This window comes from Entelurus aequoreus, linkage group LG01 (assembly GCF_033978785.1).
Source record: "Entelurus aequoreus isolate RoL-2023_Sb linkage group LG01, RoL_Eaeq_v1.1, whole genome shotgun sequence".
In the NCBI taxonomy this organism is placed as follows: Eukaryota; Metazoa; Chordata; class Actinopteri; order Syngnathiformes; family Syngnathidae; genus Entelurus; species Entelurus aequoreus.
The window spans coordinates 62,440,294-62,584,472 of record NC_084731.1 but is presented as its reverse complement, the minus strand read 5'-3'; the positions used below and the strand labels follow the sequence as shown (position 1 = coordinate 62,584,472).

The 144,179-nt window shown below is 41.0% G+C and overlaps 4 protein-coding genes across 5 annotated transcripts in view; 3 read left to right on the top strand and 1 right to left on the bottom strand.

Moving 5' to 3' along the window:
* The window catches only part of rem1 (RAS (RAD and GEM)-like GTP-binding 1), a 57,701-nt gene extending 34,729 nt beyond the window's left edge, over positions 1-22,972 (bottom strand). The window contains exons 1-2 of one of the 2 annotated variants that reach the window (XM_062055854.1): positions 22,643-22,972; positions 11,885-12,270 (exon numbers count right to left, since the gene is read on the bottom strand). In XM_062055854.1, the coding sequence (XP_061911838.1) occupies positions 11,885-12,248 (364 nt within the window). In that variant the 5' untranslated portion in view covers positions 12,249-12,270; positions 22,643-22,972. Of the gene's footprint in view, positions 1-11,884; positions 12,271-19,158; positions 19,662-22,642 lie in introns of those variants that run through there. The other variant, XM_062055846.1, reaches the window with a different exon arrangement.
* A 920-nt stretch (positions 22,973-23,892) lies between these two features.
* Positions 23,893-42,153, top strand: sec13 (SEC13 homolog, nuclear pore and COPII coat complex component). The gene is made up of 9 exons (XM_062028466.1): positions 23,893-24,065; positions 24,236-24,280; positions 25,929-26,044; positions 35,054-35,205; positions 35,265-35,398; positions 35,475-35,608; positions 38,799-38,919; positions 40,845-40,991; positions 41,061-42,153. Exons 1-9 carry the CDS (start codon positions 24,063-24,065, stop codon positions 41,169-41,171), a joined length of 963 nt encoding a protein of 320 aa, XP_061884450.1. The 5' UTR covers positions 23,893-24,062; the 3' UTR covers positions 41,172-42,153.
* Positions 42,154-46,173: 4,020 nt separating this feature from the next.
* si:dkey-222f2.1 (keratin, type II cytoskeletal 8) lies at positions 46,174-67,126 on the top strand. Its single transcript, XM_062028335.1, has 10 exons — positions 46,174-46,470; positions 56,381-56,589; positions 62,056-62,116; positions 62,501-62,596; positions 62,687-62,851; positions 65,697-65,822; positions 65,884-66,027; positions 66,095-66,171; positions 66,237-66,283; positions 66,449-67,126. The coding sequence occupies exons 1-10, from the start codon at positions 46,174-46,176 to the stop codon at positions 66,550-66,552; spliced, it is 1,326 nt and encodes a 441-aa protein (XP_061884319.1). The 3' UTR covers positions 66,553-67,126.
* A 4,105-nt stretch (positions 67,127-71,231) lies between these two features.
* On the top strand, positions 71,232-128,837 carry mettl1 (methyltransferase 1, tRNA methylguanosine). Its single transcript, XM_062028198.1, has 6 exons — positions 71,232-71,461; positions 71,969-72,102; positions 75,561-75,745; positions 102,814-102,927; positions 120,648-120,749; positions 128,527-128,837. The coding sequence occupies exons 1-6, from the start codon at positions 71,370-71,372 to the stop codon at positions 128,647-128,649; spliced, it is 750 nt and encodes a 249-aa protein (XP_061884182.1). The 5' UTR covers positions 71,232-71,369; the 3' UTR covers positions 128,650-128,837.
* The last annotated feature ends 15,342 nt before the right edge of the window (positions 128,838-144,179 follow it).

Genomic DNA, 144,179 nt, shown 5'->3' with positions numbered 1-144,179 from the left:
ATTTGGTTAGCAACATAGCCTGCTACAGTTACTTAGCAACGTACCCTGCTACAGTTGCTTAGCAACATAGCTTGCTACAGTTGCTTGGCGACATAACCTGCTACAGTTGCTTGGTAACATAGACTGCTACAGTTGCTTAGTAACATAACTTTCTACAGTTGCTTAGCTACATAGCCTGCTACAGTTGCTTAGCAACATAGCCTGCTACATTTGCTTAGCAACATAGCCTGCTACAGTTGCTTAGTAACATAACTTTCTACAGTTGCTTAGCAACATAGCCTGCTACAGTTGCTTAGTAACATAACTTTCTACAGTTGCTTAGCAACATAGCCTGCTACAGTTGCTTAGCAAGATAGCCTGCTACAGTTGCTTAGTAACATAACCTTCTACAGTTGGTTAGCAACATAGCCTGCTACAGTTGCTTAGCAACGTAACCTGCTACAGTTGCTTAGTAATATAACCTTCTACAGTTGGTTAGCAACATAACCTGCTACAGTTACTTAGCAACATAGCCTGCTACAGTTGCTTAGCAAGATAGCCTGCTACAGTTGCTTAATAACATAACCTGCTACTGTTGCTTAGCAACATAGCCTTTTTTTATTTTTTTATTTTGACATTTTTATTTTTATTTTTTATTTTTTTATTAATCAATCCAACAAAACAATACACAGCAATACCATAACAATGCAATCCAATTCCAAAACCAAACCCGACCCAGCAACACTCACAACTGCAATAAACAGAGCAATTGAGAGGACACACAAACACGACACAGAACAAACCAAAAGTAGTGAAACAAAAATGAATATTATCAACAACAGTATCAATATTAGTTACAATTTCAACATAGCAGTGATTAAAAATCCCTCATTGACATTATCATTAGACATTTATAAAAAAATGAACAATAGTGTCACAGTGGCTTACACTTGCATCGCATCTCATAAGCTTGACAACACACTGTGTCCAATATTGTCACAAAGATAAAATAAGTCATATTTTTGGTTCATTTAATAGTTAAAACAAATTTACATTATTGCAATCAGTTGATAAAACATTGTCCTTTACAATTATAAAAGCTTTTTCCAAAAATCTACTACTCTGCTTGCATGTCAGCAGACTGGGGTAGATCCTGCTGAAATCCTATGTATTGAATGAATAGAGAATCCTTTTGAATCAGGAAAAAATCGTTTTTGAATCAAGAATCGTGTTGAATTGAAAAAAAAAATCGATTTTGAATCGAATCGTGACCCCAAGAATCGATATTGAATCGAATCGTGGGACACCCAAAGATTCGCAGCCCTACCTGCTACAGTTGCTTGGCAACATAGCCTGCTGCAGTTAATTAGCAACATAACCTGCTACAGTTAATTAGCAACATAACCTGCTACAGTTAATTAGCAACATAGCCTGCTACAGTTGCTTAGCAACAAAACCTGCTACTGTTGCTTAGCAACATAGCCTGCTACAGTTGCTTAGCAACATAACCTGCTACAGTTGCTTAGCAACATAGCCTGCTACATCTGCTGAAAATGATGGAAAGCGCCATTCGACTTAGCAAATGGAAATGGCGCTATGGTCATTGTTGGATTTGCCACAAAACACATTTGAAGGTATTCAACACTCTACTGCCATCTGGTGGCTAAAGTGGATAGTGCACGCCTTAATTTGTCACGTTTCATGTGTCAGGTAAACTATGACGAATAGGGCCCTTTCTACAGTAAATGGAAAAACAGTAGCATATTTTCTTTACGGTAAAAAAAAACTAACAAACTGGCAGCTCAGTTATCAGACATTAAAACCAAAAACAGAATGACTGTTTTTCTATTTACTGTAATAAACACCTTACATTCTACTGTAGAATTCTGGCAACTAGGTTGCCAATTTTCTTCCCTGGTCCTGTTTATAAAAAAAACACTGTATGTTTGTAAAGAAAACAAAACAACAACTTGTAAACAACACTGTATATTTGTAAACAGCATTTGTAAACAACACTGTATATCTGTAAACAGCATTTGTAAACAACACTGTATATTTGTAAACAACACTTGTTAACAACGCTTGTAAACAACACTGTATATTTGTAAACAACACCTGTTAACAACACATGTAAACAACGCTTGTAAACAACACTATATTTGTAATCAACACTTGTAAACAATGCTTGTAAACAACACAGTATGTTTGTAAACAGCACTTGTTAACAACACTGTATATTTGCAAACAACACTTGTAAACAACACTGTATATTTGTAAACAACACTTGTAAACAATGCTTGTAAACAACACTGTATGTTTGTAAACAACACTTGTAACAACACTTGTAAACAACAATGTATGTTTGTAAACAACACTTGTAAACAACACTGTATATTTGTAAACAACACTCATTAACAACACTCGTAAACAACGCTTGTAAACAACACTGTATGTTTGTAAACAACACTTGCAAACAACACTGTATTTTTGTAAACAACACTTGTTAACAACACTTGTAAACAACGCTTGTAAACAACATTGTATGTTTGTAATCAACACTTGTAAACAACACTGTATGTTTGTAATCAACACTTGTAATCAACACTTGTAAACAACACTGTATGTTTGTAAACAACACTTGTTAACAACACTTGTAAACAACATTGTATATTTGTAAACACCTGTAAACAACACTGTATATTTGTAAACAGTACTTGTAAACAACACTGTATATTTGTAAACAACACTTGTTGAATACACATGTAAACAACACTGTATATTTGTAAACAACACTTGTTAACAACACTTGTAAACAACGCTTGAAAACAACACTTGTTAGCAACACTTATAAACAATGCTGGTAAACAACACTGTATGTTTGTAAGCAACACTTGTAAACAACGCTTGTAAACAGCACTGTATGTTTGTAAACAACACTTGTTAACAACACATACAAACAACACTTGTAAATAACACTGGTGTATGTTTGTAAACAACACTTGTTAACAAAACTTGTAAACAACTCTGTATGTTTGTAATCAACACTTGTAATCAACACTTGTTAACAACACTGTATGTTTATAAACAACACTTGTTAACAACACTTGTAAACAACACTGTATATTTGTAAACAAGACTGTATATTTGTAAACAACACTTGTTAACAACACTTGTAAACAACACTGTATGTTTGTAAACAACATTTGTAAACAAAGCTTGTAAACAACACTGTATGTTTGTAATCAACACTTGTAAACAACACTGTATGTTTGTAAACAACACTTGTTAACAACACTTGTAAACAACTCTGTATGGTTATAATCAACACTTGTAATCAACACTTGTAAACAACACTGTATGTGTATAAACAACACTTGTTAACAACACTTGTAAACAACACTGTGTATTTGTAAACAACACTGTATATTTGTAAATAACACTTGTTAACAACACTTGTAAACAAGACTGTATGTTTGTAAACAACACTTGTAAACAACGCTTGTAAACAACACTATATGTTTGTAATCAACACTTGTAAACAACACTGTATGTTTGTAAGCAACACTTGTAATCAACACTTGTAAACAACACTATGTTTGTAAACAACACTTGTTAACAACCCTTGTAAACAACACTGTATATTTGTAAACAAGACTGTATATTTGTAAACACTGTATGTTTGTAATCAACACTTGTAAACAACACTGTATGTTTGTAATCAACACTTGTAATCAACACTTGTAAACAACACTGTATGTTTGTAAACAACACTTGTTAACAACACTTGTAAACAGCACTGTATATTTGTAAACAACACTTGTAAATAACACTGTATATTTGCGAACACCACTTGTAAACAACACTGTATATTTGTAAACAACACTTGTAAATAACACTGTATATTTGCGAACACCACTTGTAAACAACACTGTATATTTCTAAACAACACTCATTAACAACACTTGTAAACAGCGCTTGTAAACAACACTGTATGTTTGTAAACAACACTTGTAAACAACACTGTATGTTTGTAAACAACACTTGTTAACAACACTTGTTAACAACACTTGTAAACAACGCTTGTAAACAACACTGTATGTTTGTAATCAACACTTGTAATCAACACTTGTAAACAACACTGTATGTTTGTAAACAACACTTGTTAACAACACTTGTAAACAACATTGTATATTTGCAAACAATACTTGTAAACAACACTGTATATTTGTAAACAGCACTTGTAAACAACACTGTATATTTGTAAACAACACTTGTTAACAACACTTGTAAACAACACTTGTAAACAACACTGTATGTTTGTAAACAACACTTTTTAACAACACTTGTAAATAATACTGTATATTTTACAGTACAATTCCGGTGTCTGAGTTGCCAGTTTTTTACTGTAAAGTCTACAAAAAATGATGACAGTGTATGTAAAAGTGGATATAATAATGACATCATTGTAATGACATATTATTGGCTGTTACAAGCGGCCCCTGAGGGAAACAGTTTGGACTTCCTGTAATTAGAACAATGAACATCAATACTTTGACCTTTCCTACACACTGAAAGTGAAAGCACTTTGATACTGACTTGCTTTGACAAAGGTTGAAACTAGTTTTGCATCTACTTAAATACAAATATTTGTTATTATTAGTATCAACATTTCAGCCTTTTCTCGTGACATTATGCCTTTTTGTTCTATTATTTCATTTTACTGCTTTGTGTGCGTACTTAACTGACTTTTATTTCCACCAGCCAATCAAAACGAGGCGTTAACGGCGTGTTTTATGCAGCGTTAGCAAACAACAACATCAGGGTTAGCACATTTGTTACATTTGTACAAGGTCTACTAAAAGTGGTGTCAAAAAGTGAATACATGAAAAAAAATAATGTATTACAGTGGGACCTCAACTTAAGAGTGTCCTAACTTACAAGAGTTTTGAGATAAGAGCTAATTGTTGTTATCTTGAAGTTGCTAGCAAAACTTACAAACATCACCGTCATTAGTTGGTGCAGTAAATGTCACAGTGAAGATTCACCCGCTCTTATTCGCTAGCCTTAGTTTATAGTTAGCGTTAGCTTACAGTTAGCATTAGCTTATAGCTAACATTAGCTTGTAGCTAGCGTTAGCTTGTAGCTAGAGATGGACGTAACTTTGTTTTCCAAGCCTGGGAAGTAAGAAAGGGTGCGTGAAGGACAGTGCTGAGAACCAGAAGTGTATGATCATTGAATTAAAGAAATGAATCATCAAAAACATGGCCGAGCATCTTGGTGAAGCAATTTAAGCGTATGACTACAAGAAGTATATTATATGTATCCAAGTGTATACTGCAGCAGAATGTTAAAATCATATCTAAATGGCGGACATTTATCCATGAACATATGGAAAAGCTGCTGATGGTGTGTTTGTCAGAGAAGCAGCTGGAAGAAGGTACTGTAGAGATCCTCTCTCCAAAGAAAATGTACATTATTAATACATTACTTCATAAAAATATTGTTTTTGTTAGTAGTTTTTTCTTTTGTACTTTTGTATACAATATTCATACTCGCCAACCTTGAGACCTCCGAATTCGGGAGATTGGGGGGTTGGGGGGTTGGGGGGTGTGCGGGGTCGGGGGTGGTTAAGGGGGAGGAGTATATTTATAGCTAGAATTCACTGAAATTAAAGTATTTCTTATATATATATATATATATATATATATATATATATATATATATATATATATATATATATATATATATATATATATATATATATATATATATTAGATATATATATTAGGGCTGTAAAGTCTTTGGGTGTCCCACGATTCGATTCAATATCGATTCTTGGGGTCACGATTCGATTCAAAATCGATTTTTTTTTTCAATTCAACACGATTCTCGATTCAAAAACGTTTTTTTTCCCGATTAAAAACGATTCTCTATTCTTTCAATACATAGGATTTCAGCAGGATCTACCCCAGTCTGCTGACATGCAAGCAGAGTAGTAGATTTTTGTAAAAAGCTTTTATAATTGTAAACGGACAATGTTTTATCAACTGATTGCAATAATGTAAATTTGTTTTAACTATTTAATGAACCAAAAATATGACTTATTTTATCTTTGTGAAAATATTGGACACAGTGTGTTGTCAAGCTTATGAGATGCGATGCAAGTGTAAGCCACTGTGACACTATTGTTCATTTTTTTTTATTTTTTATAAATGTCTAATGATAATGTCAATGAGGGATTTTTAATCACTGCTATTTTGAAATTGTAACTAATATTGATACTGTTGTTGATAATCATTTTTGTTTCACTACTTTTGGTTTGTTCTGTGTCGTGTTTGTGTCTCCTCTCAATTGCTCTGTTTATTGCAGTTGTGAGTGTTGCTGGGTCGGGTTTGGTTTTGGAATTGGATTGCATTGTTATGGTATTGCTGTGTATTGTTTTGTTGGATTTATTAATTTAAAAAAAAAAAAATTAAATAATTTTTTTTTTTTTAAATCGTTTTTTTAAGAATGAGAACCGATTCTGAATCGCACAACGTGAGAATCGCGATTCGAATTTGAATCGATTTTTTCCCACACCCCTAATATATATATATATATATATATATATATATATATATATATATACATATATATATATATATATATATATATATATATATATATATATATATATATATATATATATATATATATATATATATATATATATATATATCTATGTATGTATATATATATATATATATATATATATATATATATACATATATATATATATATATTAGAGTACAGTAATGAAAACACAGTTGTTCTACTAACTGTACTGTACTTGCTGCTTACTTTAAAAAAAAAAAAACACTTACCTTTCACTATTTGAGTAGCTTTTGTTCTGCCATTTAAGTACAAGCGAGCGATCTCTGAATCCAGGAACATATCCTTCACGGATTTGTTGAAAACATCCGCAAATGAGAACGGAATGTTGCTTGCAAGGTGGCCCATAATACTGCGTTGCCGCCCCCTTGTGCTTCTCTGACCGTTCATGAGTGACTATATCCATTCGGCCACCGTGTTATGGGTTATAGATAAACCTATGGATAAAGGAGACATATATAATAGTCTCCTTTTCAGGTGAGAGGACGCTTCAGGCAGTGCCTTTAAGGCACGCCCCCAATATTGTTTGTCCGGCTGGGAATTTTGGATATTACAACTCGCCGTAGTTTTGAAGCAATGCATGATGGGAATCCGGATGTTGTGTGTCAGTGTATTAACGTGCCGGCTGGAATAAACATACGCTGAGAAATAGCTCTGTGCCTGCCTGCTTTATGGGTTATAGATAAACCTATGGATAACGGAGACTTGTATAATAGTCTCCTCTTCAGGTGAGAGACGACGCTAAAGGCAGTGCCTTTAAGGCACGCCCCCAATATAATTGTCCGGCTGGAAATCGGGAGACTTTCGGGAGAATGGTTGTCCCGGGAGATTTTCGGGAGAGGCACTGAAATTCGGGAGTCTCCCGGAAAATTCGGGAGGGTTGGCAAGTATGACAATATTTACCATCTAAAAGTGAGTTTTTCTTTATTAAAGGCATTTTACAAGTTAAAATGGTGTATTTAAGGGGGCGAGCACCAATGAAACCGACTTCAATCCATTTCAGTGTCTACGTTGATTTAGAATACAAGTGTTTCAAGTTAAGAGTTCTGCAACAGAACGAATTAAGCTGCTAAATTGAGGTGCTAGTGTATAAACATAACCAACATTTTGATAAAAACAATAACAAATAGTTCATATGCCCTGCCTGGGATTTGAACTGGAGCATTTCCAGTTGAGCTTTGCAGCCCAAACCTTCTCCATGAATGAAGAAACCCTGAGGTCGGGTTTCAGCTTCCGATTGGGTCTACAGTGTTCCAAACCACATGTAGGGTTTCAAACTAGGGTTAGGGTTTCAAATTAGAGTTAGGGCTTCGAGTTAGGGGTTTAAATTAGGGTTAGGGTTTCAAACTAGGGTTACAATATCAAGTTAGGGGTTTGAATTAGGGTTAGGGTTTCAAACTAGGTTTAGGGCTTCGAGTTAGGGATTTAAATTAGGGTTAGGGTTTCAAACTAGGGTTACAATAACAAATTTAAGGTTTCAAATAAGGGTTATGATTTCAAGTTATGGGTTTAATTTAGGGTTAGGATTTCAAACTAGAGTTAGGGCTTCGAGTTAGGGGTTTAAATTAGGGTTAGGGTTTCAAACTAGAGTTAGGGCTTCAAATTAGAGGTTTAAATTAGGGGTCGGGTTTCAAACTAGGGTTACAATATCAAGTTAGGGTTTCAAACGAGGGTTTTGATTTCAAGTTAGGGGTTTAATTTAGGGTTCGAGTTTCAAACTAGAGTTAGGGCTTCAATTTAGGGGTTTAAATTAGGGTTAGGGTTTCAAACGAGGGTTATGATTTCAAGTTAGGGGTTTAATTTAGGGTTAGGATTTCAAACTGGAGTTAGGGCTTCGAGTTAGGAGTTTAAATTAGGGTTAGGGTTTCAAAATAGGGTTACAATTAGGGTTGGGCGATATAGCGATATACTCGATATATCGCGGGTTTGACTCTGTGCGATATAGAAAATGACTATATCGTGATATTCGAGTATACGTTCTCACACAGTTGCTTTTAGCTGCGGGCATTACACTACAGGCGTTTCTCACTCTTTCCTGTCTCTCCTTCTCACAGAGACTTAAACAAGCGCACCTTCTTACATACGTCACATACGTATACGCCCTCGCTGAGCAGAGAGGTAGCAGCATGGCTAAAGTTAGCTGTGGTGCGAGTGGTAATACGAGGGAAAGAAGGTGCAAATCTGGTAACAAATGAAGGAAGAATTAATTCCCAAGAAAAACAGCAGGGGGTCCATCGTCTGGTGGTGGTTTGGCTTCAAGCAGGAATATGTCGAACAGACAACCGTAATTTGTCAAGTGTGGGGCGAAAGCATTGCTACAAAAAGTAGCATTACTGCTAATATGTAGCATCATTTGAAAAGTCACCTGCTAGAGAATGAAGAGTGTTTGAAACTCCGCATGTCAACATCTCCGTTCGGTGCCACACCAACAAAATGCAGAGCAACCATTTCCACATCAACACCGTATGAAAAAACTAGTCCACGACATAAGGAGATAACATCCGCCGGAACCTACCACATAGCGAAGGACATACACTATTTGATTTCCTATTATGCAGCTCATTTTTATTTGACAGTTGTTGAAATATCTTGTGTGACATCATGCACAAAAGTGCACTTTATTTGTTTTAAACTATTTGTAGTGGCGTTCTGTACAAAAAGTGCACTTTAATTTAGTGTTGTTTTGATATGTCATCTTAGTGACATCATGCACAAAAGTGCACTAATAGCTTGTTTTAAAATGTCTCTGACAATCTTGCACGTTCTGTTTTGGAAATGACATGAATGTTTGTGCCACTGCTTAATAACTGGTTAATAAATACAGTTTTGGTAAATCGACTTAGTTGTGATTTTCCTCTCTGCATGAAAGTTTAAAATGAGCATATATTAATGCAGTATGAAGAAGAATGTTTTAATGTAGACACATAGAATCATCATACTGCTGTGATTATATGCATCAAGTGTTCATTCAAGGCTAAGGCAAAATATCGAGATATATATCGTGTATCGCGATATGGCCTAAAAATATCGAGATATTTAAAAAAGGCCATATCGCCCAGCCCTAGTTACAATATTAATTTAAGGTTTCAAATAAGGGTTATGATTTCAAGTTAGGGGTTTAATTTAGGGTTAGGATTTCAAACTAGAGTTAGGGCTTCAAATTAGGGGTTTAAATTAGGGTTCGGGTTTCAAACTAGGGTTACGATATCAAGTTAGGGTTTCAAACGAGGGTTATGATTTCAAGTTAGGGGTTTAATTTAGGGTTACAGTTTCAAACTAGAGTTAGGGCTTCAAATTAGGGGTTTAAATTAGGTTTAGGGTTTCAAACTAGGGTTAAAATATCAAGTTAGGGGTTTGAAACTGGGTTAGGGTTTCAAACTAGGGTTAGGGCTTCAAGTTAGGGGTTTAAATTAGAGTTCGGGTTTCTAACTAGGGTTATGATTTAAAGTTAGGGGTTTAATTTAGGGTTAGGGTTTCAAACTAGAGTTAAGACTTCGAGCTAGGGGTTTAAATTAGAGTTAGGGTTTCAAAATAGGGTTACAATATCAATTTAAGGGTTAAGATTTCAAGTTAGGGGTTTAATTTAGGGTTAGGATTTCAAACTGGAGTTAGGGCTTCGAATTAGGGTTTAAATTAGGGTTAGGGTTTCAAACTAGAGTTAGGGCTTCAAATTAAGGGTTTAAATTAGGGTTCGGGTTTCAAACTAGGGTTACGATATCAAGTTAGGGTTTCAAATAAGGGTTATGATTTCAAGTTAGGGGTTTAATTTAGGGTTAGAGTTTCAAACTAGAGTTAGGCCTTCAAGTTAGGGGTTTAAATTAGGGTTAGGTTTCCAAACTAGAGTTACGGCTTCAAATTAGGGGTTTAAATTAGGGTTCAGGTTTCAAACTGGGGTTATGATTTCAAGTTAGGGGTTTAATTTAGGGTTAGGGTTTCAAACTAGAATTAGGACTTCAAATTAGGGTTCGGGTTTCAAACTAGGGTTATGATATTAAGTTAGGGTTTCAAACGAGGGTTATGATTTCAAGTTAGGGGTTTAATTTAGGGTTAGAGTTTCAATTTAAAGTTAGGGCTTCGAGCTAGGGGTTTGAATTAGGGTTAGGGTTTCAAACTGGAATTTGGGTTTCAAATTAGGGTTCGAGTTTCAAACCAGGGTTACGATATCAAGTTAAGGTTTCAAACGAGGGTTATGATTTCAAGTTAGGGGTTAAATGTAGGGTTAGAGTTTCAAACTAAAGTTAGGGCTTTGAGTTAGGAGTTAAATTATGGTTAGGGTTTCAAACTAGGGTTACAATATCAATTTAAGGTGTCAAACGAGGGTTATGATTTCAAGTTAGGGGTTTAAATTAGGGTTTCAAACTACCATCATGGCCCCCATCTCTTGATTTGTCCGTCTGTGGCCCTCGGCGGAAACATTTGGGCCACAGTTTCCAAAAACAATTTGAAATGTGGACTCGTCAGCCCACAGGACACTTTTCCACTTTGCATCAGTCCATCTTAGATGAGCTCGGGCCCAGCGAAGCGTTTCTGGGTGTTGTTGATAAATGGCTTTGGCTTTGCATAGTAGAGGTTTAACTTGCACTTACAGATGTAGCGACCAACTGTAGTTACTGACAGTGGTTTTCTGAAGTGTTCCCGAGCCCATGTGGTGATATCCTTTACACACTGATGTCGCTTTTTGATGCAGTACCACCCGAGGGATCGAAGGTCCGTAATATCATCGCTTATGTGCAGTGATTTTTCCAGATTCTCTGAAACTTTTGATAATATTACGGACCGTAGATGGTGAAATCCCTCAATTCCTTGCAATAGCTGGTTGAGAAATGTTGTTCTTAAACTGTTGGACAATTTGCTCACAAATTTGTTGACAAAGTGGTGACCCTCGCCCCATCCTTAATTGTGAATGACTGAGCATTTCATGGAAGCTGCTTTTATACACAATCATGACACCCACCTGTTCCCAATTAGCCTGTTCACCTGTGGGATGTTCCAAATAAGTGTTTGATGAGAATTCCTCAACTTTCTCTCTCTTTTTTGCCACTTGTGCCAGCTTTTCTGAAACATTTTGCAGGCATCAAATTCCAAATGAACTAATATTTGCAAAAAATAACGTTTCTCAGTTCGAACGTTAAATATCTTGTCTTTGCAGTCTATTCAATTGAATATAAGTTGAAAAGGATTTGCAAATCATTGTATTCTGTTTTTATTTACCATTTACACAATGTGCCAACTACACTGGTTGTCAACATCTCACCTCCAGGTTGCTCCTCCTTCTCCGTGACACCCGCAAAGATTCCGGCAAGGCTGCTCTTTCCCACCCCGTGGTCACCGAGCAACATCACCCTGTAGACACAATCCCAGTCGCTCTGTGAGTCCTCGTCCGAGCACCAGTGCGCTCGGTAGTGGAGGGACTTGTCTCCAGGGTGGTAGGACGCAGACTTCCCCAGGGGAGCATGCCTGCGTCGGGGGCCCTGCTGCTCCGGGTCCGGCTGGTAGCTGCCAGCGGGGAGGCGCGCCTGGCAGGGGCTTTGAGGCTGCTGGACCAGGTGGGCGGGACGGATGAGTGTGCTGCCTCGCCGCCGGAGGACGTCCTGGTCTCTGTGGATGTTGTTGTTCATGTTGCTATGGTGACAGCATCGTCTGAGGAGATATTATTATATGATAAGTGTTTGGTGTGGATGTGATAAGTCTTTGGTGTGGGTACATACTTGACAACCTTGAGACCTCCGAATTCGGGAGATTGGGGGAGTGGGGGGTGGGCGGGGCCGGGGGGCGGGTTTAAGGGGGAGTAGTATATTTATAGCTAGAATTCACTGAAATTAAAGTATTTCTTATGTATGTGTATATATATATATATATATATATATATAATAAATGATAAATGGGTTATACTTGTATAGCGCTTTTCTACCTTCAAGGTACTCAAAGCGCTTTGACAGTATTTCCACATTCACCCATTCACACACACACATTCACACACTGATGGCGGGAGCTGCCATGCAAGGCGCTAACCAACAGCCATCAGGAGCAAGGGTGAAGTGTCTTGCCCAAGGACACAACGGACGTGACTAGGATGGTAGAAGGTGGGGATTGAACCCCAGTAACCAGCAACCCTCCTGGCACGGCCACTCTACCAACTTCGCCATATACTGTATATATATATATATATATATATATATATATATATATATATATATATATATATATATATATATATATATATATATATATATATATATATATATATGAGTACAGTAATGAAAACACAGTTGTTCTACTAACTGTACTGTACTTGCTGCTTACTTAAAAAAAACAAAAAACACTTACCTTTCACTATTTGAGTAGCTTTTTGTTCTGCCATTTGAGTACTGGCGAGCGATCTCTGAATCCGGGAACATATCCTTCACGGATTTTTGAAAACATCCGCAAATGAGAACGGAATGTTGCTTGCAAGGTGGCCCATAATACTGCGTTGCCGCCCCCTTGTGCTTCTCTGACCGTTCATGAGTGACTATATCCATTCGGCCACCGTGTTATGGGTTATAGATAAACCTATGGATAAAGGAGACATATATAATAGTCTCCTTTTCAGGTGAGAGGACGCTTCAGGCAGTGCATTTAAGGCACGCCCCCAATATTGTTTGTCCGGCTGGGAATTTTGGATATTACAACTCACCGTAGTTTTGAAGCAATGCATGATGGGAATCCGGATGTTGTGTGTCAGTGTATTAACGTCCCGGCTGGTATAGAGAAATAGCTCCGTGCCTGCCTGCTTTATGGGTTATAGATAAACCTATGGATAACGGAGACTTGTATAATAGTCTCCTTTTCAGGTGAGAGACGACGCTAAAGGCAGTGCCTTTAAGGCACGCCCCCAATATAATTGTCCGGCTGGAAATCGGGAGATTTTCGGGAGAATGGTTGTCCCGGGAGATTTTCGGGAGAGGCACTGAAATTCGGAAGTCTCCTGGAAAATTTGGGAGGGTTGGCAAGTATGTGTGGGTATGATAAGTGTTTGGTGTGGATGTGATAAGTGTTTGGTGTGGGTGTGATAAGTGTTTGGTGGGGATGTGATAAGTGTTTGGTGTGGATATGATAAGTGTTTGGTGTGGATATGATAAGTGTTTGGTGTGGATTTGACAAGTGATTGGTCTGGATGGGATAAGTGTTTGGTGTGGATATTGTAAGTGTTTAGTGTGAATGTGATAAGTGTTTGGTGTGGATCAGGCACGTGCACACATAGGGCCCTATGGGTGCTTGAGCCCCTGCCCTTTTTTGCCTCGTCTTAAAAAGTGCCCCTTGCCTGTGTGTGTGTGTGTTTTTTTTTTTTTTTTTTTTTCTTTAAACAACATTAGTAAATTCCTGTCAGGGATGTAAAAAATTTTTTTTTTAAAAAACAGCGGTACAAAAACTCCACATTTTCTTGTAATACCGGGTTGTTTGAGCCTGCCGCTTCGGCCAGAGAGAGAGAGAGAGGGCGAGTGAGTGAGTAAGTGAGAGGAGAGAGAGCCAACTGCGCCCCTGAGGAGACGTGACAGTGGAGCAACTTGAACCTGTGAGTTATGGTCTAGTCGTTGCCACTTATTCAGAATCTAATATGGGTAATATTTCAGAAAAACGCTGTATTATTCTATTATTCAATGTGTCAGCTTCTGTTTTTGCTGGACGTCGGAGCACGGCGCATCAATTGAGCGCGGCACATCAATTCCGCATAGAGCAGAGCGGATCGTGCGGGACAGGAAGTAGTGTACAAAATACAAAATAAAACACTGGGTTAATTTTCAAAATAAAATGCACTGTGTTTACGGCGGATCACATTTCTCTCACAGTAGAGGTTTAGATATAAAGTTTATTGTGACTTTGCTATTACTGTGTGGGTTAACAAAATAATAATAATAATAATGATAATAATGATAATGATAATAATAACAATAATAATAAGAATAATAATGATAATGATAATAATAATAATTATTATTATTATTATTAATAATAATAATAATTTCAGCATTCTGGGGATATAAGATGTAGGTTATCTGTTAGGAATATTACCATCTCTATTTAAACTTGATTCATGTTGATTATGCCTGCAGCACAATGCCAAAAAAAGAAAGGATACAGAAAAGGAAGGAGAAGGAGTGCCAGGAAGCAGCTAAGGGTAGCAGACCTCTTAATGCATGGCTAAAACCAAGTACTAGCACCAGAATTCAAGAAAGACCACAGACCTCAGAAAGTGTCACACCTGAGAGAGAGGCAGAGACCTTAGAAGCAACACCTGAGAGAGAGGAGGAGGAGAGTGTAGAAGCAACACCTGAGAGAAAAGAGGCTTTAGATGCAACTCCTGACACTGTGCGAATTCTATGGAGGAGAAGAAGAGAAGCTGAAGACAGAGCTCAGAGTTTTCTATGCATCATTCCATGACACTCTCACACTGAAGGGGATCTTAAGAACACCAAGAGACAACAGTGGACATGACATCTTTCCAGCACTGGAAGAAATGATGAAAGCATATGCCACGATTCCAGTGTCCACTACCACAGTAGAGAGGTCTTTTTCTAAACTGAAGCTGGTCAAAAACTCACTCAGAGGCCTATGCACAGAAGAGAGGCTGTCTGATCTCCTTCTCCTCTCCATTGAAAAAGATGTAGTCTTAAATCACAATGATGTGATCAATATCTACGGGGACATGGCCCCCAGAAGGTTGCTGCTTTAAGGCCCCCCGAAGGTTTGGCTACTGATTGTGCACTGATTTCACAGCATTTCATGGAAGCCCTGAATGTACATTGAGGAGCATATTTGGGTATGGGTGGCGCCCATCCTACAGCCCTCTACTGGCCCCTGGTCCATATTGTTGGCCCTGTATTGCGTTTCAGTTGTTTAGTCTGAGCATTAAGTGAGAAAGACCATAAATTACAACTTGATGGTGTTTTCATCAAGTTAAGGGAAGAAGGACAGATTTTCACATTTAAGTTTTTTCCATTTGGGTATTTATTTTTGTATTTTTTTTCAAAGTTCATGTTGCACTGTTCAATGTTCAATATTAAAGTGCTTATCTTTAACAATAAATAGCCTAATAATAAACCAGTGTTTTGTTGCTTTTCATGTCTTCCAAGCCTATGATAATGTGAATTAACTCATTATGACAATAATTTGTTAACACAAAAGAAATGGCAATCACTTTTACCTACAAAGGACACACAGCTAAGTAGTTAGCTTCCTATTAGCAAATGTAATTTTACATTAATTTCCATATTGTGTAAAGGACCTAAAAATAATTTCCTGCCCTTTTCTGACTTTGAGCCCCTGTCCCTCTATAATCATGTGCACATCCCTGGTGTGGATATTGTAAGTGTTTAGTGTGGATGTGATAAGTGTTTGGTGTGGATAATGTAAGTGTTTAGTGTGGATGTGATAAGTGTTTGGTGTGGATAATGTAAGTGTTTAGTGTGGATGTGATATGTGTTTGGTGTGGATATTGTAAGTGTTTAGTGTGGATGTGATAAGTGTTTGGTGTGGATATTGTAAGTGTTTAGTGTGGATGTGATAAGTGTTTGGTGTGGATATGATAAGTGTTTGGTGTGGATATTGTAAGTGTTTAGTGTGGATGTGATAAGTGTTTGGTGTGGATATTGTAAGTGTTTAGTGTGGATGTGATAAGTGTTTGGTGTGGATATTGTAAGTGTTTAGTGTGGATGTGATAAGTGTTTGGTGTGGATAATGTAAGTGTTTAGTGTGGATGTGATAAGTGTTTGGTGTGGATATTGTAAGTGTTTAGTGTGGATGTGATAAGTGTTTGGTGTGGATATTGTAAGTGTTTAGTGTGGATGTGATAAGTGTTTGGTGTGGATATGATAAGTGTTTGGTGTGGATATTGTAAGTGTTTAGTGTGGATGTGATAAGTGTTTGGTGTGGATATTGTAAGTGTTTAGTGTGGATGTGATAAGTGTTTGGTGTGGATATTGTAAGTGTTTAGTGTGGATGTGATAAGTGTTTGGTGTGGATATTGTAAGTGTTTAGTGTGGATGTGATAAGTGTTTGGTGTGGATATTGTAAGTGTTTAATGTGGATGTGATAAGTGTTTGGTGTGGATATTGTAAGTGTTTAGTGTGGATGTGATAAGTGTTTGGTGTGGATATGATAAGTGTTTGGTGTGGATATTGTAAGTGTTTAGTGTGGATGTGATAAGTGTTTGGTGTGGATATTGTAAGTGTTTAGTGTGGATGTGATAAGTGTTTGGTGTGGATATTGTAAGTGTTTAGTGTGGATGTGATAAGTGTTTGGTGTGGATATTGTAAGTGTTTAGTGTGGATGTGATAAGTGTTTGGTGTGGATATTGTAAGTGTTTAGTGTGGATGTGATAAGTGTTTGGTGTGAATATTGTAAGTGTTTAGTGTGGATGTGATAAGTGTTTGGTGTGGATATGATAAGTGTTTGGTGTGGATATTGTAAGTGTTTGGTGTGGATATGATAAGTGTTTGGTGTGGATATTGTAAGTGTTTAGTGTGGATGTGATAAGTGTTTGGTGTGGATGTTGTAAGTGTCTAGTGTGGATGTGATAAGTGTTTGGTGTGGATATTGTAAGTGTTTAGTGTGGATGTGATAAGTGTTTGGTGTGGATATGATAAGTGTTTGGTGTGGATGTGATAAGTGTTTGGTGTGGATGTGATAAGTGTTTGGTGTGGATGTGATAAGTGTTTGGTGTGGATGTGATAAGTGTTTGGTGTGGATTTGATAAGTGTTTGGTGTGGATGTGATAAGTGTTTGGTGTGGATATTGTAAGTGTTTAGTGTGGATGTGATAAGTGTTTGGTGTGGATATTGTAAGTGTTTAGTGTGAATGTGATAAGTGTTTGGTGTGGATATTGTAAGTGTTTAGTGTGGATACGATAAGTGTTTGGTGTGGATATGATAAGTGTTTGGTGTGGATATTGTAAGTGTTTAATGTGGATGTGATAAGTGTTTGGTGTGGATATTGTAAGTGTTTAGTGTGGATGTGATAAGTGTTTGGTGTGGATATTGTAAGTGTTTAGTGTGGATGTGATAAGTGTTTGGTGTGGATATTGTAAGTGTTTAGTGTGGATGTGATAAGTGTTTTGTGTGGATATTGTAAGTGTTTAGTGTGGATGTGATAAGTGTTTGGTGTGGATATTGTAAGTGTTTAGTGTGGATGTGATAAGTGTTTGGTGTGGATATGATAAGTGTTTGGTGTGGATATTGTAAGTGTTTAGTGTGGATGTGATAAGTGTTTGGTGTGGATATTGTAAGTGTTTAGTGTGGATGTGATAAGTGTTTGGTGTGGATATTGTAAGTGTTTAGTGTGGATGTGATAAGTGTTTGGTGTGGATATTGTAAGTGTTTAGTGTGGATGTGATAAGTGTTTGGTGTGGATATTGTAAGTGTTTAGTGTGGATGTGATAAGTGTTTGGTGTGAATATTGTAAGTGTTTAGAGTGGATGTGATAAGTGTTTGGTGTGGATATGATAAGTGTTTGGTGTGGATATTGTAAGTGTTTGGTGTGGATATGATAAGTGTTTGGTGTGGATATTGTAAGTGTTTAGTGTGGATGTGATAAGTGTTTGGTGTGGATATGATAAGTGTTTGGTGTGGATGTGATAAGTGTTTGGTGTGGATGTGATAAGTGTTTGGTGGGGATGTGATAAGTGTGTGCTGTGGATGTGATAAGTGTTTGGTGTGGATGTGATAAGTGTTTGGTGTGGATGTGATAAGTGTTTGGTGTGGATGTGATAAGTGTTTGGTGTGGATGTGATAAGTGATTGGTGTTGATGTGATAAGTGTTTGGTGTGGATATTGTAAGTGTTTAGTGTGGATGTGATAAGTGTTTGGTGTGGATATTGTAAGTGTTTAGTGTGAATGTGATAAGTGTTTGGTGTGGATATTGTAAGTGTTTAGTGTGGATGTGATAAGTGTTTGGTGTGGATGATGTAAGTGTTTGTTGTGGATGTGATAAGTGTTTGGTATGGATGTGATAAGTGTTTGGTGTGGATATGATAAGTGTTTGGCGTGGATGTGATAAGTGTTTGGTGTGGATGTGATAAGTGTTTGATGTGGATGTGACAAGTGTTTGGTGTGGATGTGATAAGTGTTTGGTGTGGATGTGTTAAGTGTTTGGTGTGGATGTTGTAAGCGTTTGGTGTGGATGTGATAAGTGTTTGATGTGGATATGATAAGTGTTTGGTGTGGATGTGATAAGTGTTTGGTATGGATGTGATAAGTGTTTGGTGTGGATATGATAAGTGTTTGGTGTGGATGTGATAAGTGTTTGGTGTGGATGTGATAAGTGTTTGATGTGGATGTGACAAGCGTTTGGTGTGGATGTGATAAGTGTTTGGTGTGGATGTGATAAGTGTTTGGTGTGGATGTGATAAGTTTTTGGTGTGGATGTGATAAGTGTTTGGTGTGGATGTGATAAGTGTTTGGTGTGGATATGATAAGTGTTTGGCGTGCCAAAAAATCTCAGCTGCTGCACAAGACTTCAAAAGTTGCAACACAAAGGTCAAAAGTGACTCACATGCACTTCATGAGTGAGAGTTGACATGTTGCAGAGCATGGACGTCAAGCAAAGCACGTTAAGAACATGACAAAAATACGAAAAGAACAAGACAAGAACACGACAAAAACACAACAAGAACACGACAAGAACAAGAAAAGAACACGACAAGAACATGACAAGAACAGAAAAAGAACACAATAAGAACAAGACAAGAACACGACAAGAACATGACAAGAACACAACAAGAACATGACAAGAACACGACAAGAACACAACAACAAAATAACAAGAACACAACAAGAACATGACAAGAACACGATAAGAACACAACAAGAACACGACAAGAACATGACAAGAACACGACAAGAACACGACAAGAACAAGACAAGAACACAACAAGAACAAAACAAGAACACAAAAAGAACAAGACAGGAACACACCAAGAAGACCACAAGCACAAGACAAGAACACAATAAGAAGACGACAAGAACACAATAAGAACAAGACAAGAACACGACAAGAACAAGACAAGAACACAACAAGAACAAGACGGGAACACGACAAGAACAAGACAAGAACACAGCAAGAACACAACAAGAACAAGACAGGAACACAACAAGAAGACGACAAGAACAAGACAACAAGACAACAAGAAGACGACAAGAACACGACAACAACACGACAACAACAGGAAAAGAACACGACATCAACACGAAAAGAACACGACAAGAACACGACAAGAACAAGACAAGAACAAGACAAGAACAAGACAAGAACGTGACAAGAACGTGACAAGAACACAACAAGAACAAGACAAGAACACGACAAGAACAAGATAAGAACACGACAACAACACGAAAAGAACACGACAAGAACATGACAAGAACAAGACAAGAACAAGACAAGAACAAGACAAGAACAAGACAAGAACACAACAAGAACACAATAAGAACACGACAAGTACACGACAAGAACACGACAAGAACAAGACAAGAACACGACAAGAACACGACAAGAACACGACTAGAACAAGACAAGAACACGACAAGAACACGACTAGAACTCAACAAGAACACGACAAGAACATGACAAGAACATGACAAGAACACGACAAGAACACGACAAGAACCTGACAAGAACATGACAAGAACTCAACAAGAACACGACAAGAACAAGACGAGAACACGACAAGAACACGACAAGAACAAGACAAGAACACGACAAGAACAAGACAAGAACACGACAAGAACACGACTAGAACTCAACAAGAACACGACAAGAACATGACAAGAACACGACAAGAACACGACAAGAACCTGACAAGAACACGACAAGAACACGACAAGAACCTGACAAGAACATGACAAGAACTCAACAAGAACACGACAAGAACATGACAAGAACACGTAAAGAACTCAACAAGAAAACAACAAGAACACAACAAAAACACAACAAGAACACGACAAGAACACAATGAAACACAACAAGAACACGTAAAGAACTCAACAAGAACACAACAAGAACACAAAGTTGACCTGACAGGTGACATCATTATAATAATAATAATAATGACATTCTCACCGACCACGACAAGAAGACGACAAGAAGACGACAAGAAGACGACAAGAAGACGACAAGAAGACGACAAGAACACAACAAGAACACGACAAGAACACAAAAAGAACACGACAAGAACGCATAAATAACTCAAAAAGAACACAACAAGAACACAACAAAAACACAACAAAAACACAACAAGAACACAACAAGAACACAACAAAAACACAACAAGAACACAACAAGAACACAACAAAAACACAACAAGAACACAACAACAACACAACAAAAACACAACAAAAACACAACAAGAACACGACAAGAACACAAAAAGAACACGACAAGAACGCATAAATAACACAACAAGAACACAACAAAAACACAACAAAAACACAACAAGAACACAACAAGAACACAACAAGAACACAATAAGAACACGACAAGTACACGACAAGAACACGACAAGAACAAGACAAGAACACGACAAGAACACGACAAGAACACGACTAGAACAAGACAAAAACACAACAAGAACACAACAAGAACAAGACAAGAACACGACAAGAACACGACAAGAACCTGACAAGAACATGACAAGAACTCAACAAGAACACGACAAGAACAAGACGAGAACACGACAAGAACACGACAAGAACAAGACAAGAACACGACAAGAACAAGACAAGAACACGACAAGAACACGACTAGAACTCAACAAGAACACAACAAGAACATGACAAGAACACGACAAGAACACGACAAGAACCTGACAAGAACATGACAAGAACTCAACAAGAACACGACAAGAACAAGACGAGAACACGACAAGAACACGACAAGAACAAGACAAGAACACGACAAGAACAAGACAAGAACACGACAAGAACACGACTAGAACTCAACAAGAACACGATAAGAACATGACAAGAACACGACAAGAACCTGACAAGAACACGACAAGAACACGACAAGAACATGACTAGAACTCAACAAGAACACGATAAGAACATGACAAGAACACGACAAGAACACGACAAGAACACGACAAGAACACGACAAGAACCTGACAAGAACATGACAAGAACTCAACAAGAACACGACAAGAACATGACAAGAACACGTAAAGAACTCAACAAGAAAACAACAAGAACACAACAAAAACACAACAAGAACACGACAAGAACACAATGAAACACAACAAGAACACGTAAAGAACTCAACAAGAACACAACAAGAACACAAAGTTGACCTGACAGGTGACATCATAATAATAATAATAATGACATTCTCACCTACCACGACAAGAAGACGACAAGAAGACGACGAGAAGACGACAAGAACACAACAAGAACACGACAAGAACACAAAAAGAACACGACAAGAACGCATAAATAACTCAAAAAGAACACAACAAGAACACAACAAAAACACAACAAGAACACAACAAGAACACAACAAAAACACAACAAGAACACAACAAAAACACAACAAAAACACAACAAGAACACGACAAGAACACAAAAAGAACACGACAAGAACGCATAAATAACACAACAAGAACACAACAAAAACACAACAAAAACACAACAAGAACACAACAAGAACACAACAAGAACACAACTGAAACACAACAGGAACACAACATAAAACACAACAAAAACACAATAAGAACACAACACGAACACAACAAAAACACAACAAGAACTCAACAAAAACACAACAACAACACAACAACAACACGTAAAGAACTAAACAAAAACACAACAAGTATCCAAAGTAAATAACTCAACAAGAACACAACTAGAACAAGACAAGAACACGACAAGAACACAAAGTTAAGAACACAAAGTTGGACAACAAGAACACAAAGTAGAGAACACAACAAGAACGCCAAGTCAAGAACACAAAGTTGACCAGACAGGTGACATCATACATTCTCACCTACCTGACAATCCTGCAAAGATGTGTCCCACCTCACCAGACCACACCACTGCCTGCACTGTAGTCGCTGTGTGTGTGTGTGTGTGTGTGTGTGTGTGTGTGTGTGTGTGTATGTGTGTGTGTGTGTGTGTGTGTGTGTGTGTGTGTGTGTGTGTGCGTGCGTGCGTGTGTGTGTGTGTGTGTGTGTGTGAGTGTGTGTGTGTGTGTGTGTGTGCGTGTGTGTGTGTGTGTGTGTGTGTGTGTGTGTGTGTGTGTGTGTGTGTGTGTGTGTGTGTGTGTGTGTGTGTGTGTGTGTGTGTGTGTGTGTGTGACACAACTCCAGCACTCCCGCCCACCCGTCACAGTGACCCGGCAGGACAACAAAGTTCCACAACAGCTTTAAAAATTCAACAGTGGAATCATGGAGATACTAACTGCCTCCCTCCCTCTCTCTCTCTCTCTCTCTCTCTCTCTCTCTCTCTCTCTCTCTCTCTCTCTGTGTGTGTGTGTGTGTGTGTGTGTGTGTGTGTGTGTGTGTGTGTGTGTGTGTGTGTGTGTGTGTGCGTGTGTATGTGTGTGTGTGTGTGTGTGTGTGTGTGTGTGCGTGTGTATGTGTGAGACCGACAGCAGAGGAGAACCAGATATCTAAAGGAGAGTGTGTGTGTGTGTGTGTGTGTGTGTGTGTGTGTGTGTGTGTGTGTGTGTGTGTGTGTGTGTGTGTGTGTGTGTGTGTGTGTGTGTGTGTGGACTTGGGTTAGGAAACTTGTGGTCACTTCCTGTAAAAACAACAGTCCAGTGGGATGAGTTGACATGCGGAAATGAATTGATGACATGTGTTTGTACATTTCAGTGATGTTGGAGTATTTCCATCAGGAAGACTTGTGAACATGTGCAACATTCATGAAGAACATGTTCTTGCACCAGGCAACATTCATGAAGAACATGTTCTGAAACATATATATATATATGTATGTATATATATATATATATATATATATATATATATATATATATATATATATATATATATATATATATATATATATATATATATATATATATATATATATATATATATATATATATACATATATGTATATACATATATGTATATACATATATGTATATAACAGGCCAATACAACCTGCCCAGATATCCACTAGAACAAATGCAACAGGATGTAATAATGTTCATTATAAAAATAGCACATTCCACATATATATTCCAATCAAAGTTATCAATCGGTGTTTTAAAGTATTGACAGGCGGAATCCTTTCTTTTTTTCTTGCGTTCGTTGTTTCCGGCGGAGGACTTTCCTCGAGACTCCAAACGGAAGCGGCTTCCTCGGTTGCTGCCACGTCGGAATCTTTGGCGAATCCTCTCATTTCTGTCTTTATAGTTGGAAAAAACTTTGGATTCGGAGAGCGTGTGGACAGTTTACAGTCATGGTGAGTACGTTGGCGTGTGTTTAAAGTTGCACATTCATTATTTGTGTCTCCTGTCAGTCTTCACGCTGACGTAGCTAACACGTTAGCATAGTAGCTAAGTAGTTTTACGTAGCGTTAAATTGTGATTTCTACAACATGGCAATGAAAATGTGTTTAAATGTCACTCACAGGTTTCCGTCATCAACACCGTGGACACCTCCCACGAAGACATGATCGTAAGTCATGCTTTTGTTGTTGAGCATCAAACACCGCATTGGGCGGCGCTTTTAGTCCATAGCAGAAATGTGCAAACCAAACTTAAATGCTAACGTTAGCATGCTAACAGTTAGAATGCTTCAAGTACCATCTGATTTGACTATGAAGCGTACACATCGTAGAATTAGCTTTAAAAAGTTAGCATGCTAACGGTTACCATGTGTCAATTAGACTTAAGACTTAGACTTCCTTTTATTGTCATTCAAATTTGAACTTTACAGTACAGAACATAACGAACAGTAGCTGGTTGTAGTGCAGGATAAAAGAGCAATAATGTGCAGATATAAATAAATAGATTACTGTACAGATAAATATATTGCACTTTTGCATATGCATCCACGTTTATGGATGTAAATTATATTGTCTTTATATTCCAGCCAGTTAATCCGTTTTTGGGGGGGAATTGAGGGGATTATTATGATGTGTTCAAGAGTGATGGCTTGAGGGAAGAAGCTGTTACAGAACCTGGAGGTTCTGCTACAGAGGCTGCGGAACCTCTTTCTAGAGTCCAGCAGTGAAAACAGTCCTTGGTGGGGGTGGGAGGAGTCTCAGCAGATTTTCTGAGCCCTGGTCAGGCAGCGGCTTTTTGAGATCTCCAGGATAGGAGGAAGGGGAGTCCTGATGATCTTTTCCGCCGTCCTCACCGCTCTCTGCAGAGACTTCCAGTCTGAGGCACTGCAGGCTCCAGTCCAGACAGAGATGCAGTTGGTCAGTAGGCTCTCTATAGTGCCTCTGTAGAATATGGTGAGAACGGGGGGAGGGACCTGTGCTCTTTTCATCCCACGCAAAAACTGCATGCGCTGCTGAGCTCTTTTTACAAGTGTGTAGGGACCAGGTCATATTGTCAGTTATCTGCACCCCCAGGAACTTGGTGCTGCTTACTATCTCCACTGCTGTGCCGTTGATGTAGAGTAGAGTGGAGTGTGGCTGGACTGGTGCCTCTTGAAGTCGATCATGATCTCCTTGGTCTAGTCGAATTTCAGGACCAGGTTGTTGGTTCTGCACCAGTCAACCAGGTGTTTCACCTCCTCCCTGTAGTCCATGTCGTTGTTGTCACGGTTGAGGCCCACTACTGTTTGGTCGTCTGCATACTACTGTACTGAGTACTGAGTTATATGGCGTTTGGCTGCAAAATTGGGTAAAACAGTTAGCATGTTAATGTTCGTATTGCTTCCTGAGCCTCAGCCAATCAGTAGGGCTGTAGCGGTTTTGTAGATACCGCAGTATTTCGGTTTTAAAGTCTTCACAATAATACTGTGACGTGTGACGGCATCAAACAAAAGGTTGGTGTGCAGTTGCTCTGAAAATAAATGACATCTCCCAGAATGCTTTGCACAGCGTGGGACCCACAAGGTGGTGGTGTGGAAGGCAGGAAGTGAAGTGTGCTCGTAGTCGATGAGAGGAATTTTTTCCCGATATTTGGTGAAAACTTAAACCTCTTTGGCGGAGGTAGGAAAGTCTGCAGTCTGCAAAGCGCGCCACTTTCGTCTCGAGCGTTACCATGGCGACATAGATTTAGTCCATAGAGTCATTTAAGTCTTTAACCTCATCCAAAATGTTATTTGTGCATGAACAAATGATGACTTCATGAAGTACTGTGTGTTGCAGCATGACGCTCAAATGGACTACTACGGTACTCGCCTGGCAACCTGCTCCTCCGACCGAACCCTCAAGATCTTCGACGTGAGGAACGGGGGCCAGATACTGGTGGCGGACCTCAGAGGGTGAGAGTCCAGGATAGGGCTGCAGGATTTTGAGAAAAAAACAAAACAATTGCGAGTTTTATTACCAGGATCGCGATTCGATTGGCAATGTTTACATTTCATACATGCATAAATAAGGAGTGAAGGAAGACTCAATCAACATGTTCTTGTCTCAAGGTGCCACACATGAGAACTATATGCAATACATCTACTTTTAGAAATATTTGTCTTTATGCAGACTAGGGTTGTCGTGATACCAATATTTTGGTACGGGTAGCAAAATGTATTTCGCTACTTTTCTAAATAAAGGTGACCACAAAAAATGTAATTCTTGGCTTTATTTTAACAAAACATTCTAGGGTACATTAAACACATGTTTATTATTGCAATTTAGTCCTTAAATAAAATAGTAAACATACTAGACAACTTGTCTTTTAGTAGTAAGTAAACAAACAAATGCTCCTAATTAGTCTGCTGACGTATGCAGTAACATATTGTGTCATTTATCTACCTATTATTTTGTCAACATTATGAGGGACAAACTGTAAAAATGTATTATTAATCCACTTGTTCATTTACTGTTAATATCTTCTTATTTTCTGTTTTAACATGTTCTATCTATACTCCTGTTAAAATGTAATAATCACTTATTCTTCTGTTGTTTGATACTTTACATTAGTTTTGGATGATACCACACATTTAGGTATCGATCCGATACCAAGTAGTTACAGGATCACACATTGGTCATATTTAAAGTCCTCATGTGTCCAGGGACAATTTCCTGAGTGTATAAACATAATATCCATTTTTTTTAAAGAAAAAGATTTTGTGACGATAAAAAATATCAATGAAATCGTAGTATCGACTAGATATGCTCTTGTACCTGGTATAATTACAGTGGATGTCAGGTGTAGATCCACCCATTTGTTTACATTCAGGGGTGCTAGCTTTTGTTAGCAGTGAGCTATTGTATCCTCCTACCGTGTGTAGTCAAGCATGTTTAGCTATTCCTCGTCCTCCAGTGATAATTCTACATGTAAGAAACATACTTTATTTGTCGCCATGGAGGCCAGAATTAGTGATTTAGAAGTAGCTAAAACACTGCAGACTGTGGATGGATGTTAGCTGCTAGTTAGGTAGCCATGTCTTAAAGCACCTCTTCCTGAGGGTGTTTCAGTGTTATAACTTCACCTTTATCTTTAGTTTTTACGCCAAAATGCGTCCATTCTCCCTTTTCTGTCTACACACTGTGTCTGCTTGTAAGTACTCCGTGTGTGTGCGCTCCCGAACATGTTCCTCTGCTCGTAAAACCAGCAATGTCACGACGTGACGCCTATATGCCCGTTAAAAAATAATGTTTTTAAAAATGGGTAACCGGTACTTTTCAAACAGAGTATAGTACCGTTTTTGATTCATTAGTATCGCAATACTATACTAGTACTGGTATACCGTAAAACCCTAATGCAGACAGACTCGTAGCTACATCATGCTCTTCAACTGAAGAAATAATCCATAAAAAAACTATAAAGTGTTTATAACGTAATCAAAATAACCGTTTAAAAGGATATCAATAGAGATGTCCGATAATGGCTTTTTTGCCGATATTCAGATATTGTCCAACTCTTAATTACCGATTCCGATATCAACTGATACCGATATATACAGTTGTGGAATTAACACATTATTATGCCTAATTCTGTTGTGATGCCCCGCTGGATGCATTAAACAATGTAACAAGGTTTTCCAAAATAAATCAACTCAAGTTATGGAAAAAAGTGCCATATTTATTATTGAAGTCACAAAGTGCATTCTTTTTTTTAACATGCCTCAAAACAGCAGCTTGGAATTTGGGATATGCTCTCCTTGAGATAATCCTGATACCCACTACAACTATGGGAAATACTATACTTTGACTTTCACAAAGTGCGTTATTTTTTTTAAACATGCCTCAAAACAACAGCTACAAAAACAATGAAGGCACACAGCTTCAGTCCAGAGTACCTGTGTACTAGAGTAATAAAGTACACAATAACATAGTCCTCATTTAGTGCAAGACTGCCTGGCATACTGTATAAAAGGAAATTATAAACTGGGCTCAATCTGCCCTGCTCTAACGTATTTGTACGAGTAACACAAATGTGCTGCTAGCTAGTAGTGAGTGCTTGAAGTGACCTACCAGTCAGCCAGAGCTTCTGAAATGCTGCATTGAGACAGGGCAGCTCCGCTCACTGCAAGCTGCAAAGTGTGTGCCATCCAAACTCCATTGGAGTTTGCCATACTGTGTGCGTTGTCCCTGACCACAACGTAGGTTTTCGCCCAGGGGAGGTTTTTGTTGTATTTTGTTTTTTTTCTCGGCGGAGTCTTTAAGCGACAACTGTGTGGTACTACTTTTTTTCGGTGTTTGCTTTTCATCCATCTTCCGCTTGTATTCATCGTGTATCCCCTTATGATTCTTGAAGACGTGGGAGATCAAATTGCTCGTATTAAAGGAAGATGTCTTGGTACCTCCTCGCATAACCAACTTGTTGCAGTCATTGCAAATTGCCAGTTTTTGATCCGTCAGAGACACTTTAAAATAATCCCAAACCATAGACATGGTCTCGTTAGTCAGTCACCGAGCTCGCTCGCTTGTTAGCCACGGCTACAGCACCGGCAACTACACACTCTTGTTATTGTTATGCTCCGCTCGCGGCGGTTTGATGAGGTCATCAAGCGTCGCCAGTAAACCTCTCATGCTGCAGTCGTCAACTCCTGTGTTGTGTGTGGGAGAGGGGAGGGGCTGCTGACTGGGAGACGCGACTGCTCTTTACTTCTCCCTACGTCCGTGTACCGCTCCGTACAGCGGCGTTTTAAAAAGTCATTAATTTTCGTTTTTGAAACCGATACCGATAATTTCCGATATTACATTTTAAAGCATTTATCGGCCGATAATATCGGCCTTCCGATATTATCGGACATCTCTAGATATCAACTTTTATTTTTCATTACTGTACAATTGTTTACCTTTGTTGTGTAATTAGAAGGCAAATAACTAGTTATCTAAATAGATAAAAATATAAAATGGAAAAAAAATACGTAAATATTGATAACTTTTTCCCCTGTTGGAAAATCTAAGTCGCGTTTCCTTTTTTCCGCCACGGCGTTCTCGTTTGTTCGATCCGATTTAAAGTTGAAATATTCCTACAACTTTGAAATGTTTCCTCAAAGTTTTTGTTACTTTGCAGAAGTTTTGAGTGGCGAGGCTGTCTGTCCGTACTTCCTGTGTGTGTAAACTGGCAGCTAGGGCTGTACGGTATACCGGTATTAGTATAGTACCGCGATACTAATGAATCATATTCGGTACTATACCGCCTCTGAAAAGTACCGGTCCTCCACCCCCCTGCGTCCTTGTTGTCGTCAGGTCGAGTCATTTCTGGTTTACGAGCAGAGGAGCATGTTCGGCAGCGCACAATCACAGAGTACTTACAAGCAGACACAGTGTGTAGACAGAAAAGGGAGAATGGACGCATTTTGGTCTAAAAGCTGATGATAAAGGTGAAGTTATAACACTGAATCACCCTCAGGAAGAGGTGCTTTAAGACATGGCTAGCTAGTTAGCGGGTAAAGTAGTTTTAGCTACTTCTAAATCACTGATCCTCGCCTACATGGCGACAAATAAAGTAAGTTTCTTACAAGTATCATTATCACTGCAGGACAAGGAATAGCTAAACATGCTAATTTTATCCGTCAGGTCTTCCATTCACGTTCACTGTTCATTTTAATGTGTTAAGTCATTTTATGCATTTGTGTTTCGCACAAGAGGTAGAACATCTCACTCTGTGTTTTCTGGAATTTGATTATCTGGACTTGTCCAGTGACTGCTGAGAAAAGATCAGCTGACAACAGGGGAAAGTCCTTGTGACGGCATGGAGAGACAGCTGGCAGGAGGGAATAGACCCCAACGGGACAGTTGAGGGTTAGCTACCCGCGATTGTGGTCTCTCACACCTTGCAGTGTGTAGGAGACACCCCTCTTAGCTACGAAGAAGCAAACAAAGAGAATACCCCTAGAGTCTGCGAGAGCGGGGGCGGAAGATGACTCATCGGATGACAAAATGGTAACGACTGGACCGGAAACGACTACGAGTAAAGAAAGCACAGCGCAAGATAACACCACAGCAACCAGCACAAGCCTTGTCACAGCAGTGGACCACAAACTGCAGATTTGTAGCTGTGGGTGGAGGAAAATAACATCTTTTCGGGGCTTAAGGATTCACCAGGGAAAGAAAAAGTGCTTAAGTGAAAAGAATCAGGGGCCTCGCATTGACCTCTTCTTGCAGAAGGAGTCAAATCAGTCGATAGAAGTTCACCAACTGGATGAAAACCATAGATTGGAGAGCATCAGCACCCCTGTAGCGGAAGAGGTATACTCAAGCACTGAACTAGTAGTGGAAGAAACACCAGAGGTGGATCCTACCCTAACTCCCCAACCTGCAGTCGAGCAGAGACTCCCAGGCCGCAGACTGCGAGTGAAGTGGCCCAGTGCTGTGGAAAAGAAGCTCTGGGAAACAGTGAATAGTGACCTAATGCAGTCCATTGAACAACTCAAAGGCACAGCAGAGAAGAAGCTGGAGAAAATGGGAAACATCATCTATCAATACGGTGCAGAACGATTTGGATTTTTAGAGATAAAAGCTGCTAAAACACCTCCCACTCCACCCATCTCCAGGAGGCAACAGGAAATCAAGCGCCTTGTCAAAGAACTGAGACGACTCAGGAAACTGTGGAAGAGGGCCCCAGAATTGGAAAAGGAGGGCATATGTGCTCTCCAAGCTGACATTAAAACACGCCTGGCATCCCTCCGCAGAGCAGAGAGTCTATGCAAACGAAGAAGGACGAAAGAACAAACAAGAACACGGTTCTACAAAGATCCTTTTAAATTCCTGAAGAATCTCTTTACCAAGGAGAAAAGTGGGGTCCTAAAAACAACAAAGTATGATTTAGAGGACCACCTGAGAGCAACCCACTCTGATCCAAGGCGTCATGAACACATGGCCATTCCGCCAGACATTCCACCAATCGACCCCCCCAAAGCATCAATTTGAGACCGGTCCTCCAACATGGAAGGAGGTCGAGAGGATTGTCCATCGGGCAAGAACAGCTTCAGCTCCTGGGCCAAACGGAAGCCCGTACAAGGTTTACAAGAACGCACCAGATGTCTGCAGGATTCTTTGGAGACTCATGAGAACGGTATGGCAGAAGAAAACCATTCCTAAAGCATGGCGTAGGGCAGGTGGGATCCTTATTCCAAAGGAGAAAGACGCCGCAAACATCAGTCAGTTCCGCCCAATTGCCTTGCTAAACGTGGAGGGTAAGATCTTCTTCAGTGTTATTGCACAAAGGATGGCCGAGTACCTGCACAGAAATAACTATATAGATACATCTGTTCAGAAGGCAGGAGTACCAGGCTTCTCTGGGTGCCTAGAACATGCCAGTATGATCTGGCACCAGATCCAAATGGCAAAGCGGGAGAAAAGGGACCTACACGCAGTCTTCTTGGATCTCGCAAATGCCTTTGGCTCTGTGCCCCATGAGCTCCTCTGGACTGCCTTCAAATTCTTGGTGAAAGTCTACTTTCATGACCTGCAGTTCTGCTTTTCAACACCAGAATTTACCACCTCATGGCAGCACCTGGAAATAGGCATCATGGCCGGATGTACTGTATCTCCCTTGGCATTTACCATGGCCATGGAGATCATCATTCAAGCCTCAAAATGGGTCGTAGGTGGACAAAAACTGGGCTCTTGCAGGCGCCTCCCTCCCCTCAGAGCCTACATGGATGACATCACCACTCTGACTACCACCATCCCTTGCACCAGGAGATTACTCAGAAAACTCGAGGAGAACATCAGTTGGGCTCAGATGAAGATTAACCCATCCAAGTCACGCATCATCTCAGTGGTGAAGGGAGTGCTCGCTGATTTGCAGTTCTTCATTGGAGATGAGCCAATCCCCACTATATCCGAGCAGCCAGTCAAAAGTCTAGGAAGGCGATATGATGCAAGTCTACGAGATAAAGACCAGGTGAAGCAGTTGTGCAATGACATCAAAAGAGGCCTACTGGTGATTGACAATACCCAACTGCCTGGGAAGCTCAAGTCCTGGTGCCTTCAGTTCGGCTTACTACCCCAGGTGATGTGGCCCCTGGCAGTCTATGAGGTGCCCATCTCAACGGTGGAGAAGCTGGAGAGAAGAGTCACCGGTTACATAAAAAAGTGGCTTGGAGTTCCACGCTGTCTCACCACCATAGGCCTTTACGGTGACAGTATCCTCAAGTTGCCCCTTACCAGTCTTACAGAGGAGTTCAAGTGTGCCAAAACACGACTGCAGTTGATCTTGAATGAATCCAAAGATCCAGCGGTTAGGGAAAATGCACCAACATTGGTTTCAGGGCACAAGTGGATACCAGCAAGAGCAGTTGAAGAGGCAACAGCAGCTCTCAGACATGCTGACATTGTGGGGAATGTTCAGCAAGGTAGAGGAGGCCTTGGTCTTATGTCTAGTCGCCCTGCCTGGAGAAGTGCCAATGTGCCAACACGTAGGAAGATGGTGGTGGAGGAAGTACGGCGTCAAGAGGAGGCCCTGAGATGGGCCAAGGCAGTCACCCTTGGCAAACAGGGTCGGTGGACTCGGTGGGAAGGCGTTGAAAGAAAGAAGTTGAGCTGGAGGGATGTATGGGCCATGGATGCAAGGAGCTTAAGCTTTGCCATCAGAGCTACCTACGATGTCCTTCCGACCCCAACCAATCTCCAGCAGTGGTTTGGCGAAGATCCATCATGCGCCCTTTGTACTAAGCCAGCCTCCCTCCGACACATACTCACAGGTTGCAAAACCAGCCTCACTCAGGGGCGATATACTTGGCGCCACAACCAAGTTTTGAAGAGTCTTGCTTCCACACTGGAGGTAAAACGATCCAACATCAATGCACTACCACCACCATCTAAAACCTCATGGAGAACTACCTTTGTCCGTGAAGGGGTCACAGTTGCCGGGCGCAACGTTAACCCGTCAGAGAGAAGTCAGCTGTGTCCAGCACGCGACTGGAAGATGCTGGCAGATGTTGGCAAACAGCTGATTTTCCCCAGCGAGATCGCCACTACCACTTTGAGGCCTGACTTAGTGCTCTGGTCCACTTCCCACAAAAAGGCCTTCATTGTTGAGCTCACTGTACCCTGGGAGGAATCCATGGAGGAGGCATATGAGAGGAAATATTTGCGGTATTCCGAGCTGGCCGCGGAAGCTCAAAATCGCGGCTGGAATACTGAAGTCCGCCCTGTGGAGGTTGGGTGCAGAGGCTTTGTGGGAACCTCTACCGCAAAACTGCTGAGGGACTTGGGAGTCAGGGGTGAGTGCCTGCGTACAGCCATCAAAGCCGCATCTGAAGCAGCCGAAAAGAGCAGCCGGTGGCTCTGGCTGAAGAGGAATGACCCCAATTGGGCCCCCAACTAGTGCAGCAGGAGGTATGCGGTCAGACAAAGCTGACTCAGGGAACCGGACGCCCCTGCCATGCATAGTTCCCTGATAGGTCTGCCAACAAGGTGACTTTTATGGCTAATTGGGCTTGGGTCGCAAGCTAAGGTCTGATCATCCTGTAGCTGGCCGCCTCTGGAGAGGGTGTATAGTGTTAAAGGCCGAAACATCCAATGACCCAGAGGAACACTACTGATGATGCGCACCCGTAAATTTTATCCGTCAGGTCTTCCATTCACGTTCACTGTTCATTTTAATGTGTTAAGTCATTTTATGCATTTGTGTTTCGCACAAGAGGTAGAACATCTCACTCTGTGTTTTCTGGAATCACTACACAACGTAGCTCACCGGCGTCAAAATGTAAAAAAACGCCATTGGTGGATCTATACCTAACGTCCACTGTAATGATACCAATTACAGGACTTAATCTAGTCGATACTACTATGATTACATCGATTTTTTCGATATCTTCTTTCAGGTTTTTTAAAATTTATATTATGTTTATAAACTCAGGAAATAAGTCCCATGACACATGAGGACTTTGAATATGACCAATGTATGATCATACATCGCTACAATACATTATACCTGTAACGACTTTGTATCGGATTGATAGCCAAATTTGTGGTATCATCCAAAACGAATGTAAAATATCAAAGGAGAGAAGAATAAGTGATTATTACATTTTAACAGAAGTGTAGATAGAACATGTTAAAACAGAAAATAAGCAGATATTAACAGTAAATGAAAAAGTAGATTAATAATCAATTTTTACAGTTTGTCCCTCATAATGTTGACAAAATAATAGAATATAAATGACACAATATGTTATTGCATACGTCAGCAGACTAATTAGGAGTCTTTGTTTGTTTACTTACTACTAAAAGACAAGTTGTCTAGTATGTTCACTATTTTATTTAAGGACAAAATTGCAATAATAAACATATGTTTAATGTACCCTAAGTTTTTTGTTAAAATAAAGCCAATAATCCCATGTTTTGTAGTCCTCTTTATTCAGAAAAGTACCGAAAAATATAAAAATAATTTTGGTAGCAGCACCAAAATATTGGTATCGGGACAACACTACTGGCAGCCCACCCAGACAGAGATTGTGAATGAGTGAAAAAAGGGATCACTGTGTTCAGTTAACTCTACTGTGACATAAAGTCACCACCATAGTGTTTGCTGTTAGCATATTTAGCGCACATACTTCCTTAAACCATTCTGATTGGCCAACACATCTGTGTCTCAAATGCTGCAGAGGGTGGAGCAATAAAAAACTCTTGCCTTATTCAAACTTGGATGTGGATGAACGGTGCAGCTCTAGTGATCTCACTTTGCTCCTGATGGGTGCTGGTTAGCGCCTTGCATGGCAGCTCCCGCTATCAGTGTGTGAATGTGTGTGTGAATGGGTGAATGTGGAAATACTGTCAAAGCGCTTTGAGTACCTTGAAGGTAGAAAAGCGCTATACAAGTATAACCCATTTATCATTTATTTATTACCATGGTGTTCCTCTCGCAGGCACGAGGGTCCCGTCTGGCAAGTGGCGTGGGCCCACCCCATGTTTGGCAACATCCTGGCTTCTTGCTCCTACGACCGCAAAGTCATCGTCTGGAAGGAGGAGAACGGCGCCTGGGACAAGATGTACGAATACACGGGACACGAGTCGTCAGGTGAGCCAGCGCTCCGACCGCGTCTCCTTGTCGAGACCTTACGCTCCGTCTCCTCGCAGTCAACTCCGTCTGCTGGGGTCCCTATGAATTCGGGCTGATTCTGGCATGCGGCAGCTCCGACGGCGCCATTTCCCTCCTGACTCTCACAGGAGACCAGCAGTGGGACGTGAAGAAAATTAACAATGCACACACGGTGGGTCCAGTGAAGACCAGCCTGGACACGGTAACCCCTTCCGGTGTTGACTGATGTGTGTGTAACATCCCCTCAGATCGGCTGCAACGCAGTTAGCTGGGCTCCCGCCGTGGTCCCAGGCAGCCTGATCGAGCAGCCGTCAGGACAGAAACCAAACTACGTCAAACGTTTTGTGTCCGGAGGCTGTGACAACCTGGTCAAACTCTGGAAGTAAGTTAGTCCTTCCAACTATGTCCACTCACACACTGCTTTTTTCCTGAAACAAACTTTGTCATTTCGGGGTCTTGTGTGTAGAATTTTGAGGACAAAAATTCAATTTAAGAATAAGGCTGTAGAAGAAACATGTGTAAAAAGTGAAGCACTGTGAATACTTTCAAGATACAATATGTTAAAGTGAGTTCAAAACACAAACATATAGCAGCTAGGGTTGTCCCGATACCAATATTTTTGTACCGATATCGGTACCAAAATGTATTTCAATACATTTCTAAATAAAGGGGACCACAAAAAATGTCATTATTGTCTTTATTTTAACAAAAAATCTTATGGTACATTAAACATATGTTTATTATTGCAATTTAGTCCTTAAATAAAATAGTGAACATACCAGACAACTTGTCTTTTAGTAGTAAGTAAACAAACAAATACTCCTAATTAGTCTGTTGACGTATGCAGTAACATATTGTGTCATTTATATTCTATTATTTAGTCAACATTATAAGGGACAAACTGTAAAAATTTATTATTAATCTACTTGTTAATTTACTGTTAATATCTGCTTATTTTCTGTTTTAACATGTTCTATCTACACTTCTGTTAAAATGTAATAATAACTTATTCTTCTGTTGTTTGACACTTTACATTAGTTTTGGATGATACCACACATTTAGGTATCGATCCGATACCAAGTAGTCACAGGGTCATAGATTGGTCATATTCAAAGTTCTCATGTGTCCAGGGACATATTTCCTGAGTTTATAAACATAATATACATTAAAAAAAAAGGAACAAATATTTTCTGACGATAAAAAATATTGATGTAATCATAGTGGTATCGACTAGATCAGTGTTTTTCAACCACTAGTGTGCCGTGAGATACAGTCTGGTGTGTCGTGGGAGATTATATAATTTCACCTATTTGGGTTAAAAATATTTATATACCAGTAAGTATAGTCTGCAAATTATGTGTTGTTGTTGAGTGTCGGTGCTGTCTAGAGCTCGGCAGAGTAATCGTGTAATACTCTTTCATATCAGTAGGTGGCAGCCGGTAGCTTAGACTTAGACTTAGACGAACTTTAATGATCCACAAGGGAAATTGTTCAACACAGTAGCTCAGTTACAATGATGGAAAGGACAATGCAGGTATGAATAGACTAATATAGCTATAAAAAAATCTAACATATATATGAATATATACATAATATGTGTACAGAGTAATTTATATACAGATATATTATATTATGTCTATAACATATATACAATATAAACCAATGACCATGTACAATATTACAGTATTGACCATGTACAATAGCTACAAAGCTAATTGCTTTGTAAATGTCGGAAACAGCAGGAGGCAGCGTGCAGGTAAAAAGGTATCTAATGCTTAAACCAAAAATAAACAAAAGGTGAGTGCCCCTAAGAAAAGGCATTGAAGCTAAGGGAAGGCTATGCAGAACCAAACTAAAACTTAACTGGCTACAAAGTAAACAAAAACAGAATGCTGGACGACAGCAAAGACTTACTGTGGAGCAAAGATGGCGTCCACAATGTACATCCGAATATGACATGACAATCAACAATGTCCCCACAAAAAAGGATGAAAACAACTGAAATATTCTTGATTGCTAAAACAAAGTAGATGCAGGAAATATCGCTCAAAGGAAGACATGAAACTGCTGTAGGAAAATACCAACAAAACAGCAAAAAGCCACCAAAATAGGAGCGCAAGACAATAACTAAAACACTACACACAGGAAAACAGCAAAAAACTCCAAATAAGACACGGCGTGCGTGATGTGACAGGTGTTGACAGTACACATACTTTGAGACAAGAGCTATATTGATGCATGCTTGGTTATGGTTTAAATTCATATCCAACAATTGCAGCAATGACTTTTTACTGAGTTTCATTTTTTAATGAGTTCTGCTGGTGGTGTGCCTCCGGATTTTTTCAACGCAAAAAATGTGCCTTGGCTCAAAAAAGGTTGAAAAACACTGGACGAGATACACTCTCGTACTTGGTATCATTACAGTGGATGTCAGGTGTAGATCCACCCATGGCATTTGTTTACATTCAGGGGTGCTAGCTTGCTGTTAGCGGTGAGCTATTGTATCCTCCTACGGTGTGTAGTGAAGCATGTTTAGCTATTCCTCATCCTTCAGTGATAATGCTACTTGTAAGAAACTTACTTAATTTGTCGCCATGGAGGCAAGGATTAGTGATTTAGAAGTAGCTAAAACACTGCTGACTGCGGATGGATGTTAGCTGCTAGCTAGCTAGCCATGTCTTAAAGCACCTCTTCCTGAGGGTGTTTCAGTGTTATAACTTCACCTTTATCTTTACTTTTTCACCAAAATGCGTGCATTTTCCCTTTTCTGTCTACACACTGTGTCTGCTTGCAAGTACGCCGTGTGTGTGCGCTGCCGAACATGCTCCTCTGCTTGTAAAACCAGCAATGTCACGACGTGATGACACGCCATATACTGTATGTGTAATATATATATATATATATATATATATATATATATATATATATATATATATATATATATATACACACATATACATATTAGGGCTGCAACTAACGATTAATTTGATAATAGATTAATCTGTCGATTATTGCTCCGATTAATCGATTAATAATCGGATAAAAGAGACAAACTACATTTCTATCCTATCCAGTATTTTATTGGAAAAAAACAGCATACTGGCACCATACTTATTTTGATTATTGTTTCTCAGCCGTTTGTAAATGTTGCAGTTTATTAAAAAAAATATATAAATATATTTTTTTAATTAAAAAAAAAAGAAACTCTGCGCATGCGCATAGCATAGATCCAACGAATCGATGACTAAATTAATCGGCAACTATTTTAATAATCGATTTAATCGATTAGTTGTTGCAGCCCTAATATATATATATATATATGGTAACCGGTACTATTCAGAGTATAGTACCATTTTTGATTCATTAGTAAGTGATAACTGCTTATTTAGTGAGAAGAAATGTAAAAGTGCATCAATATATAAATAAATAAAAGATGCATCAATGATCCATTTTTAATGGACTCGTAGCTCCTGAATGGTGGCCAAAGAGTCCCACCATGGCTGGCATTTATGCGCTTCAAATGCAATGTGTGGCATCTTCCTTTCACTCACGCCGCATGTTTCCCTGCACAGAGAAGAAGAGGGCCAGTGGAAGGAGGACCAGAAGCTGGAGGCCCACAGTGATTGGGTGAGAGACGTGGGCTGGGCTCCTTCTATTGGCCTGCCCACCAGCACCATCGCCAGCTGCTCCCAGGTCAGATCTTCATGCTGTCTTCTAACGTTAGCTAGCACTTGCAGCTAGGGATGGGAATCCAAAACCTTTTCCAAGCTATCACTCCTTGGCATTTTTTAAAAACGATTCCTTTAACAATTCCTGACGTCATTACGCAACATGGCGGCCAAAGTTTGGCTACATTTGACAAGAAAAGATTGCAACAGCGCTACTTGTAATGTCGGCAAGGTTGCTATTTCATCAAGACGACATAGGAACAATATTTTCAAGCATTTCAACACACAGCATGAAATAATTATAAATGAATGTCGCCTTTTTGAACCGCGCTGATCTTATCCCAGCAGCAGTCATCTGGTGTAAATACAACAGGTACTAATTAACACTGACCATCATGTTGGTGACATTATTTGTTCAATTAAAGTGACATGGAAGAATACACTCAGTTTGTGGTCAAAGGTTTGCAGACATTTTCCACAGTGCTCCTAATTTTCGGTAGGGGAATGTTCAACTGTAGTCAGAGAAAAGTTGCATGTTTTCCCCCAACAACATTTTCACTCAGTTATTTCCATTATAAAGGTGAAAGTCACATTTTTGGACATTTTCAATTAAAGGTTTTCAGAAACCAGAAGCCATAATCACCAAAATGATATCAAAAAAAGTCTCAAATATCTTGAGTTGCATGTTATTACCCTATGTCTTATATTAGTTTCACCTTTTAAATCTAAACAAACCTTTGCACAATACAGTGTTGCCTCGTTTAACACGGGGGTTACGTTCCAAAAAATACCCACTTTATGTGAAATCCGTGTAGTAGAAGTTGAATTTATTTTTATTTCGCTTTTTGTTTTCGTTCATTATATTTTTCTTTCGTTTACACAATTTTTTTTCATTTACAGGATGTTTTCTTTAATTTACTGTGCATGTTTTTTCGTTTACACAATTTTTTAAATTGTTTTTTTCATTTACAGTACTGTATAGTATGTTTTTTAGATTCTTATATATTTTTTAAGTCTGTAAAACCCCTAACCGCACACTTTATAAACTTTTCTCGAACAGGCATTAACATTTTCTCACATTTCTCTCATTTAAACACCTTTGTGGATTTAAATAAGTAAGTCCAGTACACTACTGTATTAAAGAATGAAACCAAAGATCAAAACCTGGTTTTTTTTAGGGCTCTAGGATTTTTTGACCTATAAATAAGCCTGGGCTTTATCATAAAGCCCGCAGCATTTCCACACATAACCAGAGTCACACCATCTTTTTGGGCCTTAAATCCTGCGCTTTTGGCTCTGTCCTGCATTATAAAGGTGCAAGAGGGTATTGGTTTCCAAAATAAGTCTGTCTCATCCATATTAAAAACTTGTTCAGGATTATATCCCCCACCACAGTATGCATTCTGTAATGTACAGGACACATGGCATGAAGAAGACTGATTGACAACGGTCTACAGTCCCTTAGCCAATCAGGATGCAGAACACAATGCGCATTCATACGCTACAAAAAAACATGCAACCCTGTAAAAAATTACACACACAGAAAAAATCTGTAACAGCGAGGCTTTTCTCTTTTTTGGAGTTTCACCAGTGTATTTTCTAGGGAGATTCTTAAACGTTTTGAAAATGTTACATTCTTGTGCAATTTCCACATGCTTTATTTTTTGTGAAATTATACAGAAGAATATTTAATTCTTATTTATTTTCTCTGCCATGTGCCTTTTTAAGACCTCTCTGTAGGGTATGTACCTCTAGACTCAACCAAATGAATGCTAATTTACCTTTTAGTTGTCCTTTAATCCAAATAGGTCGCCAGCAGAGTGGGAAGTGTATAAAGAAATTCCCATCCCTACTCGCATGGCAGGTTGAGAAATGTCTGCCTTGACATGACCTCCACTAGAGGGCGCCCAAGCCCTGCACTCACTTCTCAACTTTTGGACGCCGTTACAGGACGGCCGCGTGTTTATTTGGACGTGTGACGACCCTGCCGGCAACACGTGGACGGCCAAGCTGCTGCACAAGTTCAACGACGTGGTCTGGCACGTCAGCTGGTCCATCACGGGGAACATCCTGGCCGTGTCCGGGGGAGACAACAAGGTAGGACCGTGCGCCGCTTCCTCCTCCTCCTCCTCCTCCTCCGCCACCCCTCACCTCTCTCTTGTTTAGGTGACCCTGTGGAAGGAGTCCATGGACGGCCAATGGGCATGCATCAGTGATGTCAGCAAAGGCCAGGGTGCCGTCTCCTCCATCACAGACACGCAGCAGGCTGAGCAGTGACACACACGCACACACAAATCTGGCTTTGGCTTTTTGCATAAAGCGACTATTTTAAAGTTCCTTTATCCCTCATGTGGCTGAACATTCCACCCCCCGCAGTGTCATGTTTGGATCACATGACCTGTCATATCATTGCAGAACCACAAATGTTTCCTACTTGTAATTAAAACATCTGAATATTAGTGGAACAATGTGTGTGCATTTTGTTGCCTGTAGATCACATGTGTCAAACTCAAGGCCCAGGGGCCATATCTGGCCCGCCACCTCATTTTATGTGGCCCGCAAAGGCCTGGAACTACCATGCGTCTATTTGACTCTTAATGTTGTAAACTTTCTATTTTGACAGAAAAAAATACATGTACGGTATGCAATTTCATATACCGTATTTTTCCGCACTATACGGCGTACTTAAAATCATTTTTTTTCTCAAATCTCGACAGTGCGCCTTATAACCCGGTGCACCTAATAATTCTGGTTTTGCTTACCGAACTCTAGGCAATTTTATTTGGTACATGGTGAAATGATAAGTGTGACCTGTAGATGGCAGTCAAACATAAGAGATATGTGTAGACTGCAATATAATGGCAGTATGACTCAAGTTAACTACACCAACATTTTACATGTTCCATTGAAAATATAGAACATTACACACAGCACTCAAAAATCTATCAAAATGTTTTAGTAGGACTATGAAGCCACACCGCTTGATGGATTGTACTGTGCTTCAACATAGGATTATTATTCTGGTGTGTGTGTAGAGTAAGAAATATCTGGTGTTTTGTTTCGCAATATTATGCAAAAGCAACTTTTCTTACCTTCTGGTACCTGCTGATCTGTATTTGGGATCTGCATAAATCCTGAAAAATTGTGCACGTCCGCCTTGGTAGTCTGTAGTTGATAAGCTTCTTCTCTATCTTCTTGTTATGGGACATTCATCCTCCGCTGTTGCCATTTCTAATATAAAGTAGTGTAAAGTTCTTACTTATATCTGTCAGTAAACTCGCCATTAAAGCACTAAAACATACCGGTGTAGTGAGTTTAAATTATTCACCCAAGGAACTTTAATTATTAGAGAGTTCCGGTTGGATGGTTTTTCACGGGACACATTTCCGACGTTGTTTCCGGATGAGAAGACGCTGCTCCGTTATTGATTGAAGTAAAGTCTAAATGTCGGTTAGCTCCATCTTTTACACTTCTTCCACTCCCGTCCTTGCACGCTACACCGCTACAACAAAGATGACGGGGAGAAGACGCTGTCGAAGGTGAGACACGTAAATAAGACCGCCCACAAAACGCCGCATCCGGAAGCGACTGTCAGAAAGCGACTTGAAGATGATCTGTAAAACATCATCTATACAACATTTTGACCAAAGAATCACCATTACATGTTATGTAGACCACAAGGAAGTCTTTTACATTTCGAAAAAAAATAAAAATAATATGACCCCTTTAATGCGCCTTATAATCCGGTTCGCCTAATGTATGAAAAAATATTTTAAAAAATAGCCCATTCATCGGCAGTGCACCTTATAATCCGGTGTGCCCTATGGTCATGAAAATACAGTAAAATAATTTTGCAATATATATTATCACACATTCCAAACATCAAAATAAGTACTTAAATGTCTGCTTAACTCATGATTTTGAAGCAACTTATCCATCAAATTGTACACTGTAAAAAAAAATTTGGTAAAAAACTGGTAGCTCAGTTGCCAGGATTTTACCGTAAAAACACAAAACAAAAAAATGTGTAATATTGTTTTGCCATTTACAGTAATACACCGTAAAAATTACAGTACATTTTACAGTAAAACAGTGGTACTGTTTTCCCATTTACATTTGCAGTATACATTGGTAAAAGCATGGTACATTTTATGGCTAAACTTTACTCTAAAAACAAAATATTTTTCTTACAGTGTACATAAAAATATATAACAATAAATTGGGTAATGAAGCAATTTAAAAAGTATATATATTATTCACTGTTACAAGTGGCCCTCTGAGGGAAGCCATAACTGCCATGTGGCCCCCAGTGAAAACGAGTTTGACATCCCTGCTGTAGATCATTTAGTGCAGGGGTCCCCAAACTTTTTGACTCGGGGGGCCGAGTCAAAAGGTCACTCGCATTGAGTTAAAAAAAATTTGGCCCTGGGGCTGGGCTGTATATACAGTCGTGGTCAAAAGTTTACATACACTTGTAAAGGACATACCTGTAATGTCATGGCTGTCTTGAGTTTCCAATAATTTCTACGTTTGTACAACTCTTATTTTTTTGTGATAGAGTGATTGGAGCACATACTTGTTGGTCACAAAAAACATTGATGAAGTTTGGTTCTTTTATGAATTTATTATGGGTCTACTGAAAATGTGAGCAAATCTGCTGGGTCAAAAGTATACATACAGCAATGTTAATATTTGCTTACATGTCCCTTGGCAAGTTTCACTGCAATAAGGCGCTTTTGGTAGCCATCCACAAGCTTCTGGCAAGCTTCTGCTTGAATTTTTTGACCACTCCTCTTGACAAAATTGGTGCAGTTCAGCTAAATTTGATGGTTTTCTGACATGGACTTGTTTCTTCAGCATTGTCCACACGTTTAAGTTAGAACTTTGGGAAGGCCATTTTAAAACCCTAATTCTAGCCTGATTTAGCCATTCCTTTACCACTTTTGACGTGTGTTTGTGGTCATTGTCTTGTTGGAACACCCAACTGCACCCAAGACCCAACTTCCGGGCTGATGATTTTAGGTTGTCCTGAACAATTTGGAGGTAATCCTCCTTTTTCATTCTCCCATTTACTCTCTGTAAAGCACCAGTTCCTTTGGCAGCAAAACAGGCCCAGAGCATAATACTACCACCACCATGCTTGACGGTAGGAATGGTGTTCCTGGGATTTAAAGGCCTACTGAAATGAATTTTTTTTATTTAAACGGGGATAGCAGATCCATTCTATGTGTCATACTTGATCATTTCGCGATATTGCCATATTTTTGCTGAAAGGATTTAGTAGAGAACATCGACGATAAAGTTGCAACTTTTGGTCGCTGATAAAAAAAGCCTTGCCTGTACCGGAAGTAGCGTGATGTCAAAGGTTGAAAGGCTCCTCACATTTTCCTATTGTTTTCAATGCAGCGAGAGCGATTCGGACCGAGAAAGCGATGATTACCCCATTAATTTGAGCGAGGATGAAAGATTTGTGGATGAGGAACATTAGAGTGAAGGACTAGAGCGCAGTGCAGGACAAATCTTTTTTCGCTCTGACCGTAACTTAGGTACAAGCTGGCTCATTGGATTCCACACTCTCTCCTTTTTCTATTGTGGATCACAGATTTGTATTTTAAACCACCTCGGATACTATATCCTCTTGAAAATGAGAGTCAAGAACGCGAAATGGACATTAACAGTGACTTTTATCTCCACTACAATACATCGGCGAAGCTCTTTAGCTACGGAGCTAACGTGATAGCATCGTGCTTAACTGCATATAGAAACAAAATAAATAAACCCCTGACTGGAAGGATAGACAGAAAATCAACAATACTATTAAACCATGGACCTGTAAATACACGGTTAATGCTTTCCAGCCTGGCGAAGCTTAACAATGCTGTTGCTAACGACGCATTGAAGCTAACTTAGCAACCAGACCTCACAGAGCTATGCTAAAAACATTAGCTATCCACCTACGCCAGCCAGCCCTCATCTGCTCATCATCACCCGTGCTCACCTGTGTTCCAGCAATCGACGGTGCCCGGAGACGGAGGAAGTTAAGGTGAGTTCGGCGGCTAGCGTGTCTGCTATCCATCTCAAAGTCCTCCTGGTTGTGTTGCTGTAGTCCGCTGCTAATACACCGATCCCACCTACAACTTTCTTCTTTGCAGTCTTCATTGTTCATTAAACAAATTGCAAAAGATTCACCAACACAGATGTCCAGAATACTGTAGAATTTTGAGATGAAAACAGAGCTTTTTGTATAGGATTTGATGTGTCCGCATACTTCCGTTTCAATGATTGACGTCACGCGCATACGTCATCATGCATAAACGTTTTAAATTTAAAATTGCACTTTATAAGTTAACCCGGCCGTATTGGCATGTGTTGCAATGTTAAGATTTCATCATTGATGTATAAACTATCAGACTGCGTGGTCGGTAGTAGTGGGTTTCAGTAGGCCTTTAAGGCCTCACCTTTTCTCCTCCAAACATATTGCTGGGTATTGTGGCCAAACCGCTCATTTCTTGTTTCATCTGACATCACATGGACAAAGATAAGACCTTCTGGAGGAAAGTTCTGTGGTCAGATGAAACAAAAAATTAAGAAATAACTATATATATATATATATATATATATATATATATATATATATATATATTTTTTTTTTTATTTTTTTTTATGGACCCCTGATTTAGTGGGAGAGCACGTGATTTTTTGTCTATTGTTGGAAATTAGTCTTTTTTATCTCTGTAAAAATTTAAAAAAAAAAAGTATTCTGTTTTTCTTCGTTTTTTCGGACCTACCATGTGTGTTAAAATCTTGTTCCGTCTCTTTGCCATACCTGCCAACAACTACGGTTTTCTCGTAATGAGTACGGTTTTTGATAAAAAGTGGGTAAAAACTAAGGTTTTCCATTAAAAATGATTAACTTAAAAATGGAATTAAGAAGACACATTATTGTGGCAGACCTGTTTGCTACAGTATAGCCTGTCTTTCATTTTCACTGGTGTTTTACAACAAGACAGTAGCTGACATTTTATTCATTATTTCTACTCTTTATATTTTGACATTGAATAGTTAAATCATTTTAAAACATGAACAACAAGATATTTGTTATTTCATGCAACCCTTTGTCCCCTGGACCTGGCTGGGCCCCGGCTGATTTTCAGTCGTTTTCATGAAGTTTAAATGACATGCCTGTTGATGAAAGTGGATATTTGACCCCACAGTGGCTCCTCCCCCCAGCAGCTATAAGAACACCTGAGTGACGTCACACACGACTCCTACCTGCGCCATGAGCCTGAGTCGCAGCAAGAGGATCAGCTCCAGCACCTGCGTCCGCAGGCTGAGCGGCTTCGGGACGCCGCCGCCGGCCGGCTTGGGCAGCGTCTCCCTCAGCAGCAGCTCGCTGTACGCTGGCGCCAACGGCCACCTGCACGGCCCCGGGTCCCCGCTGGCCTCACTGTCGGTCAACAAGAGCTTGCTGGCCCCCCTCAACCTGGAGATCGACCCCGGCCTGTCCATGAGCCGGGCGCATGAGAAGGAGCAGATCAAGACTCTCAACAATCGCTTTGCATCCTTCATCGACAAGGTAACACCCCCGTGTCATCTACCATGTCGCCAATTTACCATGTTACCACTTTTTCTACTATTTGTACTCTTTCTACTCTTTTGACGGTTGTCTTGATGTGTCAAAAAGGGTGCAGACCAGCGGTTTCAAACTGCTCTGCATTGAGGGCCCCCGAGGGCCAATAATAAATGAATTTTATTCTACATTTTTATCTACATTGTAAAAAAAAATAGATTTTACTGTAAAAAAAAATACAGCGTTTTTTTTTACAAAATACTAGAGTAAATGGAAAAACAGTACCACTATTTTCTTATAGGGAAAAAATTGCAGCTTAGTCTTTAGAATTTTACTGTAAAATTGACAGCGTTTTTTTTTTTACATTACTGATAATATAAAAACAGTACCCTGTTTATTTGGGGTTTTTTTCTGGCAACCGAACGTAAAAAAAGGGCCGCTTTTCCACTTATAGTAAAACAATAAAAAAAAACAACCGTTGATTTAACGGTAAAAAAAAACTGGCAGCTCAGTCAACAGAATTTTACCATAAAAAACATTGTTAGAGTTCTTTCAATTTACAGTAATATTCTGTAAAAACACCGTAAGTTTTACCGTAAAATCTATTGTAATTTTTACAGTGTACATAACTTGCTTTGAAATCATAAACCAAGCAGATACTGAAGTATTTGTTTAAATTTTGACAAAATAAAAAACATTTGTAAAGTACGATAACAAAATATATCATTAAAAAAGTTAATGCATGATGTAGCTAATTAGAAGGTCCTGTGACGGTGTACCTAATTAGAAAGTCCTGGGATGTTGTGCCTAATTAGAAGTTCCTGTGATGGTGGACTAGACTGTCACAATGTTATGTCAGACCCACTCGACATCCGTTGCTTTCGGTCTCCCCTAGAGGGGGGGGTTACCCACATATGCGGTCCTCTCCAAGGTTTCTCATAGTCATTCACCGACGTCCCACTGGGGTGAGTTTTTCCTTGCCCGTATGTGGGCTCTGTACCGAGGATGTCGTTGTGGCTTGTACAGCCCTTTGAGACACTTGTGATTTAGGGCTATATAAATAAACATTGATTGATTGATTGATTGATGGTGTACCTAATTAGAAGTTCCTGTGATGGTGTACCTAATTAGAAAGTCCTGTGATGTTGTACCTAATTAGAAGTTCCTGTGATGCTGTACGTAATTAAAAGTTCCTGTGATGTTGTGCCTAATTAGAAGTTCCTGTGATGGTGTACCTAATTAGAAGTTCCTGTGATGTTGTAGCTAATTAGAAGTTCCTCTGATGTTGTACCTAATTAGAAGTTCCTGTGATGCTGTACCTAATTAAAAGTTCCTGTGATGTTGTGCCTAATTAGAAGGTCCTGTGATGCTGTACCTAATTAAAAGTTCCTGTGATGTTGTACCTAATTAGAAGTTCCTGTGATGGTGTACCTAATTAGAAAGTCCTGTGATGTTGTACCTAATTAGAAGTTCCTGTGATGCTGTACGTAATTAAAAGTTCCTGTGATGTTGTGCCTAATTAGAAGGTCCTGTGATGGTGTACCTAATTAGAAGTTCCTGTGATGGTGTACCTAATTAGAAGTTCCTGTGATGTTGTAGCTAATTAGAAGTTCCTCTGATGTTGTACCTAATTAGAAGTTCCTGTGATGCTGTACCTAATTAAAAGTTCCTGTGATGTTGTGCCTAATTAGAAGGTCCTGTGATGGTGTACCTAATTAGAAGTTCCTGTGATGGTGTACCTAATTAGAAGTTCCTGTGATGGTGTACCTAATTAGAAAGTCCTGTGATGTTGTACCTAATTAGAAGTTCCTGTGATGCTGTACGTAATTAAAAGTTCCTGTGATGTTGTGCCTAATTAGAAGGTCCTGTGATGGTGTACCTAATTAGAAGTTCCTGTGATGGTGTACCTAATTAGAAGTTCCTGTGATGTTGTAGCTAATTAGAAGTTCCTCTGATGTTGTACCTAATTAGAAGTTCCTGTGATGCTGTACCTAATTAAAAGTTCCTGTGATGTTGTGCCTAATTAGAAGGTCCTGTGATGGTGTACCTAATTAGAAGTTCCTGTGATGGTGTACCTAATTAGAAGTTCCTGTGATGGTGTACCTAATTAGAAGGTCCTGTGATGGTGTACCGAATTAGAAGTTCCTGTGATGGTGTACCTAATTAGAAGTTCCTGTGATGGTGTACCTAATTAGACATTCCTGTGAGGGTGTACCTAATTAGAAGGTCCTGTGATGGTGTACCTAATTAAAAGTTCCTGTGATGGTGTACCTAATTAGACGTTCCTGTGATGGTGTACCTAATTAGAAGTTCCTGTGATGGTGTACCTAATTAGAAAGTCCTGTGATGTTGTACCTAATTAGAAAGTCTTGTGATGTTGTACCTAATTAGAAGTTCCTGTGATGATGTACCTAATTAGAAGGTCCTGTGATGGTGTACCTAATTAGAAAGTCCTGTGATGTTGTACCTAATTAGAAAGTCCTGTGATGATGTACCTAATTAGAAGGTCCTGTGATGGTGTACCTAATTAGAAGGTCCTGTGATGGTGTACCTAATTAGAAGGTCCTGTGATGGTGTACCTAATTAGAAGTTCCTGTGATGTTGTACCTAATTAGAAAGTCTTGTGATGTTGTACCTAATTAGAAGTGCCTGTGATGATGTACCTAATTAGAAGGTCCTGTGATGGTGTACCTAATTAGAAGTTCCTGTGATGCTGTACCTAATTAAAAGTTCCTGTGATGGTGTACCTAATTAGACGTTCCTGTGAGGGTGTACCTAATTAGAAGGTCCTGTGATGGTGTACCTAATTAGAAGTTTCTGTGATGGTGTACCTAATTAGAAGGTCCTGTGGTGGTGTACCTAATTAAAAGAGTTAATGCATGATGTACCAATTACAAGGTGCTGTGATGATGTACCTAATTAGAAGGTCCTGTGGTGGTGTACCTAATTAAAAGAGTTAATGCATGATGTACCAATTAGAAGGTGCTGTGATGGTGTACCTAATTAGAAGGTCCTGTGATGGTGTACCTAATTAGAAGGTCCAGTGATGGTGTACCTAATTAGAAGTTCCTGTGATGGTGTACCTAATTAGAAGGTCCTGTGATGGTGTACCTAATTAGAAAGTCCTGTGATGTTGTACCTAATTAGAAGTTCCTGTGATGTTGTACCTAATTAGAAGTTCCTGTGATGGTGTACCTAATTAGAAAGTCCTGTGATGTTGTACCTAATTAGAAAGTCCTGTGATGGTGTACCTAATTGGAAGTCTTGTGATGTTGTACCTAATTAGAAGTTCCTGTGATGGTGTACCTAATTAGAAGGTCCTGTGATGATGTACCTAATTAGAAGTTCCTGTGAAAGTCCTGTGATGGTGTACCTAATTAGAAGTTCCTGTGATGCTGTACCTCATTAGAAGGTCCTGTGATGGTGTACCTAATTAGACGTCCCTGTGAGGGTGTACCTATTTGGAAGTTCCTGTGATGTTGTACCTAATTAGAAAGTCCTGTGATGGTGTACCTAATTAGAAGAGTTAATGCATGATGTACCAATTAGAAGGTCCTTTGATGGTGTACCTAATTAGAAGGTCCAGTGATGGTGTACCTAATTAGAAGGTCCTGTGATGTTGTACCTAATTAGAAGGTCCAGTGATGGTGTACCTAATTAGAAGGTCCTGTGTGGGTGTACCTAATTAGAAGGTCCAGTGATGGTGTACCTAATTAGAAGTTCCTGTGATGGTGTACCTCATTAGAAGGTCCTGTGATGGTGTACCTAATTAGAAGGTCCTGTGATGGTGTACCTCATTAGAAGGTCCTGTGATGGTGTACCTAATTAGAAGGTCCTGTGATGGTGTACCTCATTAGAAGGTCCTGTGATGGTGTACCTAATTAGAGTTTCCTGTGATGGTGTACCTAATTAGAAGTTCCTGTAAGGGTGTATCTAATTAGAGGGTCCAGTTATGATGTACCTAATTAGGAGTTCCTGTGATGGTGTACCTAATTAAAAGGTCCTCTGATGATGTACCTAATTAGAAGGTCCTGTGATGATGTACCTAATTAGAGGGTTGTGTGATGGTGTACCTAATTAGAAAGTCATGTGATGATGTACCTAATTAGAAGGGTCAATGCATGATGTACCTAATTGGAAGGTCATGTGATGGTGTACGTAATTAGGTCCAGTGATGGTGTACCTAATTAGAAGTTCCTGGGATGTTGTACCTAATTAGAAGGTCCAGTGATGGTGTACCTAATTAGAAGTTCCTGTGATGATGTACCTTATTAGGAGAGTTAATGCATGGTGTACCTAATTATAAGTTCTTGTGATGATGTACCTAATTAGAAGGGTTAATGCATGGTGTACCTAATTAGAAGAGTGAATGCATGGTGTACCTAATTAGAAGGTCCTGTTATGGTGTAACTTATTAGAAGGTCCTGTGATGGTGTACCTAATTAGAAATTCCTGTGATGGTGTACCTAATTAGAAGGTCCAGTGGTGATGATGTACCTAATTAGAAGGGTCAATGCATGATGTACCTAATTAGAAGGGTTATAAATGATAAATGGTTTATACTTGTATAGCGCTTTTCTACCTTCAAGGTACTCAAAGCGCTTTGACAGTATTTCCACATTCACCCATTCACACACACATTCACACACTGATGGCGGGAGCTGCCATGCAAGGCGCTAACCAGCACCCATCAGAGGCAAAGGGTGTGCCCAAGGACACAACGGACGTGACTAGGGAGGTAGAAGGTGGGAATTGAACCCCAGTAACCAGCAACACTCCGATTGCTGGCACAGCCACTCTACCAACTTTGCCACGCCGTCCCATTAATGCATGAAGTACCTAATTAGAAGGGTCAATGCAGTTTGTACCTAATTAGAAGGGTCAATGCATGATGTACCTAATTAGAAGGGTTAATGCAGGAAGTACCTAATTAGAAGGGTCAATGCATGATGTACCTAATTAAAAGGGTCAATGCAGGATGTACCTAATTAGAAGGGTTAATGCAGGAAGTACCTAATTAGAAGGGTCAATGCATGATGTACCTAATTAAAAGGGTCAATGCAGGATGTACCTAATTAGAAGGGGTCAGTGCATGATGTACCTAATTAGAAGGGGTCAATGCATGATGTACCTAATTAGAAGGGGTCAATGCATGATGTACCTAATTAGAAGGGGTCAATGCAAGATGTCACAAGTGTATGTGCCAGTTGTGGAAAGGAGCAGTCATGTGAGAGAAGGTTCTGGCTCACAGAGATCTTCCCACAGAGGAATCTGATAATGTCGGACATAAATATCCTGGGGAGTCTTTCTCACGGAGTCTGTGACATGCTGCCACAATGGCGCCATTGTTGGCCCCTCCCTCCAGTGTGGATACATTGCAGGCCTAAATGGTGCTGCCATCTTTATCTGCAAACATTCTCCACGTGATGATCACCAGCTCCTAAGTCTTTGACTCCTGTTGGGGGAAAAGTGCACAGGGCAAGGGTCATGTGTGCAGGGGTCACTGACATCTGACCTCTGACCTCCTCCAATGTACCCCAAATTCCCAGACAGGCTTGCAGGAAGTGGTCTGGCTTGCTGCACAGCGTGAGAGCAAGAGTGTGACCTCCACGGGTCATTGAAGCTGTCATCACTGTCCTGAGTCCAGGTTGTAACTTGACCCCCCGGCACAGGAACCTCTCTCAGGGACATCATCTGAGCAGCCTTTGTGTTTGCGTGTGTGTGTGTGTGTGCGTGTGTGTGTGTGTGTGTGTGTGTGTGTGTGTGCGTGCGTGTGTGTGTGCGTGCGTGCGTGCGTGCGTGTGTGCGTGAGAAACTTGAACTGTGCAGACGTGAAGCTCCAATGTGATCCATTATTTAAACTTTCTTCACCAAGTACCACCATCTTAACCAACATGCAAGTACAGTAGCGTAGTAGGCCTAGGTAGTGTATATAATCGGATTAAAACAATCATTTGACAGCACTGTCCCAAATAGTGGGCTCTTTTGTTAAGTTAATTTCAATTATGCAAGCAAGTAATACCGTGTGATTAATCATGATTATCCCAAATTCAAAAGAGTGATTAATCTGATGAAACAATAATCATTGACAGCATTAGTCCGAATATTGTTTTTTTAAGTTGATTTTAATTATGCGAGATAATAATAACCTGTAATTGAGCATGATTAATCCAAATTCAAAAGTGTGATTAATCTGATTAAAACCACAATCATTTGACAGCACTTTTCCAAATGTCGGGCTCTTTTTTTAAGTTAATTTAAATCATGCAAGTTATTAACCAATTAACAATTTTTAATACTAACTGAAAAGTGAGATTATTCTGATTAAAAGATAATATCTTAACCGCACTAGTCCAATTATTGGGCTTTTTAAATTTTAAATTAATCTAAACTATGCAAGCTAGTAAAAACCTGTGATTAATCATGATTAATGTACATTTAAAAGTGGTATTAATCATGATTATTGTAAATTCAAAAGTGTGATTAATCTGATTTAAACGGTCACGTGACAATACTTGTCCAAATATTGGGCCGTTTTTAAAGTACGCAAGCATGTAATAACCTGTGATTAATCAAAATCCAAAAGTATGATTAATCGTGATTACTCCAAATTCAAAAGTGTGATTAATCTGATTTAGCGATCACGTGACAATAATAGTTCAAATATTGGGCCCTTTTTAAAGTATGCAAGCATGTAATAACCTGTGATTAATCAAAATCCAAATGTAGGATTAGTCGTGATTATTCCAAATTCAAAAGTGTGATTAATCTGATTAAAACAATTATTGACAGCAGTATTCCAATTTTTTTACATTTTGTATTTATTTTTTATTATGCAAGCTAATAACAACCTGTAATTAATTATGATTAATCCAAATTCAATAGTATGATTAATCTGAATAAAACAATCATTTGACAGCACATGTCGTGCTCTTTTTTAATTTAATTTAAATTATAAATAAATAATGATGAATGGGTTATACTTGTATAGCGCTTTTCTACCTTCAAGGTACTCAAAGCGCTTTGACAGTATTTCCACATTTCCACATTCACACACACATTCACACACACATTCACACACTGATGGCGGGAGCTGCCATGCAAGGCGCTAACCAGCAGCCATCAGGAGCAAGGGTGAAGTGTCTTGCCCAAGGACACAACAGACATGACTAGGATGGTAGAAGGTGGGGATTGAACCCCAGCAACCAGCAACCCTCCGATTGCTGGCACGGCCACTCTACCAACTTCGCCACGCCGCAAGCTATTAATAATCTATTACCAATTTATAATACAAATTAAAAAGTGAGATTAATCTGATTAAAAAATTATCTCTTACCAGCACTAGTCCAATTACTGAGCTTTTTAAAAATCAATCTAAACTATGCAAGCTCGTAATAACCTGTGATTAATCATGATTAATGCAAATTCAAAAGTGTGATTAATCTGATTCAAACGATCACGTGACAATACTAGTCCAAATATTGGGCTCTTTTTTAAAAGTTGATTTAAAGTACGCAAGCGTGTAATAAACTGTGATTAATCAAAATCCAAAAGTATGATTAATCGTGATTATTCAAACTTCAAAAGTGTGAATAATCTGATTAAAACAATCATTGACAGCATTAGTCCAAATGTCGGGCTCTTTTTTTAGGGTTAATTTAAATTATGCAAGCTATTAATAATCTATTACCAATTTATAATACAAATTAAAAAGTGAGATTAATCTGATTACCAGCACTAGTCCAATTACTGATCTTTTTAAAAATCAATCTAAGCTATGCAAGCTCGTAATAACCTGTGATTAATCATGACTAATGCAAATTTAATAGTGTGATTAATCATGATTGATGCAAAATTAAAAAGTGTGATTAATCTGAATCAAACGATCCTGTGACAATACTAGTCCAAATTTCAGGCCCTTTTTTAAAGTTGATTTAAGGTACGCCAGGGGGTAATAACATGTGATTAATCAAAATCCAAAAGTATTAATCGAGATTATTCAAAATTCAAAAGTGTGATTAATCTATTAAAACATTGATCATTGACAGCATTAGTCCAAATATTGGTTTTTTTAAGTTGTTTTCAATTATGCAAGATAATAATAACCTGTAATTAATCATGATTAATCGAAATTCAAAAGTGTGATTAATCTGATTGCAACCACAATCATTGACAGCATTAGTCCAAATGTTGGGCTCTTTTTCAAATTAATTTGAATTATGCACACTATTAATAATTTATTATCAATTTATAATACAAATTAAAAAGTGAGATTAATCTGATTACAAAATAATCTCTTACCAGCACTAGTCCAATTACTGAGTTTTTAAAAAATCAATCGAAACTATGCAAGATCGTAATAACCTGTGATTAATCATGATTAATGCAAATTTAAAAGTGTGATTAATCATGATTAATGCAAAATTCAAAAGTGTGATTAATCTGATTTAAACGATCCCGTGACAATACTAGTCCAAATTTTGTGCCCTTTTTTAAGGTTGATTTAAGGTACGCAAGTGTGTAATAACCTGTGATTAATCAAAATCCAAAAGTATGATTAATCGTGATTATTCAAAATTCAAAAGTGTGATTAATCTGATTAAAACATTAATAATTGACAGCATTAGTCCAAATATTGTTTTTTTTAAGTTGTTTTCAATTATGCAAGATAATAATAACCTGTAATTAATCATGATTAATCGAAATTCAAAAGTGTGATTAATCTGATTGAAACCACAATCATTGACAGCATTAGTCCAAATGTTGGGCTCTTTTTCAAATTAATTTGAATTATGCAAGCTATTAATAATTTATTATCAATTTAAAATACAAATTAAAAAGTGAGATTAATCTGATTACAAAATAATCTCTTACCAGCACCAGTCCAATTACTGAGTTTAAAAAAAATCAATCTAAACTATGCAAGATTGTAATAACCTGTGATTAATCATGATTAATGCAAATTTAAAAGTGTGATTAATCATGATTAATGCAAAATTTAAAAGTGTGATTAATCTGATTTAAACGATCCCGTGACAATACTAGTCCAAATTTCGTGCCCTTTTTTAAAGTTGATTTAAGGTACGCAAGTGTGTAATAACCTGTGATTAATCAAAATCCAAAAGTATGATTAATTGTCATTATTCAAAATTCAAAAGTGTGATTAATCTGATTAAAATATTAATCATTGACAGTATTAGTCCAAATATTGTTTTTTTTTAAGTTATTTTCAATTATGCAAAATAATAATAACCTGTAATTAATCATGATTAATCCAAATTCAAAAGTGTGATTAATCTGATTGAAAACACAATCATTTGACAGCACTTTTCCAAATGTCGGGCTCTTTTTTAAGTTAATTTGAATTATGCAAGATTTTAATAATTTATTATCAATTTATAATACAAATTAATAAGTGAGATTAATCTGATTAAAAATAATCTCTTAACAGCACTCTTCCAATTGTTGAGCTTTCAAAAAATTGATCCAAACTATGCAAGCTAGTAATAACCTGTGATTAATCATGATTAATGCGAATTCAAAAGTGTGATTAATCATGATTAATGCAAAATTCAAAAGTGTGATTAATCTGATTCAAACGATCCCGTGACAATACTAGTCCAAATTTCGTGCCCTTTTTTAAAGTTGATTTAAAGTACGCAAGCGTGTAATAATAACCTGTGATTAATCAAAATCCAGAAGTATGATTAATTGTGATTATTCCAAATTCAGAAATGTGATTAATCCAATTAAAAATTAATCATTTAGGGCTCTTTTTTTGAATTATTTGAAATATTGCAAATGAGTAATACCTGTGACAAATCACGATGAATGCTGAGTGTGATTAATCTGATTAAAACCAATCATTTGACATCTAATACATCAATAATGGTTGCCCTCATGGTTCCTGCCCCAGGTCTGCTTCCTAGAGCAGCAGAATAAAATGCTGGAGACCAAGCTGGAGCTCCTTCAGGGTCAGGGGGTGGGTCGCTCCAACGTGGAGCCCCTGTTCGAAGCCTACATGGCCGGCCTGAGGCGCCAGATGGACCTGGTCAACAACGACAAGTCCAAGCTGGACGGAGAGCTGAGGAACATGCAGGGTCTGGTGGAGGACTACAAGCACAAGTCAGTATGACTTCCATCATTGACTCCTACATAAAGGTCCTTTCAAGTCTGTAAACGGGCTTAAATAAAAAAAACAGCTTTTGTGATAAAGTAACAAATCCAATTAGTAGTACCTGAACAGGTAATCAATGCTAATTAGAAGTGATATACAAACCACAAAACCAGTGAAGTTGTCATGTTGTGTAAATGGTAAATAAAAACAGAATACAATTATTTAAAAATCCTTTTCAACTTATATTCAATTGAATAGACTGCAAAGACAATATATTTAATGTTCCTTCCATCCATCCATCTTCTTTCGCTTATCCGAGGTCGGGTCGCGGGGGCAGCAGCCTAAGCAGGGAAGCCCAGACTCCCCTCTCCCCAGCCACTTCGTCCAGCTCTTCCCGGGGGATCCCGAGGCGTTCCCAGGCCAGCCGGGAGACATAGTCTTCCCAACATGTCCTGGGTCTTCCCCGTGGCCTCCTACCGGTCGGATGTGCCCTAAACACCTCCCTAGGGAGGCGTTCGGGTGGCATCCTGACCAGATGCCCGAACCACCTCATCTGGCTCCTCTCAATGTGGAGGAGCAGTGGCTTTACTTTGAGCTCCCCCCGGATGGCAGAGCTTCTCACCCTATCTCTAAGGGAGAGCCCCGCCACCCGGCGGAGGAAACTCACTTCGGCTGCCTGTACCCGTGATCTTGTCCTTTCGGTCATAACCCAAAGCTCATGACCATAGGTGAAGATGGGAACGTAGATCGACCGGTAAATTGAGAGCTTTGCCTTCCGGCTCGGCTCCTTCTTCACCACAACGAATCGATACAGCATCCGCATTACTGAAGACGCCGCACCGATCCACCTGTCGATCTCACGATCCACTCTTCCCTCACTCGTGAAGAAGACTCCGGGGTACTTGAACTCCTCCACTTGGGGAAGGGTCTCCTCCGCAACCCGGAGATGGCACTCCACCCTTTTCCGGGCGAAAACCATGGACTCGGACTTGGAGGTGCTGATTCTCATCCCAGTCGCTTCACACTCAGCTGCGAACCGATCCAGTGAGAGCTGAAGATCCTGGCCAGATGAAGCCATCAGGACCACATCATCTGCAAAAAGCAGATACCTAATCCTGCAGCCACCAAACCAGATCACCTCAACGCCTTGACTGCGCTTAGAAATTCTGTCCATAAAAGTTATGAACAGAATCGGTGACAAAGGGCAGCCTTGGCGGAGTCCAACCCTCACTGGAAACGTGTCCGACTTACTGCCACCAATGCGGACCAAGCTCTGACACTGATCATACAGGGAGCGGACCGCCACATCAGACAGTCCGATACCCCATACTCTCTAAGCACTCCCCACAGGGCTTCCCGAGGGACACGGTCGAATGCCTTCTCCAAGTCCACAAAGCACATGTAGACTGGTTGGGCAAACTCCCATGCACCCTCAAGGACCCTGCCGAGAGTATAGAGCTGGTCCACAGTTCCACGACCAGGACGAAAACCACACTGTTCCTCCTGAATCTGAGGTTCGACTATCCGGCGTAGCCTCCTCTCCAGTACACCTGAATAGACCTTACCGGGAAGGCTGAGGAGTGTGATCCCACGATAGTTAGAACACACCCTCCGGTTCCCCTTCTTAAAGAGAGGAACCACCACCCCGGACTGCCAATCCAGAGGTACCGCCCCCGATGTCCACGCGATGCTGCAGAGTCTTGTCAACCAAGACAGCCCCACAGCATCCAGAGCCTTAAGGAACTCTGGGCGGATCTCATCTACCCCTGGGGCCTTTCCACCGAGGAGCTTTTTAACTACCTCAGCAACCTCAGCCCCAGAAATAGGAGAGCCCACCACAGATTCCCCGGGCACTGCTTCCTCATAGGAAGACGATTGAGGAGGTCTTTGAAGTATTCCTTCCACCGATCCACAACATCCGCAGTCGAGGTCAGCAGAACACCATCCTCACCATACACGGTGTTGATAGTGCACTGCTTCCCCTTCCTGAGGCAGCGAATGGTGGTCCAGAATCGCTTCGAAGCCGTCCGGAAGTCGTTTTCCATGGCTTCCCCGAACTCCTCCCATGTCCGAGTTTTTTCCTCCGCGACCGCTGAAACCGCACACCACTTGGCCTGTCGGTACCTGTCCGCTGCCTCAGGAGTCCTATGTGCCAAAAGAACCCGATAGGACTCCTTAAGCTTGACGGCATCCCTCACCGCCGGTGTCCACCAACGGGTTCTAGGATTTCCGCCACGACAGGCACCAACTACCTTGCGGCCACAGCTCCAATCAGCCGCCTCGACAATAGAGGTGCGGAACATGGTCCACTCGGACTTAATGTCCAGCACCTCCCTCGTGACATGTTCAAAGTTCTTCCGGAGGTGGGAATTGAAACTCTTTCTGACAGGAGACTCTGCTAGACGTTCCCAGCAAACCCTCAAAATGCGTTTTGGCCTGCCAGGTCTGTCCGGCATCCTCCCCCACCATCGCAGCCAACTCACCACCAGGTGGTGATCGGTAGAAAGCTCCGCCCCTCTCTTCACCCGAGTGTCCAAAACATGAGGTCGCAAATCCGATGACACAACTACAAAGTTGATCATGGAACTGCGGTCTAGGGTGTATTGAGGCCAAGTGCACATATGGACACCCTTATGTTTGAACATGGTGTTTGTTATAGACAATCTGTGACGGGCACAGAAGTCCAATAGCAAAACACCACTCGGGTTCAGATCTGGGCGGCCATTCTTCCCAATCACGCCTCTCCAGGTTTCACTGTCGTTGCCAACATGAGCGTTGAAGTCCCCCAGTAGGACAAGGGAATCACCCGGGGGAGCACTCTCAAGTACTCCCTCGAGTGAATCCAAAAAGGGTGGGTACTCTGAGCTGCTGTTTGGTGCGTAAGCGCAAACCACAGTCAGGACCCGTCCCCCCACCCGAAGGCGGAGGGAAGCTACCCTCTCATCCACTGGGTTGAACTCCAACGTGCAGGCTCTGAGCTGGGGGGGGAACAAGAATTGCCACCCCAGCCCGTCTCCTCTCACTGCCGGCAAAGCCAGAGTGGAAGAGAGTCCAGCCCCTCTCAAGAGAACTGGTTCCAGAGCCCTTGCTGTGCGTCGAAGTGAGTCCAACTATATCTAGCCGGAACTTCTCCACCTCGCGTACTAGCTCAGGCTCCTTCCCCCCCAGCGAGGTGACGTTCCACGTCCCAAGAGCTAGCTTCTGTAGCCGAGGATCGGACCGCCAAGTGCCCTGCCTTCGGCTGCCGCCCAGCTCACATTGCACCCGGCCTCTATGGCCCCTGCTATGAGTGGTGAGCCCATTGGAGGGGGGACCCACGTTGCTTCTTCGGGCTGTGCCCGGCCGGGCCCCATGGGGACAGGCCCGGCCACCAGGCGCTCGTCATCGTGCCCCACCTCCGGGCCTGGCTCCAGAGGGGGGTCCCGGTGACTCGCGTCCGGCCGAGGGAAATCTGGGTCCTTTGTTTTTATTCTTCATGGAGGTCTTCGAGCTGCTCTTTGTCTGATCCCTCACCTAGGACCAGTTTGTCTTGGGAGACCCTACCAGGGGGCCTTTGCCCCCGGACAACATAGCTCCTAGGATTATTGGGACACGCAAACTCCTCCACCACGGTAAGGTGGCAGCTCAATTAGTAGTACCTGAACAGGTAATCAATGCTAATTAGAAGTGATATACAAACCACAAAACCAGTGACGTTGTCACGTTGTGTAAATGGTAAATAAAAACAGAATACAATGATTTAAAAATCCTCTTCAACTTATATTCAATTGAATAGACTGCAAAGACAATATATTTAATGTTCACACTGGAAAACTTTATTTTTTGCAAATGTTAGCTTATTTGGAATTTGATGCCTGCAACATGATTCAAAAAAGCTGGCACAAGTGGCAAAAAAAAATGAGAAAGTCGAGGAATGCTCATCAAACACTTATTTGGAACATCCCACATGTGAACAGGCTAATTGGGAACAGGTGGGTGCCATGATTGGGTATAAAAGTAGATTCCATGAAATGCTCAGTCATTCACAAACAAGGATGGGGCGAGGGTCACCACTTTGTCAACAAATGCGTGAGCAAATTGTTTCAGAACAACTTTTCTCAACCAGCTATTGCAAGGAATTGAGGGATTTCACCATCTACGGTCCGTAATATCATCAGAAGGTTCAGAGAATCTGGAGAAATCACTGCACGTAAGCGATGATATTACACACCTTCGATTCCTCAGGTGGTACTGCATCAAAAAGCAACATCAGTGTGTAAAGGATATCACCACATGGGCTCAGGAACACTTCAGAAAACCACTGTCAGTAACTACAGTTGGTCGCTACATCTGTAAGTGCAAGTTAAAACTCTACTGTGCAAAGCAAAAGCTATTTATCAACAACACCCAGAAACGCCACCGACTTCGCTGGGCTAAAGCTCATCTAAGATGGACTGATGCAAAGTGGAAAAGTGTTGTGTGGTCTGACGTGTCCACATTTCAAATTTTTTTTGGAAACTGTGGACGTTGTGTCCTCTGGACCAAAGACGAAAAGAACCATCCGGATCAATATAGGCGCAAAGTTCAAAAGCCAGCATCTGTGATGGTATGGGGGTGTATGAGTGCCCAAGGCATGGGTAACTTACACATCTGTGAAGGCACCATTAATGCTGAAAGGTACATACAGGTTTTGGAGCAACATATGTTGCCATCCAAGCAATGTTACCATGGACGCCCCTGCTTATTTCAGCAAGACAATGCCAAGCCACATGTTACAACAACGTGGCTTCATAGTAAAAGAGTGCGGGTACTAGACTGGCCTGCCTGTAGTCCAGACCTGTCTCCCATTGAAAATGTGTGGTGCATTATGAAGCCTAAAATACCACAACGGACTGTTGAACAACTTAAGCTGTACATCAAGCAAGAATGGGAAATAATTCCACTTCAAAAATGTGTCTCCTCAGTTCCCAAACGTTTACTGAGTGTTGTTAAAAGGAAAGGCCATGTAACACAGTGGTAAAAATGCCCCTGTGACAACTTTTTTGCAATGTGTTGCTGCCATTAAATTCTAAGTTAATGATTATTTGAAAAAAAAAAAAAAAAGTTTCTCAGTGTGAACATTCAATATCTTGTCTTTGCAGTCTATTCAATTGAATATAAGTTGAAGAGGATTTGCAAATCATTGTATTCTGTTTTTATTTACTATTCACACAACGTGACAACTTCACTGCTTTTGGGTTTTGTATCTCTCTCTCTCTCAATAGATAGATAGATAGATGGATAGATGAATATATACATGTGTTTGTATTTACAGTATGTATGCGTGATTAAAAGTATTAAATAAATAATGTAAAATATGATAGATTATATGCATATGATCCATCATATTTTACATTATAAATTTGATATTTTTCACAATAAAAGAAAAATGTATTAATAATACAAATGTAAAGATAATGAGGTCATTATTAGTGGTGTGTCTGATGTGTCCATAGATACGAGGATGAGATCAACAGGAGAAACAACCTGGAGAATGACTTTGTCCTCCTGAAGAAGGTCACTTTATATATACACACACACACACACACACACACACACACACACACACACACACACACACACACACACACACACACACACACACACACACACACACACACATACACACACACACACACACACGCACACACACACACACACACACACACACACACACACACACAGGTGTGGCCCCTATAGTTATTGTATGTCTACTTAGTTGACTCCCTCCCACATGTAACTAAAGCTGTCAAATATTGTCATCAACAGGAGCCATGAAAATAATAAGTCAAACTTTGGAAAAATGACACCTGAGATGTTCCCTCAACATGTGGACTTTGAAGCTGTGAGAAGAATAAGAGGAATGTCAGAATGAGTTACAAGTATTATGTTTCCACCCAGGACGTGGACTCTGCCTACCTGGTGAAGGCTGACCTAGAAGACAAAGTGGGCGCTCTGACTGATGAGATCAACTTCCTGCGTAACATCTACGAGGAGGTAGAGGAAGAAGAGCAACCACTTCCTGCCTGGACTAAAGGACTGCATGTCTTTGAAATGAGCTGTCACCAACTGTTCCGTCTTCCTCAGGAGCTGCGTGAGCTGCAGGCCAGCATCCGAGACACCTCGGTGGTGGTGCAGATGGACAACAGCCGCAGCCTCAACATGGAGCACATCGTGGCCGAGGTCAAAGCTCAATACGAGGACATCGCCACTCGCAGTCGAGAGGAGGCTGAGGCCTGGTACAAGAACAAGGTGCGTAGACCTCTACTCCTTTCCCTCTAAGGATGTACCATGTGGTGTAACATCTACATCTCCATATACATTGGTAACAACTATATCTCCATGGTAACATCTACATCTCCATATATACAGTCGTGGTTAAAGGTTTACATACACGTGTAAAGGAAATAATGTCATGGCTGTCATTTCTACAACTCTTATTTTTTTGTGATAGAGTGATTGGAGCACATACTTGTTGGTCACAAAAAACATTGATGAAGTTTGGTTCTTTTATGAATTTATTATGGGTCTACTGAAAATGTGAGCAAATCTGCTGGGTCAAAAGTATACATACAGCAATGTTAATATTTGCTTACATGTCCCTTGGCAAGTTTCACTGCAATAAGGCGCTTTTGGTAGCCATCCACAAGCTTCTGGCAAGCTTCTGCTTGAATTTTTGACCACTCCTCTTGACAAAATTGGTGCGGTTCAGCTAAATTTGTTGGTTTTCTGACATGGACTTGTTTCTTCAGCATTGTCCACACGTTTAAGTCAGGACTTTGGGAAGGCCGTTCTAAAACCTTAATTCTAGCCTGATTTAGCCATTCCTTTACCACTTTTGACGTGTGTTTGGGGTCATTGTCCTGTTGGAACACCCAACTGCGCCCAAGACCCAACCTCCGGGCTGATGATTTTAGGTTGTCCTGAAGAATTTGGAGGTAATCCTCCTTTTTCATTGTCCCATTTACTCTCTGTAAAGCACCAGTTCCATTGACAGCAAAACAGGCCCAGAGCATAATACTACCACCACCATGCTTGATGGTAGGATTGGTGTTCCTGGGATTAAAGGCCTCACCTTTTCTCCTCCAAACATATTGCTGGGTATTGTGGCCAAACAGCTCAATTTTTGTTTCATCCGACATCACATGGACAAAGATAAGACCTTCTGGAGGAAAGTTCTGTGGTCAGATTAAAGAAAAATTTAGCTGTTTGGCCTACCGTCAAGCATGGTGGTGGTAGTATTATTCTCCGGGCCTGTTTTGCTGCCAATGAACCCAAACACACGTCAAAAGTGGTAAAGGAATGGCTAAATCAGGCTAGAATTAAGGTTAGAATGGCCTTCCCAAAGTCCTGACTTAAACGTGTGGACAATGCTGAAGAAACCCCCCCCCAACGTGTCCTGGGTCTTCCCCATGGTCTCCCACCGGTCAGACGTACCCTAAACACCTTCCCTGGGAGGCGTCCAAGGGGCATCCAGACCAGATGCCTGAATCCCCTCATCTGGCTCCTCCATGTGGAGGATCAGCCTACCATATCATTTTATGTGATTTGCCACATTATTTTGTCGCCTGCCACCTTATTTTTATGTGGCCTACCAGGTCATTTTATGTTATTTGCCACATTATTTATGTGGCCTACCTGGTCATATTATGTGATTTGCCACACTATTTTGTTGACTGACACATTATTTTTTACGTTGCCTACCAGATAATTTTATGTGATTTGCCAACATATTTATGTGGCCTACCAGGTCATTTGATGTGATTCACCACATTAATTTGTTGCCTGCCACAATATTTTTTACGTGGCATACCAAGGTCATTTTATGTGATTTGCCACATTATTTATGTGGCTTACAAGGTCAATTTATGTGATTTGCCACAATATTTTGTCGCCTTTCACCTTATTTTTTTATGTGGCCTACCAGGTCATTTTATGTGATTTGCCACATTATTTTGTTGCCTGCCACATTATTTTTTTACGTGGCCTACCAGGTCATTTTATGTAATTCGCCACATTATTTACGTGGCCTATCAGGTCATTTTAAGTGATTCGCCACATTATTTTGTTGCCTGCCACAATATTTTTTATGTGGCCTATCAGGTCATTTCATGTGATTCACCACATTATTTTGTTAGATTCCACATTGTTTATGTGGCCTACCAGGTAATTTTTTGTGATTGGCCACATTATTTAGTTGCCTGCAACATTATTTTACGTCGCCTGCCAGGTCATTTTATGTGATTCACCACATTATTTTGTTGCCTGCCACATTATTTTTAAGTGGACTACCAGGTAATTTTATGTGATTTTCCACATTATTTTTTTTGTGATCTACCAAGTAATTTTATGTGATTCGCCACATTATTTTGTTGCCTGTCACATTGTTTTATGTGGCCTGCTATTATATTTTGCGTGGGGTGCCAGGTCATTTTATGTGATTCGCCACATTATTTTGTTCAACATTGTTTTAAATTGGCCTGCCAAATCATTTTCAATGATTCGCCACATTATTTTGTTGCCTGCCACATTATTTTACGTGGCCTGTCACTATATTTTACGTGGCCTGCCATGTAATTTTATGTTATTCGCCACATTATTTTGTTGCCTGCCACATTTTTAAAGTGGCCTGCCAAATCATTTTAAGTGATTCGACACATTGCAGGTCATGTGACGTGGTCCGCCATGTTGTAGTGCATGCAGTTCCTCATGTTTTCCACTTGAATATGATCTGATCATGCAAGAAGATATTTTTGAAAAGGAAGTAGTTAAATATCTGCGCGTCACTTTGAGGACTTAAAGCGAGGTATGCATGAAGGTGTTGGTAGAGATCTCCTCATAAAAAAGAGTGGCCTGTACACCTGGTGTAAGGAGGCAGTTGTAGTGACCCGTGCACCTGGTGTAAGGAGACAGTTGTAGTGGCCTGTGCACCTGGTGTAAGGAGGTAGTTGTAGTAGCCTGTGCACCTGGTGTAAGGAGGTAGTTGTAGTGGCCTGTGCACCTGGTGTAAGGAGACAGTTGTAGTGGCCTGTGCACCTGGTGTAAGGAGGTAGTTGTAGTGGCCTGTGCACCTGGTGTAAGGAGGCTGTCTCTGCAGTTTGCACAGATGTCGGTGCAGGCCAGCCAGTACGGAGACGAACTGCGTGCGGTGAAGGGAGAAGTGGGCGAGGTCAACCGACTCATCGCTCGCCTGCAGAGCGAGATGGAGGCGCTCAAAGCTCAGGTATCAGCTCCGCGTCTCCTGTCAGGACTTCCATCTTGACCAGGTCTTGTGTCCCGCCCAGCGCGGCGGCCTGGAGAACCAGCTGAGCGAGGCGGAGGAGCGTGGCGAGATGGCCGTGAAGGAGGCCAAAGCCCGCACCCGAGACCTGGAGGACGCCCTGCAGCGGGCCAAGCAGGACATGGCCCGGCAGCTGAGGGAGTACCAGGTACTAGAACAGACCTAGTCCAGGTCCACTTTGGGTCTTCACATCTATTCAAACTCTTCACCCGTAGGACCTGATGAACCTCAAACTGGCTCTGGACATCGAGATCGCCACCTACAGAAAGCTGCTGGAAGGCGAGGAGGACAGGTGAGGGGAGGGGGGGCTCTCGTCTTGACCTTTGACCCTATTAACGTGTGCTTATGCTCGCTCAGACTGGGACAGCAGTCCATTCTCAACATCCAGGCCGTCTCCAGCTCCAGTAAGTCACATGGCTCTGTTGCCACGGTAACCACAGCATATGTGTCCTCGTTGTTGACATCCTGCTAGGTGACAGGAACCCTTTATCCAGATCTGCACCAAAATGAAATACCGACACCCTCTGGAGCAAACATGTCTGACGCTTCTTCTTCTTCTTCCTCTCCAGGCAGCAGAAGTTCCAACAGCTACCACCAGGGCAGCGCTCCCACTCCCAAGCTGCTCATCAAGACCACCGAGACCCGAGACCAGAGCAGATACAACACACACTAATCCGTGTGTGTGTGTGTGTGGGTGTTGTCATGCACCAAACACCTGTGTGTGTGTGTATGTGTGTGTTGTGATGTTTACTAGAATAGTAAATTGGGTGTCAAACAAGAACAACCTTTATTTACTTTTCCCATCTCGTGTTTACTCTTTCTAATGAATTTCCTTTATTGAGCATTTAGGAAGAAAAAATCTCATCATTTAATCATTTTAATGGAACAGTCGAGATTAGCCAAAGAACATTTTAAACAAAAATCATAGGATAACAATAATACAGAAAAAAGTAGGAAAATAGACCAAAAAAAGTGTTCTTAAAAAAAAAAAAACAGACTAGTGAAGATGTAACCAATATTTTGGCACGATATATTTGTGATGTTAGATTTTTTTATTTTAATCGCCTTAACCTAAAATCCACTATATATCTACCATTGCTCAACTCTACCTGTCTTTATTAGCATCTAATTGTGACCAACTTGTACAACTAACCTGCGTATAATTTATTGTCCTGTTGTGTTAGTGCACTTAATCATCTCACATCAGTGATTGTTTAGTCCTAATGACACACTGTGTTTAATCATGTTCCTACTTGTCTTTGAAGCATAATAAAATTACTTAAGCAAGGTGTGTGTTTTAATGCTATTTGTTGGAGGCTAACGTGTTGTTCTATTTTAAGTGGCCTACCAGGTCTTTTATGTGATCCGCCACATTATTTTGATGCCTGCCACATTATTTAATTGGCCTACCAAGTCATTTTATGTGATTCGCCACATTATTTTGTTGCCTGCCACACTATTTATGTGGCCTGCCAAGGCATCTTATGTGATTCGCCACATTATTTTGTTGCCTGACATATTATTTTTAATTGGCCTGCCAGGTCATTTAATGTGACTGGCCACACTATATCGTGGCCTGTCAGGTCATTTTATGTGATTCGCCACATTATTTTGTTGCCTGCCACATTATTTAAGTGGCCTACCACATTATTTAAGTGGCCTACCAAGTCATTTTTTGTGATTCGCCACATTATTTTGTTGCCTGCCACATTATTTAAGCGGCCTACCAAGTCATTTTATGTGATTCGCCACATTATTTTGTTGCCTGCCACATTATTTAAGTGGCCTACCAAGTCATTTTATGTGATTCGCCACATTTTGTTGCCTGCCACATTATTTACATGGCCTACCAGGTCATTTTATGTGATTCGCCACATTATTTTGTTGCCTGACATATTATTTTTAAGTGGCCTGCCAGGTCATTTAATGTGACTGGCCACACTATATCGTGGCCTGCCAGGTCATTTTATGTGATTCGCCACATTATTTTGTTGCCTGCCACATTATTTAAGTGGCCTACCAAGTCATTTTTTGTGATTCGCCACAATATTTTGTTGCCTGCCACATTATTTCAGTGGCCTACCAAGTCATTTTATGTGATTTGCCACATTTTGTTGCCTGCCACATTATTAAAGTGGCCTACCAAGTCATTTTATGTGATTCGCCACAATATTTTGTTGCCTGCCACATTATTTTATTGGCCTACCAAGTCATTTTATGTGATTCGCCACATTTTGTTGCCTGCCACATTATTTAAGTGGCCTACCAAGTCATTTTATGTGATTCGCCACATTTTGTTGCCTGCCACATTTTGTTGCCTGCCACATTAATTATGTGGCCTACCAGGTCATTTTTTGTGATTCGCCACATTATTTTGTTGCCTGACATATTATTTTTAAGTGGCCTGCCAGGTCATTTAATGTGCCTGGCCACACTATATCGTGGCCTGTCAGGTCATTTTATGTGATTCGCCACGTTATTTTGTTGCCTGCCACATTGTTTAAGTGGCCTACCAAGTCATTTTATGTGATTTGCCACATTTTGTTGCCTGCCACATTATGTGGTCTGCCAAGTAATTTTATGTGATTCGCCACATTATTTTGTGGCCTACCAGGTCATTTTATGAGATTTGCCACATTATTTTGTTGCCTGCCACATTATTTATGTGGCCTACCAACTCATTTTTTGTGATTCGCCACATTATTTTGTTGCATGTCACATTATTTATGTGGCCTACCAAGTCATTTTATGTGATTCGCCACATTATTGTGTTGCATGTCACATTATTTATGTGATTCGCCACATTATTTTGTTGCATGTCACGTTATTTATGTGGCCTACCAGGTCATTGTATGGGATTCGCCACATTATTTTGTTGCATGTCACATTATTTATGTGGCCTGCCAGGTCATTTTATGTGATTCACCACATTATTTTGTTGCCTGCCACATTATTTATGTGACTGTGGAAGACTCTCGCTTCCGGGTGGGTTCTCAGGACCATCCAAGGACGACATTGTCGTGAGCAGGTTTGACTTCTTTATTTTGCAATCTCAGAAAGTCTTTTGCTGGCCGCTTTTCAGCTCCGGCTCCACCTGCTGCTCGATCTGCCTCCCGCTTTTCAGCCGGCCGCGTCTTCTTTGTCGGCGTCTTGCTCTCTCTCTGCAAACGTTGCTCTGCGTCTTGTCTCTGGCTCTTCACTCCTTCCCCGTCTCTCTCGGCTGTCACGCTTTTATACACCGACAGCAGATTATCAGATTGTGCCCAGCTGCCCGACCCACGCACCTGTAGTCCATTTGGACGCGGGTCCGCAGGCCACGCCTCCTCGCCGCCATCTTGGAGCGGGCCCCGGTGTCGGACCGCCGGCCCCGCCTCTCCACAGTGACATGCAAGGTCATTTTATGTGATTGGCCACATTATTTACGTGGCCTTCCAGGTCATTTTATGTTATTCGCCACATTATTTTGTTGCCTCCCACATTATTTAAGTGGCCTTCCAGGTCATTTTATGTGACTTGCCACAAGGCACGAGGCTAGGGTTGTTGTTCTTTACCAAATAATTAATTGAAATTAATTTCAAATAAATGATTTGCATGTGTGTTTCACTCTGTGAAATAATGTTGCCTAATCTTTTTTTGTCTCTTTTACCATAGAATGCCTGCACCTTTATTATTTTATCAATATGAGATAACACAATCATTTGATGGCTAAGCCTTCAAATTCAAACCCTTTTTAAGCAAAAAAATATAGAAAATGAATAGTCAAGAGTAGTAAGTGTGCCCAACTTGTCACTTATTAGTTAGCGCATTCTAAGCTTAATAATACGCTTTACTTCCTCCACTTCCGGGCGTCCAACACACAACACGTGTCATCATATCCTTTGTCCCCCACCCTTAAGTTCCCCTCACAATGGTTCCGGTATTGTCCTGTGACCTGAGTAAACCAATACATGACAAAAACCGACCAGCAGAATTAAAAACATAACTTACAAAAGCAAAACCAAGACAAAACAAAGTGAAGGGTGAAGTAAATAAATCATAAATAACATTAAAAAAGGCAGATATATTTAATGTATTTTTGTTTGTTTGTTTCAATTTCTGATATTCTAACATCTTTCTTAGCGTTGAGATTATTGATTATAAATGATTCTCTTTGACACTTGTGGATATAGTATTTAGCACGGGTAATAAATATGTTTAGTACATATGTCAAACTGTAATCAATGTCTTATCATATCCAAACAAAACGTAGTTCTTTTTTTAAAAATTTGATAAACCTTTATTTATAAACTACAACATTTACAAACAATCGAGAAATAATAATAATCAAAATAAGTACAAAAACAGTACAAATCAGCGCCAGGGGGTTGTAAACTCAATAAAGTGTAACCTATTTTTTTGGACTTGCCTCTTTGTGATGTTAAATTCCTGTTATAATCCATTATCTCCCTGCTTGGCACTCAGCATCAAGGGTTGGAATTGGGGGTTAAATCACCAAAAATGATTCCCGGGCGCGGCTACGCTGCTGCCCACTGCTCCCCTCACCTCCCAGGGGGTGATCAAGGGGATGGGTCGAATGCAGAGGACAAATTTCACCACACCTAGTGTGTGTGTGACAATCATTGGTACTTTAACTTTTAACTTTAATTTTATACAGTATATGCCTGGAGCTCTTATTTTGAAGGCGGTAAGAGCGGAAGTAGTGACACGTTGTGGTGGAGCGGCCTTTATTTAAAAACAAACGAAATAAAGTGGTCCTCGTGTAAAACTGGAGCCTCCGTGTTTGTTATTTTGTAGTTTTATACAGTATAGGCGACATATATAAACCCTCGGTTGCAAAAGTAACTAAAAAAGAATGCAAAATATATATATATATATATATATATATATATATATATATATATATATATATATATATATATATATATTTAAAAAAAAAAAAATATATATATATATATATATATATATACATATATATATATATATATATATATATATATATATATATATATATATATATATATATATATATATATATATATATATACACACACACGTATATATATAAAACAAAGTGCAAAGCCATAGGCTCACACAAGTTCAGTAAATAATTTAAATTTGGAAGACAGCATAATCGTTTTCACAGCTTTTTGGTTGTTAGAGGTAGAGAGTGTTTTAACATAGAGTTCTAATTCTTTTTTAAAGGTACAAAAAACAGGTCGGGTATTGAGAAACTTATTTTTATTAATATAAAACTTAGCCAATAGTATAATGAGGTTGCAAAGACAAAATTACTTTTTTAAAACATAGTTCTTTAATTTCAATGCTGGTTCAACTTTAAAGCCGGCGGGCGCTGAGGGATGACGTCACAACCCCGCGACCCGGAAGTTGTGGTAAACATGCTGGCGCGAACATGACAAGCTAGCCGGCGTTTATTTCAAAAGTGATATTAATTTGATAAAAAAAAAGGAGATTAAGAGATTAAGTATCGCGATGGACGCCGACATGAGTTCGTCAATGCCGCAGAAGCGTTACTACCGACAGCGAGCACATTCCAACCCGATGGCGCATCACACCTTTGAATAGTGAGTGACGGCCACTTGTTAGTAGTCATTTAGTCTTTTATTATCTTTATTTATTATTATTATCTTTATTTATTGAACATTCCTCACACTTATTTTCTTTGTTTATTGAACATGCCTCACACTTATTATCTTTATTAATTGAACATGCCTCATACATATTATTTTTAATTAGTGAACATGCCTCACACTTATTATCTTTATTTATTGAACATGCCTCACACTTATTATCTTTATTTATTGAACATGCCTCATACTTATTATCTTTATTTATTGAACATGCCTCACACTTATTATCTTTATTTATTGGATATGCCTCATACTTATTATCTTTATTTATTGAACATGCCTCACACTTATTATCTTTATTTATTGAACATGCCTCACACTTATTATCTTTATTTATTGAACATGCCTCATACTTATTATCTTTATTTATTGAACATGCCTCACACTTATTATCTTTATTTATTGAACATGCCTCACACTTATTCCCTGTCCCGCTGCCAGTCCCGTGAGTCCAGAGGAGATGGACTGGACCACACTGTATCCTCGCTTCTTTCCCGGACCTGCTGGACCTGCTGAGGGCAAATACTCCCACGTTGAGTTTGCGGACATCGGCTGTGGATATGGTGGACTTTTAGGTACTTTTGTCATCATTAACATGTCGACCTAGGGCTGGGCGATATGGCCTTTTAATAATATCTCGATATTTTTAGGCCATGTCACGATACACGATATATATCTCCATATTTAGCCTTAGCCTTGAATGAGCACTTGATGCATATAATCACAGCAGTATGATGATTCTATGTGTCTACATTAAAACATTCTTCTTCATACTTGCCAATCCTCCCAAATTTTCCGGGAGACTCCCGAAATTCAGCGCCTCTCCCGAAAACCTCCCGGGACAAATATTCTCCCGAAAATGTCCCGATTTTCAGCCGGAGTTGGAGGCCACGCCCCCTCCAGCTCAATGCGGATTTGAGTGATGACAGCCTTTTTTCACGTCCGCTTTCCCACGATATAAACAGCGTGCCTGCCCAATCACGTTATTACATACAAGGTGTCTGGCACACCGCCGATGAGCATGGTGCAGATGGAGAAAATCTTCTCGTCGTCCGTGTTGGCGCACACGTCGCCAAAGCCGACGCTGATCAGGCTGCTGAGGGTGAAGTAGAGGGCGGCGATGTACGAGCTGCGCACCGCCGCCGACCGTGTTATTGACATAGGGCATCTCCAGGCGTTTTCCCAGCTCATGGAGCCATCCTTGGGGAAGAGACGGGAGGACAACAGGGTGACAAGAACTAAATCATCCAGACTAGAGATACATTTTATTATTATGTTTATCTTACCTAAAAATAAATATATTTATTAATTTAAAAAAAAACAACTAAATACATTTTTACTATATTTTGCTAAAAACATCAAAATGTATTGTATTTTTATCTGTATTTTTTCTGACTCCTTATTACATCCAGCCATAAAATTATACATTCAAATAAACATATTTGAAATAATTAATTTTAAATGATCATAATAATTCATTTAAAATGACCATATTTAAATATTATTATTATAATTGCTTGTTTATCAACATTTTTAGCATTTTATTCATTACATTTTGAAGCTCTCAGAAGCCAAGTTATGTTATATTCCTTAAGATTTATTTATGCAAGTTTGAAGTATCAATTATCTAAACACAGTATTGTTTGCATATTTTCAGGATGTATATATATATATATACCGTATTTTCCGCACCATAAGCCGCCCCGTGTTATAAGCCGCACCTTCAATGAATGGCATATTTCAAAACTTTGTTTACCTATTAGCCGCCCCGTGTTATTAGCCGCACCTACGCTGCGCTAAAGGGAATGTCGAAAAAACAGTCAGATAGGTCAGTCAAACTTTAATAATATATTACAAACCAGCGTTCTAACAACTCTGTTCACTCCCAAAATGTAATGTGCAAAATTGCAATTACAAAAATAGTAACACTCAAAATAGTGCAGAGCAATAGCAACATCAATAACTCAACGTTGCTAATACGTTAATGTCACACAACACACAAAATAAACATTTAAAGCTCACTTTCTGAAGTTATTACTCATCCACAAATCCCTCGAATTCTTCTTCTTCGGTGTGCTTCACTTGTTTTTTGACACCATCTGTGATGCGGACGCGCATGGACTCGTAGATCAACAGGGACGGAGCTGCGTGAAAAAAGTCACCCGGTCTCCTCGCTCATTTTTTCTTCATCCATCCATCCATCCCTTCGAGTTAGCTTTTATGATGACGCCGGCTGGAAAGTTCTCTTTTGGCAAGGTCTTCCTTTTGAATATCACCGTGGGTGGAAGTTTCTGGCCGTTAGCATGGCAAGCTAACCACAGTGAAGGACGACTTCTCATTCCCTGTGGTGCGAATATTCACCGTACGTGCTCCAGTTGTATCCACATTGCGGTTCACATGAATATCAAAAGTCAGTGGAACCTTGTACGCGTGTCTCTTAGTAGGAGCCATTTTGTGGTCTTTACAGAAACACAAATGAAATGAAACGTAATATCCGCGCGCTTCTTCTTCTACGAGGGCGGGTGCTCACCTTGGCGGTTGCTTACAGTAGAAGAAGAAGCGCTTCCTCTTCTATGGGGGCGGTTGCTTACCGTAGAAGAAGAAGCGCTTCCTCTTCTACGGGGAAAAAAGATGGCGGCTGTTTACCATAGTTGCGAGACCTAAACTTTATGAAAATAAATATTAATATTAATCCGTATATAAGGCGCACCGGGTTATTAGCCGCACTGTCAGCTTTTGAGAAAAATTGTGGTTTTTAGGTGCGGCTTATGGTGCGGAAAATACGGTATACCTGTATATATGAAATACTTGACTTGGTGAATTCTAGCTGTAAATATACTCCTGCCCTCTTAACCACGCCCCCCAACCACGCCCCCACCCCCGACCACGCCACCACCTCCCTAAATCGGACGTCTCAAGGTTGGCAAGCATGTTCTTCTTCATGCTGCATTAATATATGCTCCTTTTAAACTTTCATGCAGAGAGGGAAATCACAACTAAGTAAATTTACCAAAACTGTATTTATTAAACAGTTATTAAGCAGTGGCACAAACATTCGTGTCATTTCCAAAACAGAAAGTGCAAGATTGTCAGAGACATTTTAAAACCAGCTATTAGTACACTTTTGTGCATGATGTCACTAAGATGACATATCAAAACAACACTAAATTAAAAGTGCACTTTTTGTACAGAACGCCACTACAATATTTTAAAACAAATAAAGTGCACTTTTGTGCATGATGTCACACAAGATATTTCAATAACTGTCAAATAAAAATGAGCTGCATAATAGGAAATCAAATAGTGTATGTCCTTCGCTATGTGGTAGGTTCCTGCGGACGTTATCTCCTTCTGTTGTTGACTTTTTTTTTCATACGGTCTCGATCTGGAAATAGTTGCCTCGGCATTTTGTTGGTGTAGCACAGAACGGAGATGTTGACATGCGGAGTTTCAGGCACTCTTCATTCTCTAGCGGGTGACTTTTCAAATGATGCTACAAATTAGCAGTAATGCTACTTTTTGTAGCAACGCTTTTGCCCCACACTTGACATATTACGGTTGTCTGTTCAACATCTTCCCGCTTGAAGCCAAACCACCGCCAGACGATGGACCCCGTGCTGTTTTTCTTGGAAATTAATTCTTCTTCCTTCATTTGTTACCAGATTCAGACCTTCTTTCTCTCGTATTACCACTCGCACCGCTAGCATCACAGCTAACGTTACCATGCCGCTACCTCTATGCTCCGCGAGGGTGTATGATGTTGCACGCGCGACAGTATGTGACGTATGTAAGAAGGAGCGCTTGTTTTATGTCTCTGTGAGAAGGAGAGACAAAAAAGAGTGGGAAAAGCATGTAGTCTAATGCCCGCATCTAAAAGCAACTGCGTGAGAACGTATACTCCAATATCACTATATAGTCATTTTCTATATCGCACAGAGACAAACCCGTGATATATCGAGTTTATTCCATATATTGCCCAGCCCTATGTCGACCTGTTGCTCTTTAGATTTGTGTCTCATGTGTCTTCTCCCAGTGGAGCTATCTCCACTTTTCCCAGACAAGCTCATGCTGGGCATGGAGATCCGGGTGAAAGTGTCCGATTATGTCCGGGATCGAATCACAGCCTTGCGTCAGTCCACGCCAGGAAGCTACCAGAACATCGCTTGCATTCGCAGCAACGCCATGAAGTATCTTCCCAACTTCTTCTTTAAAGGACAGGTAGGATTTTATTACAACTATTAGTTCCCACCAGTTGTAGTTGTAGAGCGCAGGTGTCACGGCCCGACACGTCATTTAATGTGGCCCGCGAAAGCCTGGAAATAATTAATGATTAAAGTACCACTATAGTCACACACACTAGGTGTGGTGAAAATACTCTCTGCATTTGACCCATCCCCTTGTTCCACCCCCTGGGAGGTGAGGGGAGCAGTGAGCAGCAGCGGTGGCCGTGCGCGTGAATCATTCTGGTGATTTAACCCCCAATTCCAACCCTTGATGCTGAGTGCGGAGCAGGGAGGTAAAGGGTCCCATTTTTATAGTCTTTGGTATGACTCGGCCGGGGTTTGAACTCGCGACCTAGCGATCTCAGGCCGGACACTCTAACCACAAGGCCACTGAGCAGGTATATATAAAAAAAAAAATGTCACAAATAATGTGCATACTTCATCTTTCTTACTAAATGTTTTCATTGTTTCCATTTTGACAGAAAAACAGGAAATTCCCTATGTTTTAAACTTTGATAAACCGTATTTTCCGGACCATAAGGCGCACCGGATTATAAGGCGCACTGCCAATGAGGAAGTCTATTTTTTCAAAAATCTGTTTCCATATATAAGGCGCACCGGATTAGTGGGCGCATTAAAGGGGCCATATAATTATAATTTTTTTTTAAATGTAAAATATTTCATTGTGGTCTACATAACATGTAATGGTGGTTCTTTGGTCAAAATGTTGCTTTCTGACAGTCGCCTCAGGATGCGCCGTTTTGTGGGCGGTCTTATATACGTGGCTCACCTTCGACAGTGTCTTCTCCTCGTCATCTTTGTTGTAGCGGTGTAGCGTGCAAGGACGGGAGTGGAAGAAGTGTCAAAAGATGGAGCTAACTGTTTTAATGACATTCAGACTTTACTTCAATCAATAACGGAGCAGCATCTCCTCATCTGGAAACAACAACGACGCCGGAATTGTGTCCCGTGAAAAAACGTCCGACCGGAACTCTCTAATAAATAAAGTTCCTTGGGTGAATAATGTAAACTCACTACACCGGTAAGTTTTAGTGCTTTCATGGTGAGTTTACTGACAGATATAAGTAAGAACTTTACACTACTTTAAATTAGAAATGGCAACAGCGGAGGATGAATGTCCCATAACAAGAAGATAGAGAAAAAGAAGAAGCTTATCGACTACGGAGTCGGCCCAAACTACAAAGGCGGACATGGGCAATTTTTTAGGATTTATGCAGATCCCAAATACAGATCAGCAGGTACCAGAAGGTAAAAAAAGTTGCTTTTGCATAATATTGACAAACAAAACGCCAGATAATGTCTTACCTTATACACACACCATAATAATACTCCTATGTTGAAGCACAGTACAATCCATCAAGCGGTGCGATTTCATAGCTTACCAAAGTCGTACTAAAACATTTTGATAGATTTTTTGAGCGCCGTGTGTAATGTCCTATATTTTCAATGGAACATATAACATGTTGGTGGGTGTTTACTTGACTCATATTGCCATCATAGTGCAGTCTACACGTATCTCTTATGTTTGACTGCCATCTACTGGTCACACTTATCATTTCACCATGTACCAAATAAAATAGCTTTGAGCTCGGTAAGCAAAACCAGAATTATTCCGTACATTAGGTGCAGCAGGTTATAAGGGGCACTGTTGAGTTTTGAGACAAAAAAAAAGGATTTAAGTGTGCCTTGTTGTCTGGAAAATACGGTATATACAAATATTCAATTGTTATTTGTGTGAATCTTTGGGCACCTCGCCATTATATTCAGATTCCTGGGGTGAGGATTTGATTCAGAATTGATTCTCGATTCAAACTGATTTTTGCAATGTATTATTTGATATAACAACACCTTAATAAAACAGTTTACAGGTTACAAAACCTCCTTTTGGTTGCTGACGTATGGCACATACATGCACCAAGTAAGCATAGAGATGGCCTAAAATATTTGTATTTTTTTAAAATAATTTGTCAAATAAAATAAATTCATTTGATTTTTTAAAATTATTAATCAATCGAGATAAATAAGAATCACGATTCAGATGTGATAAAAAAAATTTTTTAGCACCCCTAATTATCATATACCGTATTACAGTTTGTAAAAATATAGATAAATACTTAAATATCTGCTTGTCACCTGGACTTACGATTTCAAAGCAAGTTATCCATCAATTTGTACATACACAAATCAAATTACCAAATGCATAGGCAATTGTGTAATAATATAATGAGGTGATTATACTTTTATTTTCTTACGTTCACTATTGCAAGCGGCCCTCTGAGGGCAGCCATGACTGCGACGTGGCCCTCCATGAAAACAAGTTCGACACCCCTGATGAAGAGTATTTATTAGTAACCAGCCAGAAGTTATATTTTTGATGTAAACACAGGAAGTACCGTAATTTCTGGACTATAAGCCGCACCTGACTATAAGCCGCACCAGCTAAATTTAGGGGAAAATACAGATTGCTCCATATATAAGCCGCACCCGACTATAAGCCGCAGGGTTTTGATGTGTAATTACCGTAGTATATAGGGGTTCCTGCTACCACGGAGGGGATTGTTGGGACAGAGATGACTGTTTGGGAACGCAAAGCGTCCCATTTATTAACAATAAATCTTTCAATCATTCAATCAAACTTTCACATCTTTGACATGGCGAACAGCATTCATGCAGAGTACAAATAATACAACGGTGCAAAGTAATACAAAGTGCTCACCTGTACGTTATCAAAATAACCAGCCTACCGGTATATGAAAAGTCAGTCTTTAATCATTGTGTCATCGTCTTCCTCCTGTGTACTAAAACCACCGAAATCCTCTTCGTCGGTGTCGGAGAAGAACAGGCCGTATATAAGCCGCACCGTTGTATAAGCCGCAGGGACCAGAACGAGGGGGAAAAGTAGCGGCTTATAGTCCGGAAATTACTGTATATTACCAGAGGGGGCGTGGCTACAAAAGAGAGTTGCGCAATGGGAAACCTTTTCTGATTTCTTTGCATGCCTGTTATAGAATTTGACATTTTCATTGCTACTAATGTCAGTAAATGATCTAGTAAAGATTGTGTGGAGCATTAGATGGACGTGTAAGTGTTAAAGAGGTTAGTATATGAGAATAAATTTGACATACACTACTGTTCAAAAGTTTGGGGTCACCCAAACAATTTTGTGGAATAGCCTTCATTTCTAAGAACAAGAATAGACTGTCGAGTTTCAGATGAAAGTTCTCTTTTTCTGGCCATTTTGAGCGTTTAATTGACCCCACAAATGTGATGCTCCAGAAACTCAATCTGCTCAAAGGAAGGTCAGTTTTGTAGCTTCTGTAACGAGCTAAACTGTTTTCAGATGTGTGAACATGATTGCACAAGGGTTTTTTAATAATCAATTAGCCTTCTGAGCCAATGAGCAAACACATTGTACCATTAGAACACTGGAGTGATAGTTGCTGGAAATGGGCCTCTATACACCTATGTAGATATTGCACCAAAAACCAGACATTTGCAGCTAGAATAGTCATTTACCACATTAGCAATGTATAGAGTGTATTTCTTTAAAGTTAAGACTAGTTTAAAGTTATCTTCATTGAAAAGTACAGTGCTTTTCCTTCAAAAATAAGGACATTTCAATGTGACCCCAAACTTTTGAACGGTAGTGTATATTGTGTAGAAATGCACACAATTGCAGCATTTAAAGTCTACATTTTGCAAAAATCATGATCCAAAGCCATTTTATTTTGCAAAATTGCAAACTTGCCTAGATGACGTCACAATCTACTTTACACAATTGTCTAATCATTTTTATTCACGCTGTGGGAGACGAAAAGTGAGCAAAAACACGCAGAGTAAATGTTTAGAAAACTACAAATTAACTGTCTTCAATCGCTTTGTTTTGTGTTTTTATGTGATTAAAGGCCTACTGAAATGAGATTTTCTTATTTAAACGGGGATAGCAGGTCCATTCTATGTGTCATACTTGATCATTTCGCGATATTGCCATATTTTTGCTGAAAGGATTTAGTAGAGAACATCGACAATAAAGTTCGCAAGTTTTGGTCGCTGATAAAAAAAGCCTTGCCTTTACCGGAAGTAGCGTGACGTCACAGGTTGAAGAGCTCCTCACATCTGCACATTGTTTTCAATCATGGACGTCAGCAGCGTGAGCAATTCGGACCGAGAAAGCGATGATTACCCCATTAATTTGAGCGAGGATGAAAGATTCGTTGATGAGGAAAGTGAAAGTGAAGGATTAGAGGGCAGTGGAAGCGATTCAGATAGGGAAGATGCTGTGAGAGGTGGGTGGGACCTGATATTCAGCTGGGAATGACTAAAACAGTAAATAAACACAAGACATATATATACTCTATTAGCCACAACACAACCAGGCTTATATTTAATATGCCACAAATTAATCGCGCATAACAAACACCTCCCCCCTCCCGTCCATATAACCCGCCAATACAACTCAAACACCCGCACAACACACTCACTCCCACAGCCCAAAGTACCGTTCACTTCCGCAAACTTCATACAGCACATATATTTCCCCAAAGTTACGTACGTGACATGCACATAGCGGCACGCACGGACGGGCAAGCGATCAAATGTTTGGAAGAAAGCTGCGTACTCACGGTAGCGCGTCTGCTATCCAACTCAAAGTCCTCCTGGTTGTGTTGCTGTAGCCAGCCGCTAAAACACCGATCCCACCTACAGCTTTCTTCTTTGCTGTCTTCATTGTCCATTAAACAAATTGCAAAAGATTCACCAACACAGATGTCCAAAATACTGTGGAATTTTGCGATGAAAACAGAGCTGTTTGTATTGGGACACAATGGTGTCCCAATACTTCCGCACACTCCGTGACGTCACACGCAAACGTCATCATACCGAGACGTTTTCAGCCGGATATTTCCCTGGAAATTTAAAATTGCACTTTATAAGTTAACGCGGCCGTATTGGCATGTGTTGCAATGTTAAGATTTCATCATTGATATATAAACTATCAGACTGCGTGGTTGGTAGTAGTGGGTTTCAGTAGGCCTTTAAGTGCCTTTAGATTGATAGTGAACTATTTGTCTTTCATTGATATCACTGGCCAGCTTTAAGTTGTACTTCACTTAATACTGTGACATTAGAAACTATGCAAATATAAGGAGTTGAAGCAAATATTCTCTACCCTTTGGTGAGCTCCTCCAAATCAGGTGGTGAGTTACTGGTAGTTCCTGTTTGATACACCTGTGTTTGTCTCCAAAAGTGGTCAAAGTAAGGCTAAAAAGTCACTTGTCACTTTTTTGGGGGGGTGAAAAGAGGGGTCTTAATACTTCTTCTCGTATATTAATTTACCTGTAGCAGCAAGTGGGGGAAAAACAGTTACAAGTTTGTCTCCAATATTTTGCGATATAAAAGATACTATTTCATCTTGCAGATGATTTCTGTGCTGCCATCTCTGACAATCACATTCTACAACACAGTGACTATGTTATTTGTTCTAAAATTAGACTGAGGTTTGAGCAACAGGCTGCTGTAGTTGGCACACACACACACACACACACACACACACACACACACACACACACACACACACACACACACACACACACACACACACACACACACACACACACACACACACACACACACACACACACACACACACGCACACACACACACACATACTGGTTATCCGTTAGAATGGGGACCAAGTTTTTTATCATCACTTGTGGAGACAAGGGAAAAAATATATCAGTTTTAACTAAGGATGGATACCATACAGAATTATAGTACTATTAATAACACATGTTTCACTTTTCAGGAAAACTCGTTTAAACTTTCATTTTTACTTTTTATTTTGAACAACATTGAACATAAATAACATTAAAAAAAACTGTTCTACTTCACCAGTCTTGCTGATGATCTCGTAATCAACTATTTTAACTGCAATCTCCTTTTGTAGGCCGTAATGCGGTTGTACACATAGAACTTCAATGCTTGCCATTCCCGGTTTTGGAGAGCTTCCGGTTTGTCTCTCAAACATTTTAAACAGTCACTCTTTCCTGGCACAATACCAGAATGGATGAATCCCTTCATGTGCTTCTCGACAGCCTTCACCTCTTTCTGTGTCCAGGGTCGCCTTTTCTGGGCAGCTTTACCTGCAAGTGACCATACAAAATATTTCCAGTTCAATTTATAATCAATCATTATACCTAGAAATTTGGTTTCATATACTCTTTCAATTTCTTAAGCTTATAATTGAGTTCAAACCAAACACAATGATGGAAAAAAATAATAGACAAAGGAAACAACAAAGATGACAACACACTATTGGAAGAATGTCTCACTGCACGATGTCGTGATGATGCATCCATGTCTTTTAAAGGTGGTGTCAGTCTCTTGGGTGGCGAGATGTGTTCATCGTCAGGGGTTGGTAAGGCCACCTCTGTTGTGGTTTAAATGTAATAAACATTCAGTGTCATGTTTACCATAGGGCACCTTTTAATAAACCAGAAAAATGAGTATTAACTTACCATTGTCAGGACATGGATAGTGTCCTTCCTCTCTGGTGATGTCTTCCTCTTCAGTTTGCACAACACATTCTGTGGTACACATAACATGTTAAGCTTATAATTGAGTTCAAACCAAACAAACAACAAAGATGACAACTTACCATTTGGACCAATTGTGATTTCATCCAAGTTCTTTCCATGGAACTCAGATAATCGACCTAGCTCGAGTGCCATCAAAACTTTGCTGATATTTGCCAGCTGCAATGTCTTTTCCGGAAGTCTATAGAACTCACGATGGATTCTGATATCATGGCCAAGAAAGTTGGCCAGCTGGTCCATCTCTGTGTCTGTCATGTTTAGCACAGTTGAAAGGGTGGCAGCATGTTTTCGTAGTTTCTTGGATGTAAGGGAAACCGGACACTTTGCATGACATGCTTTTGCATAGTCTCGTATGCAGTCAGAACCACGGAAATGTGTCATCGCTGTGGGTCTTGCAAACAGGTAAGTGTTGTCTTTGAGAACCCCGCAAGTTTCCTTGTACTTAATGAGAAGTTCTAATGCACACACCATTTTTGGAGTCAAGAGAATAGGAACAAGTCTGCTTCGTTTTCCCCTGATGACAATCCTTGAAAAATGTGTGCAGAGTTTTTTTTCCACTTCAGAGAGAGCCCAATCAACATCCTCAGGAGGATCAGTTGTGTCTCTAGAAAAAAAAGACAATAGTGACATGACTGCTACCTCTCCTTCTCTTCGTCTGTTAAAAAGGATGATCTGTGTCAAACATACTTTTGTCAGGTCTGACCAGGCCTTTGTGGAAGAATTTTCAGATAGCGCACTGCAGCACTCATCATGCATTTGACTGAGAAACTGATGCATTTTTGAACATCCTCAGTGAAGGGCATATGTTGTGGTACATACCACTTTTCTTCGGCTATATTCCTCAGGGCTATTGCAGAGATCAACTTGTTCCACTTCTCACGATGGACATCTTGGAACTGAGTGGCATTCCTGACCAAATCTTCATTGTTGTTTATCAAACCTTGTGCTTTCAAAAGTTTGCTGACTTTAACCAGGGAATTCCCAAGTTTAGTTGCCAGTGATGGAATGCAGAATTTGTTAGTGTCACTATCAAAGCCACAAGTACATTTGACAGCTTTGACCATCTCCAAGTAGTTCTTAGGATTCACAAAATCCTCAATTTTTTTCAAGGTAGTTACTCGCCTGGCATTATGAATCAGTCTTCCTATTTCCCGCATCTTCTCTCTGACACATTGTTGATTTTTTGCTGACATACCACTTTTGTTCAACAGGTGCTGCCCAACATCTGTGATGACATGGTCATTTTTTATTATTTCTGTGATTGGATCAGGAATCATGACACTTATTACTCCCCACAGTTGTTTGGATACACTTGAAGGCACAGGCCCAGTATATATGCAGAGAGACTGGACACTGTTCTTTCCTGGTTTTCGGGTGACTGATGAAGGTTTGAGGCTGCAACTTCGCATGTGTCTCCACAGTAACCTTCTGGTAAACAGTCCTTGGCAATGTGCACAGTGCATGAAATCATTTCCTTTAGCTTCTTTAGGTGGTTGTTTGAATGGCACTAGTTTACCCTTCCCTGACTCCATAATAGCAGCATTGTGAGCGTAGTTCCCTTTATTACGAATATTCTCTCGCTGTTTCCTTCTCTCCATGGAACTCGTTGGAAAGCTAAGAGCTGTGGCTACTTCCAATTTGTGTGCAGTTTTTAGATGTCGTGCCAGCTAGGCATAAGGCTTACTGCAATACAAGCAATAATGTCTTTTGTTGTAAACTCTTTTTCCATGTTTTGTAATGGGAGGGCGAACAACTACATTGTCAATCGTTTCCTGACTTGAGCAGTATTCCTCTGTTCCAGTGACATCAGGTGTTATGCTGTTTATGTCCAAGTCCATGTGGTCTACTGTACATATGTCTTTAATCTAAAATGTGTGAAACAAAATCAATGTGAGGTTTTTAAAATTTGCTTAATATCCAATGTCCATCATAACTATACATATAACTTCTTAAAAGTCCTTATAGACAACCAATTAGCATTAAATTAGAGCTACTTTGACTATAATTCAGTCCAAATGCCAAAAAATCAAAAACACAAAGTGATTCACAAGCTTTTTTATGAGCAAGGCTCAAGTTCTTAATTAAATGCACCCGTTGGAAAAGGTTCGCTTCGCTGCTAATTTTTTGGCTTAACTTGGTCATAAACACATTAATCTTCTACAAATGATAGTCAATAACCTCCATTTATAAGAAATATGTTCTTAGCTTTTAGTTTAAACGACTTGTGTCTCGACGTCCGAAATGTAGAACTCCTTCCTGTACTGCGCTCACGCTGCCTCTGTGTGTCGCGCCAGGTGTTAATTGTTAAAGGCCTACTGAAACCCACTACTACCGACCACGCAGTCTGATAGTTTATATATCAATGATTTTTTTGCAACACATGCCAATACCGCCGGGTTAACTATAAAGTGCAATTTTAAATTTCCCGCGAAATATCCGACTGATAACGTCTCGGTATTATGACGTTTGCGCGTGACGTCACGGAGTGTGCGGAAGTATTATTATAAAGTGCAATTTTAAATTTCCCGCTAATCTTCCGGTTGAAAAGGTTTATGTATGATGACGTATGCGCGTGACGTCAATCATTGAAACGGAAGTATGCGGACACATTGAATCCAATACAAAAAAACTCTGTTTTCATCTCAAAATTCCACAGTATTCTGGACAACTGTGTTGGTGAATCTTTTGCAATTTGTTTAATGAACAATGAAGACTGCAAAGAAGAAAGTTGTAGGTAGGATCGGTGTATTAGCAGCTGGCTGTAGCAACACAACCAGGAGGACTTTGACTTGGATAGCAGACGCGCTAGCCGTCGCTAGCCGCCGACCGCACGGATGATCGGGTGAAGTCCTTCGTCGCACCGTCGATTGCTGGAACGCAGGTGAGCACGGGTGCTGATGAGCAGATGAGGGCTGGCTGGCGTAGGTGGATAGCTAATGTTTTTAGCATAGCTCTGTGAGGTCCCGTTGCTAAGTTAGCTTCAATGGCGTCGTTAGCAACAGCATTGTTAACCTTCGCCAGGCTGGAAAGAATTAACCGGGTATTTACATGTCCATGGTTTAATAGTATTGTTGATTTTCTGTCTATCCTTCCAGTCAGGGGCTTATTTCTTTTGTTTCTATATGCAGTTAAGCACGATGCTATCACGTTAGCTCCGTAGCTAATGTGCTTCGCCGATGTATTGTCGTGGAGATAAAAGTCACTGTGAATGTCCATTTCGCGTTCTCGACTCTCATTTTCAAGAGGATATAGTATCCGAGGTGGTTTAAAATACAAATCCGTGATCCACAATAGAAAAAGGAGAAAGTGTGGAATCCAATGAACCCTTGTACCTAAGTTACGGTCAGAGCGAAAATAGATACGTCCTGCACTGCACTCTAATCCTTCACTCTCACGTCCCTCATCCACAAATCTTTCATCCTCGCTCAAATTAATGGGGTAATCGTCGCTTTCTCGGTCCGAATCACTCTCGCTGCATTGAAAACAATGGGGAAATGTGAGGAGCCTTTCAACCTGCCACGTCACGCTACTTCCGGTACAGGCAAGGCTTTTTTTTTTATCAGCGACCAAAAGTTGTGAACTTTAGCGTCAATGTTCTCTACTAAATCCTTTCAGCAAAAATATGGCAATATCGCGAAATGATCAAGTATGACACATAGAATGGATCTGCTATCCCCGTTTAAATAAAAATAAAAATCATTTCAGTAGGCCTTTAAAGTAATACATGAAGAACCAGCCAGTGCAGTACCAGCTGCAGCCCGATTAAGAGGCTGCTGTGCACATGTATCACACTCAAACTAACCAGTAAACATGTTTTATGAAAAAAAAAGCTTAAAAATCACTTAGGCATCTTCAGAATGGATCTGACTATTATCCAAAAAGGTTTCCCTTTAGGGGACCTGTTTTTTTGTCCCCATAACGTCAAAGGTCCCCTAAAGTGACTTTCTAAACAGAGCGACGTCCCCAATAAGTAAGCATTGCCAGAACACACACACACAGTGTTGAGAACTGCAGACTGGCCTGGTAGTACAAAGTTAGCCGTAAATTTCAGTTTCCGCAGAGTTTGGTGATATTTATGTTCGTTTTGCTGCGTTAAAAAGGTATTTCTTACACGTTTGAGTAAGTTTAAAACGATCTCAATGTTAATTTTCGTTAGCCTGAAAAGGTTTGTCCATTGTATGTTAGCATTAAGCTAGCTGCATAAGAGCACACCTTTACCTTCTGGTTATGTTGCTTTTTTCAGTTGTATTGTTGATTTGACATGATCCATACATGTATGTGCATCCATCCATCCATCTTCTTCCGCTTATCCGAGATTCCGAGGCGTTCCCATATGTGCACTTCATGCATATATTGATGTACTTTCCTTTGTGTGCTTAGTTTTACAGTAACTTCATTGTGGAGAATATCCCTAAACAAGCAGCAAAAATTGAAAAGTACAGCAAATGTGATATAATGTAACAAGAAAAATATACAAAACCCAAAAGCAGTGAAGTTGGCACGTTGTGTAAGTGGTAAATAAAAACAGAATACAATGATTTGCAAATCCTTTTCAACTTATGAATTGAACCTATCAATTGAATAGACTGCAAAGACAAGATGTTTAACGTTCATACTGGTAAACTTTATTTTTTGCAAATATTAGCTCATTTGGAATTTGATGCCTGCAACATGTTTCAAAAAAGCTGGCACACATGGCAAAAAAGACTGAGAAAGTTGAAGAATTCTCATCAAACACTTATTTGGAACATCCCACAGGTGAACAGGCTGATTGGGAACAGGTGGGTGCCATGATTGGGTATAAAAGCAGCTTCCGTGAAATGCTCAGTCATTCACAAACAAGGATGGGGCGAGGGTCAACACTTTGAACAAATGCATGAGCAAATTGTCCAACAGTTTAAGAACAAAATTTCTCAACAAGCTATTCTCACTATCTACGGTCTGTAATATCATCAAAAGGTTCAGAGAATCTGGAGAAATCACTGCACGTAAGCAGCAATGCCCGTGACCTTGGATCCCTCAGGCGGTACTGCATCAAAAATTGACATCAGTGTGTAAAGGATATCACCTCATGGGCTCAGGAACACTTCAGAAAACCACTGTCAGTAACTACAGTTGGTCGCTACATCTGTAAGTGCAAGTTAAAACTACTATGCAAAGCCAAAGCCATTTATCAACAACACCCAGAAACGCAGCCGGCTTCGCTGGGCTCGAGCTCATCTAAGATGGACTGATGCAAAATGGAAAAGTGTTCTGCGGTCTGAAGAGTCAAAATTTCAAATTGTTTTTGGAAACTGTGGACATCGTGTTCTCCGGACCAAAGAGGAAATGAACCATCTGGATTGTTATAGGCGCAAAGTTGAAAAGCCAGCATCCGTGATGGTATGGGGGTGTATTAGTGCCCATGGCATGAGTAATTTACACATCTGTGAAGACACCATTAATGCTGAAAGGTACATACAGGTTTTGGAGTAACATATGTTGCCATCCAAGCAACGTTATCATGGACGCCCCTGCTTATTTCAGCAAGACAATGCCAAGCCATGTGTTACAACAGTGTGGCTTTGTAGTAAAAGAGTGCGGTTACTAGACTGGCCTGCCTGTAGTCCAGACCTGTCTCCCATTGAAAATGTGTGGCGCATTATGAAGCCTAAAATACCACAACGGAGACCCCCGGACTGTTGAACAACTTAAGCTGTACATCAAGCAAGAATGGGAAAGAATTCCACCTGAAAAGCTTAAAAAATTTGTCTCCTCAGTTTCCAATCGTTTACTGAGTGTTGTTAAAGGCCTACTGAAATGAATTTTTTTTATTTAAATGGGGATAGCAGATCCATTCTATGTGTCATACTTGATCATTTCGCGATATTGCCATATTTTTGCTGAAAGGATTAAGTAGAGAACATCGACGATAAAGTTGCAACTTTTGGTCGCTGATAAAAAAAGCCTTGCCTGTACCGGAAGTAGCGTGACGTGGCAGGTTGAAAGGCTCCTCACATTTCCCCATTGTTTTCAATGCAGCAAGAGCGATTCGGACCGAGAAAGCGACGATTACCCCATTAATTTGGGCGAGGATGAAAGATTTGTGGATGAGGACGTTAGAGTGAAGGACTAGAGTGCAGTGCAGGACATATCTTTTTTTCGCTCTGACCGTGACTTAGGTACAAGCTGGCTCATTGGATTCCACACTCTCTTCTTTTTCTATTGTGGATCACGGATTTGTATTTTAAACCACCTCGGATACTATATCCTCTTGAAAATGAGAGTCGAGAACTCGAAATGGACATTCACAGTGACTTTTATCTCCACGACAATACATCGGCGAAGCACTTTAGCTACGGAGCTAACGTGATAGCACCGTGCTTAACTGCATATAGAAACAAAAGAAATAAACCCCTGACTGGAAGGATAGACAGAAAATCAACAATACTATTAAACCATGGACCTGTAACAACACGGTTAATGCTTTCCAGCTTGGCGGAGCTTAACAATGCTGTTGCTAACGACGCCATTGAAGCTAACTTAGCAACCGGACCTCACAGAGCTATGCTAAAAACATTAGCTATCCACCTACGCCAGCCAGCCCTCATCTGCTCATCAACACCCGTGCTCACCTGCGTTCCAGCGATCGACAGTGCGACGAAGGACTTCACCCGATCACAGATGCGGTCGGCGGCCCGGACACGGAGGAAGTCAAGGTGAGGTTGGCGGCTAGCGCGTCTGCTATCCATCTCAAAGTCCTCCTGGTTGTGTTGCTGTAGTCCGCCGCTAATACACCGATCCCACCTACAACTTTCTTCTTTGCAGTCTTCATTGTTCGTTAAACAATTTGCAAAAGATTCACCAACACAGATGTCCAGAATACTGTGGAATTTTGAGATGAAAACAGAGCTTTTTGTATAGGATTCAACGTGTCCACTTACTTCCGTTTCAACGATTGACGTCACGCGCATACGTCATCATACATAAACGTTTTCAACCAGAACTTTAGCGGGAAATTTAAAATTGCACTTTATAAGTTAACCTGGCCGTATTGGCATGTGTTGCAATGTTAAGATTTCATCATTGATGTATAAACTATCAGACTGTGTGGTCGGTAGTAGTGGGTTTCAGTAGGCCTTTAAAAGGAAAGGCCATGTAACACAGTGGTAAAAATGCCCCTGTGACAACAAATGTGTTGCTATTAAATTCTAAGTTTATGATAATTTGCAAAAAAAAAGTGTTTCCCAGTCTTTGCAGTCTGTTCAATTGAATATAAGTTGAAAAGGATTTGCAAATCATTGTATTCTGTTTTTATTTACCATTTACACAATGTGACAATTTCACTGCTTTTGGGTATTTGTATTTTGATAATAATAACTAGGACTTGGTGATGAAACGATATCAATATATATCGCGACTGACACGTAATCAATATCAATGAAAAATGTGTTCGATATAACGTTCAGTATATATATTTTGTCCGTCGGAAGAAGCCGGAAGTTGTGAGGCAAGGTTGGTTGCATGAACAAAGTCACTCGCTCTCTGGTAACCAAGCAATGCAGGAAGCGATCAGTGGGAGGGACACGCTAACAGCCAATCAGGTAACAGTAGTTTGGTTGCGCCATCTTGTTGTCTCGCTGTTGATTCTCTGCATGGAGTGAGAAGAGAAATTAAAAATGAGTGCTGCAGTGAGAAGCCAAACAGGAAAAGTCACCTCAACAGTCCATGATTGTGTTGACATTTCCTTTCCTTTCTGCCTTGATAGTTGAGGGATTATAATCGAGGAAGACTACATTTGAAATAAAAATGTTAGCTTTTACTTTATTTTCCTCCTGGTCCTTCTTTTCGATAGGTCATAAAAAAATCGATATTGACTGATACAACACACTTATATGCAGTGTTGGGACTAACGCTTTACAAAGTTACTGTAACGCCGTTTGTTTCGGCGGTAACTAGTAATCTAACGCGTTATTTTTTATATTCAGTAACTCAGTTACCGTTACTACATGATGCGTTACTGCGTTATTTTACGTTAAATTTTATGTAGTATCGGCTAGAAACAGAAGATCTGAGTGTGTTTTATTGCAGCGCTGCGGTGGAAAAGAAAAGGCGTGCTTTCTGTGGGTGGGGGCGGGGGTACTCCCAGACCATAGTTGAGGGGCGCCGGGGAGACGTTCCTCCAGGGCTTATGTACTTCGGGGCTAACAACCTTCACTTTACCCGGAAGTGGGTCTTTACAGCTGAGGGTGAATGACGAGGCCGGCGGTTTGTTGCAACTTTGTGACTTTATTGCACGCAGCCATCCACCAAGCTAGAGCACCTGCACGCACTCACTGTCGCCGCTCCCTCACTTTTCTCGCCCACTCACTCACTGACGTCACTCACCTCACATGCTGTAATATCTTAAAGGGCCACACACACACACATACGCTACTCTCATAACAACTAACAAGACATCATGGTGAAGCCAGAAGTCGAGTTTTTTTAACATGGAGACATTCTCAATACTTTTCTTTTGTCGAGCACAAAGAAAAGAACATTTTAGTTAAATGTAAGTTGTGTTTTGGATCAAAGATCCTATCTACTTAAAGTTAAAGTTAAAGTGCCATTATGTTGCAGCTATTTAAAATAATTTTGTCAATTTGTTCTGGCCTGAAATAGATTGGCCCTTTGAAACATATATTTGTCTTTGTGTGTTGTATGTAGACCACATTGCTTTCTGAGTTCAGTGATGCAAATGCATGTCAAGTTGATCAACAGATGGTATTATTCTCCAGTGCAATAACAGTACTGAAATGAAGGCTAAAAGGGCATTAATGGGAGCCTTAAAAAAAAGAAGTAACTAAATAGTTACTTTTCACAGTAACGCATTACTTTTTGGTGTAAGTAACTGTTAGTAACTGAGTTACTTTTGAAATAAAGTAACTAGTAACTGTAACTAGTTACTGGTTTTCAGTAACTAACCCAACACTGCTTATATGGTGATACAGCCATATCGCCCAGCCCTGCTAATAACACAAGTTTGGCTTTGAATTCCTGTGTAATAACATTTCAGCAAATTATAGGATGACGTCATATCGACACCGCCCTGGCCACGTCCCCACCGCCATGAATAGAGTGGCAATCTGTGGGAAACACTGAACAGTCTTTTCATAATGTCAGACATTCCCCGTCATTGAATGTGGCGCGCCGCCACCCGCATTTTTATTACTGCCACACCTTGAAAATAAGGGCTTTTTTTTTTAACTTGAAAAGGAATTATATCGTAACCCCCAGAAGAAATCACACAAACTCCAATGTTATTTTTAACTTTAATTACCAATCTTATGATAATAAAAGGCACAATTCCAACAGGTTTTACCTCCCGTGCAAACACTTTCGTCTCGTGAGTCACACACAACACTTCCTCATTCTCCGCCAATCACCTTTCAAGCACAGATGGTGTGTTTACAAACATGGGAAAACCTGACATCACATCCAAACTACACGAACATAAAACATTAACATTAGCAGGTCGTTACAGTATGAATTGATATATATAGCCTATTATTTGCGCACTATTGACAAGTGATGTACCGAAAACTTTATCACCGAAAACAGTGCTGTAGAACGCACGCCATTGTCTGGAGCGTTGTCAGCATGTCTGTGATGTGGGCATGATTTTTATATATATCTTTAGTCAGGGACATGGAGGGACATAAGTAGTCTCTAAAAACGACTACATTCTATGATAACACGAGAAGAAGACGCTTAATTTGTTGCTGGTTGTTTTTAATTTTAAAAAGTCATTAAACACTTGAAAAAATCTCAACAAAGTACCTTGTACAAAAAGCAGCAACAATTAGAAATATGGCAAAAGTAAAAATAAGTAGAGCATGTTTAGCAAACTAATGTACGCCCAAACCTAAAGAGGAGACATTTTACCAAGGTATGCCTACAGGCTACTGTTTCAAACCTTTCAGATTGCCATATAACTTGGTACATGTAGTCCACAATATGCCAACACCAATGAGGAATTATCCTGAACTACTGTTATCAGTTATAGAGGTATTGGAAGATAACATGATTTATTAATGCCTTTTGACATATCAGGGCCATTTAATGACTTGACATGAACTTATTACATATGGCTCCTTTTAATACAATTTTTTTTGAGCCTTTTAAAAAAAAAATCATATCATCATCGCAAATTATGCAATTTACTCTGACGTCATTGTGACCACGCCCGTTTAGGGGAAACCCTGAATATGTTTTTATTATAACCATGCCCCCAAATGTAATCACATCATAGTTTCTAGTCCAGTAGACACTGTGGGGGCCAGTAGACCCTCTCGGGGCAAGTAGACAATCTAGGGGCCATTAGACACTCTGGGGGGCAGTAGACACTCTGGGGGCCAGTAGACACTGTAGGGCCCAGTACACACTGTAGGGCTCAGTAGACACTGGTGGCCAGTAGACACTCTGGTGGCCAGTAGACACTGTGGGGCTCAGTAGACACTCTGGTGGCCAGTAGACTCTCTGGGGGCCAGTAGACATTCCGAGGGCCAGTAGACACTCTGGGGGGCAGTAGACACTCTGGGGGCCAGTAGACACTGTAGGGCCCAGTACACACTGTAGGGCTCAGTAGACACCAGAGGTGGGACCAAGTCATTGCTTTGCAAGTCACAAGTAAGTCTCAAGTCTTTGCCCTCAAGTCTCGAGTCAAGTCCCGAGTCAAGACAGGCAAGTCCCGAGTCAAGTCCAAAGTCAAGACTAGAAAGTCTCAAGTCAAGTCCCAAGTCCTGCATTTTGAGTTTCGAGTCCTTTCAAGTCCTTTTAACCACAGACTAATATTTTTACACAGATTGTGTATGCTTTTAAAACGCTGTATTTATTTATTAAAACAAGTGCATTTGAAATTGCAGGAAAAAAAATGGTGCTGACATTGCAATTCATAATAGCACTATTAACCAGTCATTTTAATAATTTAAACAATTTTAAACATTTAACTCATTCCTTTACAGAATAAACACATTTGCAAAAACAAACATTAACATACTATTGGTTGTATTTTATGAAAATAACATTACCACAAAGTTGAGAAGGAGCAAAGATCTTCAATATTTGTATGTGAGAATCACAAAGAAATCTTCTGGGGGAGGATGACCCCCCTACAGGGGTTTGGTTTACAAACTTTCAGCCCCACCTAAAACAAAATTCACCAGCCGCCACTGATTATGATGCATTCTCATTTTAGGCAAAGTATAAGACAATACTTTCTTAACAGTATAATTGTAACCAGGAATAAGTCTTCAAGTAACAATATTCAAATACTAACATTGTTGGGTAAGACAGCATTTGGTTTTATTCTGAATCCAGTGAAACAGATTGGTGGTTTTAGCTGATATAAAGACTTTCAGGTGTTTATATATGTTTAAGTATTTGGCAGACGCTTTTATCCAAAGCGACATACATAAAAAATAGATATAAAACAATCACTGTAAACATTATCATTTAAGGGAAGAATGTAATACAAAATATCAATACAAAGTGTCAAGACAAAATAAACTCTCTGCTGCTGCAGCAACAGAGTTACAGTCTATAGGTCCCTAAAATATATAGATATCTAATGTATTCATACATTGTTTATGTAGGATATACGCATGTATATATAATCTAATCATATTGTTTCTTCAACTTAAAAATAGCTGACCGTTTTTTTCCCTCTTCTCTGGGATTATATTCCCAGTTTTGATCTCGGACGTCTGGTCATTTATAGCGTATAAGAATATTATATTACTGTTAAGCAAACTATGAATAATAAAAACGCCAAAACATGTGTCTGTTATCATAGCTACACGTATGACAAAAAAAACGCGTGAAAATCAGTGGTATTCAGTGAGGTAAGATGAATTAAATTTGCTGACAGTTCATTGCTCCTGCCAAATGAATTGCACTGAGTGGAGCGGATCACCACTCCAAGATGGCGGCTCCGCGTCTCGTCTGCGCCAGTAGGCAGTAGCGCTCAATGCTGCGTACCCTTATAAGATGTCTATGGTTATAACGTTAGCAGTGAGTTTACAGCCTCACTGATTTAACTACACAGCAAATAAAAGTCATGTTACTTAGCCAATAAACGTTATCTTACATTCAAAACTTACCCTTCTTTGTGCAACTTCAAATGTCGAACGAAGTTGGAAGTTGTTGCGTCTCCGTCTGTAATATTCGAACTGCGTGATTTGCATACGGCAATTCGTTTTTTGTTGACCAAGTCGTAGTTTTTATACCCGAACGAAACCAACTTTGGCATAATTGTTTCTCACTGCCGCATTGTTTGACAACTCATGTTCGGTGGTTGTCCTGCAATTTGATTGGATGAGAGCTGTGGGATGAAAACAACGTAGATTTAATTTGATTGGCTGTTGTACTGAGAGCACACACGCTGACAAGCAGCACACACGCTTATAGACACAGACGTATAAAATGAAAGATACGGAGCGCTCCCAAATAACTTTTTAAGGTTTGGGTTTTGGGGAAAGTAGCAAGTCATGTCAAGTCAAAAGCCGCAAGTCCAAGTGAAGTCACAAGTCATTGATGTTAAAGTCTAAGTCGAGTTGCAAGTCTCTTTACATTTTGTCAAGTCGAGTCTAAAGTCATCAAATTCATGACTCGAGTCTGACTCGAGTCCAAGTCATGTGACTCGAGTCCACACCTCTGGTAGACACTGGTGGCCAGTAGACACTATGGTGGCCAGTAGACACTGTGGGGCTCAGTAGACACTCTGGTGGCCAGTAGACTCTCTGGGGGCCAGTAGACATTCCGAGGGCCAGTAGACACTCTAGGGGAGCAGTAGACACTGTGGGGGCCAGTAGACATTCTAGGGGCCAGTAGACACTCTGGGAGGCAGTAGACACTCTAGGGCAGGGGTCGGCAACCCGCGGCTGCGGAGCCGCATGCGGCTCTTTGACCACTCTGATGCGGCTCAGCTGCATACTTGCCGACCCTTCCGATTTTCCCAGGAGACATACGGATCTCAGTGCTTCTCTTAGAAATCTCCCGGGGCAAATATTCTACAATTTTCACCCAAACAACTGAATTAAGGGCGTGCCGTGTTGGCACTGCATTTATTATCCTCTATAATCTGTACAAACAGCGTGCCAGACCGGCTACATGTTGTATGTAGCTTTTACTTACACACGTAGGAGACAGCAAGGCATACTTGGTCAACAGCCACACAGCTTACACTGACGGTGGCCGTATAAAACAACTTTAACACTGTTACGTTACAAATATGCGCCACACTGTGAACCCACACCAAAAAAGAATGACAAACACATTTCTGGAGAACATTCGCACCGTAACACAACATAAACACAACAGAACGAATACCCAGAATCCCATGCAGCCCTAACTCTCCCGGTCTACACTATACACCCCCGCTACCACCAAACCCCCCCACACATCAACCCCCCTCCACAAACCCCTCCGTGCGTCGGTTGAGGTGGGCGGGGTTTGGTGGTAGCGGGGGTGTATAGTGTAGACAGGGAGAGTTAGGGCTGCATGGGATTCTGGGTATTTGTTGTGTTGTGTTTATGTTGTGTTACGGTGCGGATGTTCTCCAGAAATGTGTTTGTCATTCTTTTTTGGTGTGGGTTCACAGTGTGGCGCATATTTGTAACGTAACAGTGTTAAAGTTGTTTTATACGGTCAGTGTAAGCTGTGTGGCTGTTGAACAAGTATGCCTTGCTGTCACTTTCATGTGCAAGCAGAAGTTGCATTCAACATGTGGCTGAGCAGGTACGCTGTTTGAGCAGGCTGTAGAGGCCGCTAAAGGCAGCGCCATCACGCCGTAAATTTCGGGTGTCTCCTGGAAAAATTGGGATGGTTGGCAAGAATGACGCTGTCCAGCGCCATTCATATAAAACTTGCGGGCCGCACTAACATTAAATTTAACATTAAATTGTCATATTTAGGTGCTTGCCGTGGCGCGTATCTGAGACCCCTGGTTTAAACATAGCACAAAGCCAAAAAAAAAAGCTTTGTATGCAGTGTTATTTCATTTTAAATTTCAAAAGAGTTTTGTGGCTCCCATTGTTTTCTTAAATTTGTGAAACTCGTCAAAATGGCTCTTTGAGTGATAAAGGTTGCCGACCCCTGCTCTAGGGGAACAGTACACACTGTGGGGGCCAGTACACACTGTGGGGGCCAGTAGACATTGTAGGGGCCAGTAGACACTGTGGGGGCCAGTAGACACTCTAGGGGAACAGTAGACACTCTAAGAGAACAGTAGACACTCTGGGGGCCAGACAGTAGACACTCTGGGGGCCAGTAGACACTCTGGGGGTACAGTAAACACTCTAGGGGTACAGTAGACATTGTGGGGGCCAGTACACACTGTGGGGGCCAGTAGACATTCTATGGGCCAGTAGACACTCTGGGGGCCAGTAGACATTCTAGGGGCCAGTAGACACTCTGGGGGACAGTAGACACTCTAGGGGAACAGTAGACACTGCGGGGGCCAGTAGACACTGTGGGGGCCAGTCGACACTCTGGGGGAACAGTCAACACTCTAGGGGAACAGTAGACACTGTGGGGGCCAGTAGACATTCTAGGGGCCAGTAGACACTCTGGGGGAACAGTAGACATTCTAGGGGCCAGTAGACACAGTGGGGGCCAGTAAACACTCTAGGGGAACAGTAGACACTGCGGCGGCCAGTAGACATTCTAGGGGCCAGTAGACATTTTAGGCGCCAGTAGACACTGTGGGGGCCAGTAGACACTCTAGGGGAACAGTAGACACTGTGGGGGCCAGTGGAAACTCTGGGGGCCAGTAGACACTGTGGGGGCCAGTAGATTCTCTGGGGGCCAGTAGACACTCTGGGGGCCAGTAGACACTCTGGGGGAACAGTCAACACTCTAGGGGAACAGTAGACACTGTGGGGGCCAGTACACACTGTGGGGGCCAGTAGACATTCTAGGGGCCAGTAGACACTCTGGGGGAACAGTAGACACAGTGGGGGCCAGTATACACTCTAGAGCAGACCTGGGCATTCTGCGGCCCGCGGGCCGCATCCGGCCCTTTGTGCGTCCCTGTCCGGCCCGCGTGAGGCCAATTATAAATTACAAAATACATTTTAAAAAGTATCTATGTCGAGTGTGCAATACAACGGTGCTGCTTTTGTTTTGAAAATCGTTATTTGTATTACTTCCGCGTGGACGTATGCGTGTGCGTGATTGTGAGTGAATGTGAACAGCTGCAATCATTAATTACAAAATAAAGTTGAAAAAACATCTATGTCGTGCGCGCAATACAACTGTGCTGCTTTTATTTTGAAAAGTATTATTTATGGGCGTGTGTCCGTGTGTAACCTGCGAGTGAAGGTGCACATGCAGCGACAAGTGATGCACGGTTTACACCCGAGACGCTAAAAAGAGAAAAGTTGATGAAGAATGGCGTGTTTCCAACAAGACATGGACTGCAAAGCAACGTTCCCTCGAAGGTGCGTGCCTGCGCAATTGCGCACTGCTCAAGCGTCTGCTGCGCGCAGCAAATATATGACGCGCACCAAATCAAATCCCATCTGAATTCTAAACAAAATAAACATATTTATTCTATGTAATTTTGCAATGCAACTTTGAGTGACAGTGACAACAAGCGGCCCTAACGGTGTTCGTCAACACCGTTCAATTATTGTAACGTCTATCGAGATGCTTCGAGGACAGGAATTATATCGATCACTTTATTGAGCAAAACTGTTTATATTCGGACATAACCACACCAAAAACATGAGTAAAACAATTCTATCTCGAAAAACTAGTCATTTTCTGCCGTACAAACCAGGCCAAAACCAACTTGTCATCTGTCACCAACACGCATAGCACTAAACCACTGCTGCGTTTATGGCCACACAAAAAGTCGGACAACTCAAACACCACACAAAGTTACACTATGACTCCTCAGTCATACGTGTGCTTATTTTACTGTCATTTATTATTAATGTTAATTTATTTATATTAGTCATGGAATGCTGTTACACACACTATGTTGAAGTATTACTATTATTATTAATAATAATAATAATTATTATTATTATTATTTATCTTACGGTATATATCAAAAATAATATTGAGCAAAATTTAATTGAAATATTGTCGATGTGGCCCTCCAGCAGTGCTCGGGTTGCTCATGCGGCCCCCGGTAAAAATTAATTGCCCACCCCTGCTCTAGAGGAACAGTAGACTCTCTGGGGGCCAGTAGACACGGTGGGGGCCAGTATACACTCTAGGCTGGGAACAGTAGACACTGTGGGGGCCAGTAGACACATGTTTGTATGGCCCATAAACAATGTTGATAGTGAGGCCACATGTGATCCAACATGTGTTCATGAAGTATTATTTACTGTCACTTCTGGAGCAGGCGGTCTATAACAACTACTTAGCCCCCCCAGCCCTTCGCCCTACGTAAGAGTTTCTTTTCCAAAGCCTGCAATTTCTCTAATAAGCTTAAATGAATGCTGACAGTCTGTGCTGGCACTGCCAAGGTAATAAGAGTACAACCTTTGAACAGAACCATCCTTATGTTTACCATATGGACTGAATTAGGGATTGCACAGAGGGAGGGGGGGAGGGGGGAAATCCAGGATTTCACTACAATGGAGGGATTGAGGAGTGGGGGATGGGGGCATCAGCTGAGTATGTAGCACTTTTTATCCCTCATTAGCAGCAGTAATCCATGACTTGTTGGAGACCATAGATGACACAGTGGATTTATTGTGTCACGCTCATATTCCTCGCTCGGATTAAATCTTCACCTCAAATGGCTTCAGTCGCCCTACACAAAAAGTTTGTGTACATTTTCAAACTACAACCACACAATTAAACATATTGTTAAATGAATACAAATTAAACACATTGTTAAAGGAGCCATATGTAATAATGTGGCCAGAAATGGTACTGCAATCACGGTCTAAATTCTGTAGCCCCCTCTCCCTGACTGAGGTTGCCAGATATGCAGCCGAATCCAGCTGGATGGACTGGGCTACTCCAAGGAACTTCAAACTTCCACTGCCTCTTACTTGGTGTTGAGGTGCTGGGACCATAATAGCTGAATAGACAAGCGTTTTGTCAATAACAAATCTCTAATCAACACATTTGACACAAAAATGAGGCTATTTTCAGGAAGAAGTAGGTCATGCCTGTGTACGTTTTCACAACAAATGGCAATCATATGGTTATTGTCAGTACTATCAGAAAACAAAGACTAAAACCAACTACAACCAACGCTAGCAATGGTTATACTGGTGAAAATAAGTAGAGAACATGCTGAGCAGCTTAATGTACCCCCATAACTAAAGAGACATTTTACCAAGGTATGCCTATAGACTACTGTTTCAAACCTTTCAGATCACCATATAACTTGGTACATGTAATCCACAATATGCAAACACCAATGAGGAATTATTTGATCATGTGATTTGGCTATCTCCATACGTTTCACATTGCCATGATGACAGCCGTGCTAATGTTGGAACCCATTTCCTCAGCGTATCAGCATATTGAGAAGGAAATAGGCACTGACACTACCCATATCCACATAGCTTTTATTTGTCCAAAAGATAGTTTGCCCTGTCAGTTGGATGACACATGGACATACAGGCTAACTGGCATATATATCCCCTGTTAGCCTGTATGTCCATGTGTCATTGACCGGGCTAGCATGCTAAGCATTACACTAGGACAGGGGTCGGCAACCTTTACCACTCAAAGAGCCATTTTGACCCGTTTCACAAATTAAAGAAAACAATGGGAGCCACAAAACTCTTTTGAAATTTAAAATGAAATAACACTGCATACAAAGTATTTTTTTGCTTTGTGCTATGTATAAACCAGGGGTCTCAGACACGCGACGCGGCCCGCACCTTAAAATTAAAATGTAATGTTAGTGCAGGCCCGCAAGTTTTATATGAATGGCGCTTAACAGCGTCATATTTGCCAACCCTCCCGAATTTCAGGGCAACTATTCTCTCGAATGTCTGCTGATTTTCACCCAAATGACAATAATAAGGGCGTGCCGTGATGGCACTGCCTTTTGCGCTCTCTACAGCCTGTACATACAGCGTGCCAGCCCAATTACATGTTATATGAGGCTTCTGCAGACACACATGTGACTGAAAGGCATACTAGGTCAACAGCCATACAGGTCACACTGAGGGTGACCGTATAAACAACTTTAACACTCTTATTAATATGCGCCACACTGTGAACCCACACCAAACAAGAATGACAAACACATTCGGGAGAACATCCCCACCGTAACACAACATAAACACAACAGAACAAATACCCAGAATCCCATGCATCCCTAACTCTTCCAGGCTACATTATACACCCCCGCTACCACCAAACCCCGCACCCCAACCCTGCCCAACACCCCCCCTCCCCTCCGTGCGTCGGTTGAGGTGGGCGGGGTTTGGTGGTAGCGGGGGTGTATAATGTAGGCCGGAAGAGTTAGGGATGCATGGGATTCTGGGTATTTGTTCTGTTGTGTTTATGTTGTGTTACAATGCGGATGTTCTCCCGAAATGTGTTTGTCATTCTTGTTTGGTTTGGGTTCACAGTGTGGCGCATATTAGTAAGAGTGTTAAAGTTGTTTATACGGCTACCCTCAGTGTGACCTGTATGGCTGTTGGCCTTGCATTCACTTACGTGTGTAAGCAGAGGCCGCATACAGCACGCAGATAGTATGGTGAAAAAGCGGACGCGACGACAGCTTGTGGAGAACACTAATAAAGACAGTGCCATCACGGCACGCGCTCAATATTGTTGTCTGGGTGAAAATGGGAGAATGTTTGCCCCGGGAGTTTTCCGGAATAATCGGGAGGGTCGGCAAGTATGCAGCTGAGCCGCATCAGAGTGGTCAAAGAGCCGCATGCGGCTCCGGAGCCACGGGTTGCCGACCCCTGAACTAGGAGTTACACACCATCACACTAAGCATTGGTTGCAGGAATATACTAGCTTTGTTAGACAAGATTATAGACTTTATTGGACAATATACTGTAGTTTACATACCAAATGTCCATTTCCATTTATTACAAGTAATAAGAAAACGTAAATGCCTGACTTACCTATCAAGGAGGAAATTAGCAAGTTTGGCGTCTCCCCCGCCTTCAATCTCCTCCATCTTTCAAAGGCATCCCAGATACAAATCCTGGTTTTGTTCCCGGCTTTGTCATGAATAAGTTGAGAATGGTAACTAGGCCTTTTAGATTTACGAAGGTCTGACATGTTTAGTAACTTTACCAACTAACTGGCAATCTGGATGTGACAGTCAGTGCTGGAGTATTGTTTGCTGTATGCTGTGGACTGCCTGTTTCTTGAATGCTGTGAGCTATTCCCTGGATCCTAACTCCTGTGCCTGTTTGCTGTTTCCTGGTTTCTGGTTCGTGTTTTCCTTGCGTTTTTTTTTCAATTAAAACCATGTTTTCTTGTACCAAGCCTGTCATCTCTGCATCTTGGGGTTTGTCACCACCACTTCATGACACTCACGGATTTTCTAATTGGTCAAACAGTGGAGGGCGGGACATTGAAATGAAAACAATAACAAGATTTTGGGGCTGTAAATCTAATTTTTAAATGAGCATATCCCGGCTGAAATACTGTTATCAGTTATAGAGGTATTGGAAAAGAACATGATTTATTAATGCCTTTTGACATATCAGGGCCATTTAATGATGATTTGACATGGAATTATTACATATGGTTCTTTTTAAATGAATACAAATTAAACATATTGTTGAATGAACAAAACAATTAAACATATTGGTAAATAAATACAAATTAAACTTATTGGGTGTCATTAGGCATTCAACTTCCTGTTCGTTGGTGCCCGTCTGTAAACGTGGGGGGGATAAAACGGCAAAAGTTGGAGTTGATACTCGCTGAGCTGAAGTCTTGCAAGATTTGTGCATCATATTTCATAGTGTGCATCTTCATTGTTTTAGTTGAACTCCAAATTTTACAACTTTGGAGGTGACACTTCACGAGTTTGATCCAAGAAGTTCTACTTTGAGTGAAATCAAACCCCTCCTCACACATAAGGTGGTGAGACTTCTTCCTCATGCAGACCTCCAACTCTTCACTTATTCTTCTTGCTTTGTCTGCTAACTTTGCAAATAGGACTTTGTTGCTGCAGCACAGAGACCCTGACTTGTGTGTCCATAATCATGTTGGCTCATGAAATGCATCTAATAACAATACAGCCTGTGCTCCTGCACTTGACGTGAGCAACTGGAGGGAACCTTTTATGGGAGAAGATGGGGTGAATCCAGTTTTTCAAGCCGCAGAACTTTACAACCAACCACAAATTGTTACTGCCGCTACGCTTAAAAACTGACATTATACAGTATCAAAGTAGAAATTGTAAAAGTAGAAATGTGTTCTGTCTCAGGGCTGGCCTAAGCTTTTCTGACCCATTTATTTTCCCTTTCAGCTCAGTAAGATGTTCTTCCTGTTCCCGGACCCCCATTTTAAGAAGACCAAGCACAAGTGGAGGATCATTAGTCCCACATTGTTGGCAGAGTATGCCTACACACTGAGAGTCGGGGTATGTACAGCATCTGATACATGGGTGCATCTTTAATATATACAATATACACACTGCAAGTTTATATATAATGTGGTAACAAACACCTTCATAACAATATGTAATATGTACAATATACACACTGCAAGTATATATATAATGTAGTAACAGACACCTTCATAACAATATGTAATATGTACAATATACACACTGCAAGTATATATATAATGTAGTAACAGACACCTTCATAACAATATGTAATATGTACAATATACACACTGCAAGTATATATACAATGTAGTAACAGACACCTTCATAACAATATGTAATATGGACAATACACACTGCAAGTATATACATAATGTAGTAACAGACACCTTCATAACAATATGTACTATGTACAATATACACACTGCAAGTATATATATATATATATATATATATATATATATATATATATATATATATATATATATATATATATATATATATATATATATATATATATATATATATATATATATAATAAATAAATGATAAATGGGTTATACTTGTATAGCGCTTTTCTACCTTCAAGGTACTCAAAGCGCTTTGACAGTATTTCCACATTTACCCATTCACACACACATTCACACACTGATGGCGGGAGCTGCCATGCAAGGCGCTAACCAGCAGCCATCAGAGGCAAAGGATGAAGTGTCTTGCCCAAGGACACAACGGACGTGACTAGGAAGGTAGAAGGTGGGAATTGAACCCCAGTAACCAGCAACACTCCGATTGCTGGCACAGCCACTCTACCAACTTCGCCACGCCGTCCCATATATATATATATATATATATATATATATATATATATATATATATATATATATATATATATATATATATATATAATGTAGTAACAGACACTTTCATAACAATATGTAATATGTTCAATATTTACCATGTTTTGATAATTGTAATCATTGCTGGAACTGACTTCTTTCGTGCATTGATTTACATTTCAATAGCAGTGCACATACAACTTCTGCCAACAAATGTGTGTTCCTACTTCCGGATACAAAACACTGGTATGTGTTCTAATCATGACAGACTTGGTAACAAACAACGAAGACCGCTATCTTTGCACAAAATGAAGATTTACAACCTTATACTTTTTGAAATTGAATATACAAAGGATTAACTAATGCTTCTAGAAGTGAACACAAAGGAAGAGTTGGATCCGATGGAAGCCGATAGAGTCATGTGAAAGTGACACAAAGCTGTTAAATGTAAAATTTGATGACAAGCTATTTTGACATAAACAGAACGCTTACCTAAATAAACTGGTAAAAAAACGTCCCTGCCCAGCTGCACCAAACAGACAACTGTTCATCAAGTGAGTCACTTTAATATCGATGATGATCATCATCATCATCGGCGGTCACTCGTGGTCGAGTATGACTGTCCTCCTTCCTGGTTCTTGTGGGTCTTCAGGTGGGCGTTGAGGCCGATTCTGGACCCGATTATTCTGGGGCAATGTGGACAAGGGAATGTAGTGGTGGTGGGTTTGGGTTGGGCCTGCTTGATGGATGCTCTCTCCTTTCTTAGTCTGCGCTTGTCTTGTGCAGCATGGCGGAGGTCGTCATTATATTGCGCGGCACCCTCACGGACAAGGTTTCTCCACATCGTTCTGTCTGTTGCCTTGATTTCCCAAGACTTAAGGTCTATGCGACACTTTGTCAGGTTTGCCTTGATGTTATCCTTAAATCTCTTCTTTTGACCTCCCGGGGCCCGTTTCCCTTCAACAAGCTGTGAATAAAGAACTTGTTTTGGGAGGCGAGAGTCAGGCATGCGGACTACATGGCCAGTCCATCTAAGTTGGTTTTGGGCAATCGTGGCAGTGATGGTGGGCAAGCCAGCCTCCTCCAGGACGCTGGTGTTGGTGCGTCGGTCCTCCCAGCTGATCCTGAGGATTTTTCTGACACATCTATGATGGTAGGTCTCGAGTGCCTTTAAGTGCCTGCTGTAGGTGGTCCAGGCTTCTGACCCATACAGAAGGGTGGGGAGCACGACTGCTTTGTAGACCAGGATTTTGGTCTTTGCTTGGAGGTCACGGTTCTCGAAGACTCGCTTCCTCAGCCTTGAGAAGGCCCCACTGGCACAGCTGAGGCGGTGGTGAATTTCATCGTCAATGACAGCTTTAGATGACAGGAGGCTCCCGAGATATTGGAAGTGGTCCACATTTTCCAGTCGGATTTTGTCAATTGAGAGGTTTGGGGGCAGGACAGGCGCACTACTGTTTGGTGGTGATTGGTGGAGGATTTGGGTTTTCTTTATATTGATGGCAAGACCAAGCTGTTTGTATGCCTTCGCAAAAGCAGACAGAGTGCACTGTAGGTCCTCTTCTGAGAGGGCTACGAGGGCAATATCGTCTGCATACTGCAGCTCCATGATGGATATGGTGGTGGTTTGACCTTTAGCCCTGAAACGGTTGATTTTGATGAGTTGACCGTCGGTTCTGTACATTATTTTGACTCCCTGGGGCAGATGTATGTTTGTGAGATGGAGGATAGCAGCAACAAAGATGGAAAATAGTGTTGGAGCGATGACACATCCCTGTTTTACACCTGTGTCTACCCTAAAGGGTTCCGTTTCATCTCCACTGCCACTGAGCACTGTGGCTGACATGTTATCATGCAGTAGTCTCAGTACCCGGATGTATTTGTCTGGGCAGCCAATCTTGGACAGAACCAGCCAAAGGGCCTGACGGTTAACCGAGTCGAAGGCTTTGGTGAGGTCTATGAAGGCCATGTATAATGATTGGTTTTGTTCCCGGCATTTTTCTTGCAGTTGTCGTGCGATGAAAATCATGTCTGTGGTGCCTCTGCTTGGGCGAAATCCACTCTGAGACTCAGGAAGCACGCTTTCTGACAGGGGGGTGAGTCTGTTGGCCAAAACCCGAGCGAGGGCTTTCCCTATGGTGGACAGGAGAGAGATGCCACGGTAATTCCCACAGTCTGCCTTGTCTCCTTTCTTAAATATGGAGACAATTAGGGTATCTCTGAGCTGTGCAGGGATTTCCTCTTCTTCCCATATTTTGAGAAGCAGGACATGGATGTGCTTGGTAAGATCGGGTCCGCCTTTCTTCAGGACCTCTGCTGGAATGCCGTCGGGCCCAGCAGCCTTGTTGTTCCTCATCTTCCCAATGGCATCCTGCAGCTCATCCAAGGTAGGTGGTTCTCCCATGCTTTCATCTGTGGGTTGTTGTGGGAGTTGGTCAAGAGCCTCCATCTCAGGTATAGTGTCCCTGTTTAAGAGGTCCTCATAGTGTTCTTTCCACCTGTTTGAAATTGCGTCCTTGTCCTTCAGCAGCAGCAGACCATCCTTTGAGCGAAGGGGGGTTAGGCAGCGGTGGCTGGGACCATACACCACTCTTGTGGCATCGAAGAAGCCTCTCGTGTCTCCAGAGTCAGCAAGCTGCTCGATCTCCAGAGCCTTCTTTGTCCACCACTGGTTCTTCAGTTTCCTAACCTGTGTTTGGACAGCTGCCTTCGCTTTGGCGTGGGCTACTCTTTTCACTTTGCAGTGGATGTCGTTTTGCCAAGTGATGATAGCTTGCCGCTTGTTGTCAATTAGTTGCTGGATCTCAGTGTCGTTCTCATCAAACCAGTCTTGATGTCTCCGATTTTTGAGACCAAAGATATTTTTGCAGGATTTCATTATAGCAGTCGAAAGTGTGCTCCAGTGTGTTTCCGTATCCTCTGGGTACTGTTTGGGCAACGCTGTGCTAAAGGCCTCCTGCAGCTGTTGTTGGTAGGTGGTGTCACTCAACAGCTCGATGTTAATTCTTGGCCGGCACTGTCTTTTCTGCATCCGTCTTTTCCGCATTAAGCGGATGGACATGATGGAGCGAATGAGGCGGTGGTCGGTCCAGCAGTCGTCTGCACTGGTCATTGCTCTGGTGTTTAGGACGTCGCAACGGTCTTTAGAGCGGACAATGACATAGTCAATGAGATGCGACAGTTTGGAGCGAGGGTGCATCCATGATGTTTTGAACTTGGTTTTCTGACGGAAATGTGTGTTGGTGATGACCAGGTTGTGCTCCGAGCACTTAGTTAGCAGTAGTGTGCCATTAGAGTTTGTATTTCCGACCCCTTCTCTCCCCAGCGTACCCCTCCATAGGTGGTGGTTTCGTCCCACTCTGGCGTTGAAGTCTCCGAGCAGGATTAACTTGTCCTCCTTGGGGACTTCAGATAGAACTTTGTCCAGGTCAGCATAAAAGGCCTCCTTAACTTCATCCTGTGAATCAAGGGTTGGTGCATAGGCACTAACGACCGTGGCCATATGACTGCTAGCAAGCATAAGGCGTAAGGTCATTAGGCGCTCGTTGATGCCCACAGGGAGTTCATGGAGGTGGTTGATGAGGCAGTTCTTAATAGCAAAACCCACACCGTGGATTCGTGGCTCATTTGCAGGCTTTCCTTTCCAGAAGAAAGTATATCCGCCTTTTTCTTCCTTCAGCTGCCCTTCGTCAGCCAGTCGGGTCTCGGAGAGTGCTGCGATGTCGATCTGGAACTTCCTTAGCTCTCTGGAGATGATGGCAGTTCGCCTTTCAGGTCGATCGCTGGCTTGGTTGTCCGTGAGGGTTCGCACGTTCCAGGCGCCAATGTGTAGTTTTTGTTTTCTTTGTTTCTGACCGCGTGGTGGTGATCCCTCTGGATGCGGTATTCCAGACAGGATATTGCGAGGCAGGCTATTTTTAGGGTACCTTTTCTAACCCCCTCCCCTACTGGGGTGAGCAGAGTGGATCCTGAATAGGGCTGCTCAGTCATGGGTGCAGCTGCCGAGAAGCTCTTCTGCCTCAGTCCATGAGCTTAACGACTGAATCTAACACCCACCGCCTGTGTGCCAGGTTGTGGCTAGGGACTGCCAGACTTCACTGTCCTGCCCCCGTTACCACTTCCCGGTCGCCAAAGGACTTTGAAGTATCCGGGATGTAAAATGGATGGGTTCCCATTCGGGAGGACGCCTGCGCGTGACGTCTTTTAGCGTGGGGAGACTGATGCGCCTGCAGCCACCACACGGTCCTTGGCAGAGAGGGGCCTTGATCCAGTGGCATGGATCCATGACGACTAGAGACCACTCTCCGTTGCAGCCTTCATCCGCCTTCAGTGCCGTTGTGACATGCAGTGTCATCCTCCGCCACTTCCACCGTTGAGGTCTTATATCTATTTAACCCATAAATGGGGCAGTGGTTGGCGGACGCCAGGGCGTGTCCACACACTGGTGGGCCTGCACGCCTCGCCTCTGGGGCCCACTGCTGCTCCGAGATCCCCTACAGTTTAGCCTGTGTCCGCAAAGACGCAGTTTACCGTGTGTGGCCACGAGGAGGCACCCAAGGGGTCTTGGTGGTGGAGAGGCTTTGTACCAGCAGGAGGAGACTTACGCACTCGGCTCCTCTTTTCACCCACCCAGGGGCTAGCTGGCGGCGATAGCTGTAAGCAGAGAGTAGCAAGCAGGGGCAGCATGCAGCATGCACTAACTACAAGCACTTCTGCCACAAATCTAACGCACTGACGCATCACACGCACCCTGTGCGCGAGCACTCACACACATGATGATACACACAGCACGTCATGCGTGTTATTACAACTACAGTACATACACTGTCTGGCTAGCTGTGTACAAACAAAACATGAAATACTACTTTACAGATACTGTAATATGATTGTTCATGTTTGTCACTCAGTACAGATTGGTGTCCTATCACATTGTGTTGTGCATTACAAACTCAAACATGTTGATGTAGAAGCTAGCTTATCTCTTGCCGTAGTTAACCCTTACGGCTAATACCGTAGCATGTCGATGTGTTAGTACGCCACAATAACTCTTACAATAACAATGTTGCTACAGCTTGGTTATTATACAGGTTACAGGACGTACAAAACCCAAAAGCAGTGAAGTTGTCATGTTGTGTAAATAAATGATAAAATGATAAATGGGTTATACTTGTATAGCGCTTTTCTACCTTCAAGGTACTCAAAGCGCTTTGACAGTATTTCCACATTCACCCATTCACACACACATTCACACACTGATGGCGGGAGCTGCCATGCAAGGCGCTAACCAGCAGCCATCAGGAGCAAGGGTGAAGTGTCTTGCCCAAAGACACAACGGACGTGACTAGGATGGTAGAAGGTTCGGATTGAACCCCAGTAACCAGCAACCCTCCGATTGCTGGCCCGGCCACTCTACCAACTTCGCCACAAATGGTAAATAAAAACAGAATACAATGATTTGCAAATCCTTTTCAACTTACAGTATATTCAATTGAATAGACTGCAAAGACAAGATATTTAATGTTCGAACTGGAAATGTTATTTTTTGCAAATATTAGCTCATTTGGAATTTGATGCCTGCAACATGTTTCAAAAAAGCTGGCACAAGTGGCAAAAAAGACTGAGAAAGTTGAGGAATGCTCATCAAACAACATCCCACAGGTGAACAGGCTAATTGGGAACAGGTGGGTGCCATGATTGGGTATAAAAGCAGCTTCCATGAAATGCTCAGTCATTCACAAACAAGGATGGGGCGAGAGTCTTTGTCAACAAATGCGTGAACAAATTGTTTAAGAACAATATTTCTCAACCAGCTATTGCAAGGAATTTAGGGATTTCACCATCTACGGCCTGGAATATCATCAAAAGCATACTTGCCAACCCTCCCGGTTTTACCGGGAGACTCCCGGTATTCAGCGCCTCTCCCGATAACCTCCCGGCAGATATTTTCTCCCGACAAACTCCCGGTATTCAGCCGGAGCTAGAGGCCACGCCCCCTCCAGCTCAATGCGGACCTGAGTGGGGACAGCCTGTTCTCACGTCCGCTTTCCCACAATATAAACAGCTTGCCTGCCCAATGACGTCATAACATCTACGTCTTTTAGAGAGTAGAGTGCACAACTGCACATACAACAAGGAGACGAAGCAGAAGAACGAGGAAGTTACAGACATGGCGACGCCGTCGACGAGCAAGATGAAGAAATACGCTTGCAAGTTACAAAACGAATGGAAACAAGAATTTCAGTTCATCCAGGACAGTTAGAAGGGGAAGGGGTATGTATGTTGCCTGTACATTTTGTAGAACAGACTTCTCCATTGAACACAGTGGCCGAAATGATATACTCAGTCATGAACGGAGAAGTTAAACAGGACAATACTGCCATTTACTGGATAGCCTCCGGAACACTGAAATTCAAGTATTTATTTTATTTACATGTATAATAAAATATATATATATATATATATATATATATATATATATATATATATATATAGCTACAATTCACTGAAAGTCAAGTATTTCATACATATATATATATATATATGAAATACTTGAGTTGGTGAATTCTAGCTGTAAATATACTGCCCTATTAACCACGCCCTTAACCACGTCCCCCCCCAACCACGCCCCCGCCCCAGCCCTGACCACCCCCCACCTCCCGGTATCGGAGGTCTCAAGGTTGGCAAGTATGATCAAAAGGTTCAGAGAATCTGGAGAAATCACTGCACGTAAGTGGCAAGGCCGAAAACCAACATTGAATGCCTGTGACCTTCGATCCCTCAGGCATCAAAAACTGACATCAGTGTGTAAATGATATCACAACATGGACTCAGGAACACTTCAGAAAACCACTGTCAGTAATTACAGTTGGTTGCTACATCTGTAAGTGCAAGTTAAAACTCTACTATGCAAAGCCAAAGCCATTTATCAACAACACCCAGAAACGCTTCGCTGGGCCCGAGCTCATCTAAGATGGACTGATGCAAAGTGGAAAAGTGTTCTGTGGTCTGACGAGTCCACATTTCAAATTCTTTTTGGAAACTGTGGACGTGGTGGTGTCCTCCGGACCAAAGAGGAAAAGAACCATCCGGATTGTTCTAGGCGCAAAGTTGAGAAGCCAGCATCTGTGATGGTATGGGGGTGTATGAGTGCCCAAGGCATGGGTGACTTACACGTCTGTGAAGGCACCATTAATACTGAAAGGTGGTACGTAAAGGTTTTCGAGCAACATATGTTGCCATCCAAACAACGTTATCATGGACGCCCCTGCTTATTTCAGCAAGACAATGCCAAGCCACGTGTTACAACTGTCACGACTGGGTTCTTGGGTCTTGTTTCTCCAGAGGGCAACGGAAAGTTGGCGCGACCCAGACGTGAGTTTGAATACATGATTTATTATTTTAACACTAATAAACTACAAAAAAAGGAAGCAAACAAAAGGCGCGCACAAAGGCGGAAATACAAACTTGACTATGAAACAAAAGGCATGCACGTGGGCACAAAAACTATGAACAATAAAACAAAAACACTAACTGTGGCATAAATGAACAAAACTTACTTGGTAAAGAACTGTGACAAGACATGGAGCAGAGTGATGAAATAGTGTGAGGACGCCAGGACGAACAACAGAAACAGACAAATTTAAATTGTGACGTGATCAGTGAAAACAGGTGCGTGACTCGAAACGTGAAACAGGTGCGTGACAAGACAGGTGAAAACTAATGGGTGACCATGGAAACCAAACCAAACAAGGAAGTGCAACCAGGAACTAAAAAGAGTCCAAAAAACAAACACATGACCAAAACAAAAACATGAACAGACATGACGCATGACCAAAACAAAAACATGAACAGACATGACAGAACCCCTCCCTTACGGACAGATCCCAGATGTCCAAAAAACAGGATCAAGAGTCATGGGAGGGCGGGAGGGGGACATGGCGGTGGGTCGCCAGGCCAAGTGGCCCCGAATCCACCGAGGCATAGTCATGTGGCGGCGGCGAGTGGAACGCCGCCGCCACAGGCGAGGTGGGCGACCCGGGAAGGGCCACATGCGTGGCCGACGAAGCGCTGGGCGCACTTGGCGTGGCGGACGACCAGGTAGTGGCCACAACCAGACAAGGAGGCAGGCGCGTCGCCGTCATTGCAGGCGTGGAAGCCGCAGATGACGCAGGTGCGGGTGCAGCAGACGAAGCAGGCGGCGAAGCTTGGCGTGGCACTTCGGGCGGTGAAGCTTGGTCTTGGCCGCTTGGAGGGTCTTGGCTGCTTGGAGGTTCTTGGTGAGGGTCTGGGTCTTGGTCTTGGCGAGGGTCTTGGACTTGGTGTGGTTGGTCTTGGTCTTGGACTTGGTGTTGGTCTTGGCAGTCTTGGTCTTGGTCTTGGCAGTCTTGGTCTTGGTCTTGGCAGTCTTGGTCTTTGGGTGGTGTGTCTTGGGGTGGTGTGTCTTGGACTTGGCGTGGTGTGTCTTGGACTTGGCGTGGTGTGTCTTGGACTTGGCGTGAGGGGTCTTGGACTTGGCGTGAGGGGTCTTGGACTTGGCGTGGGGGGTCTTGGTCTTGGCTTGAGGGGTCTTGGACTTGGCTTGAGGGGTCTTGGACTTGGTCTTGGCTTGAGGGGTCTTGGACTTGGTCTTGGCTTGAGGGGTCTTGGCGTCGTGGAGCTGCGACTGGCGGCACTTGGCGTCGTGGAGCTGCGACTGGCGGCACTTGGCGTCGTGGAGCTGTGACTGGCGGCACTTGGCGGCGTGGAGCTGCGATTGGCGGCGTGGAGCTGCGACTGGCGGCACTTGGCAGTGTGGAGCAGGTAGCGTAACTTGGCGTGGAGCTGCGACAGGTGTCTGGCGTGGAGCAGGTACTGGTGGCGCTTGGCGTGGTGGATCTTGGCGTGGAGCTGGGCGTGGAGCAGGTGGAGGTGGCCTAGCTGGAGGCTGTGGCTTGGCATGGCGAAAGACTGGTGGTGGGGGCCGTGCTGGTGGCTGTGGCTTGGCAGGTCAAAAGACAGGTGGTGGTGGCCGAGCTGGAGGCTGTGGCTTGGCATGGCGATGCTGAACCACCCCACCTGAACATTTCCCAGCCCTAGCCCCCCCCCTCAAGGAGCGGATCCCAGACGCGCTCCCCGCGGTCTGGAACCGTCTTTTGGGGTGGGTGGAGGGAGGTCAGGAGGGGGGTTAAATCCTCCCCTCTAAATTGTCCAAAATGTCTTTCCTTCCCCCCCACCTGGGCTTTTGTGGGTGGATAAAAAGAAAAATTTTGTGACGGGGGCGGGGTTTGAGTCTTGGGGGGCGGGGCATGAAAACTGGGTGACTGTGATTGACAGGATCTAATTTGTAAAAACATGTCCTGATCATGTCTTATCATGTCTTTAAAGTCTTTTGCTGGAGGTGAGTGATCACAAAAAAAAGAGTTCAGAGAAAAAAAATCTTGAGCTGTGATGTCATCAGGGTGACGCCGGGCTGCCTGCTGCTTGCTTCCGCCCGGAGGGGGAGGGGCTTGTGGGAGCGGCGTGTCCTGCCGGCTTGCGGAAGTCTTCCCTCGTCCTTGGCGACGCTTCCGGGGCGGGAACGACGCGCCGATCGGCACCAGCTTGCCTCCATTCCCCCACATCATCCCCCTGCGCTCCCTGGGGGAAAAGCGCAGCGTCTCAGTCTCCATCGCGCGGAGGACCTCCCACGCTGCCTCGTCAAAACTGTCCAACTTTCGTTTGGAGAAACTGTTATGCTGGCGTCCTACTGTCACGACTGGGTTCTTGGCGCGCACAAAGGCGGAAATACAAACTTGACTATGAAACAAAAGGCATGCACGTGGGCACAAAAACTATGAACAATAAAACAAAAACACTAACTGTGGCATAAATGAACAAAACTTACTTGGTAAAGAACTGTGACAAGACATGGAGCAGAGTGATGAAATAGTGTGAGGACGCCAGGACGAACAACAGAAACAGACAGATTTAAATAGTGACGTGATCAGTGAAAACAGGTGCGTGACTCGAAACGTGAAACAGGTGCGTGACAGGTGAAAACTAATGGGTGACCATGGAAACCAAACCAAACAAGGAAGTGCAACCAGGAACTAAAAAGAGTCCAAAAAACAAACACATGACCAAAACAAAAACATGAACAGACATGACGCATGACCAAAACAAAAACATGAACAGACATGACAACAACAGCGTGGCTTCATAGTAAAAGAGTGCGGGTACTAGACTGGCCTGCCTGTAGTCCAGACCTGTCTCCCATTGAAAATGTGTGGTGCATTATGAAGCCTAAAATACCACAACGGGGACCCCGGGCTGTTGAACAACTTAAGCTGTACATCAAGCAAGAATGGGAAAGAATTCCACTTCAAAAATGTGTCGCCTCAGTTCCCAAACCTTTACTGAGTGTTGTTAAAAGGAAAGACCATGTAACACAGTGGTAAAAATGCCCTGTGACAACTTTTTTGTAATGTGTTGCTGCCATTAAATTCTAAAAGATTTCTCAGTGTGAACATTAAATATCTTGTCTTTGCAGTCTATTCAATTGAATATAAGTTGAAAAAGATTTGCAAATCATTGTATTTTGTTTTTATTTACCATTTGCACAACTTGACAACTTCACTGGTTTTGAGTTTTGTAAATGAAGTATTGTTGATGGTTTTTTTAATGTATTTTTAAAGTGATTTAGGGGTAAAATTGATTGCTAACATTAGCTGAAATGCAAAAAAAACTCAAATCCTTTTGCCCTCTCATCATGATTGTGAACGATAGACAACATTCCCCCAAAAAAGTGCAGTTCCCCTTTAAGCTGAAATGGTATTTCCAGACCAGCTGCAGCACTTTTTTTTTAGCTCCTGGTTGAAGGCCTTAATCATCAAGGAAGATAATTGTGGCCCCGCAGCAACATTTAATGGCTTCGCTTTGTTCCGTGACCTCCTCCACCACAAAGTTTAGTCAACAACAAATTATTGTTTTCTTGAACAAACCTCCTGGCTGGACGCATTGTTGTGTCAGCCGCATGTTGCTATTACAGGACACTCCATTCTTCTTCTTCTTTATTGCAATTTCACAAGCTGTTTTTGGGGTGCCAGCCATGATGGAGCGTGCTGCTATGAGTGGATTCAGGCTGAGCTCAGCATGAGTGAAATGCACGGATCTTTTTCATGTGTTCCTGTGAACGATGCTAGAATGTACAGACTAAACACCGGCTCAAACACTTGGCGGGGAAACAATCACTCAAAGACAGTCAAAGCGGACTGGGCAATGTTGTCATTTTAGTTGCCAAAGAAGCAAGTATGCCCGATGCTTGAACGGTGTATTTGTGCCTCCGAGGTGTCGTAGGACCGATCGTCTGTGGTGTTATGAATGACATCTTCTTGGAGGACTTGGTCTTCACAGGTCTTAGATGTCCTACATGCGTTGGGTCTCTGTTTAGTTGAACTTAACTGTGCTATTTTTGTTTAAAAAAGTTAAAGTACCAATGATTGTCACACACACAAGGTGTGGTGAAATTTGTCCTCTGCATTTTACCCATCCCCTTGTTCACCCCCTGGGAGGTAAGGGGAGCAGTGGGCAGCAGCGGTGGCCGCGCCCGGGAATCATTTTTTGGTTGTTTTTTAACCCCCAATTCCAACTTTTGTTGACAACATTGAATCAGTAAACCGCCAGCGTAGCGTTCTCCTCTGCTTGTTGATGTGCGCCCATGATAAAAATGTTTGTCGCTGCAATAACCACAAGTTACCTCAGTATTAAATTTAAAAGTTGAAAGTTTTATTTTGAAGCAAAATTGGCTGCGTCTCATCACGATCACAGATTGCGTGTTGTAGGGTTGTACGATATACCGGTACTAGTTTAGTACCGCGATACTAATGAATCATATTCGGTATTCTACCGCCTCTAAAAAGTACAGGGCCACCACCGCCCTTCTTTTTTTAATGGGCATGAAGGTGCGTCGTTTCGTCGTGACATTGCCGGTTTTACGAGCAGAGGAGCATGTTCAGCAGCGCACACACACAGAGTACTTACAAGCAGACACAGTGTGCAGACAGATTAGGGAGAACGACCTAAAAACTGACGATAAAGGTGAAGTTAACACTGAAACCCCCTCAGGAAGAGGTGCTTTAAGACATGGCTAGCAGCTAACGTCCATCCGCAGTCGGCAGTGTTTTAGCTACTTCTAATTTACTAATCCTGGCCTCCATGGTGACAAATAAAGTGAGTTTCTTACATGTAACCTTATCACTGGAGGACGAGGAATAGCTAAACATGCTTCACGACACGCTGTAGCTCACCGGCGTCACAATGTAAACAAACGTCATGGGTGGATCTACACCTAACATCCACTGTAATGATATCAAGTACAGGCACGTATCTAGTCGATACTACTATGATTACGTCGATATTTTTTGGCATCACGACATCTTCTTTCGTTTTTTATGTTTATAAACTCAGGAAATATGTCCCTGGACACATGAGGACTTTGAATATGACCAATGTATGATCCTGTAACTACTTGATATCGGATCGATACCCAAATTTGTGGTATCATCCAAAACTAATGTCAAGTATCAAACAACAGATGAATAAGTGATTATTACATTTTAACAGAACATGTTGCTACCGAAAATAACCAGATACTAACAGTAAATGAACAAGTAGATTAATATTCCATTTTTACAGTTTGTCCCTCATAATGCTGACAAAATAATAGAATGATAAATGACACAATATGTTACTGCATACGTCAGCAGACTAATTAGACTAGTTTGTTTACTTACTACTAAAACACAAGTTGTCTAGTATGTTCCCTATTTTATTTAAGGACTAAATTGCAATAATAAACATATGTTTAATGTACCTTAAGATTTTTTGTTCAAATAAAGCCAATAATGAAATTTTTGTGGTCCCCTTTATTTAGAAAAGTATCGAAATACATTTTGGTACCGGTACTTAAATATTGGATTGAAACAACACTAATGCGTGCCTTAACCCGAATGTGATTAGTCTTCACTCATAAATAACAATGCGATATTATTCTTTAATTATTAAACTTACGTTAACTTTTAGCCCTAATTTTAATGCATGAAAAATGTTTTCTGAATATCATGAATATTGCGATTATGATAGTAATATTTGTGTAGGCGCTCCCTCCTGTCCTAGCAGCATAAGGCCTCGTACCTAAATGAAGTTTTATTGTGTTTCTTTTGGCGTGTGTGTGCACTCGCACCAGGCCCATAGGGGCCTTCCCTGCTGGCCCCCAGCCATAACTGTCAGTGGGGGGAACGTCAAAAGGTACTACGAATACCGTTTGTCCCTAAAATGAAGGTGCATTATACGTAATAAGTGATTACACAACTTAGCAGATAACATGTGTGCAAAAGTCTTTTTTTTTTCTCCTCTGGACAAAAGTGTAAAAGTTGTGTAAATGTGTGCCATGACAGAGTGTGCTAAGAAGTGCTGGTTCTGCTGAAGCTATCTGTGCAGCCTCCAAAGTAAACGCCAGTGACATGGAGGATTAACCTCTGGGTTATTTTCATCCTTCTGTCAACAATCATTGCTCTGCGCATGTGACCAAACCAACATGAAACCCTAATAAGTGGAATAAGAGCACAGACCTATGCCAAGGTTGCATCATTTGGATCACAAGCAGTTTTACTAGAAGCCGTGATTAAAAAGGTCACCTTAATTCATCGCAAATGCTCCGCTACACCCTGGCTTTCAGTCCTCCTTACTCGCTATACTTATGTCATTTTTTGTTTTTTTAATTTGGAATACAATTACACTTTTTTTTGTTGTTGTTGTGTGCAGAACTTTGAGGAAAAAAATTTATGTATTCCCTTTTGTAACATACAAAACCCAAAACCAGTGAGGTTGGCACGTTGTGTAAATGGTAAATAAAAACAGAATACAATGATTTGCTAATCCTTTTCAACCTATATTCAATTGAGTAGACTGCAAAGACAAGATATTTCATGTTCACACTGAGAAACGTATTTTTTTTTGCAAATAATCATGAACTTAGAATTTAATTGCAGCAACACATTGCAAAAAAGTTGTCACAGGGGCATTTTTACCACTGTGTTACATGGCCTTTCCTTTTAACAACACTCAGTAAAGGTTTGGGAACTGAGGAGACACATTTTTGAAGTGGAATTCTTTCCCATTCTTGCTTGATGTACAGCTTAAGTTGTTCAACAGTCCGGGGTCTCCGTTGTGGTATTTTAGGCTTCATAATGCACCACACACTTTCAATGGGAGACAGGTCTGGACTACAGGCAGGCCAGTCTATTACCCGCACTCTTTTACTATGAAGCCACGTTGATGTAACACGTGGCTTGGCATTGTCTTGCTGAAATAAGCAGGGGCGTCCATGATAACGTTGCTTGGATGGCAACATATGTTGCTCCAAAACCTGTATGTACCTTTCAGCATTAATGGCGCCTTCACAGATGTGTAAGTCACCCATGCCTTGGGCACTAATACACCCCCATGCCATCACAGATGCTGGCTTTTCAACTTTTCGCCTATAACAATCCGGATGGTTCTTTTCCTCTTTGGTCCGGAGAACACGACGTCCACAGTTCCCAAAAAAAAAGTGAAACGTGGACTCGTCAGACCACACAAGACTTTTCCACTTTGCATCAGTTCATCTTAGATGAACTCGGGCCCAGCAAAGCGTTTCTGGGTGTTGTTGATAAATGGGTTTGGCTTTGCATAGTAGAGTTTTAACTTGCACTTACAGATGTAGCGACCAACTGTAGCTACTGACAGCGGTTTTCTGAAGTGTTCCTGAGCCCATGTGGTGATATCCTTTACACACTGATGTCGCTTTTTGATGTAGTATTGCCTGAGGGATCGAAGGTCACAGGCATTCAATGTTGGTTTTCTGCCTTGCCCCTTATGTGCAGTGATTTCTCCAGATTCTCTGAATACGGACTGTAGATGGTCAAATCCCTAAATTTCTTGCAATAGCTTGTTGAGAAATGGTGTTCTTAAAGAATTTGCTCACACGTTTGTTGACAAAGTGGTGACCCTCGCCCCATCCTTGTTTGTGAATGACTGAGCATTTCATGGAAGCTGCTTTTTACCCAATCATGGCACCCACCTGTTCCCAATTAGCCTGTTCACCTGTGGGATGTTCCAAATAAGTGTTTGATGAGCATTCCTCAACTTTCTCAGTATTTTTTGCCACTTGCGCCAGCTTTTTGAAACATGTTGCAGGCATCAAATTCCAAATGAGCTAATATTTGCAAAAAATAACACAGTTTACCAGTTTTAACATTAAATATCTTGTCTTTGCAGTCAATTGAATATACACTATATTGCCAAAAGTATTTGGCCACCTGCCTTTACTCACATATGAACTTGAAGTGCCATCCCATGGAATTGTCCAACATGTTTTGGTATCCTGGAGCATTCAAAGTTCCTTTCACTGGAACTAAGGGGCCAAGCCCAACTCCTGAAAAACAACCTCACACCATAATTCCTCCTCCATCAAATTTCACACTCGGCACAATGCAGTCTGAAATGTAGCGTTCTCCTGGCAACCTCCAAACCCAGACTGGTCCATCAGATTGCCAGATGGAAAAGCGTGATTCATCACTCCAGAGAAGGTGTCTCCACTGCTCTAGAGTCCAGTGGCGACGTGCTTTACACCACTGCATCCCACGCTTTGAATTGGACTTGGTGATGTATGGCTTAGATGCAGCTGCTCGGCCATGGAAACCCATTCCATGACGCTCTCTGCGTACTGTACGTGGGCTAATTGGAAGGTCACATGAAGTTTGGAGCTCTGTAGCAATCTGCACAATGCGCTTCAGCATCCGCTGACCCCTCTCTGTCAGTTTACGTGGCCTACCACTTCCTGGCTGACTTGCTGTTGTTCCCAAACTCTTCACTTTTCTTATAATAAAGTTGATTTTGGAATATTTAGGAGCAAGGACATTTCCCGACTGGATTTGTTGCACAGGTAGCATCCTATGACAGTTCCACGCTGGGAATGACTGAAAGCGGCTCAGTCTTTCACAAATGTTGGTAGAAACAGTCTCAATGCCGAAGTGATTGATTTTATACACCTGACCAAGTGATTAGGGCATCTGATTATCATTATTTGGATGGGTGGCCGAATATGTTTGGCAATATAGTGTAAGTTGAAAAGGATTTGCAAATCATTGTATTTTGTTTTTTATTTACCTTTTTACACAATGTGACAACTTCACTGGTTTGGGGGTTTGTACATCTCGTCAACAAAGTCACTTGTGCCAGTGAAGAATGTCAGAATGCAAAGTCTGTTAAGGCTCTTTGTCCTGCGCTCAAACTGTGTGTAGTCTACCACTTTCATCTGGAGTGGGGATGCCCCGCCTCCTTTCACCACCAGCTTTCACCAAAAAATAACTGCTCCAAAAATAATATTCATTCATTGTTGTGCTTACCAATGACTAAAAGAAAACACACACGTTTTTTTCCAAAACACTGTTTATTGTTAGTTTGGCTAGCGCTAACAGTCTAATGCTACGTGTGCAACAGAGTAAAACATACAATCAATGTACGCAGCTCAAACTCCTCCTTCTTTATCTTATGGCGGGTCGCAACCACCGCTATTGGCAGCTCGAGCTAGCTAGTAGCTGGCTACTCGTGTCGCGACGTCAGAAAAGTAGTTCCTTGGTGTTAGCTCTGTCCATATACCTTGGTTAAGGTCACAGTGTTGTTGGTGGTATTGTGTTTTTTTTACAGCACTGAATATGCAAAATGGATCATACCCCCATTTCCTGCATTGTGAGCCGCCACGTACTAGCCGTTTTTCCCGATTTAGAATGCACAGAAAAGGGACGGACTCTTACATAAGAGTTGCGACTGATGGGGAAGAAGAAGTGAAGTTGTCCTTTCGGTCTAGGTTTTTGGATCAATTGGTTCCCACTTTGACCTTTGTTTGTTTGTCTTGCACAGGGTCTGGTCTACACCATCACGGATGTGGAGGAGGTCCACCTCTGGATGGTGAAGCACTTCAGTGAACATCCATTATTTGCGCGGGTCCCCCACGAAGTGCTGGTAACTTCTTAATCCTCTCTCTTGAACCTTTGGGTGTGTAACATACAATTAGAAATAACATCCAACAAAAACTCTAAAGCGGGGTTTCTCAAACTGTAGTACGCAGGCTCCATCTAGTGGTATACCAAAGAATCACTCAAATATTTCAACACAGTGGTGATGTCACACGGGCCGTAAATATTCTCGTTTTTAATGAATACTTAGGTCTACTACGCCACTGTACTTTAATCTGGTCATTATGGTGGTACTTGATGAATACATTGCCGGCAGTAAGTCGGACACGTTTCCAGTGAGAGTTGGACTCCGCCAAGGCTGCCCTTTGTCACCGATTCTGTTCATAACTTTTATGGACAGAATTTCTAGGCGCAGTCAAGGCGTTGAGGGGATCTGGTTTGGTGGCTGCAGGATTAGGTCTCTGCTTTTTGCAGATGATGTGGTCCTGATGGCTTCATCTGGCCAGGATCTTCAGCTCTCGCTGGATCGGTTCGCAGCTGAGTGTGAAGCGACTGGGATGAGAATCAGCACCTCCAAGTCCGAATCCATGGTTCTCGCCCGGAAAAGGGTGGAGTGCCATCTCCGGGTTGCGGAGGAGACCCTGCCCCAAGTGGAGGAGTTCAAGTACCTCAGAGTCTTGTTCACGAGTGAGGGAAGAGTGGATCGTGAGATCGACAGGCGGATCGGTGCGGCGTCTTCAGTAATGCGGACGCTCTTATCGATCCGTTGTGGTGAAGAAGGAGCTGAGCCGGAAGGCAAAGCTCTCAATTTACCGGTCGATCTACGTTCCCATCCTCACCTATGGTCATGAGCTTTGGGTTATGACCGAAAGGACAAGATCACGGGTACAAGCGGCCAAAATGAGTTTCCTCCGCCGGGTTGCGGGGCTCTCCCTTAGAGATAGGGTGAGAAGCTCTGCCAACCGGGGGGAGCTCAAAGTAAAGCCGCTGCTCCTCCACATCGAGAGGAGCCAGATGAGGTGGTTCGGGCATCTGGTCAGGATGCCACCCGAACGCCTCCCTAGGGAGGTGTTTAGGGCACGTCCGACCGGTAGGAGGCCACGGGGAAGACCCAGGACACGTTGGGAAGACTAGGTCTCCCGGCTGGCCTGGGAACGCCTCGGGATCCCCCGGGAGGAGCTGGACGAAGTGGCTGGGGAGAGGGAAGTCTGGGCTTCCCTGCTTAAGCTGCTGCCCCCGCGACCCGACCTCGGATAAGCGGAAGAAGATGGATGGATGGATGGATTGATGAATACTTAGGCCTACTACACTACTGTATTTTAATGTTGTCATTATGGTGGTACTTGATGAATACTTAGGCCTACTACACTACTGTCCTTTAATGTTGTCATTATGGTGGTACTTGATGAATACTTAGGCCTACTACACTACTGTACTTTAATGTTGTCATGGTGGTACTTGATGAATACTTAGGTCTACACTACGGTACTTTGATGTCATTATGGTGGTACTTGATGAATACTTAGGTCTACTACACTACTGTATTTTAATGTTGTCATTATGGTGGTACTTGATGAATACTTTGGCCTACTACACTACTGTATTTTAATGTTGTCATTATGGTGGTACTTTATGAATACTTAGGCCTACTACACTACGGTACTTTGATGTCATTATGGTGGTACTTGATGAATAATTAGGTCTACTACACTACTGTACTTTAATGTTGGTCATTATGGTGGTACTTCATGAATACTTAGGTCTACTACACTAATGTACTTCAATGTTGGTCATTATGGTGGTACTTCATGAATACTTAGGTCTACTACACTACTGTACTTTGATGTCATTATGGTGGTACTTGATGAATACTTAGGTCTACTACACTACTGTACTTTAATGTTGTCATTATGGTGGTACTTGATGAATACTTAGGTCTACTACACTACGGTACTTTGATGTCATGGTGGTACTTGATGAATACTTAGGTCTACTACACTACTGTACTTTAATGTTGGTCATTATGGTGGTACTTATATATATATATATATATATATATATATATATGGGATTTATATACATATAAAACATAAGGAAGTAATGGCTCAAAAATCTTTTTTAATTGTTTTTATAAACAATACAGCAAGCTTAAATGTCAACGTACACACACACACACACAAGTCTCTTTGGCGCACTTTAAAATGTTAACCACCATGTTGCTTCAATAAAAAACAAAAAAAGGAAAATAATCTTCCCTTGTGTCCGTGAATATTCCTGGCATCGTTGAATACTCTAGGACAGGGCTCACCAACGCGGTGCCCGCGGGCACCAGGTAGCCCGTAAGGACCAGATGAGTTGCCCGCTGGCCTGTTCTAAAAATAGCTCAAATAGCAGCACTTACCATTGAGCTGCCTCTATTTTTTAAATTGTATTTATTTACTAGCAAGCTGGTCTCGCTTTGCTCGACATTTTTAATTCTATGAGAGACAAAACTCAAATAGAATTTGAAAATCCAAGAAAATATTTTAAAGACTTGGTCTTCACTAACTGACAAAGAAACAGATAACAGATTTGGTGTCCAGTTCAAAGTGTGACATGATTTATTTAAAAATTTGAGAGTTGACTTTTGTATTTTACATGAGTTATTATTTGTACAAACATGGTGCAAAGTAATGCATGATTTGTTAAAAAAATTTCTTGGCTAGCTAGTTAAAATGGGATATTGTGATTTCACAAGACTGTCTTAGAAGTGATCATTTGAAAATGTTCAATTTGAAAAATGTGCACTTAGAGAAAATATCAAAATAAAGTGTTGCATATTGATATTTATCTGTTTCTATATATATTTATTGTGAGAAATCATTAAGATGATCAGTGTTTCCACAAAGATAAATATCATTAATTATTAATAATAACATAAAGTTAAAGGTAAATTGAGCAAATTGGCTATTTCTGGCAATTTATTTAAGTGTGTATCAAACTGGTAGCCCTTCGCATTAATCAGTACCCAAGAAGTAGCTCTTGGTTTCAAAAAGGTTGGGGACCCCTGCTCTAGGAGTTTCGGAGTGATAAATGAGCAGTGGCGTCATGTAGTCACCGCTAGCGTTAGCATAAATGAGCAGTGTGAGGCCATCCTTCACCGGCTTATGTCCCGGTAGTGCCTTCACCTTCGCTGTAAAAGAAGGTCCGCCGTGACATCTCCTCGGTCTCATCACAACTAAAGACTTGCTGCAGAACAAAGCCCCCTTGGTCGATAGCATTCATGAAATCTGTGCTTGATAACTCCTCTGCGCTAGCTTTGTCGGAGTTAGCAGCCTCGCCACGCCGCTCTATGCTGTGACTAAGCTGTGTCCTCTTTGTAAACTTTTCCAACCACCCACGGCTCACCTTAAATTGTTCTTTCGTGCCATATAAATGGCGAGCTTTTTCGCAAACGATAGGATCAAAAATGCCATGACCCGCTAGCTGCTTCTTATCCACATGTGCTACAGCTTTTCAACCTGCTCTTGCACTTTTTCTTTGTCCTTGCACAGATATTTAACCCCTTAGACAAAGTCAGCAACCATATAAACTTCCTTTTGGATAATGGGTGCAATTGTGGACGTGTTTCTTGAAGCGAAGTGAAGGTGCCCCAAGTTGAAGCTAACTGGCCAAAACTTTAAGTCAGAGCAGTTGCCTAGCACAGTGTTTTTCAACCACTGTGCCGCGGCTCACTAGTGTGCCGTGAGATACAGTCTGGTGTGCCGTGAGAGATTATGTAATTTCACTTTATTGGGTTAACAATAATTTTTGCAAACCAGTAATTATAATCCACAAATGTGCCGTTGTTGAGTGTCGGTGCTGTCTAGAGCTTGGCAGAGTAACCGTGTAATACCCTTCCATATCAGTAGGTGGCAGCAGGTAGATAATTGCTTTGTAGATGTCGGGAACGTGGTTTGTCGTGATCACAATATGCGGGAGGCAGCATGTAAGTAAAAAGGTATCTAACACTTAAACCAAAAATAAACAAAAGGTGAGTGCCCCTAAGAAAAGGCATTGAAGCTTAGGGAAGGCTATGCAAAACGAAAGTAAAACTGAACTGGCTGCAAAGTAAACAAAAACAGAATGCTGGACGACAGCAAAGACTTACAGCGTGTGGAGCAGACGGTGTCCACAAAGTACATCCGTATATGACATGACAATCAACAATGTCCTCACTAAGAAGGATTACGTCCGCACAACTTAAATAGTCTTGATTGCGAAAACAAAGCAGGTGCGGGGAGTAGCGTTCAAGAAAGACATGAAACTGCTACAGGAAAATACCAACAAATGAGGAAAAGCCACCAAAATAGGAGCGCAAGACAAGAACTAAAACACTACATACATGAAAACAGCAACAAACTCAAAAAAATGGGACCCATTACCTCCCTGCTTGGCACTCAGCATCAAGGGTTGGAATTGGGGGTTAAATCACCAAAATGATTCCCGGGCGCGGCACCGCTGCTGCCCACTGCTCCCCTCACCTCCCAGAGGGTGAACAAGGGGATGGGTCAAATGCAGAGGACACATTTCACCACACCTAGTGTGTGTGACAATCATTGGTACTTTAACTTTAACTTTAACTTAAAATAAGTCAGGGCGTGATGTGACAGGTGGTGTCTGTACACCTACTTTGAGACAAGAGCTATAGTGATGCATGCTTGGTTATGGTTTGATTTATATCCAACAATTACGAGAACGACTTTTTATTGTCAATATCGGCTACTGAGTTTAATTTTTTTATGTTTTCTGCTGGTGGTGTGCCTCTGGATTTTTTTCAATTAAAAAAATGTGCTTTGGCTCAGAAAGGTTGTAAAACACTGGCCTCGGAACATGAAGCCACACAGCGTTACTGTGAGACTTTGGACACATTTAAAGTGTTTCTGATCACGCAAAGTGATCTCTGAGCGACACAGATCTGCTCCAATAATTGTGAAAATAAGCAAGTCAGAAGTGACTGTCGAGGCTCTTGGAAATGGCCACGGCCGCGTAAACAGGATGTAAACAGGATGTGATGGGAGGGGGCCCCCGCTATTCAACAATTCTGATTGGGCAACATGTCTATCACTCTTAATGCCGGTGCATTTTCATCCGTTTTCTTTTAATCACACTAATTAAACCTCGATACTGTTTGGATGTCGATTAATCGTGCAGCCCTAATGCAAAGGTTTGTTAACCGTAAATGGAGGTTCCACTTGTAACACTTGTGGTGAAACAAACAAGTACTGTTCACCCACACTCTGCAATCATTTAGTAAGAATGTTCATTTATGGATATCAATCATGAAGTTATGTTACTAGATTACAGAAATGCTCCAAAAGATATATTTTACAGACTGAAAGATACAGGAAAGTACACTTTATCTCATGTTTACATCTCATTGTGCAACATGTGAATGTTTCAAGGGGAACTAAATGTGATGTCTGAAAGATTCAGGACAAAATACTATTTCATCGCTCAAAGTGGGCCGAATGCCCTCTGTTAGAAAGTCATCTCGTTGAAATGACTACTGTCATTTCATTGCTGACATTGTTGTGATGTCAGCGGTGCACGTCTGATGTTGCACAGGCGCACCACTGAATGCTCAGCCAGTTGGAGCGTTTGCTCACACGCATTAGGGGGAACATTGGTGGAGATGTTTGCCACGACGCATCAGCATGTCATTTTTATGGACACTCTGGAAGTCAAACAGTGAGCAAAACATGAAAAATATACATTTTATTATTATCTTTTCGTGTTTTTACAAATGTCACAAGCAAGTTAGAGTCACCTGTGCTTTTAGATCAATTTAAAAAATCACGTTTTTTAACAGAATCACAAGTGGTGTAGATTAAATTCGCAACACTAGTCCCTCCTGCTTCATCTTCTTATTCTCTGGTAGAGCAGGTGCGTATAAGGTGTGTTAAGAAGCAAAGTTAGGATGCCATCTGCTGTCTGAAGTAGGAACAACAAGCTGCATTCACACACTGTTGCATTTATAAAAGGCAAATGTCTTTGTGGCGGTCCAAATGTCGTTGTGGCGGTCCAAATGTCGTTGTGGCGGCCCCAATGTCCTTGTGGCGGTCCCAATGTCGTGTTGGTGGTCCCCACGTCCTTGTGGCTGTCCCCACGTCCTTGTGGCTGTCCCCACGTCCTTGTGGCTGTCCCCACGTCGTTGTGGCTGTCCCCACGTCGTTGTGACGGTCCGAATGTCGTTGTGGCGGTCTAAATGTCGTTGTGGCGGTCCGAATGTCGTTGTGGCGGTCTAAATGTCGTTGTGGCAGTCCAAATGTATGTGTGGTGTTTCAAATGTCTCTGTGGCGATCCAAATGTCGTCGTGGCGGTCCAAATGTCTTTGTGGCGGTCCAAATGTATGTGTGGGGGTCCAAATGTCATCGTGGCGGTCCAAATGTATGTGTGGTGGTCCAAATGTATGTGTGGTGGTCCAAATGTCATTGTGGCAGTCGAAATGTCTTTGTGGCGATCCAAATGTTTTTGTGGCGGGTCCATATGTGTGTGTGTCTGTCTAAATGTATGTGTGGTGGTCCAAATGTATGTGTGGTGGTCCAAATGTTGTTGTGGCGGTCCAAATGTCGTTGTGGCAGTCAAAATGTCTTTGTGGCGCTCCAAAATGTCTTTGTGGCGATCCAAATGTCTTTGTGGCGGGTCCAAATGTGTGTGTGTCTGTCCAAATGAATGTGTGGCGGTCCAAATTTCTTTGTGGCAGTCCAAATGCATGTGTGGTTGTCCAAATGTATGTGTGGCGGTCCAAATTTATGTGTGGCAGTCCAAATGTATGTGTGGCAGTCCAAATGTATGCGTGGCGGTCCAAACGTCTGTGTGGCGGTCCAAACGTCTGTGTGGCGGTCCAAACGTCTGTGTGGCGGTCTAAATGTATGTGTGGCGGTCCAAATTTATGTGTGGCAGTCCAAATGTCTTTGTGGCGGTCCAAATTTATGCGTGGCGGTCCAAATGTCGTTGCGGCGGTCCAAATGTCGTTGCGGCGGTCCAAATGTCGTTGCGGCGGTCCAAATGTCCTTGCGGCGGTCCCAATGTCGTTGCGGCGGTCCCAATGTCTCTGTGGCGGTCCAAATGTCTCTGTGGCGGTCCAAATGTATGTGTGGCGGTTCAAATGGCTTTGTGGCGATCCAAATGTATGTGTGGCGGTCCAAATGTCTATGTGGTGGTCCAAATGTCTGTGTGGTGGTCCAAATGTCTGTGTGGCGATCCAAATTTCTTTGTGGCAGTCCAAATGCATGTGTGGTTGTCCAAATGTATGTGTAGCAGTTCAAATGTATGTGTGGCGGTCCAAATGTATGTGTGGGAGTCCAAATGTATGCGTGGCGGTCCAAACGTCTGTGTGGCGGTCCAAACGTCTGTGTGGCGGTCTAAATGTATGTGTGGCGGTCTAAATGTATGTGTGGCGGTCCAAATTTATGTGTGGCAGTCCAAATGTCTTTGTGGCGGTCCAAATTTATGCGTGGCGGTCCAAATGTCGTTGCGGCGGTCCAAATGTCGTTGCGGCGGTCCAAATGTCGTTGCGGCGGTCCCAATGTCGTTGCGGCGGTCCCAATGTCTCTGTGGCGGTCCAAATGTCTCTGTGGCGGTCCAAATGTATGTGTGGCGGTTCAAATGGCTTTGTGGCGATCCAAATGTATGTGTGGCGGTCCAAATGTCTATGTGGTGGTCCAAATGTCTGTGTGGTGGTCCAAATGTCTGTGTGGCGATCCAAATGTCTCTGTGGCGATCCAAATGTCTCTGTGGCGGGTGGCAGCAAATAGATGAATGCATGAGAAGCACTGAAATGTGTCTTTGTGTTTGTGCAGGCTGATGATGTCATCACATCACGTCTGGGCAGCTGCACAGAGGAGGGGAAAAAAGTGCAGAGAAACGGAGGACAGAATTTTCTGGCAGTTTTCCGGCGGATTGAAGATCCAACATCAGACTGAAAACATTAAAAAGACTTTGAAGTGTTAAACTGCACAGAAAGGTGACAATCTTCACACACTTAATCCATCATGGCCGCTTTTTGTCACCTTTTTTATATTTTGTTTTACTTCTTTGGATTCAAATACTTCAGTTGATTGAACAATAAAAAGAGCAGCTTATTCAAAAAGAGTTCTTGAGTGAGAAGCATGTGGAAAAAGAATATTCTTTATAGTAAAACTTGTCCATTCTTCCTCTTTTCTTGTACTTTGAATCTTTTTTATTGGATCCAAGCTGCAGGCAGGTTTGTCATTCTGACTGTAATGATCTAGTGGAGCACACAGCGCCTCGGGAATAGATGATCTTTGACGTGCTCTCTGTCCACCTTCAATGTCTTGGTGGTCATTGTGATGTCAGAAGTGTGATGAAGAACAATACCTCATTTAGTACTTCACTACATCCTAAAGTATTCACAGTACATACACTAAGTATTCACAGTATATCCTAAAGTATTCACAGTACATCCACTAAGTATTCACAGTACATCCACTAAGTATTCACAGTACTTTCACTCAGTATTCACAGTACATCCTAAACATCCATTGTTGTCCTTGATCTTCTACATTCTTGATCTTCTACCTTCTTGATCTTCTACCTTCTTGATCTTCTACCTTCTTGATCTTCTACATTCTTGATCTTCTACATTCTTGATCTTTTACATTCTTGATCTTCTACCTTCTTGATGTTCTACCTTCTTGATCTTCTACCTTCTTGATCTTCGTCCTTGATCCTCTACATTTTTGATCTTCTACTTGATTGATCTTCTACATTCTTGATCTTTTACATTCTTGATCTTCTACCTTCTTGATGTTCTACCTTTTTGATCTTCTACCTTCTTGATCTTTGTCCTTCTTGATCCTCTACATTTTTGATCTTCTACTTGATTGATCTTCTACATTCTTGATCTTCGTCCTTCTTGATCCTCTACATTCTTGATCTTCTACTTTCTTGATCTTCTACCTGCTTGATCTTCTACATTCTTGATCTTCTACCTTCTTGCTCTTCTACCTTCTTGATCTTCTACATTCTTGATGTTCTACATTCTTGATCATCTACCTTCTTGATCTTCGTCCTTGATCTTCTACCTTCTTGATCTACTACTTTCTTGATCTTCTACCTTCTTGATCTTCTACCTGCTTGATCTTCTACCTGCTTGATCTTCTACATTCTTGATCTTCTACATTCTTGATCTTTTACATTCTTGATCTTCTACCTTCTTGATGTTCTACCTTGTTGATCTTCTACCTTCTTGATCTTCGTCCTTGATCCTCTACATTTTTGATCTTCTACTTGATTGATATTCTACATTCTTGATGTTCTACCTTCTTGATCTTCTACCTTCTTGATCTTCGTCCTTCTTGATCCTCTACATTCTTGATCTTCTACTTTCTTGATCGTCTACCTGCTTGATCTTCTACATTCTTGATCTTCTACATTCTTGATCTTCTACCTTCTTGCTCTTCTACCTTCTTGATCTTCTACCTTCTTGATGTTCTACATTCTTCATCATCTACCTTCTTGATCTTCGTCCTTATTGATCTTCGTCCTTCTTGATCTTCTACATTCTTGATCTTCTACATTCTTGATCTTCGTCCTTCTTGATCTTTGTCCTTCTTGATCCTCTACATTCTTGATCTTCTACTTTCTTGATCTTCTACCTGCTTGATCTTCTACATTCTTGATCTTCTACATTCTTGATCTCTACCTTCTTCATCTTTTACCTTATTCATCTTTTACCTTCTTGGTCTTCTACCTGATTGATCTTCTACATTCTTGATCTTCTACATTCTTGAGCTTCTACCTTCTTGATCTTCTACATTCTTGATCTTCTACATTCTTGATCTTCTACCTTCTTAAACTTCGTCCTTCTTGATATTCGTCCTTCTTGTTCTTCGTCCTTCTTGTTTTTCTACATTCTTGATCTTCTACCTGCTTGATCTTTTACCTTCTTGATGTTCTACATTCATGGTCTTCTACCTTCTTGATCTTCGTCCTTGATCTTCAACCTGCTTGATCTTCTACATTCTTGGTCTTCTACCTTCTTGATCTTCGTCCTTCTTGATCTTCAACCTGCTTGATCTTCTACCTTCTTGATCTTCTACATTCTTGATCCTTTACCTTCTTGATCTTCGTCCTTCTTGATCTTTTACATTCTTGATCTTCTACCTGCTTGATCTTCTACATTCTTGATCGTCTACATTCTTGATCTTCTACATTCGTGATCTTCTACCTTCTTGATCTTCTACATTCTTGATCTTCTACCTGCTTGATCTTCTACATTATTGATCGTCTACATTATTGATCTTCTACTTTCTGGATCTTCTACTTTCTTGATCTTTTACCTTATTCGTCTTTTACCTTCTTGATCTTCTACATTCTTAGTATTCTACCTTCTTGATCTTCTACATTATTGATCTTCTACCTTCTTGATCTTCTACATTCTTGATCCTTTACCTTCTTGACCTTTGTCCTTCTTGATATTTTACATTATTGATCTTCTACATTATTGATCTTCCACCTGCTTGATCTTCTACATTGTTGATCTTTTACTTGCTTGATCTTCTACATTCTTGATCTTCTACTTTCTTGATCATCTACATTCTTGATCTTCATCCTTCTTGATCTTCGTCCTTCTTGGTCCTCTACATTCTTGATCTTCTACCTTCTTGATCTTCTACCTGCTTCATCTTTTACATTCTTGATCTCTACCTTCTTCATCTTTTACCTTCTTCATCTTTTACCTTCTTCATCTTCTACATTCTTGGTCTTCTACCTTCTTGATCTTCGTCCTTCTTGATCTTCAACCTGCTTGATCTTCTACATTCTTGATCTTCTACATTCTTGATCTCTACCTTCTTCATCTTTTACCTTATTCTTCTTTTACCTTCTTGATCTTCTACATTCTTGCTCTTCTACCTTCTTGGTCTTCTACCTGATTGATCTTCTTCATTCTTGATCTTCTACATTCTTGAGCTTCTACCTTCTTGATCTTCTACATTCTTGATCTTCTACATTCTTGATCTTCTACCTTCTTAAACTTCGTCCTTCTTGATCTTCGTCCTTCTTGTTTTTCGTCCTTCTTGTTCTTCTACATTCTTGATCTTCTACCTGCTTGATCTTCTACCTTCTTGATCTTCTACATTCTTGATCTTCTACCTTCTTAAACTTCGTCCTTCTTGATCTTCGTCCTTCTTGTTCTTCGTCCTTCTTGTTTTTCTACATTCTTGATCTTCTACATTCTTGATCTCTACCTTCTTCATCTTTTACCTTCTTGATCTTTTACCTTCTTGATCTTCTACATTCTTGGTCTTCTACCTTCTTGATCTTCGTCCTTGATCTTCAACCTGCTTGATCTTCTACATTCTTGGTCTTCTACCTTCTTGATCTTCGTCCTGCTTGATCTTCTACCTTCTTGATCTTCTACATTCTTGATCCTTTACCTTCTTGATCTTCGTCCTTCTTGATCTTTTACATTCTTGATCTTCTACCTGCTTGATCTTCTACATTCTTGATCTTCTACATTCTTGATCTTCTACCTTCTCGATCTTCTACCTTCTTGATCTTCTACATTCTTGATCTTCTACCTGCTTGATCTTCTACATTATTGATCGTCTACATTATTGATCTTCTACTTTCTGGATCTTCTACTTTCTTGATCTTTTACCTTATTCGTCTTTTACCTTCTTGATCTTCTACATTCTTAGTATTCTACCTTCTTGATCTTCTACATTATTGATCTTCTACCTTCTTGATCTTCTACATTCTTGATCCTTTACCTTCTTGATCTTCGTCCTTCTAGATCTTTTACATTATTGATCTTCTACATTATTGATCTTCCACCTGCTTGATCTTCTACATTGTTGATCTTTTACTTTCTTGATCTTCTACATTCTTGATCTTCTACTTTCTTGATCATCTACATTCTTGATCTTCTACCTTCTTGATCTTTGTCCTTCTTGATCTTCGTCCTTCTTGGTCCTCTACATTCTTGATCTTCTACCTTCTTGATCTTCTACCTGCTTCATCTTTTACATTCTTGATCTCTACCTTCTTCATCTTTTACCTTCTTCATCTTTTACCTTCTTCATCTTCTACATTCTTGGTCTTCTACCTTCTTGATCTTCGTCCTTCTTGATCTTCTACATTATTGATCTTCTACATTCTCGATCCTTTACCTTCTTGATCTTCGTCCTTCTTGATCTTTTACATTCTTGATCTTCTACATTCTTGATCTTCTACCTTCTTGATCTTCTACATTCTTGATCTTGTACCTGCTTGATCTTCTACATTCTTGATCTTGTACCTGCTTGATCTTCTGCATTCTTGATCTTCTACCTTCTTGATCTTCTACCTGCTTGATCTTCTACATTCTTGATCTTCTACCTGCTTGATCTTCTACATTCTTGATCTTCTACCTTCTTGATCTTCTACATTCTTGATCCTTTACCTTCTTGATCTTTGTCCTTCTTGATCTTTTACATTCTTGATCTTCTACATTCTTGATCTTCCACCTGCTTGATCTTTTACGTTCTTGATCTTTTACCTTCTTGATCTTTTACCTTCTTGATCTTCTAAATTTTTGATCTTCTACCTTCTTGATCTTCGTCCTTCTTGATCTTTGTCCTTCTTGATCTTTGTCCTTCTTGATCTTCGTCCTTCTTGATCCTCGTCCTTCTTGATCCTCTACATTGTTGATCTTCTACCTGCTTGATATTCGTCCTTCTTGATCCTCTACATTCTTGATCTTCTACCAGCTTGATCTTCTACCTGCTTGATCTTCTACATTCTTGATCTCTACCTACTTCATCTTCTACCTTCTTGATCTTTTACCTTCTTGATCTTCTACATTCTTGATCTTCTACCTTCTTGATCTTCTATGTTCTTGATCTTCTACATTATTTATCTTCTACCTTCTTGATCTTTTACCTTATTCGTCTTTTACCTTCTTGATCTTCTACATTCTTGGTATTCTACCTTCTTGATCTTCTACATTATTGATCTTCTACATTCTTGATCCTTTACCTTCTTGATCTTCGTCCTTCTTGATCTTTTACATTCTTGATCTTCTACATTCTTGATCTTCTCCCTTCTTGATCTTCTACATTCTTGATCTTCTACCTGCTTGATCTTCTACATTCTTGATCTTCTACCTGCTTGATCTTCTGCATTCTTGATCTTCTGCATTCTTGATCTTCTACATTCTTGATCTTCTACATTCTTGATCTTCTACCTGCTTGAACTTCTACATTCTTGATCTTCTACCTTCTTGATCTTCTACATTCTTGATCCTTTACCTTCTTGATCTTTGTCCTTCTTGATATTTTACATTCTTGATCGTCTACATTCTTGATCTTCCACCTGCTTGATCTTTTACATTCTTGATCTTTTACATTCTTGATCTTTTACCTTCTTGATCTTTTACATTCTTGATCTTTTACCTTCTTGATCTTCTACATTCTTGATTTTCTACATTCTTGATCTTCTACATTCTTGAACTTCTACATTCTTGATCTTCTACCTTCTTGATCTTCGTCCTTCTTGATCTTTGTCCTTCTTGATCTCCGTCCTTCTTGATCCTCGTCCTTCTTGATATTCGTCCTTCTTGATCCTCTACATTCTTGATCTTCTACCAGCTTGATCTTCTACCTGCTTGATCTTCTACATTCTTTATTTCTACCTTCTTCATCTTCTACCCTCTTGATCTTTTACCTTCTTGATCTTCTACATTCTTGATCTTCTACCTTCTTGATCTTCTATGTTCTTGATCTTCTACATTATTGATCTTCTACCTTCTTGATCTTTTACCTTATTCGTCTTTTACCTTCTTGATCTTCTACATTCTTGGTATTCTACCTTCTTGATCTTCTACATTATTGATCTTCTACATTCTTGATCCTTTACCTTGATCTTCGTCCTTCTTGATCTTTTACATTATTGATCTTCTACATTCTTGATCTTCCACCTGCTTGATCTTCTACATTCTTGATCTTTTACATTCTTGATCAATCAATCAATCAATGTTTATTTATATAGCCCTAAATTCTACCTTCTTGATCTTCGTCCTTGATCTTCGTCCTTCATGATCCTCTACATTCTTGATCTTCTACCTGCTTGATCTTCTACAGTTTTGATCTTTACCTTCTTCATCTTTTACCTTCTTCATCTTTTACCTTCTTGATCTTCTACTTTTTTGGTCTTCTACCTTCTTGATTTTCGTCCTTCTTGATCTTCTACCTGCTTGATTTTCTACATTCTTGATATTCTACCTTCTTGATCTTCTACATTCTTGTTCCTTTACCTCTTTGATCTTCGTCCTTCTTGATCTTTTACATTATTGATCTTCTACATTCTTGATCTTCTACCTGCTTGATCTTCTACATTCTTGATATTCTACCTTCTTTATCTTCTATATTATTGATCTTCTACATTGTTGATCTTTTACATTCTTGATCTTTTACATTCTTGATCTTCTACCTGCTTGATCTTCTACCTTCTTGATCTTCGTCCTTCTTGATCTTCTACATTCTTGATCTTCTACCTGCTTGATCTTCTACAGCAGACCTGGGCATTCTGCGGCCCGCGGGCCGCATCCGGCCCTTTGTACGTCCCTGTCCGGCCCGCGTGAGGCCAATTATAAATTACAAAATACATTTTAAAAAGTATCTATTTCGAGTGTGCAATACAACGGTGCTGCTTTTGTTTTGAAAAGCGTTATTTGTATTACTTCCGTGTGGACGTATGCTCGTGCGCGCAGCGGCAATCACAAATTACAAAATAAATTTAAAAAAACATCTTTGTCGTGCGTGCAATACAACTGTGATGCTTTTATTTTGAAAAGTGTTATATGTGCGTATGTCCTGTGAGTGAAGGCACACAGCGACAAGTGAGATGCTAAAAAGAGAAAAGTTGATGACGAATGGCGTGTTTTCAACAAGACATGGACTGCCAAGTAAAGGTAAAGCCGTTGTGCTTAATTGTGGTACACACGTTGCTGTGTTTAAAGAATATAGTGTAACGACCTGCTGAAGTAGATGTTGTCTTCTTGAGTTGTGTAAATGAGGAGTGAGGAGACGTGCGTGTGGAAGGAACGAGATATGTTGAGCTGTGTTAGTATAGCTTGCTCAATAAAAGTTTAAAAAGAACGTCAGACTTGGTGTGCACTTCTTCTGGACGCTACAATTGGTGTCAGAAGTAAAACTTTGCGCATACTGCGCTGTTTGTGTGCTACGTCATCGGGAGGTACGTGCCACGTGAGGAGCTCGCCGCAAAGAGAGAGAGAGAGACAGAGAGAGAGAGACAGAGAGAGAGAGAGAGAGAGACAGCGTTTACAGGTGCAGCCACGCTGCTTGCCACGGGGGGAATTCCGCCCTCAATGAAGACTCCCAGGTTTGATGGCAAGGCGAACTGGGAGGCATTTCATCCCACTTCTGACATCAATTGTAGCGTCCAGAAGAAGTGCACACCAAGTCTGATGCTCTTTTTAAACTTTTATTGAGCATGCTATACTAACACAGCTCAACTTATCTCGTTCTTTCCAAAAGGAAAACCAATCCTCACTCCTCATTTCCGCAACATCAACGCTTCCCCCTTCTTCGCCAATCACCTTACAGGCGTGCTACGTTCACAACAAAGAGGATGCAGGATAAAGTGACAGAAATTGAAATTTTTGTATTGTAATATACATCAGGAAGTGTTGTGTAAGAAAGTGTTAAAAATAAAACCATCAAAAGCCATCTGCTTTTGTATAAAGATAAGTTAGGTTAAATGAAATTATTATTATTATTATTATCTATCTTACGGTATATCAAAAATAATTTGAGCAAAATTTAATTGAAATATTGTCGGTGTGGCCCTCCAGCAGTGCTCGGGTTGCTCATGTGGCCCCCGGTAAAAATTAATTGCCCACCCCTGTTCTACAGTATTGATCTTCTACATTCTTGATATTTTACCTTATTCGTCTTTTACCTTCTTGATCTTCTACATTCTTGGTTTTCTACCTCCTTGATCTTCTACATTATTGATATTCTACCTTCTTGATCTTCTACATTCTTGATCCTTTACCTACTTGATCTTCGTCCTTCTTGATCTTTTACATTATTGATCTTCTACATTCTTGATCTTCCACCTGCTTGATCTTCTACATTCTTGATCTTCCACCTGCTTGATCTTCTACATTCTTGATCTTTTACCTTCTTGATCTTCTACATTCTTGATCTTCTACAATATTGATCCTGTACCTTCTTGATCTCTACCTTCTTCATCTTTTACCTTCTTGATCTTCTACCTTCTTGATCTTTTACCTTCTTGATCTTCTACGTTCTTGATCATCTACCTGCTTGATCTTCTACATTATTGATCTTCTACTTTCTTGATCTTCTACCTTCTTGATCTTTTACCTTATTTGTCTTTTACCTTCTTGATCTTCTACATTCTTGGTATTCTACCTTCTTGATCTTCTACCTTCTTGATCTTCTACCTTCTTGATCTTCTATGTTCTTGATCTTCTACCATGTTGATCTTCTACATTCTTGATCTTCTACATTCATGATCTTTCACATTCTTGATCCTTTACCTTCTTGATATTCGTCCTTCTTGATCTTTTACATTATTGATCTTCTACATTATTGATCTTCCACCTGCTTGATCTTCTACATTCTTGATCTTTTACCTTCTTGATCTTCGTCCTTCTTGATCTTCGTCGTTCATGATCCTCTACATTCTTGATCATTTACCTGCTTGATCTTCTACAGTTTTGATCTCTACCTTCTTCATCTTTTACCTTCTTAATCTTTTACCTTCTTGATCTTCTACATTCTTGGTCTTCTACCTTCTTGATCTTCGTCCTTCTTGATCTTCTACCTGCTTGATTTTCTACATTCTTGATATTCTACCTTCTTGATCTTCTACATTCTTGGTATTCTACCTTCTTGATCTTCGTCCTTCTTGATCTTTTACCTGCTTGATTTTCTACATTCTTGATATTCTACCTTCTTGATATTCTACATTCTTGTTCCTTTACCTTCTTGATCTTTTACATTATTGATCTTCTACATTCTTGATCTCATACATTCTTGATCTTCTACCTGCTTGATCTTCTACATTCTTGATCTTCTACATTCTTGATCTTCTACATTCTTGATCTTTTACATTCTTGATCTTCTACATTCTTGATTTTCTACCTGCTTGATCTTCTACATTCTTGATCTTCTACCTTCTTGATCTTTGTCCTTGATCTTCTACATTCTTGATCTTCTACATTATTGATCTTCTACTTTCTTGATCTTTTGCCTTATTCGTCTTCTACCTTCTTGATCTTCTACATTATTGGTCTTCTACCTTCTTGATCTTCTACATTATTGATCTACCTTTTTGATCTTCTACATTCTTGATCCTTTACCTTCTTGATCTTTTACATTATTGATCTTCTACCTTCTTGATCTTCTATGTTATTGATCTTATACCTTCTTGATCTTCTACCTTCTTGATCTTCTATGTTCTTGATCTTCTACATTCTTGATCTTCTACATTCATGATCTTTCACAATCTTGATCTTTTACATTCTTGATCTTCTACCTTTTTGATCTTCTACCTTCTTGATCTTTTACCTTCTTGATCTTCTTGGTGCAATCATTGATGTGGAAGATGTTGGCTTTGATCACTCTGAATGAGTGAAGTTGCCACAAATGCTCCAGGACTGAGACCTACTAGAACATCTGCTGCCTTGAAGGTGCCAATGAGCACAATGGCATCCATCATCCGTAAATGGAAGAAGTTTGAAACCACCAGGACACTTCCTTGAACTGAGCGATCTGGGGAGAAGGACCCTCGTCAGGCAGGTGACCAAGACCATGGTCACTCTGTCAGATCTGCAGCATTCTTCTGTGGAGAGATGAGAACCTTCCAGAATGCCTGTATGGTAGAGTGGCCAGATGGAAGCCATTTATTAGTAAAAGTTTGCCAAAATGCACCTGAAAGACGCTCAGACCATGAGAAACTAAATTCTCTGGTCTGACGAGACGAAGATTGAAGTCTTTGGCGTGACTGTTTGGAGAAAACCAGGCACCGCTCATCACCAGGCCGATACCATCCCTACTGAGAAGCATGCTGGTGCAGCATCATGGTGTGGGGGTGCTTTTCAGCGGCAGGAACTGGGAGACTAGTCAGGATAGAGGGAAAGATGAACGCAGCAATGTACAGAGACATCCTGGATGAAAACCTTCCCATCCAACCTGATGGAGCTGGATAGGTGCTGCAAAGAGGAATGAGAGAAAGTGCCCAAAGATAGGTGTGCCAAGCTTGTGGAATCGTGTTCAAAAATACTTGGTGTAGTTGTTAATTTTAGGATGTGTAGTGAAGCCTGTTGTCAGTACATCTCCATGGCTGGTGTTCATTTTAGGATGTGTAGAAGCCTGTTGTTGGAACATTTCCATGGCTGGTGTTCATATTAGGATGCGTAGTGAAGCTTGTTCTTGGAACATCTCCATGGCTGGTGTTCATTTTCAGGATATGTTTTGAACCCTGTTGTTGGTACATCTCCATGGCTGGTGTACCTTTTAGGATGTGTAGTGAAGCATTTTGTTGGTACATCTCCATGGCTGGTGTTCATTTTAGGATGTGTAGTGAAGCCTGTTGTTGGTACATCTCCATGGCTGGTGTGCATTTTACAAACCCCGTTTCCATATGAGTTGGGAAATTGTGTTAGATGTAAATATAAACAGAATACAATGATTTGCAAATCCTTTTCAACCCATATTCAGTTGAATATGCTATAAAGACAACATATTTTGATGTTCAAACTGATCAACTTTTTTTTTTGCAAATAATCATTAACTTTAGAATTTGATGCCAGCAACACGTGACAAAGAAGTTGGGAAAGGTGGCAATAAATACTGATAAAGTTGAGGAATGCTCATCAAACACTTATTTGGAACATCCCACAGGTGAACAGGCAAATTGGGAACAGGTGAGTGCCATGATTGGGTATAAAAATAGATTCCATGAAATGCTCAGTCATTCACAAACAAGGATGGGGCGAGAGTCACCACTCTGTCAACAAATGCGTGAGCAAATTGTTGAACAGTTTAAGAAAAACCTTTCTCAACCAGCTATTGCAAGGAATTTAGGGATTTCACCATCTACGGTCCGTAATATCATCAAAGGGTTCAGAGAATCTGGAGAAATCACTGCACGTAAGCAGCTTAGCCCGTGACCTTGGATCCCTCAGGCTGTACTGCATCAACAAGCCACATCAGTGTGTAAAGGATATCACCACATGGGCTCAGGAACACTTCAGAAACCCACTGTCAGTAACTACAGTTGGTCGCTACATCTGTAAGTGCAAGTTAAAACTCTCCTATGCAAGGCGAAAACCGTTTATCAACAACACCCAGAAACGCCGTCGGCTTCGCTGGGCCTGAGCTCATCTAAGATGGACTGATATAAAGTGGAAAAGTGTTCTGTGGTCTGACGAGTCCACATTTCAAATTGTTTTTGGAAACTGTGGACGTCGTGTCCTCCGGACCAAAGAGGAAAAGAACCATCCGGATTGTTATAGGCGCAAAGTTGAAAAGCCAGCATCTGTGATGGTGTGGGGGTGTATTAGTGCACAAGGCATGGGTAACTTACACATCTGTGAAGGCGCCATTAATGCTGAAAGGTACATACAGGTTTTGGAGCAACATATGTTGCCATCCAAGCAACGTTACCATGGACGCCCCTGCTTATTTCAGCAAGACAATGCCAAGCCACGTGTTACATCAACGTGGCTTCATAGTAAAAGAGTGCGGGTACTAGACTGGCCTGCCTGTAGTCCAGACCTGTCTCCCATTGAAAATGTGTGGTGCATTATGAAGCCTAAAATACCACAACGGAGACCCCCGGACTGTTGGAACAACTTAAGCTGTACATCAAGCAAGAATGGGAAAGAATTCCAACTGAGAAGCTTAAAAAATGTGTCTCCTCAGTTCCCAAACGTTTACTGAGTGTTGTTAAAAGGAAAGGCCATGTAACACAGTGGTGAACATGCCCTTTCCCAACTACTTTGGCACATGTTGCAGCCATGAAATTCTAAGTTAATTATTATTTGCAAAAAAAAAATAAAGTTTATGAGTTTGAACATCAAATATCTTGTCTTTGTAGTGCATTCAATTGAATATGGGTTGAAAATGATTTGCAAATCATTGTATTCCGTTTATATTTACATCTAACACAATTTCCCAACTCATATGGAAACGGGGTTTGTAGGATGTGTAGTGAAGCTTGTTGTCGGTACATCTCCAAGGCTGGTGTTCATTTTAGGATGTGTAGTGAAGCCTGTTGTTGGTACATCTCCATGGCTGGTGTTCATTTTAGGATGTGTAGTGAAGCCTGTTGTTGGTACATCTCCATGGCTGGTGTGCATTTTAGGATGTGTAGTGAAGCCTGTTGTTGGACCATCTTCATGGCTGGTAGGGCTGTGAATCTTTGGGTGTCCCACGATTCGATTCAATATCTAATCTTGGGATCACGATTCGATTCAAAATCAAAAAATTTTCAATTCAACACGATTCTCGATTCAAAAACGATTTTTTTCCTGATTAAAAAGGATTCTCTATTCATTCAATACATAGGATTTCAGCAGGATCTACCCCAGTCTGCTGACATGCAAGCAAAGTAGTAGATTTTTGTAAAAAGCTTTTATAATTGTAAAGGACAATGTTTTATCAACTGATTGCAATAATGTACATTTGTTTTAACTATTAAATGAACCAAAAATATGACTTATTTTGTCTTTGTGAAAATATTGGACACAGTGTGTTGTCAAGCTTGTGAGATGCGATGCAAGTGTAAGCCACTGTGACACTATTATTATTTTTTTAAATGTTTTATAAATGTCTAATGATAATGTCAATGAGGGATTTTTAATCACTGCTACGTTGAAATTGTAACTAATATTGATACTGTTGTTGATAATATTCATTTTTGTTTCACTACTTTTGGTTTGTTCTGTGTCGTGTTTGTGTCTCCTCTCAATTGCTCTGTTTATTGCAGTTCTGAGTGTTGCTGGGTCGGGTTTGGTTTTGGAATTGGATTGCATTGTTATGGTATTGCTGTGTTTTGTGTTGTTGGATAGATTAATTAAAAAATTAATAAAATTAAAAATTAATAATAATTTAAAAATATATATTTTTTAAAAATGAGAATCGATTCTGAATTGCACAACGTGAGAATCGCTATTCGAATTTGAATCGATTTTTTCCCACACCCCTATTGGCTGGTGTTCATTTTTAGCATGTGTTGTGAAGCCTGTTGTTGGTACATCTCTATGGCTGGTGTCCATTTTAGGATGTGTAGTGAAGCCTGTTCTTGGAACATCTCCATGGCTGGTGTTCATTTTAGGATGTGCAGTGAAGCCTGTTGTTGGTACATCTCCATGGCTGGTGTTCATTTTAGGATGTGTAGTGAAGCCTGTTGTTGGTACATCTCCATGGCTGGTGTTCATTTTAGGATGTGTAGTGAAGCCTGTTCTTGGAACATCTCCATGGCTGGTGTTCATTTTAGGATGTGTAGTGAAGCCTGTTGTCGGTACATCTCCATGGCTGGTATTCATTTTAAGATGTGTAGTGAAGCCTGTTGTCGATACATCTCCATGGCTGGTATTCATTTTAGGATGTGTAGTGAAGCCTGTTGTTGGTACATCTCCATGGTTGGTGTTAATTTTAGGATGTGTAGTGAAGCCTGTTGTTGGTACATCTCCATGGCTGGTGTTCATTTTAGGATGTGTAATGAAGCCTGTTCTTGGAACATCTCCATGGCTGGTGTTCATTTTAGGATGTGTAGTGAAGTCTGTTGTTGGTACATCTCCATGGCTGGTGTTCATTTTATGATGTGTAGTGAAGCCTGTTGTCGATACATATCCATGGCTGGTGTTCATTTTACGATGTGTAGTGAAGCCTGTTGTTGGTACATCTCCATGGCTGGTGTTCATTTTAGGATGTGTAGTGAAGCCTGTTGTTTGTACATCTCCATGGCTGGTGTTCATCACCTCCAGCGTCAGGCCAGTCCTTCACCTCAGATGACCGTTTGTGGTCGGGGTTTAGAGGATTTACCCTGCCTGAGTTTAATCTCACATGTCAGCTCAGAAGTGCTGCCACCATCTTGACCCGCGGTTCGAGTCCCAGATGAAACACGCTCCAAGTCCACACATGAAAATCATTCATACTTCTGAAGGACGCCAGGAAGTCCTCTAAGTCCTGACACCTGCAGGTCCTGGCATCATGGTCGCCTCCTTCATCTCTGCTTTTATCGTGCAACAAATGGCCCCTCAGGGTTGCATGGGGCCCCTACAAGCACGTGTGGCTGATGGCATCATGTGCCAGCAGATCTACTGTAACTGTTGCGTGTTCAAGGTCACATTTTATAGCAATTTTTTCACTGGAAAATGAAAACATTTAGACATTTTCCCCTCAATATTGCTGAGATACCAATATTTTGGTACCAGTACCAGTACTAAAATTATTTCGGTAATTTTCTAAATAAAGGGGACCACAAAAAATTTCATTATTGGCTTTATCTTAACAAAAAATCTTAGGGTACATGAAACATATGTTTATTATTGTAATTTAGGCCTTAAATAAAATAGTGAACATACTAGACAACTTGTCTTTTAGTAGTAAAGAAACAAACAAAGACTCTGTGGAGAGGGGCGTGGTCCACGCGTTACCTACGAGCGGGGTGTGCGCGGGGGCCGGCCAGGGAGCATCTGACGGGTGAGTGGATATCTCAGCTGGAGCGAGTTATCTAATCACCTGTTCCTTTATTAGCAGTGCCGGTGTTGTGCCTGAAAACGCACCCCTGCCATAGAATGCACCCCCTGACGCGGGAGCGCGCTTACGTCACTCGCTTACGTCACTCGTCTCGAAAAGTATATCTAAACTCGGCTGTAATCACCGAAGTGGCTGAAATCGCCTCTTTTAAATCGCCTCTTTCGGCATAAAAAAAGTACATAAAGTGAAATAATCCAAGTTTTCTTTACTTTTGGATGGATTAAAAATTGTGAGCCTTTAATGATTTCGCCGTCATTCAAGTGGCTGAAATCGCCTCTTTCGGCATAAAAAAGTACATAAAGTGAAATAATCTACGTATTCTTTACTTGTGGATGGATTAAAAATTGTGAGCCTTTAATGATTTCGCCGTCATTAGATCAGATAAGGCGAAAACAATAACCAATTAATATTGGAATATTTGCTGTCCCGAAAATGTAGTATTAATTGTCTACCTTGACAGCTTACTGTAAAGAATATATACACCAAAGTAAACCTCACTATGTACTTTTTTTTAGAGACATCAAGGAGAACGAATGTTTGCTGCTTCATTCGACGTGTTGTCGTGATCCAATATTCGTATTTTTTAAAATATGACATTTTCTTTAACTTTAAGAAGCTCATGGGTGGATGGATGAATAAATAAATGAATGCAACTGATATCTACGATTGATTTGGTTTTAAGAAGTTTC

Excerpts from the sequence above, each read along its gene's own strand:
- sec13 (XM_062028466.1), top strand. Across the intron at positions 26,045-35,053 it reads CTGGTGGCGGACCTCAGAGG|GCACGAGGGTCCCGTCTGGC; the intron begins GTGAGAGTCCAG and ends TTCCTCTCGCAG. Across the intron at positions 35,206-35,264 it reads CACGGGACACGAGTCGTCAG|TCAACTCCGTCTGCTGGGGT; the intron begins GTGAGCCAGCGC and ends GTCTCCTCGCAG.
- si:dkey-222f2.1 (XM_062028335.1), top strand. The coding sequence starts at position 46,174 with ATGAGCCTGAGTCGCAGCAAGAGGATCAGCTCCAGCACCTGCGTCCGC. Across the intron at positions 46,471-56,380 it reads TTGCATCCTTCATCGACAAG|GTCTGCTTCCTAGAGCAGCA; the intron begins GTAACACCCCCG and ends TTCCTGCCCCAG. Across the intron at positions 56,590-62,055 it reads GTGGAGGACTACAAGCACAA|ATACGAGGATGAGATCAACA; the intron begins GTCAGTATGACT and ends ATGTGTCCATAG.
- mettl1 (XM_062028198.1), top strand. The coding sequence starts at position 71,370 with ATGGACGCCGACATGAGTTCGTCAATGCCGCAGAAGCGTTACTACCGA. Across the intron at positions 71,462-71,968 it reads GCGCATCACACCTTTGAATA|TCCCGTGAGTCCAGAGGAGA; the intron begins GTGAGTGACGGC and ends TCCCGCTGCCAG. Across the intron at positions 102,928-120,647 it reads CCTACACACTGAGAGTCGGG|GGTCTGGTCTACACCATCAC; the intron begins GTATGTACAGCA and ends TGTCTTGCACAG.